The sequence below is a fragment of the Chrysemys picta genome, chromosome 7 (genome assembly GCF_011386835.1).
Source record: "Chrysemys picta bellii isolate R12L10 chromosome 7, ASM1138683v2, whole genome shotgun sequence".
Taxonomy (NCBI): Eukaryota; Metazoa; Chordata; order Testudines; family Emydidae; genus Chrysemys; species Chrysemys picta.
The window spans coordinates 109727358-109850025 of record NC_088797.1 but is presented as its reverse complement, the minus strand read 5'-3'; the positions used below and the strand labels follow the sequence as shown (position 1 = coordinate 109850025).

The following is a 122668-nucleotide window of genomic DNA, read 5'->3' as shown; positions in this document are numbered from 1 at the left end:
CACACACACACACACACACACACACACACACACACACACACACACCTCTCTCACACAGGGAGGGTGACTGACTGACCCAACCCTCCCTGCCTGGCACTCTCTCATGCCTGTCTGGGTGCCCGGGATGGACCCACCTCTCCGGGTACCCAGTGCCATGTCTTTCCAAGGCAACACGTGCAGAGGCACGCAGGGTCACATGCCCATCTCCCCAGATTTCTGCCAGGGTTCACACCAGAATGTGGCCAGCAGCAGCCTTTCGGCACTGTCAAGGAGAGGGGGGAGCGATGACCTGGCCCGTGTCTTTGCGGAGCTCATCATTCCCCCCTCCCCCACTCCCGCTCCATGGCTGGAAGAAGCTTGTCCCTTCCTGCTCGCACAATGTTGAAAGTCAGTTAACACCTCCAGGCTGCTGCTGACCACCAACATAACCCAGCTGCCTCAGCCTGGGCAGGAAGGGACTAAGCCCAAAGGATGCATTGTGCACCAGAGCCCAGGGATCCTGACTGCAGGGGCTTCAACAAACCTGGCCAGAGAGGTGGCTCAGCAGGGGAAGGTACCTAGGGGATGGAGCAGCCTCTTGCTCCCTGGTGGCAGGACCTGGGGGGGCAGGTAAAGAGGGGGCTGCTGTGGATCCTGCAGGGCCAGGGTGTGAACAGGTTGGAAATTACTTCCCCCTGCCACTCCCAGAGATTAGCTGAGGGGAGGAGAGGCTGCCCCGTGCCAGCGCTGTGTGGGCTTTTTTTTGGCAAATGCAGGGCTCGGCTCCTCCTGGCCAGCATCCCAGGCTGGAGGGTTTGGGGATTTCCCAGGGTGCCGGCCCAGCCAGAGGCAGGGGAGGAAGAAAGGAACCTGCTAGCCAGGCTGTTGGTGAGCTGAACATGCCAAGCAGGGGCTGGTTCTCTGCACAGCACTGGGAGTGGGACATGCCCCACTGGAGGGATATGGAGGAGCTGGGAGGAGTGAAGGGGCAAAGCAGGGAGAGGACAGCGAGAGGGGAGCATGTAAAGGGTGGATGGATGGGCAGCTGAGGCAACATGTAACCGGCTGCCGCCTGGCAACTACCCACACTCACCAAGCCCTGCTGGCTGAGACCTGGCATGCAGCAGGGGCTGCGCTGACAGACCAGCCGGGGAGTGGCTGGCCCTGCGCATTGCATCTTCGCCCCACCACCAGCCTTGCACACAAACTCCCATCGTCTGCCACTGGACCTTCCCACTTACCGCTGGTGTGCGGGCAGCTGGTGAGCAGGGATCCGACCAGCAGCAGGACCTGCCAGTACAGGTCTGTCGCATCTTAGGCGCATTTACAATGTGCGATTTCAGCTTTACGCGGTCGGCAAAAACACACACAAAAAAAACAAAAAAAAGAGAAAAATAACAATTTAAACTGTAATGCGGGCGATTGCGCCCGCCATTAACTCAATGTGATTTTGACTATACGCGATTTTCGCTTTAGGCGCTGACTGCGGAACATAACCCCAGCGTAAGATGAGACAGACCTGTACTGATGAGGGGAAGACAGAAAATACAGGACAATTTGCCCATTTTTAAGAAAAAGTTGGGACACCTGCAGGAGGGCTTAAATATGGGACTGTCCCTTTAAAAATGGGGCATCTGGTCACCCCATTAAGAGCTATGCTGGTGGGAGTTTTAACTCTTTATAGGGCCACCCCAACCAGACAAGTCAAAGAGTTTCAAAGACAAGGGACCAGACAAAAAGCAGTTAACTGACCCCTCCCCCGTGTTGGGGCTTGAGCAGTAGGCCAACAACCTAGCTTCATAAATAAGGTAAGTTATAGAAACACAAAACAGATATTTCTGGCAAATGGTATAATATACTGCAGTGGTCCCCAAACATTCAACTGTCTTTCTGTACCTGCTGAGCCAGTAGTTGAATCTTTCCCTGGTGCCGTAGAGCAGTGGTCTCCAAAGTGGGGGTGCGCGCACCTCAGGGGATCCTTAGGGGTGCACGGCAGGAGGAGAGCTGCCGGAGCAGCACCACTTTTTTTTTTTTCTTTCCCTCCTTCGGCAGTTCGGCCGAGAGTCCGAGTGGCTTTTTTTTTTTTTTTCCTTGCTTCGACAGTTCGGCTGGGAGCAGGGGGTGCATGCTCAAAAATTTTTTACTGCGCGATCAAGGAAGTTTGGAGACCACTGCTGTAGAGGGGGTTGATGTATAGCTTCATCAGTCCAGGGATCAAGGGATAGGCTGGGTCCCACAGGATCACTATTGGCATTTTAACATTCCCAATGGTAATCTGCCGGTCCCTGCTTGTAGCTTTCTGAACAGTCCTGTGCTCTTAAAGATGTGAGCATCACTCACCTTCCACGATCAGCCCACATTAATGTCGGTGAAGAATCCCTACTGATCCACCACCGCTTGCATAATGATAGAAAAGTAGCCCTTTCTGTTGATGTACACTGTGGAAAGGCTGTTTGGTGCCAAAATAGGGATATGCATGCCATCTATTGCTCCACCACAGTTCAGGAACCCCATTGCTGTAAATCCTTCCACTATGTCCTGCACATTGCCGAGAGTCAGTCCTACGTAGCAGGAGGCAATTAATGGCCCTGCACACTTGCATGACAATGGCCTCACAGTGTGTTTTCCAATGCCAAATTGATTTCCCACTGACCAGTAGCAATCTGACATTGCAAGTTTCTACAGTGCAATCACCACTTGCTTCTCCATTGCTAATGCAGCTTTCATTTTGGTTTCTCTGCACTGGAGGGCTGGGACAAGCTCAGCACACAGTCCAGGAATGTGGCCTTGAGCAGCTAAATGTCCTTCAGCCATGTCTTGGCATCCTAAGCCTGCATTACAATGCAATCCCACCAGTCAGTGCTCATTTCTCAGGCCCATCTGCAGCTGCTTCATGAATGCCACCAACAACCTTGAATTGGTTCTCGCTATATCCCGCAGCAATCTGTCCTCTGCGAAATCATATTCCCCACAGACTCGGTTCTTCTTATGGCTCTGCAGATACCAGAGGATCTTGAGTCCTGTGCTTGCCACACTCCTGACAATAGTGCAGAGCTGTGCAGGATCCACGCTTCTGTCAGAGTTGGTGGACAGTGAGGAGGGCTGTGCGGGTTTATTGGGATTTTGAAAAAAAAGGTGTGAAAAATTATGGGATACCGATGACATTATGGGATGGAGTTAGTTGCACACTGGAAAGTTGAGGCCTTGCTTCCTGGCGCCCCTGCGTGAATTGTTTTTAACCCACCAGGCGTAGCCAAAACTTCCCAAAAGTCAGTGTGCTGAACGGTGGCAGGAGGCAGCATGGGATACCTATCCATGGTACACTGCACTGTGCATCTGTACATACACTCCTGCTAAGTACATGCACTGCTGACCCAAGTAGCCAGTATACATGTACATAAGTGAAATACCAACTGCGGTGTCTGTACGCTGATGTAACTTGCATTGGCAAAACTTTGTAGTGTAGACATGGCCACAAACAATCCCTTTGGGGATATAAGGAACCAAAAGAGAGACTCTGTCTTTATTCTTTACCTTAGGAGACAAAGAAACCAAGTGATTTGATCGCTGTAATAGGTCCTGGTAAGGCTGGCCAGAAAAAAGCCCTGGAAAGGAGACTGTGAGTGAGAGAACCCATCTTGAATAAAGACTGTATCTTGCTAGGTTAATTTTTAATCTTTTAGAAACATATTTTCACTTTTATTTCCTTGTAACCATTTCTGATTTTATCCCTTTTACTTGGTATCACTTAATCTATGTTCATCTGTTAATAAGCTTGGTTTGTTTTGATTATAAATCGTCAGTGCTGTGTAAGAGCAATAAAGTGTATGCTTCTAGAAATGTAACAGGTTGGAGTGTTTTATTGTCCGTGTAGAGACAGTGAACTTAATACTTTCTCTGTGAGTCTTCAATGAGAGATACTGGCCCCTGCAGTAGGATGATTTTGGGGCAAATTTGGGATTAGAAGGCTACAAGGAGAAGCCTGCAAAGAGTAACCAAGTTGAGCAAAGCCAGCTTGTAGGCTGTTGGCAGGTTGTTAGGGTCAGAGCTATAAACCAAAACAGCACAGCTACAAGACACCCAACATGACAAGGTGGATGTGACTGAATCCGTTACTGGTCTGAGTGAACCCCAAAATGTCAAAAAGACATTAATAAAATATTCTACAAATACTTGGCAGTAGTTTATTTGTGATGCTGTGATTCAGTCACATTTCTTAATATGAACTGCAGACAACTGACCCTTCAAACACTATTCCTTCTTGAAGGAAGGTAAATCTGAGGGCCCTGTAGAAGCATCTCACTGCCATCTACAGCCTCAACCCTTTCATGCCATCAGCAGTAGCTAGGAAGAATAAAGCCCCTGGATCCACCCCAGAGATGTGAAAGGTAACTTTTGATTCATACGTGAGTAAAAGGAACGTGGGGTATTTTACACCAAGGATGTTCTCCAGGAAGTGAGAAGTGCAACTGTTCAAATATCTTCCTGCAGAGACCAGGAAGTTATAAAATAAAATAAAACCAGGAACACCTTCATCTGAGACTGAAATGAAATCACTTTGTATTGATTTACTGTAGACGCAGAACAGAATATTGAGCCGCGCCCCTCCATAGTCAGTGCCTATAAATTCTGATGCAGCTTTTGTCAGGCAACCTGACAAGATGGGTACCACAATGTTCTTCATTTGGATGATACTGTTAATTTCCGAAACTCTGCAGACTACCACAGGTAAAATGCCTACAATTCTTGAAAAGTCATTCTTTCAAAAATGTAAAGAGAAGTTTTGCTCATTGTCACTGGGTCCACATTTAGAATTTCCAGTCATGGCAATGGGAGTTCTGTGCAAAAATTAAAGGTAATGTAGGGCCACATTGGCTAGCACAGCTTTGTTCTGTTGAAAAATGTGAGCCAAGGAAGCTAGTTAACTATAACTATTATTTGAACCATGTAATAAACTGCTCAGTATGATTAAATTAACCTTGCTCCCACTACCTAGGGTTTTGTGTTAAGGGCTTGTATCACAATTGAAATCAAGTCAATCAATATACTGTAAGTTACTGATTTCATGTCTCCAAATCTTTGTGTTCAGGGTGGGAATTAAGGAGGGATGTGGTTTCTCTTGCTAAAAAACACATTTATTTTAAAGTGCTTCAAATGTAATATTTCCAGGTCCACAATGAATCACCCAGTTTATATTTCATTAAATATATTTTAATGACATGTAATCAGATATGCTTGTAAAATTATCATAGTGCACTTGAGGCAAATGAAATATTACATACACCCCAATATGCCGGCATCTTCCCTTTGTCAGTGATTTTCTTTCTTGCTATGTTATATGATTAGTTTGGGTAAGTGGTTCAAAATGTTAAACCAACCTATTCTAAACAATCCTGTAAAGCTCATATTATATAGCTTAGACTGTGTACTTGGAAACACGGTGGGTGATTTTCATAACTAGTATGTAAGCAGCATTATAGTTATTTTTATTCACATCAGGCCCTTGATTAAATGAAAATTTTAAAGGTCGAGTGTGCTATAGAGTGTGTCTATCTTTTCAGTGTATTGATGAATGGTTATGTTATAACAGGGGTATAAGGATATATGAGTGAACCCTAATTGTAACCTTAAAGCTGGGCAACTTCTTCAAAACAATTTAAAAATCTGGCTCCTTCCCTAATCTGAAATATCCTTCCTACCCTACCAATCATGGGATCTGAGTTACCTGTGTGCTCCCTACTGAACAGATGGCTGGCCTCCTAACTATCTGACCTAGCCACCTTTCTTCCTCTAGTCTCTCTCTGTGTGTGTTTCTTTCTCCCCATCCCCTGTTTCCTCCTCAGATGCTCCACATCTTTCCTCCCTCAGGATGCCCTGACTTCTGCTTCCTCCAACTTCTCCCACATTTTTCCTACTAACTCTCACCATTACTGCCCAGTCCCTTGAGCACTGCTTCCCAGTGGGAGAGATTATTTCCAGTGCTCTCTATGCATTATGCCATTGGTTGTTTCAGGCACCTCTGTATTTTTGGCACCTTTCACCTGTGTTGCAGTGAGCAGACCTGTAAACTTACATCCCTAATGGACAGCTTAAGCAAATAGAAAGATGAGAAAGAGGTAGACAATGGTGGCTCCCTTATAACCTTTAGCGCAGAGCCCTCAGCTGGGATATGGTTGACCCAGGTTCAATTTCTCTCTCTACCTGATGCAGAGCAGAGATTTGAATTTGGGTCTCCCATGTCACAGAAGAGAGCCCTAGCCAATGGACTATGGGATATTTGGTGTGGGGCTCTCTGAAACTTTTCTTTTGAAGGTGGTCTACTTTATATAAATAATTAAATAGTCAGTGGAGAAAGGACTCGAATTTGGGTCTCCCACATCTTAGGCGAGCGTCCCAACCATTGAGTTGAAGGGTATAAGGAAGCTTCCTCCAACTGTTTTGTGACTCTAACCCTTTATTTCCTGTGCTTCTATTTTAAAATGCTCCAAAAATCATTTCATTTGATCTAACATAATGTTTTTGTCATTTTGATGATATTTGCGGGGGGGGGGGGGGGGGGGGGGGGGGGCACTTTCAGTTTCAGATCAAACCAAATGGATTTTTTTTTTAATTTTTTGAAACTGCCAGAGAACTGAAAAATCCTTTATTCACCCAGTCCCAGTGTTCAGTCCTGCTATTGATAACAGATATAGACTGACTGCAAGAAAATATAACTTCAGGTCACCTGTAACTGACCAATAGCATCGTGCATTGCTTCCAAATTTACAGTTTCAATTCTATGCAAATTGCAAAATGTTTTGGTATTGCCGAATCTACCTTTTTTTTCTGGAAAAAGTTTTGGCCTAAAAATTTTGCCCAGTTCCAGTTATAAAACACTATTCACTGATGCTAAAATTTCTCACATTTCACCCTAACAGTTTCTGGATATACAACAGCTTCAGAAACAGGTAACTTATCACTTAAATATTATCCATCAAGAAATAAATTTTAATATGCTGACATGCACATGTACAGAATCACTACTGAAATTTATTACAGGCAGAGCTGCTAGTGCCACTTTTACTTAAGGTTGCCTAACACTGTCCATGATAAGGTCCAATTTTCAGTTGCTTATAACTTTGCCAAACTTCAACCATTTAGGCTCAAATCCATGAATGTTTGCCACACACTGATGTATTTTGGGAAGTTTCAACTACAAAATTTCTTCTGTTTTCAAAAATAAGATTAGGGAAAACATGTTGCTTTGCCCAGGTTAAAAACATTCTTTAAACTGTTTCATTAAGGAGCTCTTGAGCTTCCATGATTGGGTGTAGGGAGCTGGAATTTTGGCCACCCTGTGAAAATTCACCATAGGTCTCTAGTTTTGCCTGTTATCTTCCTGCAGAAACACCGGGATACACTCCATCATGGCCCCTGGTATACAACAACTGGTAAGTGCTAACTCATGCTGGTTTCTTTCAGAGATTTCTCTTTTATGGGATTCTGTGCTTGAAATGTTTCGCAGCTGTAACGTATGATTTCAGGGAGCTGTTGGCATGTGACTGAAATGAGAGGAAGGACAGGTTGAATAGCAATATGAAGGGCCAAAAGTCAAACCTGGTTCAGTACATTTGTTGAACTGTACAGATGCATGTCACAGCCATAGTCTAACATATTGTACCCTCAGAGAATTGAGGTGTGGAGAATAAATATAGTTCTCCTCAGTCCATTCCACACACTCTAACTTCTGTTCCCTGTCCTTCCCCAGGAGATAGTAAGGCACATTTGCAACAGTTACAATTTTTCTTTGAGGATCAGATTTTCAAAGTGCTCCTCCTCCTCCCTGCACGTATGATTTTTTTGAGCTTGTTAGCTGAAAGGCAACTTTGTGGAAGGAGGCAAATTTTCCTATATCCAAAACAAAGAAACGTTCACATGAAACTCTGAGAAGTTAACCACTGATTTCTACACAGTTTTAAAAGTGTTTGAGCTGACTTCTGTCCTTACTGACATCAGTATAACTCCATTGACTTCAGTGGAACAGGCTGGAATACAGTTCTGTGGAGATTTGTACACAAAACCTTGCTATTCTGTGCTTGAAGAATGGAATTATCCTAGTCATGTCTTTATTTCCCAATAGCTGGGGATCACACTTCCTGTGTGTAGCTTTTTTTATTCTGATTGTCACAATCCAATATGACCTCCCACACTCACAAATTAATGTTTCTGTAACTATAATTGTTCTTACAGAAATATTGGACCTTTGCTTTTATGTATGTTTTTAGCCTATTACGACTGTGGTGGCCACCTCTCAGGTTTTTTCTGGGGAATTCTCTAGTCCAAACTATCCTAGTTACTATCCAAGCAATGCACGATGCATCTGGGAAATACAAGTGGAATATAATAGTTACGTATACGTCCAGTTTGACCATATTGCGTAAGTAAAGCACTAGATATTTATAAGTAATTTAGCCTTTTTTGATCTTTAATTATTGTGCTATCCAGTTGGTCATTTATTTTCACTGATCTTTATTAGAGGGCCCTTTAACCATTTGAATGCATTATGGATGTATGAGTAGCACCATTAAGCATGTATGTTCATCCCATTTAATGAATTTTCCTGACTCACGTCTATACTAATTACATTTCTATGTGCACACCTGACTTCAAAAGCACCAGACTGGGTGCATTACATGGGTTGGTTACATTGCAAAAGCTCTGAAAGGGTGTTGCAATTAGGCTTCATTTTTACAAAAAAATATTCTGTCTTCTATGTGCAAGTGATATATATAATTGCAATTTCACGTCATCCAGCATATGTACAAAACGTTAAGTATAATAAATACAATAACTTGGGGAATTCAGGAGATTAGGCTGTGCTCTTCATCTAATGTTGATTTGTAAGTAAATTGCAGTGCACACATAACATAACATTTTGAAATTAGATCACGCATATGGTAACTTGAGGACATAAAGAAATGTTCTCAGAACATCAGTCCTATCTATACCATGATATTATATCTTCGTTTGGTTAAAAGTATGCATGAAGCATTTTTATTTTCTCATAGGTTTCTTTAAAGAGGATTAAAATTGTAATGTTAAATATTAAATTTGTTAAATCTTCACCTGGACATTTGTTGATAGAGGGTGAGCACATTGTACAGTAACATAGGGCATGTTTACACAGCAGTGAAAGCCTGGGGTTAGTGGGACTCAAGTCAGCTGACCCATGTCAGGGAACCCTGGGCTTGTGCATTTACACTGCATTTTAAACCTAGATAAAGGATTTTCTGACCGGAGCTCTAACCTAGGGCTCTGGCATCCACACTGCAGTGCGCACACCCAAGTCAAAGTAACCCTATCCCAGAATGCCTAGCTTCCCCTCCCCCACACCCTAGCATTGACACTCTAACCCGACGAATATGTTGCACAGTAGGGAAATTCTACTGCCCATTCTCTTTCCTCCTGTGACAGTGCTACTGATGGGACTCAGGTGCCCATAAGGAGCTATGAGTACATATACCACATTATTAGCTCATTTGGTAGCTGTTTCAGGAGAATGATTGCAGCTAGAAAAGGCTTTATACTGAGCTACTATCTAATCTGAGAATTGGTCTCGCCACCTCTAGGCTGAGTCACATTGGCAGGAAAATGCCCATGTGCACCTGTTCTGAGGATAATTAGGACATCAGTCTCCAGGACTGTCAAACTAGGAAACATTGCAACTCTTAAGATTCAAAATGGGATTTTCAATGAAGGTGTTTTTGTTTTGCTGGTTTTTTATTTATTTTTTGCTGTCTGTTTTGAAGTTTAATAATATGTGGGTTACAGAGGAGAAACACTCACACACCCCAGCCTGGCTTCTGCTGGCTGCAGAGCAAAATGCATCCTCAGAGCTTGGCGTGCAGTATGTTCCACCCCCCCCCAGGAATCCATTATCCCCTCTCCCGCTGCACCCTGGGAGGCAGGGATAGGGGATCCCTGGGAGGCTTTTGGGCTGGCTCCCACTCACCACCCGCAAAGTGCACACTGTCCGGATGCCCCCGCATGCACAGCCCCAGGGAGGGCAGAAGGGGTCAGAAAGCATAGCGGGGACCACGCGGCTGCCCTGCAGGGAGGGGGAACAGCCAGAGTGTTGGGGGGTCATCCCTTCCCTGGCCATGCTGAGCCAGAAGCTATGTTACTCCCCCTCCCTGTAGCCGCTTCGTTCCCACTCTGCTCTCTGCCCTCTTTGCCCCCATGGGGCTGTGTGTGCAGGGGTGCCCAGACACTGTGCACCAACATCTGGCTGTGCTCTTGTGACCAGGAAGCAGCTCTCTTTGCAAAAAGCTTCTTCTGATCAGTCTCTATTGAAAACGCTGCAGTTTTCTGATAGTTAGGGCCCTGCCAAGTTCATGGCTGTGAGAAACATGTCACGGACCATGAAATAAGCCCTTTCCCATGAAATCTGATCTCCCCCGTGCTGCTTTGAGCACCTCAGCCGGGGGGCTTTCACTGCGAGTACCAACCAGGCTGGGGAGGGACAGGACTTGTCCTTTCCCAGCACAGCCACTGGCAGGAGGTAGGAAAGATCAGACCCATCTCCGGTTACCTTTTGGGTTGGAACCCCCACAGTTACAACAACGTGAAATTTCAGATGCAAACATCTGAAAATGTGAAATTGACCAATTAAAAAACCCTCTGGTTGTGAAATTGATCAAAACAGACCTTGAATTTGGTAGGGCCCTACTAACAGTGTACTTGCAGACCGGTGTTCAGCAGGCAATGAGTTAGTGCTCATCTGAGCTGCTGCACTATGCAAAGTGAGGTGTGGCTTCCTTTTGCAATAGAGTGCAATACACTGTACCACAGATTGTTGGCATTGAGAGGACTAAGGAAGTTGCCCCAAGGAACTCTGGGATAAATCTGGAAGACTTCTGGGACCTGAGTGAAGCTACGGCTGCATGCAGACAGAAAAGTAATAGGGCCCAGGCCCGAGGTCCCAGCTTAACATTGGCTCGGACCCCCTCAGCCCTGCAGAATCCTGTCACCCTAGGTTCGAGTTCCAGGTTAACACAATTGGTGTATGGATGCAAGGGGAGTTAGGTTGAGTCTGGGCTTAAGCTCAGGCTTACATTGCTGTGTAGACATACCCATAATTTCCACTAAAGGCCACATTTTCAAAACATGGCCTCTAACTGTGTGTGTGTGTGAAACCTGCCACTTCTGCATGAACGAACAGTCCAGTGTGCCAAAAATGTAGTATCTGTGGTCGGCAAGTATTTATCTGCATGCCTGCAGAAATGCTAGCAACTGGCACATGTGTAATGAGAGGTCAGGCTACTATAGACTGCAGGCCAACAGTTCTGGGACACTTTCAACAAACTGTTTTGACTGACAGCCAAAAGGATAATTTACAAGTACAGTATAACTTTCCCTCCACAGACTGGAACCGAGTAGTAACTGCAATCACGATTTTATTGAAATCTATGAGCGACAGCCAAATGCATCTACTTTGCTGGGAAGAATATGTACTGGTAGCTATGAAATATTTACATCCAATTCAAACAGAATGACCGTTGTGTTTTCGAGCGATGGCAGTTACCAAAATACAGGATTTCATGCTTCTTATTATACTGTCTTCATAGGTAAGAATAATTACTTTGTCTCAGATATGCTGGTTAGCATGGAGCATATATTTTGTGAACCTGGCCAGATGAACTAATTATTTAGGATTCTCATTCTTTCTCTTATATTATCCATTTTTATTTCTTCTTTGACAGTAGATAGTTTTAGCAATTTCAGCGGAATGGGAGAGTTTTACAACACTTCATGTAGGTTACGAATGTAAACAGGGAAAGTTCCATATGTAAAGAGAGTATGAAGTTTTCCAGAAAAATATGCACCCTGCACAAAAATGCCCTTACTCCACAATCAAAGGGGGAGGAACATTGAGTGGTCACAGGGGAAGGATACAGTGCCCACATGGTGGGGGGGGGAGTTGGCTAATGTGAGAGAGCATGTGTGGCTGGGAAAGGGGAGGCTATCTCTTAAGGTCCACCACCTTCCCCATTGGCTGTAGGGGAGGGAATGAGCTAGCCTTTTGGCTCTTGTGCACCCCCCACCTAGCCGATTTAAGCTTATCCAGTCTTTTCAGAAAGTGTCTTGCTACAGCTAGTTACCCTGTCCTCCATCACCTTAGTTTAGCATCAGTGCTGTGGTATTTAGGATGTGTTAGTGATTTAGGGGTGCACAGAGGGTGAGGAGCTGAGGATGTTGGTGACGGAATATTTTATAGGCCTGGCAAAAATAAAGCTGAGCTCAGCCATGATCAAGTCGTGTTCAGTGGGTCGCTGAAAATGCAAATGGATTGGTTCTTCCTTTTCCATCCACCAACCCTCACTAACACGTGTCAAGAGTGCAGTGAGAGTAGGCTGTGGAGCCCCAGCAAAGCTACAGGGAAGATTCAGTTTCCCTCAGCGGAGAATTTGACGCTTACCAATTAATACAAATCTTAATCTAAATGTCAGAATATGGGTTCTGTTCAAATAACCATTCAAACTTTGGAACCAAATGGTAGTGTTCTAGTTTGCTTCTCTGGCAGACCGAGGTTCGCTTTCATAAGCCTAACTATGCAGTCTTCATTAGCTGGCAGGATGATGGAAGGTTAGAAAATCTTGGCATTTTAGGAAATTGGCAAAAATGGCAACAAGCTCTTACCCTGATACATGGGAATCCCCAGGAAAAAGCAGAAAATAAAAACCATTATTTATTATGCAGAGAATCTGCAAAATATAAAATTAACTCAGATTTATCATAATAATACTTTACATTTATATACGGGGGTTAATTTATGGATCTCAAAACAGCTTACCTGGAAGTAAAGGATATTTATCCCCATTTTTACAGATGGGGAAACAGAGACATAGAGTTTAAGTGACTTGCCAAGGGCCACACAACAAGACAGTTAAAAATGTGGGAGTAGAAACCAGATTTCTTGACTCCCAACACCATACTAGAGCCACTAGGCCACAGTTCCTTCCTTGTCATATAACATTTTGCTATATGTACATTACTTGCTCTTCTCTCAACAGGCTCTGGTGGTATAAAATAGGGATGACCGGAAAGCCAGAACATTCTGGTTTGGAGAATAATTTTGAGGTGTTAAAATTTGTTTTCATTCTGCCTCAGAACAAAAATGAGACTGTTTGGATTTTAATGAAAAAGCACAAGAGTTTTAGCGCAAGCCCTCCCCACAATAGCCAATAGCATGGTACTTAAGGCATTCACCTATTATGCAGAAAACCCAAATTCAATGCCCTGCTCTACCTATCTGGGAGCAGACACTTGAACCTGGGTCTCTTACATCAGGTGAGTGCCCTCACACACACTGTGCCAGAGAAAACCAACCTCTCTCCTGGACCTAAGACATCTCCCAGTGAAAGGTTTGTTGAAACAGATGTTTCCATGAAAAGTTTTTGTTTTGATGAATCAGCATTTTCCAACCAAAAAAAAAAATTTGTCAAAAAATTCCCAAGCAGCTAGAGTATAGCATCCAGCACTAGGGTGACCAGACAGCAAGTGTGAAAAATCGGGACGGGGGTGGGGGGTAATAGGAGCCTATATAAAAAAAAGACCCAAAAATTGGGACTGTCCCTATAAAATCGGGACATCTGGTCACCCTATCCAGCACATTAACATAAGGATAGGCTATAACCAGATGCGTGATTCAAACTCCTTAGTGTTTTTCATGATTTCGGAGGTGGGAGGTTGGGGAAGGGGATGAGGGAGGAGAGAAATTACACTAGTTGGAAAAAGACTATTGCCCATTATTTCACAAATCATTTCCCATGTCTTTCAAAGACTGGTGAATGGATGGAACAGATGTGAGGATCATGTTGAACTTTATTACAAATGAAATTGGGCAAGGGTTTGTGATGATTAATGGAACACACAAAGCAGGGGTTGTTTGAAGGCAGCCTGGATGTGGATAGGGCATTTCAGCAACAAGAATTGTATATTTTGGTCAGGACTCAAACATTTTTCTCCTTGATTATCTGCATTGTGGAGGTAATGAATCCTATCTTTAGGACTACCTTAGTCTAAGAAGGGACTCATGTAACTGTGGTCCCAGTGAAGATGTTGATTCCATCTCTACAGGCATTTTCTGATTTTTGACCAGTTCTGCTATGCTTACTCACATAGAGGAGTGCCTTACTGCCATAATCTGAAAGATCCAATGATTTTAGATGACCTTGTTATGGGGTACGTTCCTACACAACATGAGTAAGAGTTTAAGAATTGGGCCCAGAAGAAGGAAAAATAATCCTACAAATACTTCTGCACATAAATAATTTGAATCATCCAAGAAGGTCCCATTGGCTTCAATGGAACTAGTGGTGTGAATAAAGTTACTCATAAAATACAACCCCCCCCCACATTTATGTTTTTCCATGGCTCTGGCTCACTGAATAAAATCTGTCCAGAATTTTAAAAATGTATTAATAAACTTAGAGATGGAACAGAACCAAAACCATGAATCCAAATACACTTGACCTTTGGGAACATTTAGATCCATGCCTAAACTGTGGTTTGGGCCTATCTCTAATTTAAATGTTGTTGCATGCCTGTTAGATCTTTCACTATGCAACCTTTCATTGTGGGGATAAGATGAAGAAGGTCATAATACTTGGTATGTTCTGTAGGCTGCCTGAGTGAAAACCTTTTAAGTTAAGAGTGCCTCAACCGATAAACCAAAATCAAGGCTGCTTCAGTTTTGGACATTTCTGCCAAAAACACATTGCTGAAGATATTTAGCAGGGCATAGGTGCTCTTAAAGAGACTTTGTTTGCTCTCATTTTTATTCTCTAATAAATATTTATTGCATTTTAGTCCTGTGAACCCTTCATCATCAGGAGGTTTATTTACTAAATTCCTAACAGGTACATGTGTGCAAAGCCAGTGAAGCCAAAGAGGTTGCACAGCTGGTACAGAGGGCGTGATTTGCCCTGCAGAATCTTTATTACTGATGATGATAAAAAGGAAAAGAGAGAAAGAAAAGGGCTTAGAACTTAGAACCCAGGATGGACATGCATGACTGGCAAACAGGACAAAAAATAAAACCCAGCACTGGTTTATTTCTCAACTTGAGTATGTTTGATATGGAAATTGATGAGACAATAAACATGGAACAGGATGGAATCACTTTTCAGAGCAGAGCTGTACTATAAGAGAAATAAGATGGGGCCAGTGAGCTTACTAATTAAACTCCATCCAGCCTTTTCTCTTGCTCACCAAAATTTTTTAAAAAATACTACTTTCCCTCTCTGTCACTCATTTTCCCCATTCAATTGCAGTGAAATCTTTCTATGAATTACTTATTGGTAAAAATAATTGGTTAAAATTGCTACCTTATTTATGTGAATTTGATCCTGGTGTCTTGCCCTTAACTCATTAGAATATAGCATAAGTTGCAAGTCAAAATGTGCTTGGTGGTGTTTTTCTATCAATTTTCTATCACGGTACTCTTAGTTCAACAGAATTCAGGACTGGGATAGTCTCAGTGTAGGGAAATAATCACATTGTCTGCTCACACTAAACTTTGCTCAAATCCATTTTTAGGCGTCCCTTACTTCAGTGAGCATCAAATAAATAAAATGATTAGTAATCTGAAGAAATCCAAATGTATTTTTTTGGTTTGTATCTTCTATAAAAATGCTCAGTACTACTTAATATTTGGGAATAGCCTGAACATTATTTAGATTCCCAGACTTGAAATTAATGTAAGTTATGGAACTGATAGTTAATACCCTTAGGCATTTCCGAATATCAAGGATCTCTCACAAGATGAACAATTCCATAGGCACCAATCCAGTCAAGCACCTAAACACATGCTTAACTTTAATCACGTTTAATCCATTGGTTTCAAGTCAATGGAATTACTTTCTAGCTTGTGTACACATATGTGTTGATAGGATTGAGGCCTAAGATTGCATTCCTCTGAATTACCTAGTGATTTCAGAGTGCAGTGCAGCTTTGAGAGACCCCCTGTTTCTTTGGTGCCCTATTTGCTGCTCTTTGGCACTACGTTAATTACAGCGACAAGGTTTTCTATTTATTTTTGGAAAAAACATTACCATGCCAAAAAATCAAATTCACTAAGCTGTGTCTTTCTCTTTTATCTTTCAGACATGACGACACCTGGTAATTATCTCTTTTTAACATTTTTGTTTCGCTTTATTTCTCTTTCCCAATGCTTCCCAATTCAACAAACAACAGCATTACTGCTCCCAAACAGGGATACCAGATGCAGGAGTTATTGGCATATATAATCTGGTGTAATGAAAGAAGGCGGAGCCTGTTGCGCTGTGCATTCTACCCTGAGAGCCAGAGGAGAGTGGCTCTCATAGATATCAGAAAAAGGGCCAGGGACAATAGTTATGCTGAAGAGTTTGAGGGCCCTCAATGGTTAAAAATAGATGACAAGATTTTAAACTACACTGATAATTTCTGCAAACCTGCAATACTCTTCGATCAGATTTCTGAAGGCTGGCTGTTACTCTACCAAAATAAAATGGCACAGAAAGCTCCATAAGAAACATTAAATGAGACTTCACAACAGAGTAGTTCTTGCAGCTGTAAGCGTCTCTGATCCTTCAGACTGTAGGGTCAAATGACTATGATTGTTTAGTAGCTATATTACCGCAGCGCTCAAAGCCCTAGGCCTAATTGTGCTGGGTACTGTACAAACATACATAAAGAAGCATTTTACCCCCTGAAAACGTTTTCCTTGAGTTTTTGACTATTACAAATAGAGCTGGGCCCAGATTCAATTTCCCTTCTGCCTGATATGGAAAAGGGATTTGAACTTAGGTCTTCCATATTTCAGGAGTATTCCTGGGCCACTGAGCTATGGGATGTCCTGATATAGAGTTTTCTCCATCTTTCCTGTCCCATCTGTCCTACTTTGTATAAATAATGAAATTGTCATTGGAGTAGGGCCTTTGAATTTGGATCTGCCATACCTTAAGTCAGTGGTTCTAAACCAGGAGTACCCCTGGGGGTATGCAGAGGTCTTCCAGGGAGTACATCAACTCATCTAGATATTTGCCTAGCTTTACAACAGGCAACATAAAAAGCAGTAGCGAAGTCAGGACAAACTAAAATTTTATATAGACAATGACTTGTTTATGCTTCTTTATAATACTATACACTGAAATGTAAGTACAATATTTATATTCCACTTGATTTATTTTATAATTACATGGTAAAATGAGAAAGTCAGTAATTTTTCAGTGCTCGGATGCTGTGACACTTTTCTATTTTAATGTCTCATTTTCTGTAAGCAAGTAGTTTTTAAGGGAGGTGTAACTTGGCGGTACCCAAGACAAATCAGACTCCAGAAAGGGCTACAGTTGTCTGCAAAGGCTGAACGTCCTAACCACCAGCCTATACAGTCATTCTTACACTTTGCCCCTCTCCCAATTAATTAATTGTCATTCATAGTGGCAATTCAGAGAGTCATTCGTAATGCTAAAAATCTATTTGCCGAAAATCTTTTGCCCAGTTTTATTTATAAATATCCCTCTTCCTAACAAAAGAAATGCATTCCTAGGATGAATTTCTTTCAGGACCTACATGACACATGCAAGAAAATCAAACACCTTAGCAAATGTTTTCTCGTGATACTGAGAGATGTCATTGAAAATGAAAAACAGACCCTAGCACAAAGGAGTCTGGTCTATGACTGGGGCTCCTAGGAGCTACAGCAATATAAATAAAAACAATAATAATTAATCCGCATGAACATTCATTTGAATAGTCATATTGACTTATATAGGGCTAGTAAGCAGAAGAGAATTATTGTTGGAAATGTAGGGCTGAAAGGGATCTCGAGATTCCATCTATATTTTCCCTCTGTGCTAAGACCAGGATACCTAGAACATCCCTGATAGATTTTCATTTAATCCTTTCTTCAAAACCTCCAGTGGTGGGGATTCACATGCATGTTTACAGGATTGGATCCCAAAGGGTTAACATTCATATTTCTTAACTCTGTTTTCTCCTTCCTCTTCTTTTAAGTAAGTGTCTTCATTACAGTAATCAGAGGAAATGCAGACAACTAGCTTTTTATCAGCTTTGTGAATTATGCAATTGGCTAAAAATATAGTTGTGTTATTTGCAAGATGGGTCCCTGCTTTGTATTCTCTAGTGTCATGAATGTCTAGCCAGCCATCTCTCTCCATCCACCTATATACCTACCATGTTCTAATTTTCATCCTTTCTCTCTCTCTCTCCATCTATCTTCTCCCCCCATTCAGTTATGCTTTTAATTTGGTTATGATTTTATTGGTGTTATCTTGAATTTGGCACATTACTCTACAAGTCTTTCTCTCACTATTAAAGATGTTGCTGATTTATGTATTATTCTCCTTTTGTATTAATAGCTACTACTACTACTACTACTACATGGCTGCCTTCAACAGGTAATTCATAATTCTTTTACTTCTTTATTTCTATTTTGTATTCTTCTTAATTATTTCATTATAATAAATAATAATTCCCATATAAATGGCATCAGATTCCTTGGATAGGAAAATAAGTACGGCATGGTGATAAATCTCTGTATTTTTTGCAGGCTGTCTTCAGGCTGACGGCAATACATTTTTTTGAATAACAACTTTTTCTTTCTTTTGACAGCTAGCACTTCTAAGTAGGGATACGGTAGTACTGTAGTAGTTTATTTAGGTATTTATACTTTCAAGTAAGCACATAGGCCCCAATCCTGCAAACACGTATGTATGTGCTTAACTTGGCTGACGTGACTAGGCCCAGTGGCCTCAATGAAACTATTCCTGTCAGCAGAATTAAGCATGTGTGTATATGTTTTCACAAATAGGACTCTAGAGCCTAGTGATACTTGAGTACATTTGATGAGACAATAACCGTGGAACAGGTTGGAATCACTTTTCATAGAAGAGCTGTATTATAAGAGAGCTTAGTGAGCTTACTAACTGAACACCATCCAGCCTTTTCTCTTACTCACCAATTAAAAAAAAAATTACTACAGTCCCTCTCTGTCTCTCATTTTCCCCATCTATACACTGAGGATAATATACTTACCTGTTTGGTAACTTGCTTTGGGAGCTATTGATGAAAAAGGCTATAGAAGATCTTGGTGGTGTTATCATTATTATAATTTTCATGACAGAAGTAACTTGATCTGCACCTTCAAATGCTTGTGATCCATCCAAAGATGCATCAATTGCAGTGAAAGTTTTCTATGAATCTCTTATTGGTCAAAATGTTCATTGACTGAGGTCACTGGTTGCATCCGTCTCATTCACCCAGAAGTTAGTGATTTGAGGGTGCTATGCTGCTTTCAGGAACTCACTGTGTCTGTGCTACCCTACTTGTTGCTCTTTGGCTCCAGTTAATTACAATTACACTGGTTTCTATATATTTTTGGTAAAATATTACAGTGCCCAAAACAAAACAAAAAAGCACTAACCCCGTCCTTCTCTTTTATCTTTCAGACTCGACGAGACCTGGTAATTGTCTCTTTTCAGCATTTTTTGTTCAGTCCATTCCACTCTCTATCACTTCTGTTCCCTGTCCTTCTCCAGGAGATAGTAAGGCACATTTGAGACTGTTATAGTTTTCCTTTGGGGACCAGATTTTCAAAAAGTGCTCCTCCGCCCTGCATACATGATTATTTTAGGATCCTTTGAGCTTGTTAGTTGAAGAGCAACTTTGTGGACGGAGGCAAATTTTCCTATATCAAAAACAAAGAAACATTCACATGAAACTCTGAGAACACCAATTTCTACACAGTTTTAAAAGTGTTTGGGCTGAATTCTATCCTTACTGACATCAGTATAACTCCATTGACTTCAGTGGAACAGGCTGGAATAACAGTTCTGTGGAGATTTGTCCACAAAACCTTGCTATTCTGTGCTGGAAGAATGCAATTTTCTTAGTTGTGTCATTTTTTCTCAATAGCTGGGGACCACACTTCCTAAATGTAGTTTTTTTTTATACTGATTGTCACAATCCAAGATGACCTCCCAGACTCACAAATTGATGTTTTTGTAACTATAATAGTTCTTACAGAAATATAGACCTTTTCTTTTATGTTTGTTTTTAGACTATTACCACTGTGGTGGCTACCTCTCAGGTTCTTCTGGGACATTCTCTAGTCCAAACTATCCTAGTTACTATCCAAGCAATGCACGATGCATCTGGGAAATACAAGTGCAATACAATGGTTATGTACATGTCCAGTTTGACCATGTTGCGTAAGTAAAGTACTCGATATTTATAAGTAATTTAGTCTTTTTTGATCTTTAATTATTGTGCTATCCAGTTGGTCATTTATTTTCACGGATCTTTATTAGAAGGCCCTTTAACCATTCAAATGCATTATGGATGTATGAGTAACACCATGGGGTGTACATTCATCCCATTTAATGAATTTTCCTGACTCACGTGTGCACTAATTACATTTCGTATGTGCACACCAGACTTCCAAAGTCACCAGACTGGGTGCATTACATGGGTTGGTTACATTGCAAAAACTCTGAAAGGTTGTTGCAATTAGGCTTTGTTTTTACAAAAAAAAAATCTGTCTCCTGTGTGCATATGATATATATATAATTGCAATTTCACGTCATCCGTGCATGAGTACAAAACGTTAAGTATAACGAATACAATAACTTGGGGGAATTCACGAGATTAGGTTGTGCTCTTCATCTAATGTTGATTTGTAAGTAAATTACAGTGCACAAATAACATAACGTTGAAATTAGATCACGCACATGATGACTTGAGGACATAAAGAAATGTTCTCAGAACATCAGTCCTATCTATACCATGATATTATATCTTCGTTTGGTTAAAAGTATGCATGAAGCATTTTTATTTTCTCATAGGTTTCTTTAAAGAGGATTACAATGTTAATGTTAAATATTAAAAATATTAAATCTTCACCTGGACATTTGTTGATAGAGGGTGAGCACATTGTACAGTAACATAGGGAATGTTTACACAGCAGTGAAAGCCTGGGGTTAGTGGGACTCAAGTCAGCTGATCCATGTCAGAGAACCCTGGGCTTGTGCATTTACACTGCATTTTAAACCTAGATAAAGGATTTTCTGACCGGGGCTCTAACCTAGGGCTCTGGCATCCACACTGCAGTGCGCACACCCAAGTCAAAGTAACCCTATCCCAGAATGCCTAGCTTCCCCTCCCCCCCACCCTAGCATTGACACTCTAACCCGACGAATATGTTGCACAGTAGGGAAATTCTACTGCCCATTCTCTTTCCTCCTGTGACAGTGCTACTGATGGGACTCAGGTGCCCATAAGGAGCTATGAGTACATATACCACATTATTAGCTCATTTGGTAGCTGTCTCAGGAGAATGATTGCAGTTTGTGAAGGCTTTATACTGAACTACCATCTAATCTGAGAATTGGTCTCGCCACCTCTAGGCTGAGTCACATTGTCAGGAAAATGCCCATGTGCACCTGTTCTGAGGATAATTAGGACATCAGTCTCCAGGACTGTCAAACTAGGAAACGTTGCAACTCTTAAGATTCAAATTGGGATTTTCAATAAAGGTGTTTTTCTTTGGCTGTCTGTTTTGAAGTTTAATAATATGTTGGTTTCAGAGGAAAAACAGACACACACCCCAGACTTCTGCCGGCTGCAGAGTGAAGTGCATCCCCAGATCTGGGGGTTCAGAGTGTTCCAGCACCCCCTAGGAATCCAGTATCCCTTCCCCTGCCGCACCCCGGGAGGCAGGGGCAACGGATCCCTGGGAGGCTGTGAGGAAGTTTTGGGACTGGCTCCAACTCGCCACCCGCACAGTGCACGTTGTCCGGGTGCCCCAGCATACACTGCCCCAGGGAGGGCAGAAGGGGTCAGAAAGCATAGTGGGGACCAAGCGACTGCCATGCCGGGAGGGAGAACAGCCAGAGTGTTGGGGGGTCATCCGTTCCCTGGCCATGCTGAGCCAGGAGCTATGCTACTCCCCCTCCCTGTAGCCTCTTGGTCCCCACTCTGCTCTCTGCCCTCTTTGCCCCCATGGGGCTGTGTGTGCAGGGGCGCTCAGACACCGTGCACCAACATCTGGCTGTGCTCTTGTGACCAGGAAGCAGCTCTCTTTGCAAAAGGCTTCTTCTGATCGGTCTCCACTGATAGTTAGGGCCCTACCAATTTCACGGCTGTGAAAAGCATGTCACGGATGGTGAAATAAGCCCTTTCCCATGATATCTGGGGGTAGTGAGGGAGCTCAGACCCACTTCCAGATACTTTTGGGTTGGGACCCCCATGGGTACAACACCATGAAATTTCAGATGTAAACATCTGAAAACGTCAAATTGACCAATTAAAAAACCCTCTGGCTGTGAAATTGATCAAAATGGACCATGAATTTGGTAGGGCCCTACTGATAGTGTACTTGCAGAACCATGTTCAGCAGACAATGGGTTCATGCTGATCTGAGCTGCTACAGTATGCAAAGGGAGGTGTGGCTTCGTTTTGCAACAGCATGCAATAGACTGCACCACAGATTGTCAGCATCGAAGGACTAAGGAAGTTGCCCCCAGGAACTCTGGGATACATCTGGAAGACTTCTGGGACCTGAGTCAAGCAAGGGCTGCATGCAGACAGAAAAGTAATAGAGCCCAGCTTAACATGGGCTCGGACCCTAGCTTAACATGGGCTCGAACCCTCCAGCCCTGCGGGATTATGGGTCCCTATGTTTGAACCCTAGGTTAACAAAGAGAGTCTGGGCTTATATTGCTGTGTAGATGTAACAGTGACAGACCCTGGTTGTCGGCGGGCAGGATTTAACCTGGGGCCTCTGGAGCTTAGTGGATGAGCCTCTACTTCATGAGCTAAAAGCCAATTGGCTGTTAGCTAAGGCTGTAGAGCAGACTCATTAATCTCTCTTTCTAAATGGTCTCGGTGCCACTAGGTGGGACAGAACACCGCACCCAGGAGGTGTGTGAGTTACAAAGATATACCCGTAATTTCCACTAAAGGCCACATTTTCAAAACATGGGCTCTAATTGTGTTTGTGTAACCTGTCACTTCTGCATGAATGAACATTCCAGGGTACCAGAAATGTAGTATTAGTGGTAGGCAAGCAAAAATGCTAGCAATTGGCACATGTGTAACGAGAGATCAGGCTACTATAGACTGCAGGCCACAATGTCTGAGGCACTTTCAACACTTTCAAAAAGTGTTTTGACTGACAGCCAAAAGGATAATTTACAAGTACAGTCTAACTTTCCCTCCGCAGACTGGAGCCGGACACTAACTGCACTCACGATTTTATTGAAATCTATGCGCAAGAGTCATACACATCTACTTTGCTGGGAAGAATATGTACTGGTGGCTATCAAGCATTTACATCCTATTCAAACAGAATGATGGTTGTGTTTTTGAGCGATGGCAGTTACCAAAATACAGGATTTCATGCTTCTTATTATACTTTCTTCCGAGGTAAGAACAATTACTTTGTCTCAGATATGCTGGTTAGCATGGAGCATATATTTTGTGAACCTGGCCGAATGCACTAATTATTTCGGATTCTCATTCTCTCTTATATTATCCATTTTTTATTTCTTCTTTGATAGTAGATAGTTTTAGCAATTTCATCGGAATGGGAGAGTTTTACAACAATGCATGTAGGTTAAGAATGTAAACAGAGAAAGTTCCAAATGTAAAGAGAGTATGAAGTTTACCAGAAAACTATGCACCCTGCACAAAAATGCCCCTCCTCCACAATAGCATGTGTGGCTGGGAAAGGGGGGGCTATCACTTAGGGTCCACCACCTTCCCCATTGGTTGTAGGGGAGGGAATGTGCTAGCCAGTTGGCTCTTGTGCTCCCTCCACCTAGTCTATTTAAGCTTATCCAGTCTTTTCAAAAAGTGTTCTACAGCCAGCTACCCTGCCTTCCATCCCCTTAGTATAGCATCAGTGCTGTGTTGCTTATGATGCTGAGTTCTGACTGATCACATGGTATGGGATCAGGAAAGACTGTTTCTTGTTGGACCAAATTGGCAAGAATTCTGGGGGGAAGAGAGGGTCGGCTTCTTCTCAGGATCATGGAGGCACCGTTAGCTTATAGCATTACCACATGCAAAGGTTTAACATTAGGAAAAGTTGTACTATTTTAGCACTGCAAAAGGAGCTATGCTGATTTACAGTTGAGCATCTGGCCCGAGATGTATTAAGCAATACTTATCTGACAGGTCGGTCTTTATTAATCATGTATAATATTGTGGGTCTAAAAAGGACTAGACTGCCTTGTAAATGTTGTTTTTGTTAATTAGTTGTTACCTTTTCTAGGTTAGTGAACTCACTTAGAGCCACATACAAGTCAACTCAATTTAGAGATGAGGAAACTCCAGGTGTCTAATATTGTCTTATAGCCAAATCCATGTCCCATGGGTGCAAAAAAAAAGCCCGAATTGCATTGGAACCACAGCACAGCACAGCACAAGTGAACGGCCACAGAAAGGTCATGCAGGGAAACTCTAAGACCTCTAATTTCTGCACATCAGCGCTGTGACAGTTTGGAGAGGCCTGGGGTTTGCTCACAACTAGCTAACCTGATGTTCAATATGACCCATTCCTGTCTACACTGACTGCAGAGCTATGGTCAACATCATATTAGTTCACATAACTGAAGGTTATTTCTAACTTGATGTAATGGTCTAATGAACACACGTCCCCCTCTCCTCCGACTTAGCAAAGACATCAGTAGAACCTGACTTGCTGAAAGCTTTCAGTGCCACAATTCGCTAGATGAATTGCGATACAACGTCAAGAAGATTACTCTGATCCTTGGAGCTGCCTGAGTTTGAGTTGCGGAAAATGTTTACAATAGGTCAATAGTTTCAGACACTATTTGTGTTTTAAGATGAAAATAGTTTGTATATTTTCAAGTTGAAAATCCAAGACATTTGTTTCAGGGGAGGGATGGTGCTAATGGATGTCACGGGTGCACAGGAGGGTTTGGTAGCTGGGAAGCTGCCAAATAGGAAAGGACTTGCCCATGCCACCCTGATATATTTTCTATGATATTTGTCTTCCTTTTTTCCTTATCCTCATGTTTACTTTCTCCTTTTTCTTTCCAATCCCTTCTCCTCCCTGGTTCTCATATTTGTCTCCCGCACTTATTCATTCCCTCTCTCACATCTCCTCTGTCTGTCCTTGCTCCCTTTTATTCTGCCATCCTCTTACCCAATACCCTGCCACAATCCAGTGCTCACCCTATGGTTCAGGGGAGGAGAGGAAGAGTGACAATGTCAGCCAAGTGTCGGCATGTGCTGGGATTACATTGCTGATTTATACTAATGCAGAGAGGGATGTGAGCAGAGTGGACAAGGGGCTTTTTTTTTTTTTTTGAGGGATGGAAAAACAGTTAGTGATTTAGGGGTACCCAGAGGGTGAGGCGCTGAGGATGTTGGTGACAGAACATTTTATAGGCCTGGCAAAAAGAAAAGCTGGGCTCAGCCATGGCCAAGTCCTGTTCAGTGCGTACTGAAAATACAGATTTACTGGCTGTTCCTTTTCCATCCACCAACCCTCACTGACACATGTCAAGAGTGCAGCAGGAGTAGCTTTTCTGGGGCCCAACAGCCTACAGGGAAGATTCAGTTTCCCTCAGCAGAGAATTTGACGCTTAACAACAAATACATATCTTAATTAATAATAAACCTCAAAACGTCAGAATATGGAGTCTGTTCAAAGAACCTAATGCTATTGTTCTATTTTGCTTCTCTGGCAGACTGAGGTTTGCTTTCATAAGCCTAACTATGCAGTCTTCATTAGCTGGCAGGATGACAGAAGATTAAAAAATCTTGGCATTTTAGGAAATTGGCCAAAATGGGAAGAAGCTCTTACCCTGATGTGTAGGAATTCCCAGGAAAAGTGGAAAAGAAAAAACATTATTTATTATGCAGAAAATCTGCAAAATATAAAATTAACTCAGATTTATCATAATAATACTTTACATTTATATACAGGGGTTAATTTATGGACCTCAAAACAGCTTACCTAGAAGTAAAGGATCTTTATCCCCATTTTTACAGATGGGGAAACTGAGACATAGAGTTTAAGAGATTGCCAAGGGCCACACAACAAGACAGTTAAAAATGTGGGAGTAGAAACCAGATTTCTTGCCTCCCAACACCATGCTAGAGCCACTAGACCACAGTTCCTTCCTTGTGATATAACATTTTGCTATCTGTACATTATTTGCTCTTCTCGCAACAGGCTCTGGTGGGATAGCTTAGGGATGGCTGGAAAACAAGAAAATTCTGGTTTGGAGAATAATTTTGAGGGTTTCAAATTTGTTTTCATTCTGCATCAGAACAAAAATGAGACTGTTTGGGTTTTTGCTCTTAATGAAAAAGCACAAGAGTTTTAGCACAAGCGCTCCCCACACTAGCCAATAGCATGGTAGTTAAGGCATTCACTTTGATGCAGAAAACCCAAATTCAATAATTGAATTTTTTTCCCACATGTTGAGTTCTCCTCACACCTTCTATGGGTCATCTCGATTATCACTTCAAAGTTTTTTCTTCTGCTGCTACTGATAGCTCATCTCAATTGATTGGCCTCTTACAATTGGTATGCGTACTTCCACCGTTTCATGTTCTCTGTCTGTATAAATATCTTCTGTCTGTGTGTTCCACTCTATGCATCTGAAGAAGTGGGCTGTAGCCCACGAAAGCTTATGGTGAAATAAATTTGTTAGTCTCTAAGGTGCCACAAGTACTCCTGTTCTTTATTTGGAAGCAGATACTTGAACCTGGGTCTCTCACATCAGGTGAGTGCCAATCAAAAAATCAATTTCCCTCCTGGACCTGAGACAACTTCCCAGTGAAAGGCTTGTTGAAACAGATATGTTTCCATGAAAAGTTTTGGTTTTGATGAATCAGATTATTCCAATGAAAAAACGTTTGTCAAAAAATTCCCAATCAGCTCTACTATAGCATCCAGCGCATTCACATAAGCATAGGCTATAACCAGATGCGTGAGTCACAACTCCTCAGTGTTTTTTACAATTTCTAAGGGGTGGAAATTACACTAGATGGAAAAAAGATTACTGCCCATTATTCCACAGATCGTTTCCCGTGTCTTTTAAAGACCGGTGAATGGATGGAACAGACGTGAGGGTCATTTGAACTTTATTACAAAGGAAATTGGGCAAGGGTTTGTGATGATTACTGGAACACACAAAGCGGAGGTTGTTTGCAGGCAGGTTGGATGTGGATGAGCCATTTCAGCAACAAGAAATGCCTGTTTGGGTCAAGGGTCAAAAAATGTTCTCCTTGATTGTCTGCATTGTGGAGGTAATGAATCCTATCTTTGGGACTGCCTCAGTCTAAGATGGGACTCATGTAACTGTGGTCCCAGTGAAGATGCTGGAGTCATCTCTATAGGCATTTTCTGATTTTCTTTTTGAAATACTTAAGCCAGATACCACACCAGAGTGTTTAAGGTATGTACATGCTTCATCTGATATGGCATGGGACTAGGAGTCGGGAAACCTGTCTTCTGTTCACTTATACACTATTGTGGACTCGATTGAGTTGCTAGACCTCTTTGTACCTCAACATGAAACACTTGGATATTTAAAAAATGAAAAGCACTATAAAAAGTATAGTTACTAAAACGTATTTCATTTGCTTCCTGTTTACAAAGTAAAACATTCTTCAGACATATTTGTTTAGTAAGGTTTTAATTAGACCTAATGCAAATAGTGAAGGTGAAAATGGATTTTTCTCTCTCATTCCTCTCCCCCGTTTTCCAATTGCTCATAATTTCCTCAAAGAAATTCCTTTTTCAGCTGAAATAACCCATACTTGGTCTGAAGCCTTAAGGTGATCGTGTTATGTGGAAAGCTTTGAGTAAAATATGTGCAGCCATTTTTGAGTTATATAAGAAACGGGGATTAAAAATTCTCTGTGTTCCTATGAACATCTTGCTGGGGGTAGAAATTTCAGTCATGGTTTGGTTTGCAGGTCTTATTGCCTGTGTCTTCACACTTTTTTTTCTCATGTTCTTAACTTGTGTTAGCTAACCCAAGGTAAAATCGTGCTTTGATGTTTTCACAGGAGTTAGCAGGTTGAGATAAGTCCTAGGCTGTCCCCTGGTCTATAACTCAACCTGCTAACTCATGTGAAAACTACCAACTGCCTTGTCTTCATTTGGATTTTATCTCAAATTAATTAATGTGAGTTAAGAACACACTTACCTTTTTTTTTAAATGTGCTTCGAGATCTATTCTTTAAAAATGTTATATAAGACCTAGGTACAATTCATGGAAGTTACGGAACGTATCCTTAGGCATTTCTGATTATTAGGTTCCTCTCACAAGACTAACAATTCCATAGGCAATAATCCAGTCAAGCACCTAAGCACGTGCTTAACTTTAATCACATTTGATCCATTGGTTTCGAATCAATGGAATCACTTCCTAGCTTGTGTATGCATATGTGTTGATAGGATTGAGGCCTAAGATTGCATTCCTCTGAATTACCCAGATGTTAGTGATTTCAGGGTTCTGTGCAGTTTTGAGAGATCCCCTGTGTCTTTGTTGCTCTATTTGTTGCTCTTTGGCACTAAGTTAATTACAGCTACAACATTTTCTATTTATTTTGGGAAAAAACATTGTAATGCCCCCTCCCCTCCCAAAATAATCAAAATCACTAACCTCTGTCCTTCTCTTTTATCTTTCAGACTCGACGACACCTGGTAATTATCTCTTTTTAACATTTTTGTTTAGCTTTATTTCTCTTTCCCAATGCTTCCCAATCCAATAAACAACAGCATTACTGCTCCCAAACAGTGATACCAGATGCAGGAGTTATTGGCCATATAAGCTGGTGTAAAGAGAGAAGACGGAGCCTGTTGCACTATGCATTCTATCCTGAGGGCCAGAAGAGAGTGGCTCTCATAGATATTAGCAAAAGAACCAGGGACAATAGTTAGAAATAAATGACTGACTCAATGGACATTATCTATGCTGAAGAGTTTGAGGGCCCCCTACTGATTAAAAATAGATGACAAGATTCTTAAAATACACTGATAATTTCTGCAAAGTTGTAGATCAGATTTCCGAAGACTGACTGTTACTCTAGCAAAATAAAATGGCACAGCAAGCTCCATAAGAAACATTACATGAGACTCCACAACAGAGTAGTTCTTGCAGCTGTAAGCGTCTCTCATCCTTCAGACTATAGGGTCAAATGACTATGATTGTTTAGTAGCTATATTACCACAGCGCTCATAGCCCTGGGCCTCATTGTGCTGGGTACTGTACAAACACACACAAAGAAACATTTTACCCCCTGAAAACGTTTTCCTTGGTGTAGGTATTTGACTATTACAAATAGACATGAGCCCAGATTCAATTTCCCTTCTGCCTGATATGGAAAAGGGATTTGAACTTGGGTCTCCCATATTTTAGAGTATTCCCGGGCCACTGAGCTATGAGATGTCCGGATACAGAGTTTTCTCAGTCTCTCCTGTCCCATCTGTTCTACTTTGTATAAATAATGAAATTGTCATTGGAATTGGGACTTTGAATTTGGGTCTCCCATACCCTAAGTCAGTGGTTCTAAAAGAGGAGTAAAAGTACCTTTGGGGGTATGCAGAGGTCTTCCAGGGGGTACATCAGCTCATCTAGATATTTGCCTAGTTTTACAACAGGCAACATAAAAAACACTAGCAAAGTTAATGCAAACTAAAATTTTATATAGACAATGACTTGTTTATACTACTTTATAATACTATACACTGAAATGTAAGTACAATATTTATATTCCAATTGATTTATTATATAATGACATGAGAAAGTAAGCAATTTTTCAGTACTAGCGTGCTGTGACACTTTTCTATTTTAATGTCTCATTTTTTGTAAGCAAGTAGTTTTTAAGGGAGGTGTAATTTGGCGGTAAACAAGACAAATCAGACTCCAGAAAGGGCTACAGTCATCTGGAAAGGTTGAGAGCCATTGTCCTAAGTGAACATCCTAACCACCAGCCTATAGAGTCATTCTTAAACTTTGCCCCTCTCCCAATGAATTAATTGTCATTCATAGTGGCAATTCAGAGAGTCATTCGTAATGCTAAAAATCTATTTGCCAAAAATCTTTTGCCCAACTCTAATTATAAATATCCCTTTTCCTAACACAAGAAATACAATCCAATACATATTTATTTCAGGAGCCACATGGCACATGCAAGAAAATCAAACATTTTAGCAAATGTCTTCTCGTGATACTGAGAGATGTCATTGAAAATGAAAAACAGACCCTAGCACAAAGGAGTCTGGTCTCTGACTGGGGCTTCTAGGTGCTGCTGCAATACAAATAAAAACAATAATAATTAATCCACATGAATATTCATTAGAATAGTCATATTGACTTATATAGGACTAGTTAGCAAAGGAGAATTATTCTTAGTAATGTAAGGCTGGAAGGAACTTTGAGAAGCCATCTAGTTTTTTTTCCTTCTGTGCTTAGACCAGGATTAAGTATACTAAGAACATCCGCTCTTAAAAACCTCCAATGGTGGGGATTCACATGCATGTATGTTTACAGGATTGGATTCCAAAGGGTTAACATTTATATTTCTTGGTGTTATCTTGAATTTGGCACATTACTCTATAAGTCTCTCTCTCACTATTAAAAATGTCGCCAATTTATGTATTGTTCTCCTTTTGTATTAATAGCTCATACTACTACTACAACATGGTGGCCTTCAGGTAATTCATAATTATTTTACTTCTTTATTTCTATGTTGTATTCTTCTCAATTATCTCATTATAATACAAAATAATTCCCATATAAATGGCACCAGATTCCTTGGATAGGAAAATAAGTATGGCACGGTGATAAACCTTTGTATTTTTTGCAGGCTGTCTTCAGGCTGACGGCAATACATTTTTTTGAATATCAACTTTTTCTTTCATTTGGCAGCTAGCACTTCTAAATAGGGATACAGTAGTACTGTAATACTTTTTTTAGGTATTTATACATTAAAGTAAGCACTTAGGCCCCAATCCTGCAAACACATATGTATTGCTTAACTTGGCTGACATGACTGGTCCCAATGGCCTCAGTGAAACTATTCCTGTCAGCAGAATTAAGCATGTGTGCATATGTTTGCAGAAACTGGGATCTACAGCCTGCTGGTACTGGAGTACATTTGATGTGGGAATTGATGAGACAATAAACATGGAACAGGGTGGAATCACTTTTTAGAGCAAAGCTGTACTATAAGAGAAATAAACTGTGAGGCCAGTGAGCTTACTAACTGAACTCCATCCAGCTTTTTCTCTTGCTCACCAATTTTTTTTTTAAATTACTACTTTCCCTCTCTGTCTCTCATTTTCTCCATCTATACACTGAGAATAATAATACTTACCTTTTTGGTAACTTGCTTTGAGAGCTATTGATGAAAAAGGCTATTGAAGAGCTTGGTGGTGTTTTATTATAATTTTCATGACAGAAGTAACTTGATCTGCACCTTCAAATGCTTGTGATCAAAAGATGCATCAATTGCAGTGAAAACTTTCTATGAATCATATTGGTCAAAAAGTGCATGGATTGGAGTGAGGTCAAAGGTTCCACCCCTCTCCTTCACCCAGAAGTTAATGATTTAAGTGTGCTATACTGCTTTCAGGAACCCATTGTGTCTTTGCTACCCTACTCGTTGCTCTTTGGCACTAAGTTAATTACAATTACACTGTTTTCTATATATTTTTGGTAAAATATTACGATGCCAAAAACAAAAAAAATCACTAATCCTTCTCTTTTCCAATGTTTGCCAATCCAATAAGCATTACTACTCCTGGGGTACCAGGTTCAGGAGTCAGTTCACAACTAAGTTGTACCACAGAGCTGGTGTAAAGAGAGATGTTAAAGCCTTCTGCACTATGCATTCTACCCAGCTGGTCAAAGGGGAGTGGCTGTGAGAGATACCAGCAAAAGGGTCAGGGACAAGTGAAAGAAAGAAATGACTGAATTGATGGGCATTATGTACGTTGAGGATTTTGAGGGCCCCCTACTGATTAAAAATAGATTACAAAATTTTAAAGTACCCTCACAGTTTCTACAAAGATGCACGACTCTTGGATCAGATTTTTGAAGGCTGATTGTTATTCTAGCAAAATAATAAATTGACAATAAACTATTTTCCAGAAATCTTTTGCCCATCTCTAATTAGAAATAGGCCTCTTCTTAACAAAAGAAATATATTTCTAGGATGAATTTCTTGCAGCAGCCAACTGACACATGAAAGAAAATCAGACATTTTAGCCAACATCTTCTCATGGTACTGAGAGATGTCATTTAAAATATTAAACAGCCCCTAGCACAAAGGAGTCCTGGTCTAAGAATGGGGGTCCTAGGTGCTACAGCAATACAAAAAAAACCCAGTAATTATTAATCCACATGAATATTCATTTGAAATAGCCATCTTGACTTAAATGGAACTATTCAGGAGAGGAGAGTTATTCTTGGAAGTGTAGGGCTGGAGGGGACCTCGAGAGTTCCTCTAGTCTATACCCTCTGCGCTAAGGCAAGATTAAGTATACCTAGACCACCCTTGAGACATGTTCATCTAATCTGTTCTTCAAAGCCTCCAATTATGTGGATTCACATGCATGCATCTTTACAGAATTGGGTACTAAAGGAGTAACCATCATATTTCCATGTTTTCTCCTTCCTCATCTTTTAAATAAGTATATAATTCTTTGTACCTGTACATAAAAATGAAAAGCACGGTGCAAGTGTGAAGTATAGTTATTAAAACATATTAAATTTGCTTCCTGTTCACAAAATGAAAATTTCTTCAGATATATTTGTTTAGTAAGGTTTTAATTAGAACTAATGCAAATAGTGAAGGGGAAATTGATTTTTCTCTCCCATTCCTCTCCCTTGTTTTCCAATTGCTCATAATTTTCTCAGACAAATTCTTTTTGGTCTGAATCCTTAAAGCAATTGTGTTGTGTGGAAAGTTTTGGGTAAAATATGTGCAGCCATTTTTGAGTTATATGAGAAAGGGGGGTTAAAAATTCTCGGTGTTCCTATTGACATCTTGCTGGGAGTAGAAATTTCAGTCATGGTTTGGTTTGCAGGTCTTATTGACTGGGTCTTCACACCAGTTTTCTAGTGTTCTTAACCTGTGTTAGCTAACCCAAGGTAAAATCCTAGTTTGATGTTTTGACATGAGTGAGCAGTTTGAGTTAAATCATAGGCTGCCCATGGTCTATAACTTGACCTGCTAACTCATGTGAAAACTTCCAACTGCCTTGTCTTCATTTGGATTTAATCTCAAATGAGCTCAAATTAAGAACACACCTATCTTCCTAGTAAAGACCAGTTCTGCTACCCTTACTCACATGGAGAAGTACCTTACTGCCATAGTCTGAAAAAAAGAGCCAATGATTTTAGAGGACCTTCTGAGTGGGTAACTTCCTACACAACATGAGTAAGAGTTTAAAAATTGGGCCCAGAAGAAGGAAAAATAATCCTACAAATACTTCTGCACACAAATAAATTGAATCATTCAAGTAGATACCATTGACATCAATGGAACTAGTGGTGTGAATAAAAAGTTACTCATACATGTAGGTTTTTTGTATTTTGTGTTACGCATGACTCTGGCTTTCTGAAGAAAATCTGTCCAGAATTTAAAAAATGTATTAATATTAAAATTAGAACTGGAACAGAACCAAAACCATGTATCCAAATATATTTGACCTTTGGGAACATTTGGATCTAAGTCAAAACTGTGATTTGGGTCCATCTCTAATTTAAAACTGAAACGTTCTTGCATGCATGTTAGAGCCTTTCATATGCAACCTTTCATTATGTGGATAAAATGAAGACGGTCGTAATATTTGGTATGGTCTGTTAAGGCTGCCTGAGGGAAGGCCTGCTAAATTAAGGTTGCCTCAACTGATACACCACAATCAAGGCTGTTTCAGTTTTGGACATTTCTGCCCAAAACACATTGCTAAAGATATTAAGCAGGCATAGGTGCAATTCAGGAGACTTCCTTGTTTTCTTTTTCTCTTGTTTTTATTCTTTCTTTCTCCTTTTTTGGTTTTGAGTTTACTTTTCTTCCTTTTACATTTTTAAATATTCAGGGAAATGGGTATTTTATAGATGAAAAATGGGAATTATTAATAAATGCATAAAAGATGGAGATGAAAATGGCCAATTTAAGGTAATTTATATTTATTAAAACAAATCTCAGTACCATTGGAATGTTCTTGTTGTTTGAGAGACATAGAATGGAGAGTTAATTTCTCCCAGGCATTTCTTTGTCAAGGATAAAGTTTGTGATAGAGAGATATAATCCGTCGTATTTTCTCAATTATCAAGAGAGAAGGAGCCCAGTTCTTCCTCTGCAGGACACAAGTATATTTCATTAACTGTAATGGGAATTAGGGCTATCCCCTGTGGTAGGAAAATCAGATTCCAATAACATGTATGAAAGCATGCCAACATGAAACACTTTGTGAATGCTCATCGAGATGTTTTCTGTCTTTCAAAGGTGTTTTTGATCTCAGACTGGTGAATGGCCAGAACAGATGTGAGGGCCGTGTCGAAATTTATGCCAATGGAACCTGGGGGACAGTGTGTGATGATTTGTGGGACATAAACGATGCTCAAGTTGTATGCAGGCAGCTTGGATGTGGATGGGCCATTTCTGCACCAGGAAGTGCCCGATTTGGTCAAGGCAGAGGAAATATTTTCCTGGATGATGTGCAGTGCAGAGGAAATGAACACTTTGTCTGGCAATGTCAACACAGAGGGTGGGGCATACACAACTGTGGCCACAGTGAAGATGCCGGTGTCATTTGTTCAGGTATTGTCTTTTCTCTTATAACTATTTTAGTTAAGAATCAGAGAGCAGGATCTTTTATAAATGTGGAATTCTTGCCATTGGCAATTTCTTTGTTTTTTTACTAATAGCTTATGACAAAAAATATGTTAAGATACTATCAGACTCTGAGGTGCAATCCAGACCAGGGAGGGGTTGTGTTAGCACCTGCCCTGCAACTTGGGGTGCCGCACAATGCTTTGCTGATGTAGCTCCAGCAGCTCTGACCCCAGCAGCCTGTCAGCGACACTCTAGTCACACTCTGGCTTCCAGCAGCCTTGATAACTACTTCCAGGGTGACCCCAATGCACTTCCAGTCCCAGATTTCCCCAAAAAACATGTTTTCGGCACCGCCCAGTCAGAGGTGAAAGTAAGCTGGTACAGGCCGGTACGGCTTACTGGTAAGAAAGTGGCCGAAGCATTCAATACAAATGGGTAAAATAGGCTAGGTTTATCAGTAGTAATAACAAAAAAAATCAGATTTATCACTTGAATTAAATATATTTTACATTTTCTAGAAACAAAATGCTCCCCTTCCGTTTTCAGTTGTTACTTCTTGTCAGGTGGAAGATGTTCATGTGATTCCGAATGTTAGCTTTTGAGTGCCATCAGGGTAACCGCTTGCTTCTTACTGGTCAAGTCTCTCGTGTCAGGCGTGCAATTTACAGTAGAAAGTAAGTGGGGAAAAATGCCGCCTAAGAAGATACACATTCAGCAGACCCGAAAGGATATGTTTAAACGTAAAAGTGAGGAAATGGGGGATTGTCAGTCAAAAAGAACAGCAACAAATGAAAAGCTGAAAGTCATCCACAAAAGGGTATGTCTACGCAGTCGACGTTAAAGTGTTGCCGCGGCAGCGCTTTAATGTGGCTGTGTAGTCGCAGCTCCAGCGCCAGGAGAGAGCTCTCCCAGCGCTGTAATAAAACCACCTCAGCTAGGGGAATAGCTACCAGCATTGAGAGCGTGGAACTTTACCGTACTGAAACTTGCATTGCTCGGGGGGACGGGGGGGCGGTGTTTTTTCACACCCTTATTTTAGAATAAAACTAGTATACAGCTACTGTATCTAAGTCATGCAAAGGGATCCATGAAGTTAAGTAGACAGCTCTCTAACACCACATTCTACAGGCCATTATCCTCTGATCCCACTGAGGATTACCTAAAGAAACTACACCATCTGCTAAAAAAACTCCCTGACAAAGCACAGGAACAAATCTGTACAGACACATGCCTAGAACCCCGACCAGGGGTATTCTATTTACTACCCAAGATCCATAAACCTGGATATCCTGGACGCCCCATCATCTCAGGCATTGGCACCCTAACATCAGGCTTGTCTGGTTATGTAGACTCTCTCCTCAGACCCTACGCTACCAGCACTCCCAGCTATCTTCGAGACACCACTGACTTCCTGAGGAAACTACAATCCATCGGTGATCTTCCAGAAAACACCATCCTGGCCACTATGGACGTAGAAGCCCTCTACACCAATATTCCACACAAAGATGGACTACAAGCTATCAGGAACAGTATCCCTGATAATATCACAGCTAACCTGGTGGCTGAACTTTGTGATTTTGTCCTCACCCACAACTATTTCACATTTGGGGACAATATATACCTTCAAGTCAGCGGCACTGCTATGGGTACCCGCATGGCCCCACAATATGCCAACATTTTTATGGCTGACTTAGAACAACGCTTCCTTAGCTCTCGTCCCCTAACGCCCCTACTCTACTTGCGCTACATTGATGACATCTTCATCATCTGGACCCATGGAAAAGAAGCCCTTGAGGAATTTCACCATGATTTCAATAATTTCCATCCCACCATCAACCTCAGCCTAGATCAATCCACACAAGCGGTCCATTTCCTGGACACTACTGTGCTAATAAGCGATGGTCACATAAATACCACCCTATACCGGAAACCTACTGACCGCTACACTTACCTACATGCCTCCAGCTTCCATCCAGGACACACCACACGATCCATTGTCTACAGCCAAGCTCTAAGATATAACCGCATTTGCTCCAATCCCTCGGATAGAGACAAGCACCTACAAGATCTCTATCAAGCATTCTTAAAACTACAATACCCACCTGCTGAAGTGAAAAAACAGATTGACAGAGCCAGACGAGTACCCAGAAGTCACCTCCTACAAGACAGGCCCAACAAAGAAAATAACAGAACACCACTAGCTGTCACCTTCAGCCCCCAACTAAAACCTCTCCAGCGCATCATCAGAGATCTACAACCTATCCTGAAAGATGATCCTTTACTCTCACAGATCTTGGGAGACAGACCTGTCCTCGCTTACAGACAACCCCCCAACCTAAAGCAAATACTCACCAGCAACCACACATCACTGAACAAAACCACTAACCCAGGAACCTATCCTTGTAACAAACCCCGATGTCAACTCTGTCCACATATCTATTCCAGTGACATCATCATAGGACCTAATCACATCAGCCATACCATCAGGGGCTCGTTCACCTGCACATCTACCAATGTGATATATGCCATCATGTGCCAGCAATGCCCCTCTGCCATGTACATTGGCCAAACCGGACAGTCTCTACGCAAAAGAATTAATGGACACAAATCTGACATCAGGAATCAAAATACTCAAAAACCAGTGGGAGAACACTTTAACCTGTCTGGTCATTCAGTGACAGACCTGCGGGTGGCTATATTACAACAGAAAAACTTCAAAAACAGACTCCAACGAGAAACTGCTGAGCTAGAATTGATATGCAAACTAGACACAATCAACTCCGGTTTAAATAAGGACTGGGAATGGTTGGGCCATTACAAACATTGAAATCTATCTCCCCTTGTAAGTATTCTCACACTTGTTATCTAACTGTCTGTCTGTGCTGGGCTAGCTTGATTATCACTTCAAAAGTTTTTTTCTCTTAATTAATTGGCCTCTCAGAGGTGGTAAGACAACTCCCACCTGTTTATGCTCTCTGTATGTGTGTATATATATCTCCTCAATTTTTGTTCCATTCTATATGCATCCGAAGAAGTGGGCTATAGTCCACGAAAGCTTATGCTCTAATAAATTTGTTAGTCTCTAAGGTGCCACAAGTCCTCCTGTTCTTCTTTTTGCGGATACAGACTAACACGGCTGCTACTCTGAAACCTTTCATGAAGTTAAGTGTGTAGGAGTGGAGGTGGGAAGGGGGGTTGTGGTATGACCGTACCGGTAAGAAATTTAAGTTACTTTCACCCCTGTGCCCAGTCCTCTCCTGGACAGTTCAGATATTAGAGGTCCATTACCCTGGAAAGGAGTCAATGTACAAGAGTTTGCTACCTTAATTGGAGTTGTCAAACAATTCAATTTAAACACAACACTGGATTAGTTTTGTTTAAAGAATAAAACAAGTTTATTTAACTACAAAGAGAGGCTTTAAGTGAATACCAGTATAAAGCATTAAAGACAGAAATGGCCATAAGAGAAATAAAGATAAAAGTCTTTCTTGTAACTAAAACTTAACAAACTAGATTTGGTTCAAGGTAAATGTCTTACCACATGTTCCCAGCAAAATAGCTGACCAATTTCTCAAGGCGGCGAGCTGACCTCAAAGTCCAAAGGGCTGGTTCCTTTGTCCTCTTAGGTGAAAGAGCAAGTGAGAGAGATAGAGATGGTGTTTTTGCCCCTCACTTTTCTAATCCAGTCACCCTTGGAATACATTTTCCTGAGGGTTACCCTTACATAAAGTTCCGTCCGGCTGTAAGGATGGAGGCATGGAGTCTCATGATGAAAGTGGTTCCATGTTGTTGTTTGTTAAAATCCAAATCCATCAATTCCAGCCCACCTTAGCTGCTGCAGAATGGTCACTTGACAGGTGATTTCAAGTTAACTTTGATGACACATAGCAAGAGGCATTAGCTTGGCCTTTGTCTTCAGAAAACTGGTTTACCACTTCCCCATACTTATCTGGTCAACACATTTCAGATAACTTTACATATAACGTTGCTACACAGATTTCACTATGATATTATTGACCAGGAAGTTGAGTTTTCAGATGATACCTCACAAAGTATCTATTGTACAAGGATTATTACAGTGGTGTGTAGGGTGTGACTACCGGGGTGTATTTGGTCACAAATACATTAATATAATACTGTACTCTTTGCAGTAGAGACTTCTGCTGGAGCTGATTTAAGATTTTTTTCTGCAAAGGTTAAATAGTATTAGGAAATCACCTTCATGTTTAACATGTAGTTGTGTTTTGAAAAATGACTGTGCAATGGCACTCCTAACTCAAAACATCCATTGCCTGTTTGTTCAGTCAGATGTGCTGACATTAGTGACAAAAATAAATGTTTACTGCATTTTAGTCCTGTTAACCCTTCATTATCAAGAGGTTTGTTTACTAAATTCCTTACAAGTGTATTTGTGCAACACCAGAGAAGCCAATTAGATTGCACAGCTGGTACAGAGGGTGTAATTTGCTCTGCAGCATCTTTATTACTGATGGTGATAAAACGAGGGCGAGAGAGAGAAAGAAAAGGGTTTAGAACTCAGAACCCAGAGTGGACATGCATGACTGACAATCAGGAACAAAATAAAAACCAGCACTGGTTTCCTTCTCAACTTTTCAGAGCAGAGCAGTACTCTAAGAGAAATAAGCTGGGGCCAGTGAGTTTACTAATTAAACTGCATTCAGCTTTTTCTCTTGCTCACCAAAAATTTGTAAAAATTACTATTTTCCCTCTCTGTCCCTCATTTTCCCCATCCTTACAATGGGGATAATAACACTTACTTTTGTTGTAATGTGCTTTGAGATCTATTCATTAAAAGTGCTATAGAAGAGTTAGGTGCTGTTATTATCATTATTATAATTTTCATGAAAGAAGTAACTTGACCTGTACCTTCAAATGCTTGTGATGAAAAGGTATTTTCTATTGCAGTGAAATCTTTCTATGAATCACTTATTGGTTAAAATTGCTACCTTATTTATGTGAATTTGATCTTGGTGGCTTGTTCTTAACTCATTAGAATATAGCATAAATTGCCAGTCAAAATATGCTTGGTGGTGTCAACATCATTAAAGCACCATGCAATTTTCTATCACAGGACTCTTAGTTCAGCGGAATTCAGGACTGGGATAGCCTCGGTGTAGGGAAATAATCACATTGCCTGCTCACACTAAACTTTGCTCAAATCCATTTTTAGGCATCCCTGACTTCAGTGAGCATCAAATAAATAAAATGATTAGTAATCTGAATAAATCCACGTGTATATTTTTGTTTGTATCTTCTATAAAAATGCTCAGCCCTACTTAATATTTGAGAATAACCTGAGCATTATTTAGATTCCCTAACATGGAAGTTATGGAACTAATAGTTAATATCCTTAGACATTTCTGAATATTAAGGAGCTCTCAGAAGACGAACAATTCCATAGGCACCATTCCAGTCAAGCACATGCTTAACTTTAATCACATTTAATCCATTGGTTTCAAGTCAATGGAATTACTTCCTAACTTGTGTTTACACATATGTGTTGATAGGATTGAGGCCTAAGATTGCATTCCTCCCAATACCTAGATTTTAGTGGCTTCATGGTGCTGTACAGCTTTCAGGGACCCCTGTGTCTTTGCTTCCCAATTTGTTGCTCTTTGGCACTACGTTAAGTACAGCTACAACGTTTTCTATTTATTTTGGTAAAACATTGCCATGCCAAAAAATATATATATATCAAAATCACTAACCTCTGTCTTTCTCTTTTATCTTTCAGATCCGACGACACCTGGTAATTATCTGTTTTTAACATTGTTTGTTTTGCTTTATTTTTCTTTCCCAATGCTTCCCAATCCAACAAACAACAGCATTACTGCTCCCAAACAGGGATACCAGATGCAGGAGTTATTGGCCGATATAAGTTGGTGTAAAGAGAGAAGGCAGAGCCCGTTGCACTATGCATTCTATGCTGAGGGTCAGAGGAGAGTGGCTCTCATAGATATCAGAAAAAGAGCCAGGGACAACAGTAGGAAAGAAATGAATGAATTGATGGGCGTTATCTATGCTGAAGAGTTTGAGGGCACCCAATGTTTAAAAATAGGCGACAAGATTTTAAACTACAGTACACTGATAATTTCCGCAAACCTGAGCTACTTGTGGATCAGATTTCTGAAGGCTGACTGTTATTCTAGCAAAGTAAAATGGCACAGCAAGCTCCATATGAAACATTACATGAGACTTCACAACAGAGTAGTTCTTGCAGCTGTAAGCATCTCTGATCCTTCAGAGTGTAGGGTCAAATGACTATGATTGTTGAGTAACCTCATTGTGCTGGGTACTGTACAAACACACATAAAGAAGCATTTTACCACCAGAAAACATTTTTCTTGGTGTAGGTTTTTGACTATTACAAATAGAGCTGGGCCCAGGTTCAATTTCCTTTCTGCCTTGAGTATCCCATGATTCAGAAGCATGCCTGGGCCACGGAGCTATGGGATGTCCTGATACAGAGTTTTCTCAGTCTCTCCTGTTCCAGCTGTTCTAGTTTGTATAAATAATTAAATAGTCATTGGAGCAGGGACTTTGAATTTGGGTCTCCCATGCCCTAAGTGAATGTCCGAACCTCCAGCCTATAGAGCAGTGATGGGCAACCTTTGCCACGCGGCTCGCCAGGGTAAGCATCCGCAAGTTTGGCTGATCACGGCTCCCATTGGCCGTGGTTTGCCACTCCAGGCCAATAGGGGCTGCGGGAAGCAGCGCGGGTCGAGGGATGTGCTGGCCACTGCTTCCCGCAGCCCCCATTGGCCTGGAGCGGAGAACCACGGCCAGTGGGAGCTGCGATTGGCCGAACCTGCGGTAATTGTCTCTTTTTAATATTTTTTGTTTAGATATCTTTCTGTTTCCCAGTGTTTGCCAATCCAATAAACAGCAGCATTACTGCTCCTAAACAGGGGTACCAGGGAGTGGTGCTGGAACAATGGGTATAGTGGGGGTGCTGAGAGCCACTGAACCAAACTGTAAACCCTGTATATGATGGAAACCACTTCAAGCCAGGGGCTGCGGCCGCACCCCGACACCTCTAGTTCAGCATCTATAGCTCCAGGTTCAGGAGTCACTGGCAGAACTAAGTTGTACCACACAGTTGGTGTAAACTAAAGAGAGATGATGAAGCCTCTTGCACTAGGCATTCTACCCTCCTGGCCAGAGGGGAGTGGCTGTGAGCGATAAAAGCAAAAGTGTCAGGGAAAACTGAAAGAGAGAAATGACTGAATTGATGGGCTTTAGATATGGGCTTTAGATACGTTGAGGAGTTTGAGCACCCCCTACTGATTAAAAAATAGATTACAAGATTTTAAAGTACCCTCACAGTTTCTACAAACCTGCACTACTCTTGGATCAGATTTTTGAAGGCTGATCATTATTCGAGCAAAAAAAAAAAAAATATATATATATATATATATATAAAACTATTTGCCAGAAATCTTTTGCCCAGCTCTAATTATAAATATCCCTCTTCTTAACAATAATAAAATACATTCCTAGGATGAATTTCTTTCTGGAGCCAATGGACGCACAAAAGAAAATAAAACATTTTAGCCAACATCTTCTCACGGTACTCAGAGATGTCATTTAAAATGTTAAACAGGGCCTAACAGAAAGGAGTCCTGGTCTATGACTGGGGGCAGGGCCGGCTCTAGGATTTTTGCCGCCCCAAGCAAAAACAATTTTGGCTGCCTCCCCCCCCCCGTTTTTTTCTTACCCCACCCCTGGCCCCGCCTCAACTCCGCCCCTTCCCCAAATCCCCAGCCCTGCCTCCTCCCCCTAGGCTCTCAAGCCTAGGAGGGAGGGAGGGAGGGGGAGAAGCGGTGCGCGTGCCGTGGCCACTCGGAGTCTCCCCCTCCCTCCCAGGCTCTCAAACCTGGGAGGGAGGGTGAGCAGTGGCGCTCGAATCAGCTGTTTTGCGCGCCGCGGCCGCTTGGGATCTCCCCCTCCCTCCCAGGTTTGAGAGCCTGGGAGGGAGGGCGAGCCGTGGCGCGCGAATCAGCTATTTCACATGCCGCTGCCGCTCGGGATCTCTCCCTCCCTCCCAGGTTTGAGAGCCTGGGAGGGAGGGCGAGCAGCTGCGCGCGAATCAGCTGTTTCGTGCGCTGTGGCGAGCTAGGGCGGCCAGGGCACATTTTTAGGAGCGGCATTCTGGCGCCGGGCATGCCGCCCCTAAAAATGTGCTGCCCCAAGCACCAGCTTGTTTTGCTGGTGCCTAGAGCCGGCCCTGACTGGGGGTCCTAGATGCTACAGCAGTAAAAAAAACCCAATAATAATTAATCCATATGAATATTCATTTGAATATTCATATTGCTTTAAATGGAACTATTGAGGATAGGAGAATTATTTTTAAATGTAGGGCTGGAAGGGACTTCGAGAGGCCCTCTAGTCTATACCCTCTGCACTAAGGCAAGATTAAGTATACCTAGACCATTCCTGAGAGATATCTATCTAATCCACTCCTCAAAGCCTCCAATGGTAGGGATTCACATGCATGCATGTTTACATGATTGGGTCCTAAAACATAAGCATTGTATTTCTTAACACTGTTGTTTCCTTCCCCTTCTTCATTGCAGTAATTATATGCAGACAGCTAAATTTTTATCAGCTTTGTGAATTAGACAATTGGATAGAAATATAGTTATGTGTTATTTGCACAGTGGGTGCCTGCTTTGTATTCTTTAGTATCATGATTTGCCAGCCAGCCTGCCTGCCATCTCTTTCCCCATCTCTCCATCCACTGACCTACTTATCCCTTTCTAATGTTCATCCATTCTTTCTCTCTCTTCTGTCCGCATTCAATTATGCTATCAATTTAGTTTTATGATTTTATTAGCATATTCTTGAATATGGCACATTATTCAAAAAGTATATATGTCTCTATTAAAGCTGTTGCCCATTTAAATATTGTTCTTCTTTTGTATTAATAGTTTCTACTACTACTCCAACATGGCTGTCTTCAACAGGTAATTCATAATTATTTTACTTCTTTATTTGTATGTTGTAGTCTTCTCTATTCACTTATTATAATACACAAATTATCCACATATTAATGGCACCAGATTCCTTGGACAGGAAAATAAGTACTGCATGGTGATAAATCTTAGTACTTTTTGCAAGCTGTCTTCAGGCTGAAGGTAATACATTTTTTGAATATCAACTTTTTCTTTCTTTTGGCAACTAGCATTTCTAACTAGGGATAGAGTAGTACAGTATAATACTATATTTAGGTATTTTTACTTTAAAAGAAACACTTAAGCCCCAATAATGCAAACACTTATGTATGTGCTTAACTTGGCTGATGTGTCTGGTCCCAATGGCTTCAATGAAACTGTTTATGTCAGTAGAAATAAGCACGTACATGAATGTTTGCATGATTGGGGTAATAGGTGGATCAAATAAAACAGACCTCTTAGCGGTTTCACGCCCTCTTGAACTCACTCTTCAAAGTTCTTTTCAACTTTCCCTTACGGTACTTGTTGACTATCGGTCTCGTGCCAGTATTTAACCTTAGATGGAGTTTACCACCAGCTTTGGGCTGCATTCCCAAGCAATCTGACTACAAGAAGACCTGGTCCCAGTGCACCGGGGGCCGCTACCGGCCTCACACCGTCCATGGGCTGTGCCTTGATCAGAAGGACATGGGCCCCCGAGAGCAGCACTGGGACAAATAAAACAGAGTTGCCAGTCAACAAATACATGCAATTAAACTCGGTTTCTGTGTGCTTCACAGTAGGGAAAAAAAAATAAAAAAAAATTTTCTATGTGTCGCTCAACAAGATAATGAAAGTCCTTGTCGTTTTACCCTTTTTTGTATAAGCAGAGCAGGGGGTGGTGCCCCTAGCCTCTGTTTTCCAGAAGATGGGAATGGGCGACAAGGAATGGATCACTTGATGATTACCTGTTCCGTTCATTCCCTCTGGGGCACCTGGCATTGGCCACTGTTGGAAGACAGGATACTGGGCTAGATGGACCTTTGGTCTGACCCAGTCTGGTTGTTCTTATGTTCTTAAGCCATGTGTCAATTAAAGCTCTGCATTAAGTAAAAATTGTTACATTCCAAAGTTGGCAGTAGGTGCTATTTTCATTCAGACTATAATTTTTGTTCCCAGTGCACCAGGTGCTTCTTCAAAAAGTTACTTCCAACCTGAATTAAGAACATAACATTATCAGAGGGAAAAAAGCATAATCTTTCTTCCCTGAACATTTTCTTTGGCCCATATTTTCTGTCTTCAATTATATACATTTAGGGCTTAATCATGAGAGGTTCTGAGTATTAAATGAAACTGAGTGGGCTCCACAGCTCTCAGGATTAGATTCTGATCACAGAACACCTCATTGAAGTTATAGGAGGCTTTCCTTGAACTTCAGCAGGTTTTGGCTTTGACTGATAAATCATATACAAATATATGCAAAAGTATATATAAATGACTCATACGTATTTTATTTTCTTACATTTTATTCTGCAGCAAAATATACTTGTGGTGGTGTCCTTCAGTCTTCATCGGGGACATTTCAAAGTCCGTTCTATCCTGGGAATTATCCAAACAATGCAGATTGTGTGTGGGAAATAGAAGCAGTGAGCAATTACCGTGTAACACTTTCATTTAGCGATATAGTGTAAGTAAGGCACTAATTTCCCAGGCAATTCATAGGTTCAAAATCATGGAATTTTGAAATTGGTACCCTCTCCATTTCAAGGACATTTCTCAACAGGGCTTAACACTTTTAAATGACCAGTAAACCTAAAATGAAAATTGTATGAATATAGTTTTATTTGTGGTTATTTGTTCAGTCCTGGTGGTACCACATAGGAAGCAAAATGAAGACAATCAGTCACAACCACCTTGCAGACTGAAAGGTTTAATTTGAGATTTTGTGGTGACTAGTTAAACAGGAGTTCACAAAATAGTTTACAAAATGTTTGTGTTTATTCCCCAGGACAGAAGGTGGTACATGCCAGTATGATTATATTGAGATATATGATGGGCCACTCTATACCTCTCCTTTACTGGGGAAAATTTGTTATGGTTCCTATCGCACATATACATCGTCTTCAAACTTGATGACAGTTCGATTTCACAGTGACTGGAGTATAACAAAGAGAGGGTTCCGTGCTGCCTATTACACTATTCCAGCAGATCAGAATACTAGTAAGTTCATGTTCAATACAGAACTTCGCTTTTCAGCAGACAAGCCTATTTACTGATTTTATTTGCTAAATAACTATTTATTAGTGTTGTTGAACTACTTCAGTATAGCAAGCACTCACTGTCATCTTTCAGACTGTGGGATTATTGGCCTATTACTTTCAATGTTTGTTATTATCAAAGTAATTATTTTTAGACATTTTCTCTGATATTCAGCCTTAATTTACTTTTTCTTTACATCGTCTCATTACTCTTACTTATGGCCCTTTGTACGACCTAATTGTTCATTCTCTCTGGGTTTGATCCTAGTCCTGATGCAGGCAAAACTCTCATTGCAAGCACTCCTCTTTATATAGCGTGAGTGAATTTCATGTCCTCTCCCCAACTCCTTAGTTATTATTTATTTGAGCTCAATATTTAGCACTTTGCTGGTACATGTTTAGTATTAGAATTATTTATATTTAGAATCATTCTCTCCACTTCCTTTTGCATTTGTGGTGTTCTTCCTTGAATTCCCTGCAATTTGTCCATGTCTTCAGCTACACAGGTGCCCACAAGTGAACTAGAACACCTTTCACAGCCATACAAAGCCTGATCCTTAAGCACTCATTCAGGCAAGACTCCTATTGTTTTCAATGTGCATTGTGCCCAAATAAAGACCACAGGATCCAGTCCCCAATGAGAGACTATCACTTTGATGTTATTCAGCCTCTGCATGTTTAGTTCCAAACCCCATCTGGCAGATGTAAGGCCATACATGCAAACCCTTGATTCAGCAACCCTTGATCGTATTGAATAGAACATAACTGGTTAGTTCCATTGGCTGATCAGTATAATTCAAGAAAGCAAAATCTGGTCCATAAATTGCTGTCAACAAACACACCAGTTTCTCTTTACTTTACTGTTACCTTTGTCTTCACCTCCCATTGCATTTTAGATCATTCTTTCCCAGAAGTACTGAAACGCTTCATTTTATTTGCTTAATAATGGCCCTGCTAATACTGTTCTTAATTTTACTCAAACAAAATTCCAAGCAACGTCAATAGGACTTTTACTTGACTCCCGAATTTTTTTTACTATGGTAACTGTGATTCATTGATGAGACTCTCTCTGATCACAGGAAGAGAAGTTATAATTTACAGATTTTCATAGTAATAGTAATCCACAGCCAAAACCCACAGGCCCCTGGTCCATCATTCAATATTTAAGACGTAAGATAGTAAAATCATGTGGTTTGGCTTATGTTGAACCCCTTCCCCTCTCCAAGCCTACATACAAAGTAGATAACAGCATATGTATAGGTTGCAACATTTAATTATGATTGTATGCCTGTACGCACTAATAATGTATGTTTTATCCACCCACTAGCTCTTCTGTGCTTGCCAGAATACATGCATGCAGTTGTTAACAGAGCCTATCTCCACTCACATGGCTACAATGCATGGGATGTCAGCTTGAATGACCCTTATTGTAGACCAAACATTACATCAAACTATGTTATATTCAACATCCCATACAATGGCTGTGGCACAAGACGAGAGGTATGAAGTTGAATTTTTAGCAACTTGTGTAAGTAGGTCTGTGCAAACTGCAGAATTTATTTTGAAACGGGTCATGAACAGAAACCTGCTGTGGTTCACAGGTGTTACAAGTGAACCAATGACTGGAGGTTCAGATTCACTTTACACTCCCACCTGTCCTTCCCCTGCCTGCAGGGAACACATCACTTATTGTAGATTGACTTTATGGGGAATACTGGGGGACAGGGAAGATACGTGAACAACCTCAACCTGTGTTCATAGACTTTTTTCTAGCATGAGCTGATGTTCATGAATAGTAATAATACTTGGCACTTACATAAGCCACAGGTCAGCAAGGTACCAATTTAAAGCATTCACTTCTATAGTACTTTAGATTAAACACAACTCTAAGTACCTTGCTGAATCAGGACCTTTGTGCATTATATGTTCAATGCTTTTGCATGCATGTAAACTAACTTGGCTGTGTTTGGGTTCAAAGAAAATATTTTTCACATCTCCGTGTAATCACTGTATCATACAGCCAACAAAGGTTTTTAAAATTGGTCATTTCTATTCACAACACAAGTCACACTTCTTTTCAAAATACTGAAACAACACTTTTTAAATGTGTGTTATTCTATGGGAGCATCAAAAGTTTAGTAAGTATAATGGTAATTGTGACCTCAGGCAAAAGCATGACAACATTAGATAATTGTGTATTTAATGTGTCAAACAGGGAAACAACAACACTATCATCTATTCCAACTTGATCAAAGCAATCTCTTCTGGTTACATAATCAAAAGGCAAAAAGATCTTCACTTGCATATCAATTGCAAAATGCTCCAAAATAGATGGATAGAAATAATGTATGTTGCAGAGGATGTTACTGAAGTCAATGAAACTCAGTACGGCAGATACAACGTGACCATTTCATTTTATAAAACATCATCCTTCTCATGGCCAGTGTATGACTCTCCATACTACGTTGACTTGAACCAGAATTTATTCCTTCAAGCCTCAATTCACAGCTCTGACCCAAATCTGGTCTTGTTTTTGGACACGTGTGTTGCATCACCCGATCCCAATGATTTTACAACAGTAACCTATGACATTATCAGGAGCGGGTAAGGACTTTCCCAGCGATGGTTTACAATGAAACTGTGCATGGAATACTGTATCTGTTTTGTTTATGCAATAATTTGAATGGGGCCAGTATGAAGTTTTCCTTGCCACTAAACTAATTAAAAAAAAAACTTGTTTGGCAAATCCTGGCAAAAAAATGAGAAATCAATAGAAATGACATTTAGACGATGCAATTCTGTATCAGTGATTCCATTCAAGGATGTAACATAGTAACTAAAGAGATAAATTCAGTTCTGATGTAAACAGGTGTAACCCCAACCTCCGCTGATGTCAGTGAATTTTCACCTGCCCACATCAAAATTGAGTTCAGCCCAAACAGTTTGTCTATAGAATTCAACTGTATTTTTAAAATATTCTGCTCCATTTTTAAAGGAAAAAAATCATTCTTTTGTAGTCCTATTTTTTTTTTTTCGTAGCATACTGAAAATGTTATTTCAAATTACTGTAATTCAATGTTTGGTTCAAATGACTGAAGTTTAATGTTTGATTTTTCCTGCTTTTCTGTACTTTTCCTACTTTTTAAAATCTTTTCAGTTTCCTTTCATGAGTGTTCTGTGTTTTGCAAGTGACACTTAAGAATTTTAATGTCACTCAGGTGACCCAGAATTGGTCATCTGGCCATTTCTTGTGGAAAAGTCAGATAAAAGAATTATTGAAAAATTAGATCTTAGATCTGGTAAGAAAATAAAAATCACTGATCTCATCCAGATAGCCATTCCTATGTTTCTAAGCTTTACCTGCCAGAATTTCAGTAGATTTCTCCATTGTTAGACTCTACACCTTTCAGGGTATGAAAGTTCAAGTCTTTCATGAGCAGGTCCCATTGTCAATGAATATGACTCTATTTATTGGTGCAATCCTAATTATATATAAATAATGGGGAATAAGTGAAATTTCAAAATAATTCAGCCAGGGTAGCATTAGAGCTGCTAGAAGTTAAGTTTTAAAGAAGCCATCTGCATGATAGTTTAAAACCCCCTATCTATTGCAGGAGATGAAAATTAGATATTCAAAACAGCCCTTTTAAGAAATGATCTGATACAATCATACAATGAAGAGACCGCCAAATCTTTTAAAACTCATATTTATTTAAATTAAAACCCCAAAGGAAATACATTTTCCATATCTACATTCAAACATATCTTAATCATCTATAGGTGAGAGAAATGTTGGCATGAATATAAAACATAGTAACATATGCAGTCTTAATAATCTCAGTTTATACAAGTTTAATACCTTGTGATCTTTCTTATGCTTATGAGTTTATTAAAATTTGTATAAAAGACATTGATGATATGACAACTCTGCAGCTTATTCTGAGATAATTGCTGTGTATTAACAGATAAGTTGAATTCCTTTTCATGGTGGTTAAATTGAACCAGAATGCACTGGCGTGGAATTTTGGCACTTACTAAGGTGAGTCAGTGCTGACAGGAAAGTGAAACGTACTAGAATCTTGTTCTGTAAAGCTCTTCTGCCGCTGACTTACTAGAGATTAGTCTCATTGGAAATGTTGACTTTCTTGCTTCTCGCATCCAAAGCAGAAATCAGAAGAGTGGGAGTGAGTTGGATAAGATGGCACAGAATGGAAGAAGGAATTTATTATCATTATTATTCATATCCAGTAGCACCTAGAGAACCCAATCAGACATTGGGGCCCCATTGTGCAAGGAGCTGTATAGCCATTTAGTAGAGAGACGGAGCCTGCCCTTCAGAGTAGAGCTGGTAGAAAAAATTGTTACTAAAGCTTTTCCTATCAAAAAAACGCTGTTCAAAGCTGAAGAGTTTCATGGAGATGTATCAGTTCTGACAGAACTGTCATTGGGAAGGGTTTTCTCAGGTGAGACGAAGAGAGAGACCTAGGCCAAGTGGTTAGGTTGCCTCGGCTGTGGGAAACCCAGGTCCAAATCCCTGCTCTGAATCAGGCAGAGCAGGGACTTGGCCCTGGGTCTCCCATCTTCTGGGTAACAGCCCTGGCTATTCTGTGCTGGGACTCTCTTTCATATGGTTTTTTCATGAAAAATGAGATTTCAAATTTTTTTTTATCTGCATTGGAACAACAACAAATTTCAAAATTATGTATGAAATGGAATTGTTGTTTTCTGGCCAGCCTCACTTTAAGAGCTTAAATCTTGGTTTCATTTCCCCCTTAATAATAAAAATAAACCCCCTTTGTTTCAACTGTTCTACAGGGTCATACACATTGCAGCCTGGAGATATAAGTAAGCAGCTCTGGGCTCTTTTCAATGATTAGTTGCCAGGACACCTCCAGGGGACTTCTCTGCAACTTGTCAGTTCTGGGCCCTGATGCTACAAAGACTTACGCACAAGTTTAACTTTAAACATGTGAGTTCAGTAAAATTACTCACATTCTTAGAGTTAGGCATGTATGTAAATACCTTGCTGAATCAGGAAAACATAATATTGTATATTTCGATTTCAGACAAGTCACTGCCACTATTTTAACCTCTTTCATTTTCTATTCTTACTATAATTATATATTTTTCTCCCTTTCTGTTGTCAATGCATTTTTAATTTTTATCTTTGCACATAGGGCATGCTTGATGCCAGTGATTTATTTGTGTGTATGCATGAAGACTAATTGTATTTTATTTATTTATTTTAGGTGTGTTAGAGATCCTACCTACCTTAAGTACTATTCACCCTACAGCTCCACCATACGCTTCAAATTTAATGCCTTCAAGTTTATTAACAACCATACATCAGTTTACCTGCAGTTTAAAATGGTGGTGTGCAGGGTATATGATTATTCTTCCCGATGCTACCAGGGCTGCATACCCAGGTCCAAGAGAGATACAAGCTCTTACCAAGAAGAAGTGGATGTTATTCTTGGGCCTATTGAGCTTCAGAAAGATGGCACTAAGAACAGGAATGCTGGTAAATTTAAATAACCTTCTCTTGTGTTTAGTTTAAGTGTGACTATGGTCACTGGAGAGACCACACTAAGAATGCTCAATAAGGACAAACCGCAAAGAATAGGGCAGACAGTCCCCCAAACTGGTGGTTTATTCCTATAATTAGATTCACCAAGCCAGTAACAAAACCGCTTCTGTACTACCTACCAAGAAGCTAAATTACAGTTTCTTTTAAGCAATCCAGTATTTGACTCCCACCCGGAGAGCCAAGTCTATATAGTGAGAGTTACTTTAAACCTTAGTCACTATAAAGTTTTACCAATCAAAAGAGATCGGACACCGTTACCTACCATGTCAATGAATATTTCAGATCTGACCCAAATAAATACTTACAGGCAATTCTTATTAACTAAAGTAAAATTTATTAAAGAAAATAAAGTTACTGTGGTTAAAGATCATTATACATACAGATATGAGAAGTTCTTAAGTCAATTTCATAATAGAGATGGTGAGGCCGCTGGTTTGTGAAAGTACTTCTAGAATCCGTTCAATAGGTTTTAGTCCAATAGGTAGTCTATGTGTAGAGTTTGTTCAAATTCTTCTGAGAATCTGCAGGGATAGTTCAGGGTACGCCTGGAGACCTCAGTCTGGTGACTTGAGCTTCCCCTGACAAAGTTTAAGCATATCTGAGATAAAATAAGATCAGGCCCAAAGCTTCTTTTATGTTCTCTAGCAAGTTGATAGCATCTTGATAGGAGACATCACAGCAGGGGCCTTCCCTGTTGAAGAATGGGCAGTGCATATTGTTGCTTTGAAGCTAAACTTCTATTTCTTATGCATTGATTAGCATAAAGCAATTGCCCATTCAAACGGTTCGTAGGTAGTTTACTACAAACGTCAAAGAGAAATAAAGACAATGATATTATTATACTACAAGTTTCATTTAAACATTAATATCCCCTTTTGATCTCTGAATCAATTGAATATATAATGAAACATTACAGAGAGGAACCAAAGTTTAGCATTTACAAGCTAATTAGATCACATTGTTAAACTTCTAATAAGATATAGGTAAACACAGACAAATACAATTAGTATCTGATTCTAATTCTCTAACAATACAGGTTTACATTTTAAGAAGTCTGGCCTAGTTAACAAGGCTTTGTTAACTATCTTCAAGGAATGGTCCTGTTTACCATTTCAATACTTTTCTAATATGACCTTAAAGGTGGATTTTGGGTCACTCAGCCTGCTGGTTGCTTAACCCTTGCTGGCTCATTGTCACAATAAGGTTCTGTAAATCACTTTCCATTTCATTTTACAAAATCTTACTTCTGATTTCTAGCAGCGCAGCATGCTTTTACTGGTTTAGCAACAACTCCCTTATAAACATCAGGGACTTGTTTGTTGACTAAGAGCATCTACAAATTTGTTCCTTACTTAACACATTTCAAACCCATCATTTTAATCTGCCCAGCTTGAAAATGCTAATTGAATCAATTCTTCAGGAAGAAAGATGAGATTCAGTCCATCTCCTTCTAGCCTTATTGATTTAATTATCCCCAAACTGTTCAAGCATTGTGGTTGTCATGTCTCACCTTCACTATCTCTAGTAAAGTGAAACCTCAACCTTCCTTGAAAACTGATTCCATTCCCTAGCTCTTGTGCTAGTTATGATGTTTTCTTAATATTGATCCTAAAACATCCCTGCTGGGGGTACAGTTCATGAAATAGTCTTTTTACTAATATTAAGATGGATTGATGTGTCTAGAATGTCATGTATAAAATAGAGTGAAATTGATTTATTTCTTGACCTGATCTAGAATGTAACTTTTTAATTCAAGTTCTCTTTGTCCTGGTATCTTTGGCAATAACTAGAGCAGAGAACAAAATGAAACCAAAACTCTCTCTCTTAATTTACAGAGCTGGACTATTCTGAACATCAGGAAGATGTGGATTCCCGTGGTTCACTTACCACTACTGCTGGTCATTCCCAGGCTCCATTTATTGTTACGGGTGTGGTGCTTGCAGCTGTTATTTTCACTCTTGTTGGGTTTCTTTTGAAAAATAAACTGAGGAGACCGATTCCATACGAGATAATGTGAGACACTACAGATACGAGCATCAGGGCATTTATGTAATGATTCAGTTTCTAGCATTTGCACTAAATAACTTTTATACAACAAATCATGCTTTAAAGAGAAAGCATGAAAACCTTATTGTAATGAGACTACACTCTGAGTTCAGGTAAATTCAGGCTAGAGATGGGCCTGAGGTTAAAACCCACCTCCAAAATAACAGGAGAAGGTAGGAGAAGTTTGAATCTAGATCCCAACTCTCTAACTTGCTGCCTTTTCCATGGACTTGAACACCAGCCCCATATCCGGCCCACCAGCTCCCTCCCCTCAATCTAGAACCAGACTTTGCAGCTCAGGACTATCTCTAGTCTAGATAGGCCAAAAACTGGGTTCAATTCCTGTTTCACCACAAACATCTTGTGTGATCATGGGTGAGTCACAGTCTCTCTGGGCTCAATTACCCATCTGTAAAATGGAGATAACAACATAGGGTTGTTGTAAGGAGAAATATATAAGATTGTGAGATGGACAGATATTACAGGGAATTGAGTCATACAAGTACTTAAGATAGACAGAGAGTACTTTGTTTTGACAACTTTATACATAATAAAGGGCAGTCTGACATTATTTTTATGTTTTTCTTTTGCGCCTACCTAGCACATTCCAGTCACTTCTGATCATCAAGATATTTAGATTGTAATGCATGTTTTCTTCCTCATAATCTTCCTTTCAAGACCAGTGTTTCTAACATCTCAAATAGTCTGACATGGAAATTATGGTGAGGAGTCAAATGTAATAGATCGTGCAAATTTGTAGGTTGGGATGATTTTCAGTCTAAATGAATCTCTTATGTAAACACAGCAATTTAAAATTAGAAAAGTGTTTAAAAAGCAATATTTCTATTTGTGTACTTGCAAATCTAATGTCTCTGCATCTCCAAATTACTGCTTTGCAATATGAAGAATGTGGTTTGTGATAAAGAAACTTTGGCAAAACTAATTTGTGTTGGTTTTTTTTTTTTTCTATTTCCAAAACATGGTTGGTACAATCAATAAGTGTATTTATTTATTTTTATAAGAAAATGAGATTTGTCTCAGCCTTTAAACAGTACAGATTATAGAGAAACTGGTTTTAAGAAGCCAGATATTTCAATGGGATCAGTCACTGATATTTGACTCAAATTCTCTCTTCAATTTTTCTAATATCTTAGTGTGTGTTTTTTTGAAACCTGGGAAATGTCAAGATTGCAGTGGAGAACAGAGGGGACTGCAAAGGAGCCAGTTGCTGCTCCCTGGGGCTCACCCTAAAGATGCCAGCTGATCAAAGAGCCATCCGCCAGCCAAGGATTACTGGAGCATATTGGTGCTCTGACCATGCCTACCCCATCCCCTCTATGTCACCAAATCAAGGATTGTAGGGACACTAGCCTAGGAGCTAGACCTACACCGGCAGAATCATCAGCTAGGGAGATCCAGCAGCTTTCCAGCTCCATAGTATGCCCAAAGCGGAGGAGATTTTCTGTCCCAATATTTTTTGTAAATTATTTCTGTGTGGAGTAGTTGGCCTGAGAACACACACCATGCAGATGGATTCTAGATGCACTTTAAAATGTCCCGTGCACTTGCAATCCTTTTTCCTGTAGGCCCAAGCACATGCTCTTTCCCTTACTTTCATTGACTCTAATGAGCCATATGTATATTTTATTAAAGTCCAATACATGTCAGAATGTAACCACTATGCCCTTCAGCTAGTATATTTTTCTAAGTGATTTCCTGTATACGGGCAAAGAAATTATTGTAAAAAAGACCAGAATGGAATCTGTTCCTGAATATCTGGTTAATTATTTTCAAACATTTCAGATGACTTTTTCTGTGAAACCCAAGGTTTCTGCTGATGTCCGTTTTTTCAAATTCCCTCCCCCACCCCTAAATTAACTGATTTGAACTTCCTTTATCAGGAACGGTACTTCATATTGATCGGGGGTTGCGGGGTGTTCTGAGAAAATTGTGTGTGTGAAATGGACCGTGTGTTACTGGTGGGAGAAAAGACCTCTTAATCTTTGTGGACTAGGTAAAATAAACAGGAATAGAATGGAATAAGACTGAGGAATGGTCAATGAGTCTCACACTGCTCTATATAGCTTTTGTTGGTGGTCATGTAGATCTGGCTAGTCATATGGTGCTGGCTATTTTCCTTGTTTCTAGGTACTAACCTGCATTAAAGGAAGCTGAAAATACATTACTGTCCTAATATTACTTTTTCACGTGAGCATTGCTTTAGTTGCCACAGGGAAGTTATGTATTAATAGATGGGGCAGGGATCTGGTCTGCATCATAGCAAATGGGAAAGGAAGTGGTCCTGTAGGTAGTCTTCATGATAAGGTTTGAGAACCCCAGGATTGAAGAAAGATGATAACAGTGCTTCACAGGGTTCAGTTCACATGGAAAACTGTGAGGTGCTCAGGTACTGCAGTAATGGAATTTATCTACATACCTGTAGCAGGAGAAGCTCCACTCCTGTCCTGCAATCCTTAACAAGCTAGAGGCATACAAGATTGCAAACACCTCAATGTAATTTGTAAACATTACCACCATTGTATTAATCCTGTGCAACAGCTCTGTCTACAGCATTTTTCAGATGTCAGCCATTTCTCAAGGGGGAAGACATCTCACCCTCCTGAAATCCCTTTTCCCTCAGCTCTGCTAGCCTTACTCCCTGTGCACTGCCTTCCTATACTATTTAACTGCTCCTCCCAGCTGATTGGACAATTAGCTCCTTAGCATTCCCAGTCCCATTAGGTAATTAAGTACTGTATTCCTCAATCGAGTCTTCTCTGGGGGGAACTAATCAGAGCTTAAGTGACCAGAGTGCTGGGTCAGATGTTGGCTCTCAGCACTCTGTCATTGTATCTTACACAGATACATATACTTACTAGTGGTGCTTCTCTATCTGCTGCCAATTCCCTCCCAGAGAAGATCTAAGGATGAAGCCTTATTAGTGAATTGGAACAACTGAACTCCACCAAACACCTGTGCTGGCACAATCATGCTCTTAATTTTTCTATTTCCTTTTTTAGAAAATGTTGATAATTATTTCATATTTTTTCGTTTGAGATTTGTTTCAAGTTGGGTTCACTTCTTTCTTCTGTATTTTAAATTACTCATGCCTCACAGTCTCCTTGAGAAGGACTCTCTTTATCTCAGTCTATCTTTTCTCCATTCATGCTTTGCCTCTGGCTTGTCTTTCATTTTGATAAGATTATCTGAGTTCTATAATGTTTCTAGTTCTCCTCCGTTCCTGGCCCCTGCAATGCTTGCCTCTTGCTTTCCTTTTTTTGGATTAATTATTCCACAGCATTGTTTATCCACATATGTATTCTGTTTGCATTATTGATTGAAGGGGACACATGGAAACCTTAGTTATGAACTGAGCTGATTGGAGAACATTTGTCAAATAGTTCATTGCACAAATTTCTTGTTATTTTAATAGTGAATTATTAAACATACTTTCCTCCATTATTTGTTCTGCTATAGTCATGAGTGCGTCACGGGATGTGGGGCACTCTCTGCTGGGTGTCTGCTAATATGTTTTTCTAGTGAGAGACATATACAAGTCTACATTGATGATTATAATGATTTGTACAATCAGTAGCTTCCGTGACCTAATGAACAGGAGCTGTGAACAGTTCTTACTTTACTTAGAATTATTTCACCTCGGAATAATAATTTCAAAAATGTTTAAATCCCATTTTCAAAAATAACTTAATTTCAGATTTTTTAGGTTACTGGGGACTTTCGGATGCAGATTGGTGCCTACTGGCATTTTCAAAAGCACCGTGGTGCCTAACTTCCATTGATTTCAATGCTGTTTGTAATGCTGTTGCAGCTGTATTGGTCCCAGAATATGAGAGACACCAGGTGGATGAGGTAATATCTTTTAATAGACCAACTTTCGTTGATGGAAGGAACAAACCTTCCCTTCCATCAACAGAGGATATTATTTCACCCATATTGGCTCGTTGATTTCAATGGGAATTAGGGAGTTGGTCTCAGTAGTTGCCTTGATGCATCTTTAGTTGCCTAAATATTTTTGAAAACCTGGCCTGAAAGCACTTAGGGGTCTCATTGAGAATCAATGGTCCTAGGCCCCTTAAGTAATTTAGACACTTTAAAAAAAATACCCTCGGTGCTTACAGAATAGTTAACACTGTATACATCTTCTCTGTATACACAGTTCTCTACTGGACAATACAAGCTCATATAAAGACTGTCATTTTATCAATGGAAAATGATACGCACAAGCCCTATTATTTCAAGTGGAGGTTCCCAAATACACTGGTCCAATAAAACAAGTTTATTAACTATCAAAAGAAAGATTTTAAGTGATTACAAGTAATGCATAAATGTCAGGATTGGTTACAAAGAAAATAAAAAGTAAAACACAAACTAACATCTAACTTATCAAGCTACAAGAATTCAAAGCAAAGGTCTTTCTCACCACATGCTTTTTGCAGTCTCCTGACTAGATGTCCTCTAGCCAGATCCACTCCTTCAGTTCAGTGTTCTTTCAGGTGTTTTTGTTGCCTTGAGCAGAGGGAAGAAGAGAAGAGGTATGTGTGGTAGTTGTTTTCTATTCTTATACCTTTCTCCCATCCTTGAGAATGATTTCCAGCTGGGGTTCAAGTGACAGCAAGTTTGTGGGACAGGAAACCCCCTCTGTGCCTTTGCCAATATATAAATGTGTTGCTCACACCTGCCAAAGAATGGCCACTTAACTAGGTGATAGCTCATCTGATTATGTTGTGACTAAGGCATCAATTTGCCTATTGTTTCTGGGGAACTGGTCTGTGCCTGCTTTTCTAATCTTAGTAATGCTATTCAGCAGAATCTTATAACTTTACATACAGTGTTATCACACTTATTTTGCACTAGAACCTCAGAGTTATGAACACCTCGGGAATTGAGGTTGTTCATAACTCTGAAATGTTTGTAACTCTATACAAAACCTTATTGTTGTTCTTGCAGAAGTTTACAACTGAACATTGACCTAATACAGCTTTGAAACTTTTACAGTGCAGAAGATTAAATGCTGCTTTGCCTTTTTTTTTAGTAGTTAAACATACTATTGTACTGTATTTGCTTTCTTGTGTGTGTGTGTGTCTCTGCTACTGCCTGATTGCATACTTCCGGTTCCAAATAAGGTGTGTGGTTGACTGGTCAGTTCGCAGCTCTGTGCTCATAATTCTGAGGTCCTATTGTACCAGGACAGTAATGTTCAGCAGATTGAGTTTTCAAATGATACTTCACAAGACATACTTCGTACAAAATTTATTATAGTCTTGTAAAAGGGTGAACATGAGAGTATAGACTTTCACAATGGAAAAACCCTGTTTGGGCTCCTTTCTCAGTCTCCAAGACATAATATCAGAGAGTATCGATAATTGCACCTACAGTGTTGTTAAACATTTCACAGTAATACTAATGAGAAGTGTGTTATTAGATTTCAAACATATAGTGCATGTCACCTTTTAAATAAATATCATCACACCAGTGTGTTCAGCAGAATGACTATGTCAGGCCTGACAAAAGTTGCTGACATAGTGCAGTGATCCCTTTGTAGTGTCATAGAGGACTCCTATCAAAGTGGTGCATAGGCGCCCTGAACCAGCCCAGTTGGCACATTGGCAGAGCCAGTGCTAGCCATTGGAGGCCCTAAACAGGAATATGTTTGGCCTCCCAGTACTAAAGAAGGCAAGTTCTTATAATAAAAAGCAAGTGGAGTGGGCCCCTGAGCTGCTCAGGGCCCTCCGCAATTGCTTAGTCTACTTATGCCTAGCACGAGCTCTGCACATTGGGGCCAATGAGTATTTATGAATCTGATTCGGAATGCAGTGATGGAGGAAATACAGCTGTATACTGGTATAATGGAGCAAACTATTCCTGCTGAGGACTGAGGAAGAAATGGATTGTGATAGGCAGTGCTGTAAGGGGGTCCTGTCAGAATGTTCACAGAGAGTGGGATACAAGCAATGTATGTAGATCACTTCTTCCCCCTCTTCAGATCAAATCCGGGTGCATCTTAGATCTGTGCCAGGTTCATAATGATGACTCTTCTCATTAAAACTGTTAAAATGCATGTCAAGGTGACACAGAGGGTACATCAAGAACCTAGAGGTGATCTGAATTATTTGCCATTTGAGAGCTGGAAAAGGGGGAGAAAACAAACACCTTCTTTGTTTCCTAAGCTAAACATATACTTGGCACTGTTGATAACAAATAAGCAAAATATTATGCCAGCAATTAACAGGCAGATTTTCACACCCACTGATTTCCAGTTTGTTTGATTTGTAGTTTAATATTTTGTTCAATTACTGTAAGCTCAATTTCAAAGATATCAAAAAATATAAGTTTGCAGAGCTATAGAGCACAGACATTCTCAGTGCCCAATAAACTTATGATAAGTTGGTTGGTCAAATGGATTCCATGCCACAGAGGAAAGATACTACCAGGGGAAAGTGAATGTACCCCCCTCCACTCTACCATGTGGGGCCAGATTGTGAACCTCTCAATTGCAGTGATGAGTTGTTCAGAAAACTAGGTCCCATTAAAATCATCTGTTTATTTACAAAGGCCAAAGCCTTGGCAAGATAACCACATCAGAAAAACAGCCTAGCAATGCAATCAAAACAAAGGCCAAAGCATTGTCAAGATAACCACGTCAGAAAAAACAGCCCAGCAATGCAATCAAAATTTATGAGAATGACTTAACCAAAAATTATTTGTATTCCCATAGTGCCTTGGAGCCCTAGTCCTGGGCTAGGGCCTAATTGTTCTAGATATTGTACAAACACAAAACCAAAAGACATTTCCTGTCCCAAAATGTTTACAGTCTCAGCTCTCAATCAATAATGACAGTCAAAACAATGGTCAAAGAATGGTCTGTCTCTCCTGTACAGATGTCAGTGTTTTACTCTAATCTTCCCCAAACCTAAATAATATACTAATGAGAACTATGCAACAGAAAGAAGTAAAGAATGTAGGGAAGGTCATTTTTAAAGATTGTTTGTCATGCTCTGGAGTAATTTGTTCACAGGGGACAAAAACCTATCCATCTGTCCCCAGCACCCTCTGGATAATCTAGCAAATGTCTCGGCGGGCAGTTATCCACATGTGCAACTCCCATTTAAGGCAATAGGAGTTTTGAGTGTGAAAAGCCTTTGGAAATCCAAGGCTGCTTTAGCTATAGACAAGCTAGGGAGCTGCCTTGTTGACAGCTTTCTAGGAAGCTAACTAGAGCAGCGGGTTTTAACTTGGGGAGGGGCTGGACCAAACCCAAGCAACACTGTGAGCCCACGTACCAGGTTTCAACAACACTTACTCAGATTTAGCCTGGCCACCCCTCTGTGACGATGGAAGGGCGACCAGGCTGAATTTGAGTGGGGTGGGTTGGTATCACACTGAAGTGTTGCCTAGCACAGCCAAATTTCTTGAGCAACCGTTATTGGTAATGTGAGGCACTGGAGTCCAATGAAAACAATTTTACCATGGATTTTTTCCATAAGCATTCTGTTTGTGATTTTTAGCAGTCTCTGCTGTATGTTTAAACTCTAATTTTGCAACTAAACCTACAGTACCTATGTAATTTCCCCCTCCCCACCCCCTCCCTGGGGTGTTCACTCCACACCTCACCTGAAGGGATTAAGGGAGGTAGGAAGGGGCTAGTTAATCTAGTAGGCTGCACTTGTGGGACAATTAAAATGGATAGACAAGGTCTAATGGAAGATGAAGCTCAGCTGAGCAGGTGTAGACTGGGCTGGTACAAAGCTAGTAAATTGAGATTGGAAAGTCTTGTAGTGAGGAAGCCTCTACTCATTCACTCTCTAGGTATTAGAGAAGAAAAGAAAACCTAAGGGAAGAGGCAAAGCCCTGTGATTCAGGCTCTGAAGGAAGGGTTTACCTAGAAGGGTAATGGAACAGAAATCTGAGTGATACAGAGTAGGAAGAGGCTCAGGGAAATAGCAGTAATGTTTGGAATAAAGCAGACTGTGGCTGTTGATTAGGGGGTCCCTGAATTGGACGTTGGAGTAGAGGGTGGGCCTGGGTTCCCCTATCAGTGATTGGGGGGAGTAGTATAGCTTTGACTTAGGGGACTCCTGGGAACAATATCCTGGGGGGTGGGGGTGGAGAAACATATAATGACTGTCTGGAGGACCAAACCATGAAGAGGGCTGCCAATCCTGGAGTGTGAGATGCTGCAGAGCAAGAGAGAGAACAGAAGGTGGCATCATCTGGTGGGGGGAGTTATACTTGAAAGGAACCACAAGGAGGCACCCCAGTGTGAGTAGGGAACCCTCTTATACCCCCACTTTGAGTTTCCTGCCTCCTGGACCTCTAGACTGAAATTCAGCGAGCCCTGAAAGGACTACAGCTATAATGGTCACCTAAGGGTATGTCTTCGCTACCGGCCGGATTGGCACGCAGCAATCGATCCAGCGGGGATCAATTTATCACGTCTAGTCTAGACGCGATAAATGGATCCCCAAGTGCTCTCCCGTCGACTCCTGTACTCCAGCACCGTGAGAGGCGTAGGCAGAGTCGACGGGGGAGCAGCAGCTGTTGACTCACTGTGGTGAAGACACCACGGTAAGTCGATCTAAGTACATCGACTTCAGCTACGTTATTCACGTAGCTGAAGTTGCGTAACTTAGATCGCCCTCCCCTCCCCCCCCCCCCCAGTGTAGACCAGGCCTAAGTCCTCTGACCACATCTCCCAGTGTGCTTGGAGCCAGGAGTGGGGTCAGAATGGACTAGTAATTCCTACTGAAGCCAACGGGGAGGCTTCTTCCTGGAGTGATTTGGATGAGTCATCTACTGGCTCAGTGACAAACCCAGGCCACACAACCCCCTGTGAGGGGACAGCCTGACACAGGGAGTTTGTTTGGTTTGGAATCTGGGAGGGACACAGCACAGCTCAGAGTTCCTGAGTTGCTGCAAAACTCCCACTCCTCTCACCACTGAAGGGGATTCTTGCAGAGCTCTGACCCAGTGCTGGCTCTCAAGAGCCAGCTGAGACCCCCATGGGAATATTTCAGACCCAGGAAGCAGGGAGTCAGGCAAGTAACCTTCCCCCACCCAGGGTGAAGATGGATTAAGAGAACTTTTAGTTTAAGCAGGCCAATACCACAGCACTGAAACACTATCTCTGGACACTCAACCTCAGCCTACCATCTGCCTTGGGGAGGTGCAGGGAGGGAGTGGTTTGGAGAAGTTGTTAGTGCTGGGATGTGAGGAAATGGTTTATTTATCAAGGTTAACTATTAAGACTTTTGTTCCCTAGATTTTATTTTCTTGTTCCCAATAAAGTCTTCTTTGGTTATACTGTTGGTTTTGGTGTGATGTTCCTTTGCTGGGGTTAGTTCTGTGAAGTTTATGGTACCCTATGTATTGGGCTTTACAATCCTTACCAGCTAATATTATTCACTTTCTCAAGGGACAGCACCTTTATGTATATGACACACTGGAGAATCACTTTGGGTGGAGGCTCCTGCTGCCAGATAAGAACCCAGGACCCAGCCAATGCAAGGGGATAAGAGAAGCCACTCTAAATACAAGTGATAGCAAGAATCAGTTCAGGAGAGGGGCTACACTTACATCCAGTGTGTAGTTTTCCTTGGAATTATGGATGGATTGTGTAATATTTCCTTATTAAAAATACATGGAAACAGCATAACAGGACTGTGTGTCAGATTCAGTTAAGCGAATCCACTATTAAGTTAGTTTGTATTTATCAGCAGAGTTCTGCAAATGGTAGCTACTTAAATCTTTAAGAAGTAGACTATTCAAGTGTATATCAAGGCTTGGGTTTGGTGAGCAGAAGTACTAAAATATGATCAGGACACTGGAGTGATGGATATTATAAATGTATATTTAATCAAAATAAAATTGTGGGAATAGTTTTGAGAGAAAGATAAAAGCTGATATTAAATTAAACAAGATTGCATTTAAAGAACCTTATTAAGGTTTCAGAGTGGTAGCTGTGTTAGTCTGTATCAGCAACATGGGTTTTAGCCCACAGGCATGTGCTGGGAATCATCCAACCCAGCTGAGCAGTGTCAGGTGATGGTCTGATATTACTAGCTTGGGAGATATAGATTCCAAGGCCATAAGGAACCATTGTGGTCATCTAGCCTGGACTGCAACAATACTTTCCTATAACAGCAACAGAGGACTGCAAGAGGCCCTGACCCCTGAGCTGTTAGGGTAGAGCCCCCACAATTTGTGTTGGGAATAGGACAATTACTTCGTTTCCTTTTGTGTGGGTGGGTGTTGGACAACCACCAGAGCCCTGAGGCAAAGGTTATGAACTGATCTGAGAGTAGCTGAATATTTTTCTTCAGGCTGGTGACGGAGTCCTCCAACCTACACTTCTACTCCAGAATCTACCTGCCCCTAAACATTTTTTTAAAAAAGAGAGCAGCATAAAAATGATGTGGAATTTCTTAAAGCTAGCTTTTGCTGGAGTAAATGATAAGAAATCAAAGCAGCGTTGAGGGCACCTATATTGTTATCATGGTTTACCGGAACAGCTTGGCAGCAAAAGCTTTTTTTAAAGGTGACCCATGTAACACTTTCTTTTAACTAATTTGATAGAGGAAAGATCAGATTTCAAGAGTTGCCTCTATATATTTTCAAGCAACGTGTATCTTGAAGTTCATTGCTTTTCCTGCACCTCTAAACCCAGTCAAAATGTATGACTCTGTGACCTTCATTTGGCTGTTGCTTTCATATGCAGGTATTGTGTCTAAAATGTTCTGATTTCTCCCACTTTTTTCCCCCTTACCTATAAAAGGATGAAGACAAGTTTTCAGAGAGCTATTCAGGTAGAAAAGTTGGCAGCCTATACTGCTGAGAAAAGTTGTCACCTAAATTCCTGGAACTCTTTAGTTCAGTAAAACTATGGGCCTGATTCTAACTTCACACCATTGTCACTACATTAACTTCAAAGCAATTATTTCTGATTAACATTGGTGTCCTTGTGAGGAGAATCAGACCCTGTGTTTTTGGTCTCGGCAACTAATGCCATGGTTGTTGATTAGTGCTTGTATAATGCTTTCTTTTTCAATGTGCTTTATGAACAAATGTTACATTATGTGTAGTGGTAATTGTGTCAGCTCCAGGATATTACAGAGACAAGGTGAGTGAGGTAATATCTTTTATTGGACTAATTGAAAAAGAGCCCTGGGTGGCTCAAAAACTTCTCTCTCGCCAACAGAAGTTGGTCCAATAAAAGATATTATCTCACCCACCTCGTGTCTCAGATGTTACTTAAATGTTTTGGACCCAGTTCATTTGTTGTGTAAAGGTGGTTAATGATTTCGGTGAAACGGAAGTGTAATTTGTACAATGGTGGTATTCATTGCTAGTGTAACTGTTGTGTAAATCCCCTTAGTCAAAGTTGAGGGTAGAGAAGGCAGGGAAAGGGGAGAGGTGAATGCAGAATAAAGGAGACGTTTGCACCCCTTCTGGCCATTACAGTCATGCAGTGGTAATGAAAGAGACCTTACTTTACTACTGTCTACCTTAAACTAGAACCCCTCTCTTGCCTCCAAAATATGATAGAGAATTTGACATAAATCATGCTAAAAACTAAATATGTACAACAGATGTTGCTTACTGTCCTGCATTTTATAGTCTTCTGTGTCTGATCTTTAATATCACAACTACTTGTTTTTGATACTGACTACCATACAACTTGTATCAATTTCCATTTTATACTGTATTGCTTTCCTTGGTAACAGATTGACAGTACCTAATATGCTGCATGTTGCTACATTGTTACATTACACATATACTGTAGGTGCTGTGAATTTCCCAACAAAATGATCTAACCAATTTTCTGAAGTGAACAGCTTGAGGAAGAAAGGGTGTAACCCACTTACTACACTGAGGGCTTTTACCAAATAATGGGTTGCTTAAATTTGCCCAGCTTCAGCTAAAAGTCCTAATGGCTACATTGTCCATTTGAATTGCTAAATGAAAACATGTTCCAAATCTTTGAGGTAAATGAGAGAGGTGTAACATTGATACAAGTCAAGAGGCTGATTGATTTAAGCTTTTTGCGCACATCTATTCAGAAGTGATTAGAGTTATCACGTCATGAAATTGAACTTTTACGTGCTTATCTATTTATTCTGATTAGGCCAAATCATGATGTCCTTCCTTACTCATTTATATATTCAGTGGAAGTTTTGACATCAATTCCAGAGTAAGGTCTGAGTAAAAATCAAGTAAAACATTAATAGATTCGGTTTCTTGTTTGATCTAATTTACAGCATTAAATCTATCTGAGATACCCTTCCAATCTAGTTAACATATTCATCTATCCATTATATCTATAAGGATTTACAATGTTCCATTTTGCCTCTATCTTGCATAGAAAATGGTATTCAACCTTTTAATCTAATACCTTCCAGACCGAGCTACCTCCTTCCCCATGAGAAGTTCCCATTATTTGATTTTTCTTTTACTTTTTCTTATTAGAGGATGTTAATTTTCTCTACTGACTTTACTTCTTTTTGGTTTCCTACAGAAAGATAATGTATTTATGTTGCTGTGGCACATGAACATCTGCTGTAAACTTTTAGAAAACGAGTAATGTTTTTAACACTACTTAAATTTTCATGTAAATGTACATACCTCACTAACATTTTCCTTTAACACATGTATTAATCATTTATGTCTATGTACACATAATCTCCTTAGATTTGTATATTACTGTTCTAGTACTTTCTCCCAACACTATCTATAATAAACTTGTAAGATATTATTATGGGGGGAGGGATAGCTCAGTGGTTTGAGCATTGACCTGCTAAACCCAGGGTTGTGAATTCAATCCATGAGGGGGCCACTTAGGGATCTGGGGCAAGTCTATCTGCCTGCTAGTGAAGGTAGGGGGCTGGACTCAATGACCTTTCAAAGTCCCTTCCAGTTCTAGGAGATAGGATATCTCTATTAATTTTTTATTTGGCTTCATGTTTCCATAATACTACATTATTGTAATGAATAAAGTTTAATGTTACTTTATTTAAAATACTGTGGGCCAGATTTACCAGCAAGCTTTGAATCACCAGAATGGCTTAAGGCACCTGGGACATAGCTACACTTATGGTCTTTTGTGTGTGGACTGCGTATGAACCGAAACTTAGGTTTATATGTATGTATATAACAGTTGTAATATGGCCCTCTTTATGTGCAGCATATTCTGACACACTCTTCTGTCTGTCTCTCTCTGTGTGTTTATCAAAGCAACTGGATCTATTCTATATTTTTGAGATTTTATTTGTTTAAAAATATCTTGGATAGATTTTATTTAATATAGCAATTGTCAAAAAGAGTGAGGTCCTTTCTAGTTTGGGGTCTGACAGGGAACCAAAACTGTATGGGCAGGTTCTTGCATAGGGGTATAACTCTCCGACCACAGAATACATGTAACTGCCATATGCCACTCTCCGGCATCAATGAAGGGGGGAAATTGATGGGGCTGATGGTAAAAGGGGGACAATCCTGGTAGCAAGGGAGGGAGACACTGGCCAAACAACACTAGGTAGCTCCTCCCCACTGAAAGTCTCTGGCATCCATTGACCAGCTGGGAGAGAGGTGTTCTGATTAGCCAGTATTCCCCTGCTCCCAGAATTTATCTCTGTGCAGGAGCCTTGTGGTGCTTCTTTCGGCTCTGATCCAGCAAGGAAAGGGTAATTCACCAGCACACAGAAGCAGCTGTGGTCATCATTCTCAGGATGTAAAGACAATAACAGCTTACAGGGCCTGCAGTTGAGACTGCTGTTCACATAGGGTGATGGCAGCTGCCTGACAAGGTACCAATTTGGTACAATACTGAGAAAAACCTTGTGGTGAGATTTAGTTGTACTAATGGCTAATTTCTGTGCCAGTCTGGCCCCATTGTACTGTAGGAAGCATTCGTCCTTATAGAAGGGCTGTGGATGGTACGACCATTGCTCATTGGAGGACAGCTCCAATAACTCCTCTGTTGAAGTGCCATTTGTCAAGATTGCCAAAGTGATGTGCTGAATCCAGAGCATTCTATGAGCACTTCAGTCACTCCTATGCCACATAGAGCACCACCACATGTGGTGTTAACTGCTCAGCAAGATGATCCCCAAAGGCCTGGTTGTGTATGTGTTTCCTCACAGATGGACTTGGCACAGCTGAGATCTTTGTGCTTTTGTTCCAGTGGAATTTGTGCAAATCCTGAAAAGAATCAGATCACAGATCACTGCAGATCTTAGATTGAACCACTTTATCTTGCTTCCTTTTTTTTAATAAGTGATGTAGTTTGGTGCCTGACACTCTGCAGCTGAAGCCACCATTTTGCTAAAATCAATCAGGAAATTATTATAGAAGGGAAAAATTTTACTGGACTATTAATATTAACCTTTTTACATGAACAGCTCCACCAGGAAATACAACATGGGTAGAACATACGCCATATGATAAGTCACATATCCTTGGCTTTTTAAAAGAGGGACAAATCTTGGGTGCCCTGGACAGCTACTGAGCTTCTGCAGTGCCCACCATAAACCCTGAAATGGAGCAGGGAATGCTCAGGATGTGGCCAACATTATCTTTCGTCAATACTTTGAAAAATGGGCAAGCCAGCTCAGAATAGCAGGGAACTGTCTCTCTTTTGTCTCTCAAACTGCAAATGAAACTCTGAGGTACAAAAAAAAGTTCAGTTAATGTAAGACCAGGAACACAAATGGATTATGTCTCTGTACTTTTTTGGGGTTTCGGTGAATGTCAAAGATGAAATACCGAAGTACCAAAAGAGAATCATAGAAGATTAGGGTTGGAAGAGACCTCAGAAGGTCATCTAGTCCAATCCCCTGCTCAGAGCAGGACCAACATCAACTAAATCATCCCAGCCAAGGCATTGTCAAGCCAGGCCTTAAAAACCATTAAGGATGGAGATTCCACCACCTCCCTAGGTAACCCATTCCAGTGCTTCACCACCCTCGTAGTGAAATTGTGTTTCCTAATATCAACCTAGACCTCCTCCACTGCAACTTGAGACCATTGCTTCTTGTTCTGTCATCTGCCACCACTGAGAACAGCCTTGCTCCATCTTCTTTGGAACCCCCTTCAGGTAGCTGAAGGCTGCTATCAAATCCCCCCTCACTCTTCTCTTCTGCAGACTAAATAACTCCAGTTCCCTCAGCCTCTCCTCATAAGTCATGTGCCCCAGCCCCCCAGTCATTTTCATTGCCCTCCGCTGGACTCTCTCCAATTTGTCCACATCCCTTCTGTAGTGGGGGACCAAAACTGGATGCAATATTCCAGGTGTGGCCTCACCAGTGCCGAATAGAGGGGAATAATCACTTCCCTCGATCTGCTGGCAATGCTCCTACTAATACAGCCCAATATGCCATTGGCCTTCTTGTCAACAAAGGCACACTGCTGACTCATATCCAGCTTCTCATCCACTGTAATCCCCGGGTCCTTTTCTGCAGAACTGCTGCTTAGCCAGTCGATCCCCAGCCTGTAGCGGTGCATGGGATTCTTCCTTCCTAAGTGGAGGACTCTGCAATTGTCCTCATCAGATTTCTTTTGGCCCAATCCTCCAATTTGTCTAGGTCATTCTGGACCCTATCCCTACCCTCCAGCATATCTACTTCTCCCCACAGCTTAGTGTCACTTGTGAACTTGCTGAGGGTGCAATTAATCCCATCAGACAGATGATATTTATTTGCAGTATTAGGTTCTCCAACAGGAGATCAGTATGGTGGCTTCCTCTCAAATCCATCTGGGTCACTTTCTAGCCCATATTACCCTGGAAACGGTCTCATCACACAGTGTGTCTGGGAAATACAAATAGAATATTATCGCATAGTACTATTTGGGATCACAGTCCTTGGATCTGTCTAATAAAAAGGATACATTTTTGGTAAAAATCCTTCTTAAGACAGCTGGCAATGTTCATCCCCCAACTGTGTCTCAAAATCTAGGGTCGGCAAAAGAATCCTCTCCAAATCCTGTCACTATCGCATCTGTTGGCTTTGCTATTAGACAAGTCTATTAAGATCTTGAAGATTAAGGACACTTAGGAAATCTTGTATTGAGTTAGATTGCAAGCTATGCATTTTATATTAATTGTTTGTATTTTATACACACATCCTTTTTAAAAAGGCTAAACAAATCTATCCTGGAGAATTTGATAGAAAAGTATTGAATTCAACAGCAGGAGTATAAGAGGGTGAGAAAAACCTATAGGAAGAAGTGCATTCTCTACTAAATTCTGTATGTTTTCCGAATCATTTCTGAAGACCCAGTTACATTTCTATAGAAAAATAAGGGATGTCATTCCTATCAAATTCTATGGTGACTTATATGCCGGTCCAAAGTTGGGGAGTAAATCAACTGAACGGGGACACCATTGCTTTCCTATTCAATTCTAGCTCCACTTTCTAGCTGTGTCAGAACCTATTTCCCTCCAGTGTGAACTTGTTAGTTTGATTTCCATAAAGTTAGGACTGTTGTCCATTTTTCTCAGGAAGGATTGATTTTTTTCCTCACTGGCTTGACTTCAAAGCCATACTTGTTTGTACACTATTGAAGTGCACAAATTTCTTAAAAGGTTCTTAAGGATTGTATAGATTATTGCTAATACTGAAGATTGTATCAAATTTTACTGTTTACTTTTTATATTTAAGAGCTTTCTATGACTCCTTCACTGGGGACCACAGGTAAAACATTTTTCATTTTACAAATATGTACTATTGTAACTATGCCATGCTATTGACGCTTCTGGGATTTCATGGTTATATCTCTGTTCAGACTCTTTTTCTTTCGTAAATTTAGGCATAATTTAATTTTGCCGTAGGGATTTATCTCCTCCCTATCATTATTTCCCTTTGAATTTGTGTACCAAAAAAGGAGGCTATAGCCCTTAAATCCAGACCGTATTTCTTTTTCCCTATGAGTGCAAGAGTGAATCTTAAATCAATTAATTGTTTCCAACTTCCTGTTGGATCACCGAAAACTGTCTCTATAGAAATGAATAAAATCTAATGGTATTTTTATTCAATAAAACCTGCTATATTTAACTTTTCCTACCTATTCATATAGTTTCTGCAAATATTACATCTCGGGTCAGATTTAGTTGTACTAAATGCTAATTTCTGTGCCAGTCTGGCCACTTTATCTTTATCTTGCTTCCTTTTTTAGTAAGTGATGTAATTATGTGCCTGACACACTGCAGCTAAAGCCACCATTTTGCTAAAATCAATCAGGAATTGTCATAGAAGGGAACAGTTTTACTTGACTATTAATATTAACCTTTTTACATGAACAGCTCCACCAGGAAATACATCACTGGGAGAACGTACTACATATGGTAAGTCACATATCCTTGGCTTTTAAATAGAGGGACAAATCTTGAGTGCCCCAGGCAGGCACTGAGCTTCTGCAGTGCCATTATAAACCCTCAAAAGGAGCAGGGAGTGCTCAGGATTTGGCCGATGGTATCTTTCTTCAATCCTTTGCAAAATGGGCAAAAAGGGAACTGACTCTTTTGTCTCTCAAACTGCAAATGGAACTCTGAGGTAAAAAAAAAAAGTTCAGTTAATATAAGACCAGGAATACAAATAACTTATGTCTCTGTACTTTTTTTGAGTTTCTGTGAGTGTCAAGGATGAAATACCAAAGTACCAAAAGAGAAGGCGTTTATTTATTTATTTGCAGTGTTTCCAGCCCAGAGAACCCTGGAAGAACTGGATTTTTGTCCCAATGTTCAGAAATACATAGATCCAAATTGTAATCCGGACAAATTGTTAAATGAAATTGACTGACAGAATTCAACAGATGATGGGGTGTTCGGCTCTGGGGTTTTCTTTTGGGCCCACCTGTGGAAAAGAGATTCAGAACTTTAAAACAAAATTGAAATCATCTTAGTTTTACATCTTCTCGTTTTATGTTCTCCAATAGGAGATCAGTGTGGTGGCTTCCTCTCAAATCCATCTGGGTCGCTTTCTAGCCCGTATTACCCTGGAAATGGTCTCATCACACAGTGTGTCTGGCAAATACAAATAGAATACAATCGCATAGCACTTGTCTTCTCTTATGTTAGGTAAGTATGAGGAATTACCGGCATCCTAGCCTTCCGAGAAACTTATTTTATTCATGTATCTAGTATCTTGGAATTGCTGGAAATTTCCAAGACAGCAACTGCCTTGGGTCCATCTTTGTTGCACTCAGAGGAGACGGTACGGGCTGGTAGCCTTTTTTGTTGTGGTCAAGAGAGGAATATTCTCACACTCCTAGAGGCAGAAAGATTGTTTGGGTTGGAAAAGCTTATTCCCATGCTAAAAAGTCCTTTCACAACGAGATGGGCAGTGCTAGATAGCAACATTAGAGTGCTGCCCTCTGCCCCTTCTTTGGACTTGGTCTCTTACTGTAGTCATCCTCGAGGAGCTTGGAGTCCGTTGGCAGGCTGTGTGTAGAGCTGGGTGAGCTATTTTGGAAAACTAGCTTATTGGCTGAGAAATGCAATTTAATTTATTTTTACCTGAAATTATTTGTGAATTTGACACACATTCAAGGAATATTTTTATGGGTGGGGAAACCTTTTTGGGCCTAGGTTCACAAGTGGATTTAGGTACCATTCACAAAACAGTTGGAAGTGGTGGTGGCCCTAGGTAACTTTTACCCTAGTAGTTAGGGCATTCACCTGGGATGTGGGAGACCCAGGTTTGGTTCCCTCCTCTGCCTGATGTGCCACAGGAATTTGAACTTAGGTCTTCCACCTTCAAGATGAGTTTTCTAACTATGTAGCTAACCTTTGAGTACAAAGGGGCGGGGGGCATCACCTGTTCCTCTTTTCTAAATCTATCCCTTCATTTCCTCTGCTTGTATTTTAAAAGAAAGTTTAAAATGCTCAGAAACTAAACATTTTGTTTGCCCTGAAGCAAACTTTTTGTTGACTTTTCTGATCTACTGCAATTATTCAGAATTTATGGTTTCAGTTAGCGTTGAACCAATTTTTTTCCGATATTTCTGTTTAACCAGAATTGTCAAAAACTTAAACATCAGTTATTCATCCAGCTCCAGTTCTGGGGTCAAATGTTGAGCAATGAGCGAGACTCTTCATGCATTCAGAGGCTCCAAAAGGTCCTCAGTTACTGAATATTGGATTCAGTGGAGAACAAAGTACAGTTAGAGTCTGAATGCAATGTGTAGTAGTTGGAGCAGATAGGCTGCTCCTCCTCCTCCTCCTCAAAGAGGACAGGAAGAACGGCGGATCCATTGAGGGAAGAGCGGCTCCAGTGCCTACCTTTTAGCAAATAAGTAACTTTTCATGAGGCTGCCATTTGTGGGATTGAGGTGGAAGAATTAATTTCTAGATCAAATAAATCCCTTTGTAAAGTGATATGTGGGAGATTGGGGACAAAATTCCTAGATTTTTGGAATACAAGGATCTGTGCAATCCCTCACCTGGCATCATTGACAGAACTAATGAATGACATGGAGGTATAAAATAATGTGTCTACATTTCCCGGTTTATAAAAGATATGTTGTTAACTTACTTCCACAGTTTGAACTGCTTTCAGGAGTTTATTGAAATCTATGATGGACCCCTGTATGCATCCCCCTTACTTGGGAAAATCTGTAATGGGTCAAATCTCAGCTATGTATCATCTTCAAACACACTGACAGTTCTATTACACAGAGACTCTTATAACTCAGGATATGGGTTTTCTGCTTATTATAACTCTATGTTCCCAGGTAAGACTAAGATTTACATGTTTACTATTAATCTATTAATTTGAATTGTAATATGTGTGATTAAAGCTTGATTATTTTTATTTGCGTCTGACGAAGTGGGTATTCACCCACGAAAGCTTATGCTCCAATACATCTGTTAGTCTATAAGGTGCCACAGGACTCTTTGTTGCTATCTAATTACCATTATCTTTGATCTGCATTTTATTGCTGGTTAACATTTTATGTTAATTTGGGGCCACCGTCCTTGGATTGTCTAATAAAAAGGATACATTTGGGTATAATTCCTTGTTAACACAGCTACCATTGGTCATCCCCCATGTGTGTCTCATGACCTAGGATTGGCTGGAAATAACCCATAGAAAAATGAGTCAGAGAAAGAATCCTCTCCACATCCTGTCACTATCGTATCAGTTCGCTTTGCTATTAGGCAAGTTTGTTAAGATCTTGAAGATTAAAGACAATTAGGAAATCTTGTTTTGAATTAAATTGCAATATATTCATTTTATATTAATTGATTGTATTTTATACACACATCCTTTTTAAAAGGGCTAAACAAATTTGTCCTGGAGAATTTGATAGAAAAGTATTGAATTCAACAGCAGGAATATAAGAGGGTGAGAAAAACCTATAGGAAGAATTGCATTCTCCACTAAATTCTGTATGTTTTCAGAATCATTTCTGAAGACCCAGTTACATTTCTATAGAAAAATAAGGAGTGTCATGCCTATCAAAGACTGTGGTGACTTATATGTAGGCCCAAAGTTGGGGAGTAAATCAACTGAATGGGAACACCATTGCTTTCCTATTCAATTCTAGCTCCACTTTCTAGCTGTGTCAGAACCTATTTCCCTCCAGTGTGATCTTGTTAGTTTGATTTCCATAAAATTAGGACTGTTGTCCATTTTTCTCAGGAAGGATTGATTTTTTTTCCCTCACTGGCTTGACTTCAAAGCCATACTTGTTTTACACTACTGTAGTGCAGAAATTTGCTTACAAGTTCTTAAGGATTGTATAGATTATTGCTAATACTGAAGGTTGTATCAAATTATATTATTTACTTTTTACATTTAAGAGCTTCCTACACCTACTGCACTGGGGACAACAGGTAAAACATTTTTCATTTTACAGATATAAAACTATGTACTATTGTAACTATGCCATGCTGTTGACACTTCTGGGATTTCATGGTTATATCTCTGTTCAGACTCTTTTCCTTTTGTAAATTTAAAGCATCATTTAATTTTGCCCTAGGGATTTATCTCCTCCCTATCATTATTTCCCTTTGAATTTGTCTGCCTAAAAAGAAGGCTAGAGACCTGTAAATCCAGAACATATTTCCTTTTCCCTATGAGTGCAAGAATGAATCTTAAATCAATTAATTGTTTCCAACTTCCTGCCATTTCTCTTGGATCACCGAACACTGTCTCTGTAGAAATGAATAAAATCGAATGGTATTTTTATTCAATAAAACCAGCTATATTTACCTTTTCCTACCTATTCTTATAGTTTCTCCAGGTATTATATCTTGGGTCAGATTTAGTTGTACTAAATGCTAATTTCTGTGCCGGTCTGGCCCCATTGTGCCGTAGGAAGCATTCATCCTTATAGAAGGGCCGTGGGTGGTACCACCATTGCCCATTGGAGGACAGCTCCAATAACTCCTCTGTTGAAGTGCCATTTGTCAAGATTGCCAAAGTGATGTGCTGAATCCAGAGCATTCTATGGGCACTTCAGTCACTCCTGTGCCACATAGATCACCACCACGTGTGGTGTTTACTGCTCTCCAAGATGATCCCCAAAGACCTGGTTGTGAATATGTTTCCTCACAAATGGACTTGGCACTGTTGAGATCTTTGTGCTTTTGTTCCAGTGGAATTTGTGGAAATCCTGAAAAGAATCAGATCACAGATCACTACAGTTCATAGATCGAACCACTTTATCTGGCTTCCTTTTTTAATAAGCGATGTAATTTTGTGCCTGACACACTGCAGCTGAAGCCACCATTTTGCTAAAATCAATCAGGAGTTGTCATAGAAGGGAACAGTTTTACTTGACTATTAATATTAACCTTTTTACATGAACAGCTCCACCAGGAAATACAACACAGGGAGACAGTACTACATATGGTAAGTCACATATCCTTGGCTTTTAAATAGAGGGACAAATCTTGAGTGCCCCGGGCAGGCACTGAGCATCTGCAGTGCCATTATAAACCCTCAAAAGGAGCAGGGAATGCTCAGGATTTGGCCGATGGTATCTTTCTTCAATCCTTTGAAAAATGGGCAAAAAGGGAACTGACTTTCTTTTGTCTCTCAAACTGCAAGAATACAAATAGCTTATGTCTCTGTACTTTTTTGGGTTTGTGTGAGTGTCGAAGATGAAATACCAAAGTACCAAAAGAGAAGGAGTTTATTTATTTATTTATTTATTTATTTATTTATTTGCCGTGTTTCCAGCCCAGACAAACCTGGAAGAACTGGATTTTTGTCCCAATGTTCAGAAATACATAGATCCAAATTATAATCCGGACAAATTGTTAAATGAAATTGACTGACAGATTTCAACAGATGATGGGGTGTTTGGGTCTGGGTTTTCTTTTGGGCTCACCTGTGGAAAAGAGATTCAGAACTTTAAAACAAAATTGAAATCATCTTAGTTTTACATCTTCTCGTTTTATGTTCTCCAATAGGAGATCAGTGTGGTGGCTTCCTCTCAAATCCATCTGGGTCACTTTCTAGCCCGTATTACCCTGGAAACGGTCTCATCACACAGTGTGTCTGGCAAATACAAATAGAATACAATCGCATAGCACTTGTCTTCTCTTATGTTAGGTAAGTATGAGGAATTACCAGCATCCTAGCCTTCTGACAACACTTATTTTATTCATGTATCTAGGATCTTGGAATTGCTGGAAATTTCCAAGACAGCAACTGCCTTGAGTCCATCTTTGTTGCACTCAGAGGAGATGGTACGGGCTGGTAGGCTTGTGTGGGGGTGGTCAAGAGAGGAATATTCTCACACTCTTAGAGGCAGAAAGATTGTTTGGGTTGGAAAAGCTTATTCCCATGCTAAAAAGTCCTTTCACAACGAGATGGGCAGTGACGGATAGCAACATTAGAGTGCTGCCCTCTGCCCCTTCTTTAGACTTGGTCTCTTACTGTAGGAGACCAAGGAGCTTGGAGTCCGTTGGCAGGCTGTGTGTAGACCTGGGTGAGCTATTTTGGAAAACTAGCTAATTGGCTGAGAAATGCAAAAGGTCCTCAGTTACTGAACATTGGATTCAGTGGAGAACAAAGTACAGTTAGGGTCTGAATGCAATGTGTAGTAGTTGGAGCAGATAGGCTGCTCCTCTTCCTCCTCCTCAAAGAGGACAGGAAGAGCAGTGGATCCATTGAAGGGAAGAGCGGCTCCAGTGCCTACATTTTAGCAAATAAGTAACTTTTCATGAGGCTGCCTTTTGTGGGATTGAGGTGGAAGAATTACATTTCTAGATCAAATAAATCCCTTTGTAAAGTGGTATGTGGGAGATTGGGGACAGAATTCCTAGATTTTTGGAATACAAGGATCTGTGCAATCCCTCACCTGGCATCATTGACAGGACTAATGAATGACATGGAGGTATAAATAATGTGACTATATTACCCAGTTTATAAAACATATGTTGTTAACTTACTTCCACAGTTTGAACTGCTTTCAGGAGTTTATTGAAATCTATGATGGACCCCTGTATGCATCCCCCTTACTTGGGAAAATCTGTAATGGGTCAAATCTCAGCTATGTATCATCTTCAAACACACTGACAGTTCTATTACACAGAGACTCTTATAACTCAGGATATGGGTTTTCTGCTTATTATAACTCTATGTTCCCAGGTAAGACTAAGATTTACATGTTTACTATTAATCTATTAATTTGAATTGGAATGTGTGATTAAAGCTTGATTATTTTTATTTAATAACCATTATCTTTGGTCTGCATTTTATTGGTGGTTAACATTTTATGTTAATTTGAGACCACAGTCCTTGGATTTTTCTAATAAAAAGGATACATTTGAGTAAAAATCCTTGTTAAGACAGCTGCCAATGTTCATCCCTCAACTGTCTCAAAAGCTAGGGTCAGCATAGAAAACTGAGTCAGGGAAAGAATCCTCTCCACATCCTGTCACTATCGCATCAGTTCGCTTTGCTATTAGACAAGTCTGTTAAGATCCTGAAGATTAAGGACACTTAGGAGATCTTGTATTGAATTAAAGTGCAATATATTCATTTTATATTAATTGTTTGTATTTTATACACACACCCTTTTTAAAAAGGCTAAACAAATCTATCCTGGACGATTTGAATGAAAAGTATTGAATTCAACAGCGGGAATATAAGAGGGTGAGAAAAACCTATAGGAAGAATTGCATTCTCCACTAAATTTTGTATGTTTTCCAAATCATTTCTGAAAACCAGTTACATTTCTCTAGAACCATTAGGGGTGTCATGTCTATCAAAGGCTGTGGTCACTTATATGTAGGCCCAAAGTTGAGGAGTAAATCCACTAAACAGGGACACCATTACTTTCCTATTCAATTCTAGTTCCACTTTCTAGCTGTGTCAGAACCTATTTCCCTCCAGTGTGATCTTGTTAGTTTGATTTCCATAAAGTTAGGACTGTTGTCCATTTTTCTCAGTGAGGATTGTATAGATTATTGCTAATACTGAAGTTTGTATCAAATTTTACTGTTTACTTTTTACATTTAAGCATCTTCTACAGCTGCACCGATTGAAATTTTTGGATGAGAGAGAGGTGGAGAGGAAATGCTATGTTGTTGTACTTCCATGCACCTCGCATTCTGAAAGTGAGGTTCCTTTATATCTGATAAGAATCTGGCCTGGAATCACATCTGTTTGTTTTTGTGGGATTTTATTTCATTTTTGAAATCACAAATGGAAATTCTCACATTTTCACTCATGCTCAAGGAAAGAGCCTATATTATACCAAAATATTAGTGTGTATTAACTAAAGAGAGAGGCCAAGGAAGGGGGTGGTGGTGTTTTTTTGTATCTGGATTCAAAATGGCTTTGGTTTGGAGATCATGCTCAGAAACTATGCTAAGAGAGTAGTTTACAGTTTTATTTAACAAAGATGGTTGCTAATTTTGCTTCTTTTTGTTTTGTGGATACAGCTCTTCCAAGTACTCCACCAATCACTATAAATTGTAAGTCTGGTCTTATATTGGCTTTACTGTTGTTTTTTCTGAAGTCTGTGTTAAGCATCCAAACTTTAACTGTGTCTCAGAATCTTTTGAGCAGCCACCAGTTGCATATCCCAACTCTCCAACACACTTAGCTCTGTTAGGGAGACTCCTAGATGAGAGCTTCCTTTTCTTTACATGACTACTCTACTTGCATTTTGACATCTACTGTGGCATTCCGCTCCCTCTGTATTAGGCTCCAGGTTGCCTACACTGTATAAATTATAACAAGCTCTGGAGGCTGGTGTGCTAACTAAAGAGAGGCCAAGGAATGGGGTGGTGGTGGTGTTTTGTATCTGGATTCAAATTAGCTTCGGTTTGGTGATCGTGCTCATGAACTATGCTCAGAGAGTAGTTTACAGTTTTATTTAACAAAGATGGTTGCTAATTTTGCTTCTTTTTGTTTTGTGGATACAGCTCTTCCAAGTACTCCACCAACCACTATAAATTGTAAGTCTGGTCTTATATTGGCTTTACTGTTGTTTTTTCTGAAGTCTGTGTTAAGCATCCAAACTTTAACTGTGTCTCAGAATCTTTTGAGCTGCCACCAGTTGCATATCCCAACTCTCCAACACACTTAGCTCTGTTAGGGAGACTCCTAGATGAGAGCTTCCTTTTCTTTACATGACTACTCTACTTGCATTTTGACATCTACTGTGGCATTCCGCTCCCTCTGTATTAGGCTCCAGGTTGCCTACACTGTGTTAATTATAACAAGCTCTGGAGGCTGGTGTGCCTCAAACTGAGCTGTGAGCCCAAGCCCATTAAATGCAAAATGGAATCATCTGGGGCCCAGCTGAGAGACAAAGGGACTCTATGAGAGATGTATAAAAGTGTAAGGGAAACCAGTGGAGGAAATGACAGCAGTGTAGAGTGGATTTCTGTATGTGAAGGTTTAAGGAGGGCACTAGAGGTCCACGAGGAAGGAGCCAGGAACACATTTGGTGTCAGCTTAGTAGTAAAGAGAAGCAGAGCCTGATTAGGTAGATTCTTTTAAAGCAAACTTTCCTGAACCTTCTTGTGTATGTACCTCTTATTGACCTTGTGTATATACCTTTTTGGAGTATAAGCATGCAACCCTTAGTTGAAATGTGCTCTGAGAGATTTAAACTATTGATGGGCAATCTTGCTTGTACGAAGTGCATTTTCATTTATGTGGAGGTGCTGTGCATAATCAGATTTATTTTATGTATTCCTGTGATCATGCAGAAACAGATGTTGAGGAGTGCAGAATTAATGTATGGTCCAGAACCTCACCCCTCATTTGGGGGGTGTGGTGCATCTGGCGCAGGGCCAAGCTTCAAGCAAACTGCCTGAAGGGGGCAGCTAGGGATTTCCCTGGCCCAGTAACACCTGGCTAGCACAAAACCACCATAACACTCTACTCCACTCACTCCTGGCTCTGGTGTAGAGGGTGTGATGGGAGAGGCTAGAAGAGGCAAGGCCAGAGTACACTGTGCTCTGGCGATCCTCACCCACATAATGGCTCCTAGGGGTCATTACAAGCTGGTGGAAGTTTAAGCGGTCCTTAGGCTTCTGCAACTTGTGCCAAGGCATGTATGGCCACCTCTTTCTCTTTCCCCAGCAGCTGTATTGAGGTCTCTTCTGAATAAACAGATTAAATATCTTCACTGGAAATAAAACCAAAAGGAATTCTAAAATATACTGGTTTTTGTTCCTCTTAGCAATAAATGGCTCGTGTGGTGGCTACCTTTCCACAGCTGCTGGATCATTCTCTAGTCCATTCTTTCCTGAAAACTATCCAGTGAATGTAAAATGCATCTGGAGAATAGAAGTCAAGAACAATTATTATATCAGACTCATCTTTAAGCATCTTGAGTAAGTAAAATATTAGGTATTGAACTGCAGTTTAGCCTTCAGAGAACTTGATATAAAGTGATGACTTCCACTTTCCATATTTGTTTGGCTTTTTTTTTTTTTAAGATTTTGATCTTGCATAGAAGAGCCTTATAATCTTACTGACCTCTTTAAACTATTTGATTTTGAGTTTTGAAAGGTGTTCCATTGCTTATGTTTCTTATGAATTTTATTTTATTTCATTATTAAAGTCTCCAATCAACCAAATACAGTAGAAGGTCTGATCTGGCAATCTAGTAGCTGACCAACTTACTACCATGCAAGAGTCTCGTTTGGTCCTTTTTCTCCTTCGATAGCTGGCACTGGAAATGCTGCAGAGGCAGCCTACCTCTCTCTGGATCCTATCAAGCAAAGCATTTAAGCACATAGTAGTCTATGGGACTACTCTGGTGCTTAAAATTAAACACATGTTTAAGTACCTTGACAGTTCTGGGCCTCTGTGGTCAAGCCATATGTCTCATTTGTGGAGCAGCACTGAATGGGAAATGTTAGCCAACTTTCCTGGTCTGGAAGAACCTTTTTTTTTTTGGCATGACCGCTTGATGGTGAAGGAAGTCAGGCTAAAGCAAGTGGGAAGATTTTTGGAGTCATCAAAGGGTTTGAATAGCTCACAGGGCAGTGGGAAGCATAGTTTTGTTTTTCTTTAAAAACAGAACTAGAAAAACCTTTTTTAATGTTAGCCAAGCACAGATTCAATGTTTTTACTATCTTTAACTCGGCTAATATGCTATGAGCATTGTATAGTCCTACAAGTTGTATGGGTATTTTTGGAAGAATAAATAAATGTTAGCTACTGTAGCATCGAGGTGACATGGTTTTGTGGTTGAATCCAAACTTGATCTATGTGAGATATATAACAAAGCAATAGTTTGTGAATAAGCTTGATTGTCTACTGCTTGATCTTTATAGTCCCTGTTCTGTAAGTGAGTCTTCAGACTCTGTGGCTGTCAGTCCAACACCTTCTACAAACAATGCAATCACATTTAAAAACACATTTTTAAAAGAAAAAAGAATATATACACACCCCTTTGACTTATGTCAAACGTTCCTCTCCAGATCTCACTGTTTGTCTCCATTGCATATCATTCTTTGCAGAAAATGTGCAGAATATGCAACAGAGCTCTAACTGGCAGATCTGGGAGGAGAATTTTGCCATAGCTTTTGCATTAGTTCACCAAATCATTTTCAAATATTGCTGTTAGCTTATCTTATCAACAAAGGCGTAAGTGTTCACGCTGTTATATATTCATTTAGTACTAGGTTCCTCTGAAGTCTACAGGAATCAGTTCATTCCAACCTCATTTCACTCATTTTGAAAACTATTTTCTAACTGATATTGCTTTAGAGTAACACAAAATAACTTTATCTCCACAGGCTAGAAGCTTCATATAATTGTGCTTATGACTTTGTTGAAGTCTATGATGGTCCTCTCAATACATCTCCTTTACTTGGGAGGATTTGTGATGGTTCAAATTACACATTTACATCATCTTCAAATACAATGACTGTTCTGTTTTCAAGTGACTTTAGTTATACAAGAAGTGGATTCAGTGCTTACTATGATTCGTTTCCAGAAAAGAACAATGATACAGGTAAGCTTGCCTTAAATATAGCAATGTTCCTATTGGTAAGGTAACAATAAGGACCTGATCAAGCCAGTGAAGTCAATGGAAAAACTCCCATTCATTTAGATCAGCCTGACATTGGATCAGGCTAAATTTAATATCTTGCAGTGTTCTAGCTAAGTTGGTTCCAGGATATTAGAGAGACAAGGTGGGTAAGGTAATATCTTTTATTGGATCAATTTCTGCTGGTGAAAGACAAGCTTTTGAGCTTGCCCAGAGGTTTTAAGTCAGGAACCAGTTGATTTTTAATTATAGTAATGTTTGGATACATATCTAAAATTAATATGAACCTTTCCTTTCGTCTCATCATTTAGCACTGTCATGTTCTGGACAATATATGCGTGCAGTCATTAACAGAACCTATCTGCAGTCATTGGGCTACAATGCTTGGGATGTTTATCTGAATGACTCATCCTGTGGGCCACAACAGATCACGGAAACCTATGTTATATTCAACATACCTTTTAATGGATGTGGTACAATAAGACAGGTGAGAAATGTACTTTTTATTCATATGTCACTTTTGCATGTGAACACACCTTTAGTTGAACAAAGCAATTTAAATTAGTTTTGAACAAAAATGATCAGTCAAACCATTCACTTTAAAAGGCCATAATTTAGATACAGAAACATTTATTTAAAAATGCTCATCCTATGTTCGAGGTGATTAGTATATTTGTTGTGCATGAGTTTGTCTAACCACTTTACTGACAATTAGGAGCCCTGACTTTAAAAAAAGAAGATCTTGAGGGGAAATTACAATAAACACAGAACCCGGTCACTTCATATTTGTCAGGATGACTCAAGGTGTTGGTAGCATGGATGGGTGAAGAGCCTTTGACCTCTTGGTCACATTTGTGAATGTTGCCCAGGTCAGTGGTGTCTGGAAAAACTCCATCTGGTAGTGTCAGAGGGTGTGCCCTCAGCTACCTTGCATTGCCTGGCCTGTTTGCATGGTCTCTTATTCATGCTATACATACAATGTGTATCTTTAGATTCACAGCACTGCAGAACATAGTATAAGCATGTGTCAGGAAGAGTCTTCCATCCAGCTTTCTCTACCTCATCCAGCTCACTCTCTGAGCTCCCCACTTCCTGTTCCTGCCAATTATGTATCATCCCTTACCGAGCTAATTACCCAGATAGCCCAATCATTGCCCCCAAGTGTCAATTTCCACCATAATAGGTAAATTGCCTCCAATTTAGCCCATAATCTTCTTTGTTAGGCAATTACCTACAAGACCATGGTGCTACAGCTAGGGCTATGTCTATACTACGCACCTTTTAGTGACACAGCTGTGCCACTACAGCCATGCCACTAAAAGGTGCACAGTGTAGACGCTCTTTATCGGCAGGAGAGAGCTCTCCCGCCGACAAAATAAATCCACCCCCAACAAGAGGCAGTAGCTTTGTTGGCAGGAGAGCTCTCCCACTGACAAAGCACTGTCCACTCTAGCGCTTTTTGTCAGTAAAACTTTTGTCATTTGGGGGCGGGGGATTCACATCCCTGAATGACAAAAGTTTTATCAACGAAAGTGCAGTGTAGACAAAGCCTAGCACTCTGTCACAGGTAGACAGTGGACAAAATCCCCTTGAATTTTAGGGGAGAGGGTAATATTTGAATCCCTAAACCCGAACTCTTTCTTTTACAAGTCCTGGGAAGATGTACAACCAGAAGGGACTGATTCTTTGGTTCTGTTTCAGATGTGGCCAGACTCTGTCAAGAGTAGACGAAGGGGGAGAAATCTACCTCATCCCTAAAAGTGGCCCTTCTGTGTCAGGGTTGAGACCTCACTGTAGAGGATTGGGGGAAATCAGCTATCATTCTGTGGATAAACAGAGTAGCTTAGACTCCAGGACTGTCAGTTGGCACCTTTCACGAGCAATAAATTCATTCTAAAATCAAAACATGTAAAGAACACTTTGATTAAATATGTACATCCTGGCCATGGACCACTAAGGTGTGCAAATGTAATTCATCATGTATGTAGTTTATAAACTATTGCAGAAGGGGCATTAATTGAGCAGCAGGTGCTAATACAGAAGTTGAGCAAAACTAATAGTACAATGTTTCTTTTCTTATGTCATTTTGATAAAGCACCTACATGAATTAACCATCAGAAGTGTATGCTGAGTAGCTAGAATACTACTATATAAAAACAGATAGTGGCCTGAACAAAAATCCCTGTAATTTGGGTGCTGAAGATAAATCCAAACTTTGTCAATAGGCCCTGTCTTTATAATGGACTGAACAAAACTCCTATATCTGAACTACCATAGACTTTGGGATGTCTGAAATCCAGATCCAGAACTGACTTTCATAGCATGAACATCTGATCTCTAATAAAATAAATAGAAAAACAAAGTTCAGTGAATTTATAAAAGTGCCTTCAGAGAACAGGTTTTATGTTAGCTCTGGGAGCTCTGCTACACCTTGTCTTAAAAGTGAATTTATGGCTCTTGCTCTTCAGATTAGTGACAAATTCGATGTGTTCCAGAGCACTTGTATCGCCTTGAAAGGTAGTCACTTGTTAGACCCTGCTGGTGAGGGTTAGGGTGATCACCAATAGTGTTATGCCAAACCACAAAATACATATTAACCAAAAATGTGCAAACTCCCCATTCTCCTGGAATGTAGGAGGAATTGAGCAAGAGAGAAGCAGTGGTGCTTTGACAAGAGATTCCAATCAGTGGACTAAGGTGTGCATTTTACTAATGACTAAATTTTTCAGTGGGCTGTTTATGTCAGAACCAAATTAAAGGTGCAACATCAATTTGAAAATCCTGTTGGAAAATTGTATACCTAATATGTTACAAGTAAGTGAAACCTGAGATTACGCAAATGGGGTGGGGGAGAATACATCTATTTTTTTCAACTTGTTTGCTTTCTGCATTGGGCAGAATTTGTGTATAATCAATGTTCCATGGCATAGTCGGTCCCTTTCTGAAAAGACCATAAACATCAACAAAGAAGCAGAAAAATTCTTCTAATATTTTTAAGTAATTAGAAGCAAAAATAAATAAATAAATAAAAATAAAAAAATCAGAACATACTATTTAAAGAGTGTTCTTTGGGAAACTAGATTAAAAAAAATTAGCTAGTTTTTAAAAAACTCAAGTTGACAGTGTCTTTTTATAAAATCAATTATTTCAACTGCAATATTTTGAAACATTTTATTCTCTCATATTTTCACAGGTGAAAAATAACACTATCACCTATTCCAATGTAATCAGAACATCTCCTTCTGGTTATATTATCACAAGGGAAAATGACTTTCAGTTTCACGTTACCTGCAAAATGAACCAGGACACAATGGTAGAAATAATGTACGTTGCCAAAGGTGCTATTGACATACGTGAAACCCAGCATGGCAGATATGACGTGAATATTTCATTTTATGAATCATCAAATTTCTCAAATCCAGTTTACAATTCCCCATACTATGTTGACTTAAACCAGGATTTATTCCTTCAAGCCACTCTCTACAGTTCCGATTCCAACCTGGTGCTGTTTGCAGACACATGCATGGCATCTCCATATTCTGATGACTTCACAAACCTGACTTATGGTTTAATCAGGAATGGGTAAGGACTTTTAGTTATAAAGAAGTTATACCTAAAGTTATAAGTGTATCTTTCTTTCTGCTTTTATTGCTTGCATTGCAGCAGTAAAGCAGACATATTTACTCTGATTCCTCCATGTGTGTTAGTGGAGCAATTCTGATTTATTTTGGTTTTGTTTTTTTGTTACAGATGTGTAAGAGATTCCACCTACAGCTCATACTATTCACCAATGGGATACATTGTTCGTTTCAAATTCAATGCCTTCAAGTTTCTCAACAGACATGCTGCCATTTACTTGCAGTGCAAGATAGTTGTATGCAGGGCATATGATTATTCTTCTCGATGCTATCAGGGATGTTTAGCGAGGCGCAAGAGGGATACAAGTCCTTACCAGGAAAAAATAGATGTTGTTGTGGGGCCAGTCCAGCGTAAAAAAGAAACCAATGAGGACAAAAAATCTGGTAATTTATTTTTATGGCCTTTTCTCTTGCTGTATCTGTTAAGTATTATTTTACAATATCATTGTGGGGGGAAAAGAACTAGGTGGCCTTCTTTCTGGCAGCCAAAGTAACATCGAAGGCCCAAATTCAGGCCCGCTGACAGAAGCTGACTATACAGACGGCCTTTACATAGAACAGTACAGGCCAGGGCCTGAACAAAACTAAGCTGTACAAGCCCCTGCCAAATACAGTCATGGGCTATGACCAGAGGAGGGAGGGGGAGGAAGCAATGCAATAGGCCTTAGCAACAGAATAACTGCTTGTTTATGAAATACATGATAACTGCCTGTCTGTAAGAACACAATAACCGCTTGTTTATAAAACATAATAACTGCCTATATGATGAAATTGCTTCTAGTAAAGGTCAACTTCCCCTATAATTCCAGCTATCTGCCAACCAGCTAATCATATATCATCTTTGGGCATCCCGTAATAAACCCCTATGACCCCGGAAAAAAACAATATGTACCCTGATGAGAACAACATTCCAGCTGGTGCTAAGTACCACCCATGTCGGAAACCACCAAGAAACCCCCACACACACACCCAATAAGCACCCAATTCTCGTAAATAATGAGGGAGCTACCGGGAAAAAGGGACAGACCCCTACTCTTATTTTCGCATAAATGACGTATTATTTGTACAATGCTTGCGGTTTGATGGAATAAAGGCAGCCTGCGTGCTGTGCTAGGTGTGGTAGTTTTCGGACTGCTACCTCAACGCGTTGGTACGTTTTGCAATAAACTGGCCTCAGGCTTGAGTCTGTGAACTAAAATCAATGCATGGGTGACTTTTTCCACGACACATTTAAGTATCACATTTCAGTATGTCATATTCTTTGCCTGCTTCCTTATCATGAATTCTGAACAGGAGTGTGCTAAGGGACAAGCCTTTTTCTTTGTGAACGCAATTTGATGGGAAAAAGGAGTTAATCATGAAAGTATCCAGAAATTTTTCAAGCATCCGTTATTCCCGCAAAAAAATCTCCACCCTACTGTCAGTTTATGTCATAAAATGATTACATGCTGATAATCTGCTTTTCTTTATAATGCCTTCTCTAAACAAATCTGTAATGTGTACTTTTTCCTTCTTCAAATCCCTCTTCAAGACCCACTTCTGCTTTGACAGCTAGAAAAACCCAGCGTTGGCTGTGCTATTATTTATTGATAAACTTAAATTCAGATTATTCAGAAACATCAGTTTAGCTCACCTCAGCTTAGATACACCTATTTGTTTAACTGCCGTTTGTATTGCTTTCACCCTGGTCTCTCACTCTCTCCTTTTCTTCTGTTTGTTACTCACCTGTTGCACCTTGTTTCACATTAATTAGCTTTTTGGTTCAGAGGCCTTATCTTCCGAGTGTTTGCATAGTGCATAGCATAATGAGAACCCAGTCCTAAATGGAGCTGTAGGCGTTACAGTAATGCAACTAATAATGGTGGTGATCATCATTATTATAAATGTGAATGGACTTGTTTACAGACTTATTCATGATTACAGAAAATAATGGTGTACTGGTCTTTTACTGTAGGATAAGAGCGAATGCTTGATCAAAATATTGGCTTACAGGGGAAACAAATGTCTCTCAGAATTGGTAATAGGGCATTTCATTTCACTTTCACAGATGCTAGTTCAAATTTAGTCTGAACCTCTAGTCCCTGAACGTTGTTACCATTTGATTGCTTGTCAACGGGCTGTGTAAAATAAATTGGTGGCCTTGGTCTGGGTAATTACATTACAAACACCATCAACAATTGGAACTTTTGTGATAGTCCTCAGAGACCTCATGATGCTAATGAGCACAGACTGAGCTATCGTCTTACCCCTAGAACTGGTTGATGGTCTTCCAGGTCGCGGTTGAGACACACTGACAAAGCAATGTGAGATATTGGCATTGCTGTTGTTTTGTCTTGCACCTAAGCATAAGATGTTAAACTCCAGAGTTGTCTATCGGTCATTTTTAACATATGCTGCATTTGCTTGTGCTATTTTACTTTAACAGACATTAAACAATTTGCTCTTGTTTTCAAAACTAAATTTATCAGTATGACACTTTTGGTCAGACTATTATGATTCTTAATGGCAATGAATTTTTTACCTTTAAATCTCAACGGTGTCCTTGATGCTCTATCACTCTAGCACCTCCTATGTATTTATGTACTGACAAAAACTGTAAGATTAAGTCAGATAAACTCTCCCTCTCATTTACAGATCCACACAAGAGAGAGTTTCTGGAAAAAGACGACGTACACAGCCCATTTGTTCTTGTCACTCTGCTCTTGGCAGGAGTTGTTTTGGTTCTCACTGGGGCCCTTTTGAGAAGTAAACTGAGGAGAAGCACTGAGTATCAAGTGCTATGAGAGTATCCCAAGGCATCACATGAGGTGGCTCAGCCTCATTCTTTCATGAATGTATTCAATGTCAAACATTTGCACAATGATTTAATAGATAACATAGTAAATTAAAAAGGAAAGTACTTGGCTTTCAAAGGTCAACAATAAATGTACAGAACATGCTCTAATATGCAGAGATGTGTTCCACTAAATCTGATTTGGATGCACTTTAAATGAAGAGTCTCAAATAGGGCTTGAGGAAAATAAATCTTCAGTTTTGAGTGTGCAGACAAAAGTGCACATGCACCAATTGTACCTGCAATATCTTGTCTTCGTACACACAAATGGACATGGATATGTTCAAAGTGGGTAACTGTGCAGGCAGTAGATGGGTACACAATTATTTGATTCTTGCAGCATTTGGTGATTTCCTAACATGTTTAGTGCATTTGTATTTTGGTTACAGTGATCAGTCTGAATATGTTTGGGAAGGTTTTGACTAGGTCAGTTGTAGAGAAAGGACAGCTGTGAAACTCTGATCTGGACATTGGGGGTGTTGAGTTCTGTGGATTCAGGTTGGGGCCATCTCTGCATTTAACTAGCACAAGTAAGTGTATTTCTCTGGAAGTAACATGAAAATTCCTGCCCTTGTTAATTTAGTAAACACTTGATTATTAAAGTGATACATCTTGAAATCCAACAGTTGTTTAGCATAGGGATGTATATTAAGTTTTTATTATACCTAATTAAACACATAATCAATCAGTATAAATAGTTTAAAATATAATAAATGTATTTAGGATGTAATTACAAATGAAAGTCTGTATGAGTGTATTTTGTTTCTGATTAAGATGCAAAACCGACATCAAATAAAATGCTAAAACTCTGTCAATGAACTGCGTGTTTATTTTTTACCTTAGATAGGGAAAGCATGGCATTAGATAGAATTGCATCTTATTTCTTTTTAGGCTAAATCTGCACTCCACAACTAAGCCATCCACACACAAATAAGTCTGATTCAGGTCAGCAAGCAATCAAGACTTGGGTCCTCGGACCCTGCTAGGAGGATGGGAGAAAGCCCGAGTCCCATTTTGACTCTGGTCCAAGCCCTGTCATTTTGCAGAGTGGACTCATGTCAAAAGGTCTATATAGTCCAGCATGGATGCATTGGCACTGAAACCCGAGTCCATCAATTGTGGACCTAGGTTTACAATTCAGTATGGATGCTCAAGCTCTGACTTAGTGTACAGTGTAGACATGTACATACATTTTATTAATACAGTTTTTAAAAAACTCAAGTTGACAGTGTCTTTTTATAAAATCAATTATTTCAACTGCAATATTTTGAAACATTTTATTCTCTCATATTTTCACAGGTGAAAAATAACACTATCACCTATTCCAATGTAATCAGAACATCTCCTTCTGGTTATATTATCACAAGGGAAAATGACTTTCAGTTTCACGTTACCTGCAAAATGAACCAGGACACAATGGTAGAAATAATGTACGTTGCCAAAGGTGCTATTGACATACGGGAAACCCAGCATGGCAGATATGACGTGAATATTTCATTTTATGAATCATCAAATTTCTCAAATCCAGTTTACAATTCCCCATACTATGTTGACTTAAACCAGGATTTATTCCTTCAAGCCACTCTCTACAGTTCCGATTCCAACCTGGTGCTGTTTGCAGACACATGCATGGCATCTCCATATTCTGATGACTTCACAAACCTGACTTATGGTTTAATCAGGAATGGGTAAGGACTTTTAGTTATAAAGAAGTTATACCTAAAGTTATACATGTATCTTTCTTTCTGCTTTTATTGCTTGCATTGCAGCAGTAAAGCAGACATATTTACTCTGATTCCTCCATGTGTGTTAGTGGAGCAATTCTGATTTATTTTGGTTTTGTTTTTTTGTTACAGATGTGTAAGAGATTCCACCTACAGCTCATACTATTCACCAATGGGATACATTGTTCGTTTCAAATTCAATGCCTTCAAGTTTCTCAACAGACATGCTGCCATTTACTTGCAGTGCAAGATAGTTGTATGCAGGGCATATGATTATACTTCTCGATGCTATCAGGGATGTTTAGCGAGGCGCAAGAGGGATACAAGTCCTTACCAGGAAAAAATAGATGTTGTTGTGGGGCCAGTCCAGCGTAAAAAAGAAACCAATGAGGACAAAAAATCTGGTAATTTATTTTTATGGCCTTTTCTCTTGCTGTATCTGTTAAGTATTATTTTACAATATCATTGTGGGGGGAAAAGAACTAGGTGGCCTTCTTTCTGGCAGCCAAAGTAACATCGAAGGCCCAAATTCAGGCCCGCTGACAGAAGCTGACTATACAGACGGCCTTTACATAGAACAGTACAGGCCAGGGCCTGAACAAAACTAAGCTGTACAAGCCCCTGCCAAATACAGTCATGGGCTATGACCAGAGGAGGGAGGGGGAGGAAGCAATGCAATAGGCCTTAGCAACAGAATAACTGCTTGTTTATGAAATACATGATAACTGCCTGTCTGTAAGAACACAATAACCGCTTGTTTATAAAACATAATAACTGCCTATATGATGAAATTGCTTCTAGTAAAGGTCAACTTCCCCTATAGTTCCAGCTATCTGCCAACCAGCTAATCATATATCATCTTTGGGCATCCCGTAATAAACCCCTATGACCCCGGAAAAAAACAATATGTACCCTGATGAGAACAACACTCCAGCTGGTGCTAAGTACCACCCATGTCGGAAACCACCAAGAAACCCCCCCCACACACACCCAATAAGCACCCAATTCTCGTAAATAATGAGGGAGCTACCGGGAAAAAGGGACAGACCCCTACTCTTATTTTCGCATAAATGACGTATTATTTGTACAATGCTTGCGGTTTGATGGAATAAAGGCAGCCTGCGTGCTGTGCTAGGTGTGGTAGTTTTCGGACTGCTACCCCAACGCGTTGGTACGTTTTGCAATAAACTGGCCTCAGGCTTGAGTCTGTGAACTAAAATCAATGCATGGGTGACTTTTTCCACGACACATTTAAGTATCACATTTCAGTATGTCCTATTCTTTGCCTGCTTCCTTATCATGAATTCTGAACAGGAGTGTGCTAAGGGACAAGCCTTTTTCTTTGTGAACGCAATTTGATGGGAAAAAGGAGTTAATCATGAAAGTATCCAGAAATTTTTCAAGCATCCGTTATTCCCGCAAAAAAATCTCCACCCTACTGTCAGTTTATGTCATAAAATGATTACATGCTGATAATCTGCTTTTCTTTATAATGCCTTCTCTAAACAAATCTGTAATGTGTACTTTTTCCTTCTTCAAATCCCTCTTCAAGACCCACTTCTGCTTTGACAGCTAGAAAAACCCAGCGTTGGCTGTGCTATTATTTATTGATAAACTTAAATTCAGATTATTCAGAAACATCAGTTTAGCTCACCTCAGCTTAGATACACCTATTTGTTTAACTGCCGTTTGTATTGCTTTCACCCTGGTCTCTCACTCTCTCCTTTTCTTCTGTTTGTTACTCACCTGTTGCACCTTGTTTCACATTAATTAGCTTTTTGGTTCAGAGGCCTTATCTTCCGAGTGTTTGCATAGTGCATAGCATAATGAGAACCCAGTCCTAAATGGAGCTGTAGGCGTTACAGTAATGCAACTAATAATGGTGGTGATCATCATTATTATAAATGTGAATGGACTTGTTTACAGACTTATTCATGATTACAGAAAATAATGGTGTACTGGTCTTTTACTGTAGGATAAGAGCGAATGCTTGATCAAAATATTGGCTTACAGGGGAAACAAATGTCTCTCAGAATTGGTAATAGGGCATTTCATTTCACTTTCACAGATGCTAGTTCAAATTTAGTCTGAACCTCTAGCCCCTGAAAGTTGTTACCATTTGATTGCTTGTCAACGGGCTGTGTAAAATAAATTGGTGGCCTTGGTCTGGGTAATTACATTACAAACACCATCAACAATTGGAACTTTTGTGATAGTCCTCAGAGACCTCATGATGCTAATGAGCACAGACTGAGCTATCGTCTTACCCCTAGAACTGGTTGATGGTCTTCCAGGTCGCGGTTGAGACACACTGACAAAGCAATGTGAGATATTGGCATTGCTGTTGTTTTGTCTTGCACCTAAGCATAAGATGTTAAACTCCAGAGTTGTCTATCGGTCATTTTTAACATATGCTGCATTTGCTTGTGCTATTTTACTTTAACAGACATTAAACAATTTGCTCTTGTTTTCAAAACTAAATTTATCAGTATGACACTTTTGGTCAGACTATTATGATTCTTAATGGCAATGAATTTTTTACCTTTAAATCTCAACGGTGTCCTTGATGCTCTATCACTCTAGCACCTCCTATGTATTTATGTACTGACAAAAACTGTAAGATTAAGTCAGATAAACTCTCTCTCTCATTTACAGATCCACACAAGAGAGAGTTTCTGGAAAAAGACGACGTACACAGCCCATTTGTTCTTGTCACTCTGCTCTTGGCAGGAGTTGTTTTGGTTCTCACTGGGGCCCTTTTGAGAAGTAAACTGAGGAGAAGCACTGAGTATCAAGTGCTATGAGAGTATCCCAAGGCATCACATGAGGTGGCTCAGCCTCATTCTTTCATGAATGTATTCAATGTCGAACATTTGCACAATGATTTAATAGATAACATAGTAAATTAAAAAGGAAAGTACTTGGCTTTCAAAGGTCAACAATAAATGTACAGAACATGCTCTAATATGCAGAGATGTGTTCCACTAAATCTGATTTGGATGCACTTTAAATGAAGAGTCTCAAATAGGGCTTGAGGAAAATAAATCTTCAGTTTTGTGTGTGCAGACAAAAGTGCACAGGCACCAATTGTACCTGCAATATCTTGTCTTCGTACACACAAATGGACATGGATATGTTCAAAGTGGGTAACTGTGCAGGCAGTAGATGGGTACACAATTATTTGATTCTTGCAGCATTTGGTGATTTCCTAACATGTTTAGTGCATTTGTATTTTGGTTACAGTGATCAGTCTGAATATGTTTGGGAAGGTTTTGACTAGGTCAGTTGTAGAGAAAGGACAGCTGTGAAACTCTGATCTGGACATTGGGGGTGTTGAGTTCTGTGGATTCAGGTTGGGGCCATCTCTGCATTTAACTAGCACAAGTAAGTGTATTTCTCTGGAAGTAACATGAAAATTCCTGCCCTTGTTAATTTAGTAAACACTTGATTATTAAAGTGATACATCTTGAAATCCAACAGTTGTTTAGCATAGGGATGTATATTAAGTTTTTATTATACCTAATTAAACACATAATCAATCAGTATAAATAGTTTAAAATATAATAAATGTATTTAGGATGTAATTACAAATGAAAGTCTGTATGAGTGTATTTTGTTTCTGATTAAGATGCAAAACCGACATCAAATAAAATGCTAAAACTCTGTCAATGAACTGCGTGTTTATTTTTACCTTAGATAGGGAAAGCATGGCATTAGATAGAATTGCATCTTATTTCTTTTTAGGCTAAATCTGCACTCCACAACTAAGCCATCCACACACAAATAAGTCTGATTCAGGTCAGCAAGCAATCAAGACTTGGGTCCTCGGACCCTGCTAGGAGGATGGGAGAAAGCCCGAGTCCCATTTTGACTCTGGTCCAAGCCCTGTCATTTTGCAGAGTGGACTCATGTCAAAAGGTCTATATAGTCCAGCATGGATGCATTGGCACTGAAACCCGAATCCATCAATTGTGGACCTAGGTTTACAATTCAGTATGGATGCTCAAGCTCTGACTTAGTGTACAGTGTAGACATGTACACACATTTTATTAATGTGAATTTATAGCTACTTTTCTACCACTAATCCCCATTTAGGTGCAATAATCTAGTATCTAATAAATGTAAAAAAAATAGGTAAAAACATTCACGTTATAGATCTGCTTTGAGTAGAGGAAAACCACTCCCACAAGGGTAGTATTCTCTCTTTCCCCTACATCCAGCTATGGTCTGACGTTTTTGTCGCTCATGGTCTAATTTAGGCCCTGATTTCTATAGGGCTACTCTTGTGTGTAAACATTTTCAGGAGGGGCATAAAATTATAGGCTCCTCTGATCTGGGACCTTGTCTGCTTATATGCCTGTAAAGCACAATCCACAATAACAAATGGCTAATTCCTGCAGCCTTTACTTGAAGGCTCTGAAGACAAGTTTTTCATGCAGAATATGGCCCAACATTTTAAATAAAAAGTTCATTGATGCTTATTCTGAAAAATCCTACGCTCCAACTTCCCACGCTATGCACTGTGCAGAACTTTCAGATGGACCGAATATAGTGAGTAGGTAGCATGATGGTAAATGGAATTCAGTGTTGACTAATACAAGGTAATGTATGTTGGAAGGAATCATTGGAGCTTATCATACACAGCACTGAATTTTAAGTTAACTAAGTCCCCAAAGGCATTGTTAGCAGAAAAATCTCTGATCAAGAGTGAACAGGTGCACATGTGCATATCAACATGGAGCACCCCTAGGGACAAAATATCTTGAATTCCATAAAAAGCAACAGAGGGTCCTGTGGCACCTTTAAGACTAACAGAAGTATTGGGAGCATAAGCTTTTGTGGGTAAGAACCTCACTTCTTCAGATGCAAGAGACTAACACGGCTACCCCTCTGATCTTGAATTCCAGTTACTGTATAAGGTAGGCAACCTCTCCATTTTAACAAAGAAAGAACTGTGACCTAGCAAAGAAAGCACTTCAGGATATTGGCTCATTGTGATTAAAATCCGTGTTGAAATCGACTCTAGACTTGACACAAGTGAAGCAAGTTCAGAAATCTAACTTCTGATACATGTGCCAGGCTCCTGCTGATGTTAATTTAAGCTATGTGTGCACATTGAAGAAAGAATGGCCCCCTACGTATAGGTGGATCAGGAAATTATATGGTACAATAAACATATTAAGATAACTAAAAAATGCAGTTACTGTAAAACATACCGTTTGCCAAGTAGGGATCTCACTGTAAATAATAATAGGTCTACTGAAACAGTTCCTCTGTACTGATTTCTTGCAGGCAATGAAATCTCAAATTCCATAGCATACCCCTAAGTAATTATCAACCTGTAAACTCTGCAGAACATTTAATCAGATTGACTAGACATCCAGTCAAATTGGGTACCAAGCTGACCTTGGTACTAATTTAGGATCTGCTCCTTCAGTCCTAAACATCATTGGAAGTTTTGCTGGCTAGGATAGCAAGAGCAAGCCCTTCAAGCATTAAACTCCTTCATACAATGAAACTAGTTTGTCATACTGGTGCCATGTTTACAATCCAAAGAATAGATTCTCTAAGTTTTAGATAGCTTTCCTTCTGTTTGTGTTTATTCCTATGTTGTGAACCATAGAACTATCTTGCCTATGGGTTCGAGTTTAAAAATCAACATTCACACTGACTGAATTGACGATATTTTGTCAAGTTACAGTAACTATTAATATTAAGTTTTAGATTCTGGAAATAATTGAGTTTTAGATTATTTAGGGAATAATTGAAACATCCCGGAGACATTGTTCATTTTTTAGAGTTTTTATATATATTTTTGATAGCTTAATCCCTGTCTTGTATAAGGGCTTCACTAATGTATTCTGGAGATTGACTATATATAGCAGAGGTGCAGGTAATTACATACAACCCCACTGGCTTCATTCAATGTGTGGTTATGGCCTAGTGCTTTCAGGTATGGGAGTGTTTACGCTAGGCTACTGTACTCCTTTTAAATTTATTCTTGGTTCTAAGAATTTTTGCATCAGCCAGTTATAAACTAGCTTAACATAAAAAAATTAACAAAGGTGCCAACTTGTAATATTTTTCCTTTGTTTTTTCAAAGAAATGAAACTGTCACTGATTAAAGGAATGAACAGATGCGAATGTCGTGTTAGCAGGGCTTAATTTGTGCTGGGGCTTGCCAGAGCCGAGCCCCAGCACCTCTAGCCTTAGCAGTTCATAGCCCTGGCACCTCATGGCTGGCTGGGTCAGTGATGAACGTAAAAAATTGCTTGAGCCTCGGCACCTCTTTCATTACAAATTAAGGGCTGCGTGTTAGTGTTTATTCCAAAGAAACCTGGGGATCAGTTTGTCATCATTCCTATAACATGAACGATGCTGAAGTTGTGTGCAGACAGCTAGGATGCTCACAGGCCATTTCAGTATCGGGAAATGTCTATTTTGGTCAAGACACCAGAAGTAGTCTCCTGGATAAAGTGAAGTGCAAAGGGAATGAATCCTACCGGTGGAAGTGCTCTCACAGGGGGTGGTACAAACATAACTGTGGTCACCATAAAGATGCTGGTGTCATTTCTTTTATGCATGTTAAGTATTTACTATTGTAAATCAATTACGTGTTGAGTGATACGTTAACATGTTATGGGCAAACATATTAGCTGCATGAAGCTAGTCTATGTAATCTTCTTTGAGCTCTGGAAATTGAGATGCATTTCTGAATCATCGGAATCTTTGTTAATAGCATCCTTAATCCCTGTGTTTGGACTTGTGGAGGCTACTCATGTTGGACCTCCAGTTTATCTGAGTTCCCTGATGACTCTCCTCCACACTGGACTTTTGTCCCACACTTTTACCACACTGTCCTCCCCACCAGTCCCAGGCCTGGCTCACTCCTCATTTACTGCCTCAGTTGCTGGTCCCAGGCTGCTGAATGCCTGGGAATAGGAAATCCTGGGACAGCAAGTTTCTACAGTTGCAAATTCATAGTCTTATCTTTCAATTCTGCCATATTCTTCACAAAGCACATTCTTCTCCTTCCTTCCAGAGTTCAATGCTCACAAAACCCACCACCTGTTTGCTGCCTTACTCTCCTCTCTCAAACCCTTCTTCTCCATTCCCTCTGCATAGGTGATCTCAACAAAGTGACGTGTGTCAAGCTCAGTGTGACCTTCCTGGATTCCCCTCTCCCATCACCCTCCCAACATTTTCTCTTCCCTATCTCCAGTTTACCCTCCACTTCTAGCCCCTCAGCATGTTACTTCCATCCTTTAACCTCCAGCCTACTAATTTTCCTTCCACACTACCACTTTAACTCCCTCATACCAAGCCTTTCCCACTCATCTGGCTCATTCCCCTCTCTGTACAAACCTGTCCTGGTATCGTCTATCCTTAACTGACCCTGTCTGTCTCTCTGATATTCATTCCTATCCAAGCCCTTGTTCTAGGCCTGCTCAGTCATCTGTTGTAGCCAAGAAGCGCCGGGTTCTAACTGCTCTCTCAACCGCTTGGGCTTAAGAGCTTATATCTCCTGAGTTGGCGAGCCAAGGAAACACTGAAGTCTGCATCTATATGTTAAGGGATGACCTACATGGAATCACTGTTAGTAGACCCAGCCCAGAGTACTCTAACCACAAGAGCTGTAGCATGGAGCATAATCCCCTTACCCACAATAGATGTAGAGCTATATATGAAGTGATAGTGGGCAGTGCTGTACTCATCTGATTGCAAGGGCCTGTCAGCAGTAACCAGGGAACAAGAGCAAGAGCCAGGATCAGAGCCCCTTGCCCAGTCATGGAGCAAATGGCAAGAACGTCCAGAGCTAGCCACCCAATTAGGGGCCAGCAGCTCACCCAGCTGATGGCAGGAATCAACCTGATCATCCATCCAGGCCAGGCCAAGCCAAGCAGCAGCCAGCACCAAGAGCAAACAGCCTGACCCCAGCCCTACCCCCAGTCCAGGAAAATGAGCAATTGGGGTGGATCCTCCAGGAGATATGACTGCTCCCTATAAATACATCAGAGGGATAAATACCAGGGAGGGAGGGGAGTTAAGTGCCAATGTGGATGCAAGAACAAATGGCTATAAACTGGCCATCAACAAGTTTAGGCTTGAAATTATATGAAGGTTTCTAACCATCAGAGGAGTGAAGTTCTGGAACAGCCTTCCAAGGGAGCAGTGGGAGACAAAAAACCTAATTGGCTTCAAGACTGAGATTGATAAGTGTATGGAGGGGATGGTATGATAAGACTGCCTACAATGGCATGTAACCAATCTGCGACTGCTAATAGAAAATGTAAACATGGAAAACATGTCTCTGCTTACTGGCATTCATTTTTTCCAATATGTTGAAGATACATTCCTAAGGCTGGTGAATGGGGAGAACGGGTGTGCAGACCGTGTTGAAATTTATTACAGCAGACGCTGGGGACCGGTATGTGATGATGGCTGGGACAGGAGAGAAGCACAGGAGGCGTGCAGACAGCTCAGCTGTGGAAAGGGCAAGGCCATTTTGGTCAAGGCTCAGGCTGAGTTTTCCTGGATGATTTGCAGCGTAGAAGAGAGAAGCCCCTTGTGTGGATTGTTGTCACAGAGGGTGGTTCTTGCACAACTGTGACTTATTAAATTCCAGAACAGATAACACTGGAATCCTCCTGATGGTCACAGTTTGCTTTATGGCTTGGTGCCAAAATAAGTGGCTTGACTTTCACAGGTACAGAGCATAGGGAAGCTCCCACTGATTTCCACGTAGGTGCCTAGTGCCTACTATGAATATATGTTCCTCATTGCAGGTACCTATGTTTGAAATTTTGAGGCTATACTGAGGCTCAGTGATCTGTCCTTGCAGATCCAATTGCAAGATCATAGCCAAAAACATGTTTTGTTTTCTTTTTAAATGAATGAAAAACTTGGATAGTGCAGTGGAAAGTTTTTTAGTGTGCATCATTGTATGTGTTAACCAAAGCACTCGATCAGTGCCCTCCATATGTCAAACTTCAAACAGGCTTTCTTTGTTTCATGAGTGTTTGGTATATTTCTCTAAGAGGTCTGTTGTTATAGGAGACAAGGAAGCTGTTATATGCCAATGCTGCAAAGATCAGTTGAAATGTCACACGAATGGCTTTCCTCTGTGGGAAATCAAAACTCATCTGTTAAACTGAAACTTTCAAATCTTTCAAAACTTTTAGCTTTTTATTATATTAAACTGTAGATAAAAATTTTAGTAGATTTTTGGCAATAAACTAGCTCCTTAAAATATTATCTGCCAGAAAATAAAGATTGATCAATCTTCCCCTAATCTTTTTCCTTTACAATTGATATGGGAAGTATTTGCTGTCCAAGAGCCTAATTGTGTGAAGCCCTGAGTGCCTCCTGCAAAGTGCTGATAGTCCTCAGTTTCCCCCCATTGAAATTGAAGATGCTCCAGCAGCTCATCTGGCACCACCCATTGCAGGACCCTAAATGCTACTTCCAGAAATCAGAATAAGAATAATACTGAATAAGAAATATACAAGGGTAGGTCTTTAACATCATTGTTGGAAACATCTCCTAGAAGACAACACTGGCAGGCATCATCCTATAGCAGTTCGACTCAGAGGGCTGGAGTCTTAGCCAGTGTAAACCAGTGTCACTTCATTTACGTCAGTAGAGTTACATTGACTTACATCAGCTGAGGGTCTGACCAGTGGGGTCATTTCAGAAAAAAATGGAGTCTGAGTGGAATGGGTGTTGCTTTCCTAATGACCACAATCAAAGTTGGAGGCAGGGTAGTGGAAAACATAATGGAGCTTATAGACCTATGAAAAGTCAGGGAGCGCAAACCAAAGTCAGAGTGTTTTTTGTACCTACCCACAGTGGGACTCTAGATTCTGGTCCATTTTTGCTCTGTAGGAATAGAACTATAGGAAAATGGAAAGGTGGAAAATTTCCCAGCTTTAAAATATCCCTTTTCTCCCTGAGTGCGTGTCTCAAGCTCCCATTGATGTAAGTAGCTGTTATCTGGGAACACTGAGGAGAGGATCTAACCCTGTCTGTGGAAGAAGAAATTGTTTAAAAAAAATTAAGATGAACTAAAAACAGTTATTCTAAACAAACTTTTGCAAAAAAAAGGTTTTAAATGTATCCCATAACACATTTATTTTGTAAGAATCCATTAAGTTAAAGAACAAAGATCAAATTGCACAGCACACTCCTTTAGATTGACACGTATATAAATTCTGAAACATGTTTCTTTAGATTCACAGGAAACCCAGTCACTCTTTGATGGTTTAACTCCTTCTTAATGAACTTTTCTCAGCCCACAGAAATGTTGCATTAATTTACTGAAAAACAAAGTGTCAATTACGTTCTTTTTTCTTTCCAAGAAATGTCACCGAGACTGACGAATGGAAGGAGCAAATGTGAGCGTCGTATTGAAATATCTTGTAAAGGAAACTGGGGAACAGTCTGTGATGACTCCTGGGACTTAAATGATGCACAAGAGATGAGCAGGCCATTTCAACACCAGGAAATGTTTACTTTGGTCACGGTTCAAGAAATATTCTCCTTGGTGACGTGTAGTACCAAGAGAAACAATCCTATCTTTGGCAGTGTTTGCACAAGGGCTGGCCCTCATAAAGCTATCTGCATGATGCCAACATTGTTTGTTCTGGTACAGTCTGATTTCACTTATAAGGGAAATAGTCTGGTTTTTTGCAAACTGATTTTAATCTGAATTCCATTTTTGAGTATCATTAGAGGAAGAAATGCTAAATTGCTTGTTCAATTAGTCATTTCATTGAGAATATTCAGGCTTTTAACATTTTAGACTAAATCCTGAGCTCTTTATTCAGGAAAGACTCCTATTGATTACAATGGAGACTTGCCTGGGTAAAGACTTCAGGTTTTGTCCAAAAGCATTTGTGATTTTTCCCTAAATTCCTTATTTTACTGTAGTGAAAGCAGTGTTTGTGTTTCTAGGTTGAATAATAGGCCTCATTCCCCATTCATTGATATTAGTGTATATCAGGAATATCTCCTGTGAAGTCAATGGAGAATCAGGCCCATAGAATTAATGCCTTTTTCAATGGGACTGGGACTGATGACTCTTTAATTAGTTTTTCACTCATTTATGCGCTTTCTACACTGCTAAATTGCTTCTATTTAAGGGCCTGAATTGGCCTATAATTTTTTTAAATCGGTAATATATGAATTGCTCATACTTAGAGGTGGGTCTGAACCAAAAGCCAAGGTAATAACTCCCCTCAAAATTTCAGGAAATTAAGATCTGAACCCAGATTCAGACTTCACAGCTGGCCCCATCTATATAATGAACCAAACAAAACCCCTTACCTGTTTACTCTGGTAAAGTTTAGATCAAGGTGCAAACTGCAGCTTGCGGCCATCTTTACTCATGATCATTCTACACTCATTTGTGTGCACTGATTTTACTGTTGTCAAAATCTAAATAAAGGAAACTCAAAAAGTAATATGTGTTAAAGCTCTCTCTACTACACACTCCTAATCTCCATTGGTTATGCTACATAACTAGAAAGCTATCTGTTTGGATGGTAACTCTTAAAATATGTTGAAAGCAATCAGTGGGGCTAATGAGACTTTTTGTGACCCACCTAACACTACATGCTGAGATCAAAGGCATTCACTGAAAGCAGGGTAACCCTCTTTATTAAATTGTCCAGGTAAACATGAGACCAGGAAAAGAGCCAAGAGTTTAGCGTATGCCAATATAAATGAATCACTTTGGTATAAAATCTTACTTAAATCAAGTTGGTTGAGTGAGAGGATGAAATGAATGGTAACACTGTCCACTCAGCCAAAAACATTGATGCCAATTCATATCAGCATACCAGTCATCTGCATAGCAAAAGAAAGAGTGTTATCTCTGAAGGTGTTTCCCCCTGACATGGTGGACTTCCAATGCTTGTAGGTGGTGACACACCCTGGCTATGGACACACACCTTTGGGAATGGAAAGTTGGACACAGTTCAGGCCACAATAAAGGACATAATACCTAAGGGTTTCATCTACCTTTCCTTAAATGTTTGCACCTGCTTAAGGGCATTTTCGATAGTGACCAGTTTTTTTGTTGTCAGTTTTATTTAATCAACTTTTGTTTTATCCCTTTCCCTATAGATTCTTCACTCTGCCAATATCTTTTTTTATCTGGGCTGAATGTAACAACTGTTAAATCAGGGCTAATTGCTTTTAGGCACCTAGAAGAGAAAAGAAATTGAACTCTGCCCTTCTAGGAGACTGACTAACAGGTTCGGTAATGGCTTGAGAAAGAGGGTAGGTGAATGCCACTTCAGGCATGGGGAGAACAAATAAGCTGAAAAGTGCTAGGTATTAATACTGCATTGCATCTGGAAATGCAGAAAAATACTAGCAAGCTGTCTAATGCCCAGCCTATCAAGCATTCTTAAAACTACAATACCCACCTGCTGAAGTGAAAAAACAAATGGACAGAGCCAGACGAGTACCCAGAAGTCACCTACTACAGGATAGGCCCAACAAAGAAAATAACAGAACGCCACTAGCCATCACCTTCAGCCCCCAACTAAAACCTCTCCAGCACATCATCGAAGGTCTACAACCTATCCTGAAAGATGATCCCTCACTCTCACAGATCTTGGGAGACAGACCAGTCCTTGCTTACAGACAGCACCCCAACCTGAAGCAAATACTCACCAGCAACCGCACACCATACAGCATAAACACTAACCCAGGAACCTATCCTTGTAACAAAGCCTGATGCCAACTCTGTCCACATATCAAGTCAAGTGACACCATCATAGGACCTAATCACATCAGCCACGCCATCAGGGGCTCGTTCACCTGCACATCTACCAACGTGATATATGCCATCATGTGCCAGCAGTGCCCCTCTGCCATATACATTGGCCAAACCAGACAGTCTCTACGCAAAAGAATAAATTGACACAAATCTGACATCAGGAATCATAACATTCAAAAACCAGTGGGAGAACACTTCAACCTCTCTAATGACTCAGTGACAGACTTGAAGGTGGCAATTTTGCAACAAAAAAACTTCAAAAACAGACTCCAAAGAGAGACTGCTTAACTTGAATTAATATGCAAATTAGATACAATTAACTTAGGTTTGAACAGAGTCTGGGAATGGTTGGGTCATTACACTAATTGAATCTATTTCCCCATGTTAAAATATCCTCACACCTTCTATGGATCATCTCAATTATCACTTCAAAGGTTTTTTTCTCTCTCCTGCTGATGATCGCTCATCTCAATTGATTGGCCTCTTACAGTTGGTATGGCTACTCCCACCTTTTCATGTTCTCTGTATGTATAAATATCTTCTATCTGTGTGTTCCATTCTATGCATCCGATGAAGTGGGTTTTAGCCCACGAAAGCTTATGCTCAAATAAAGTTGTTAGTCTCTAAGGTGCCACAAGTACTCCTCTTCTTTTTAGTTTCAACAGATACTCTGCTGTATGGATATCATATACAAAACAGTTGTAAAGGACAATGAAATTTCAGTAGAACTCTCTGACATAGCCTGTTGTGTGTTTATAACCCCTGATTCAGACCCACTTAGTTGTTTGCTCAGGCTTATTCTATAACATTTGGGGGGAGGGATAGCTCAGTGCTTTGAGCATTGGCCTGCTAAACCCAGGGTTGTGAGTGCAATCCTTGATGGGGCCACTTAGGTATCTGGGGCAAAAGACCAGTACTTAGTCCTGCTAGTGAAGGCAGGGGGCTGGACTCTATGACCTTTCAGGGTCCCTTCCAGTTCTATGAGATAGGTATAGGTATTATTTAGAATATTAGGGTTGGAAGAGACCTCAGGAGGTCATCTAGTCCAATCCCCTGCTCAAAACAGGACCAACACCAACTAAATCATCCCAGCCAAGGCTTTGTAAAGCAGGGCCTTAAAAACTTCTAAGGATGGAGATTCCACCACCTCCATGGTTTGGGGGGGAAATTAGGCTATCCCTAATGGTCTGGGCCTTTGCTTGCTTGGCCTGGGCCCACCTTGTGGCTGGCAGGCCCAAAGCCTGAACCAAGCTAAAAGTTGTGTTCCGTGACCGCTGTAATTGAGGGAGAAAAACTAGCCGCCAGTAATTGGGGCTAAAAGCCAGTTTAGAGGGTGTGCTGTATATTTGCAAATGTGTGAAGGTCGCAAGATCCCCTTTCCTTGCTTCCCTCTCGGAGCACTAGGCTCCCTCCCCTGCTCAGAGAGCGGGGGAGCCCTGGGAAACCGCCCACTAACTCAGAGGCAGTAGGGTGACCTACCCCATTCTCCTGAAGACAGGCCAGTGCTCTTTGCTGGAAGAGGGTGTGCGGAGACTGTGCCTTTCGTGACCCTTTTCTGGTTTCCATGCCCTGCGACCAAGTTCTTTTCCCCAATTTCCCTCTTGGAGCCTTAGGCTCCCTTCCCCGCTCGGAGGGGGGGGGGGCCTGGAAACCGCCCGCTACCCCAGAGGCGATAGGGTAGCGACACCATTCTCTTGAAGACGGGTCAGTGCTCTTTGCTGAAAGGAGGGTGTGCAGGGTCCGTGCCTTTCCCGACCCTTTCTGGTATAAATGTTTGAATGTTGGCGTATGGGTCACGCCTCGCCGGTATAACGAGGGGGCACACAGTGAATGTTGTATGTTTTGTCAACCGTGCTAGTCGGCTTGTTAAGTGTTTTGTGTTTTGCCCTTTGTGGGTGACTGTCAACCTGGTGGTGGTTGTCTACTAGGTATCCGTAATGGGGGCAGGGGAATCTAAGCAGATTCCCATGCCAGAGAAGGGCACTCCTGCCGCGTACTCAAATTATGGCCCCTCAACCTGTACATTTTTAAACAAGTGGAACTGGTACACTAGGAATAACCCTAGCCTGCAGTTCCCCCAAGCGGAACCTTCAATTTGAATAAAATTTTGCACCTCAGAGGTGCCCTGTTAACATATAAGGTCAGACAGGACCAGTGAAATGCATATTTTAATTGGTATAAAGAAACAAAAAAAAATGGTACTATACAATTAAAAGAGATAAAAAAGGGAATTGGCAAAGGATTTAATTTCAACTAAGCCGTAAAGAAATGCTATGCAACGGAAGCCCCTTACGTTCACCCCTCAGACAGAGTCTCCCCATTCTGAGGAAATATTCCCCTTGCACCATTCCCGGGCATTGGCACTTGGGGTCAGGAGACCTTGGTGTCCTTGGTGTCCGTGCATGCACCTTGGTTTCCCACGGAATTATACAATCTGCTGTACCCCAAATGGTGTGTATCTGGATGTGCCTGATCTCGCTCACAATAATGTCCTGGCAGTTTTGCAGAAGGACACTCTAAAGAAAGAAACCGACCCCAGCCCTTCCTCGTTGCAATAGGAACTGCTGGCTAAGCCCCCCCCCCCTTATTATGGGCTGATCATGCCAACCCGGTTGGGCACATTGGGTCTGCCCAACCGGCTGAAATTCGCCTAAACCCAGCAAAACCCCTTCCCAAAGTGCAGTAGAACCCTCTCTCAAACTAGACCGAGAATTTAACCTGTAATTACCTCCTTAATTCAACAAGAAGTCATTATTCTGACGGTCAGTAAGTGTGACTTCCCTGTTTTACTGTGCTGTTCATGCTGTTGTTCTTCCTACCTCCTGTTGTCCCTAGTCCTGCTACTATCCTTTCCTACAATGCACTGGTGCTGAGGGGTTGTTACCGCCTCAAGGAAAAATAGTATTAAGTCTGGACATAAAAAATGAAGGTTATTATTAAATAAAATGCATCTAAATGTAATGTATGTATGTAAATAGGTGTGTATAAATAAATAAAAGGGGATTAGCCAAAAAGCCCACCCTCCTTGCTAAATTGGTAGTAAAACAATGCCTGTGCCCATGGAAAGAAATAATGCAGCGAGGGGAAAAGGATCAGGCCCAAAACAAGCAGGTAACCACAGTTTAAGGAAGTTTAAAGAAAAAAAGTGAAAAGTTAACTCTGTAGTTACTGAAGGAAATTAAGTACTAAAACTATGTACAAATGTTAAAGGAAGGTGTTATAAAAAGGAAAATTCTTGGTTTCTTTGCAGCCATTCCTTTGGGAATGTCTGTAAATAATCCAGGCAAGAGGTTATGAAATCATTTGGTTATGAAAAAGTTAGTCAAATTTGCTAAAGAACACTCCTGGCGTGTACAATCTTTGTTTTATAAGTTTAAAATAAATTAGTGTTGTTTTAGGGTTGTAAAACCAAGAAATACTTTTGCCAAACAAAGAAAACTAGTGTTGTTTAATTTTGGTATTTAGCATTTAGTCCTTAAGGTAATTGTTTTTTTATATTCTAATGCCCTGTGACACTCCCCAGACAGCCGCTTGCTTGCGTGTCCCATAGGACGGCATGCGTGAGAAAAGGGAGGAATGATACGCCCCAAATTTTTCCATTATGGCACAGCAGTACTGCAGTTCTTGTCCTATCTGCCTAGCCCACAACAGTGGCAGACCAGTACAGACAAAATCAGCTGAGCACCCCACCCATTGGGGACCCCTTTGTAAATATTCCAATTAATTTAATTTAAATGTTTAAATGTTATAATTGTAAAATGTGTTAGTTTAATAATGTTAAAAAAAATGCCAAAACCATCATAAAACTTTTGCTTAAGAATTCTGGACCACAATTTGGCATACCTGGACCAATTATAAAAGATTTATGTGCAGCTTCACAAATCTAATATGGCCAAATGCCCTTTGAAGGCCACTCCCAATCGAAAGACTGGACTCAGCCGTCATAAAATTTCTACCAGGGCGCCCAGTGCAACTACCGGCTGTGCCCCACTGGTCCTGGCTCAGATGGACATTCATTTAATAAATATCACAATGCTTAATTATTGCCAGGCGCTAATGAAATGTGTAAGGTCTTTTTATATACAGTAGCCCTGCCACTCGCTGAAATCAGAAGACTGGGGCCTGGTCTACACTATGAGTTTAATTTGAATTTAGCAGCGTTAAATCGAATTAACCCTCCACCCGTCCACACAACGAAGTCATTTATTTTGAAATAAAGGGCTCTTAAAATCGATTTCTGTACTCCTCCCCGATGAGGGGAGTAACGCCGAAATCGATATTGCCATTTCGAATTAGGGTTAGTGTGGCCACAATTCAATGGTATTGGCCTCCGGGAGCTATCCCACAGTGCACCATTGTGACCGCTTTGGACAGCAATCTGAACTCGGATACACAGGCCAGGTAGACAGAAAAAGCCCCGCGAACTTTTGAATTGTATTTCCTGTTTGCCCAGTGTGGAGAGCACAGGTGACCACAGAGAGCTCATCAGCACAGGTAACCATGCAGGCCGATAATCAAAAAAGAGCACCAGCATGGACCGTATGGGAGGTACTGGATCTGATCGCTATATGGGGAGAGGATTCAGTGCTACCAGAACTACGTTCCAAAAGACGAAATGCCAAAACTTTTGAAAAAATCTCCAAGGGCATGATGGAGAGAGGCCACAATAGGGACTCATATCAGTGCTGCATGAAAGTTAAGGAGCTCAGACAAGCCTATCAAAAAACAAAGGAGGCAAACGATTACTCCGGGTCAGAGCCGCAGACATGCCACTTCTACGCTGAGCTGCATGCAATTCTAGGGGGGGCCGCCACCACTACCCCACCTCTGACCGTGGATTCCGAGGCGGGGGTAATCTCAGCCATGCCTGAGGATTCTGCGGATGAGGATGAGGAGGAGAAGGAGGAGGAGGAGCTTGCGGAGAGCACACAGCATTCCGTTCTCCCCAACAGCCAGGATCTTTTTCTCAGCCTGTGTGAAGTACCCTCCCAAGGCAGTATCCCAGATCATGACCCCATGGAAGGGACCTCAGGTGAGTTTACCTTTTAAAATATAAAACATGGTTTAAAAGCAAGCATTTATTAATGATTAATTTGCCCTGAGGACTTCGCGGCCAGTACAGCTACTGGAAAAGTCTGTTAACGTGTCTGGGGATGGAGAGGAAATCCTCCAAGGACATCTCCATGAAGCTCTCCTGGAGGTACTCCAAAAGCCTTTCCACAAGGTTTCTGGGCAGTGCAGCCTTATTCTGACCTCCATGGTAGGACAGTTGACCACGCCATGCTAGTAGCAAGTAATCTGGTATCATTGCATGAAAAAGCCTGGCAGCATATGGTCCCGGTGTTTGCTGGCATTCAAGCAACATCCGTTCTTTATCTCGCTGTGTTATCCTCAGGAGAGTGATATCATTAATGGTAACCTGGTTGAAATACGGGAATTTAATTAAGGGGTGGCCGTTCCTACTGGGCTGTTTGCCTGTGGCTGAAAAGAAATCTTTCCCTGCCGTTAGTCAAGGGGGGAACGGGGGGAATTGACACTGAGCTTTTCGCGTTTGGCTAGCAGGGATTTTCCCTGATCCCAGCCACGCGGTGGGGGGAGGGGTAAAGCGATCATCCCAGATAACACTGCTCTACAGCCAAAATGCTTCTGAAATAAATGTAGTCAAACTTTACTAATTCTGGGTCACTGAGAACGAAAATGATGCTTAAAATTGTTGATTGGCTCTAGTTTTCAAGATATGCTATTGGGTCAGTATATATGACCCTTGACTTGGGAATGGCGGAGGATAAGTGAGTTATAAAGGGAAGGGATCTCAATTTAAAACAGAAATGAATAAAATACATCTTTGACTGGATCTATGAATAAATCTATGACTGGGTTTGGACAGTACTTGCTTTTTAAGCAAAACAATGAATGATACAATCTGAAGCTGGTATTGCGTCATACATGATATGAATTGCATCATGTTATTCCTAGAAGTCATGGATGATGCAATCATAACGAAGCTTACATCACTCTGCTGAACAAATTGCCCTATATCAGCTCTAGAAATCATACAGTGTCGTGCTCTCTTATTTGTCAGTGTTTGATTTTGCAAAGGGACACATTTCTGTTTAGCCAAAGTGAGCAGAGATGCCTCGTACTTGTGTGAACAGTGCAGATAACTTCTGCTATGTTTGTGGTGAAGTGACTTTTGCATCACAAAAGCGCAGTATAACCACTATGGTTAAGAAAGCCTATCAGCTTTATTTTGGCTTCAAAATTGGAGATCAGGACAAGAGGTGGGCCCCACACTTATGCTGCAACACTTGTGCAACAAATTTTCGCCCGCCAGTGGTTGAACAGGAAAAGGAAATCTATGCCTTTTGCAGTGCCAATGATTTGGAGAGAGCCAACAGATCATACCAGCAATTGTTACTTCTACATGGTGCCTCCAGTTGGGAAAGGTGTGTCAAAGAAGAAAAAGTGGACTGTGCATTATCCAAACATTCCATCAGCTATACGCCCAGTACCCCACGGAGAAGGACTGCCGGTTCCTGATGCACCAGAATCATTCTCACTTGAGTCAGACGAGGAAGAGGAAGAGGATGAAACTTCTGGTCCTGAACCATCAATGTCACAGGACCCACAATTTCTCCCATCCTCCTCCTCTGAACCACACCTCATAACACAAGGTGAACTGGATGACCTTGTCAGGGATTTGGAACTACCCAAGAGTAAGGCAGAGCTGTTGGACTCCAGACTACAGCAGTGGAATCTCCTGGCAGGTGATGTTAGGGTTTCCATGTTCCGTGACCGTCAAAAGGATCTTGTCCCATTCTTCTTCATGGAAGGTGATCTTGTAGTCTGCAACAACATCGATGGCAGCCCTCAACATCGTTCACGATCTAGAGGAGTGGAGCCTGTTCATTGATTCATCGAAGACAAGTCTTAAAGCTGTTTTACTGCATAATGGCAATGTTTTGCCATCAATTCCAGTTGGTCATACAGTCCATATGAAGGAAACATGACAACATGAAACAACTTTTGAGGTGCATAAACTATGACCAACATCAGTGGCAGCTTTGTGGCAATTTGAAGGTTGTTGCTCTCTTGCTTGGTCTGCAGACTGGATACACAAAGTACTGCTGTTTTCTCTGCGAATGGGATAGTCGTGCAAGAGATTCCTACTACATCAAGAAAGATTGGCCACTCCGACAGTCATTGGAGCCTGGGAGGAAAAGTGTTCAGCATCCACCACTTGTTGAATCAAGGAAGATTTTGTTACCACCCTTACACATCAAGCTGGGTCTGATGAAGAACTTGGTCAAGGCCATTGACAAAACACAAGCAGCTTTCAAGTACCTCCGTGGAAAATTTCCAAGGTTAAGTGAAGCTAAGATAAAGGAAGGTGTCTTTGTTGGTCCTCAGATTCGTGAACTTCTTCGAGATGATGCATTTGACCATGCACTGCGTGGCAAGGAAAAGACGGCATGGAAAGCCTTCCAGTTAGTGGCAATAAATTTTCTCGGAAACAACAAGGCAGACAACTACAGGTTGTTGGTGGAAAACCTCCTCAAGGCATACAAAAGCCTTGGTTGCAACATGTCACTAAAGATACATTTTTTGCACTCTCATCTAGATTTTTTTCCACCGAACTGCGGAGCAGTGAGCGACAAGCACGGCGAGCGATTTCACCAGGACATTGCAACAATGGAGAAACGCCATCAGGGCAAATGGAGCCCATCAATACTTGCAGACTATTGCTGGACAGTGACAAGAGATGCTCCATTTAATGAATACAAGAGACAAGCCAAGAAGCGCTGAGTAGACACTGAATAGGACTAAACTATGTACATAATAGTTTTTTGCTTTTTGTTTCATAATACATTTTATTTATATAACCCTTTTGCTGATTTTTAAAGTGTTACATAAACAGGACATGTGAAATATTATTATGTAAAGCAACCATAAACACATGAAAAGACCTAGATTTACAATTTATGATTAAAACTTTACTATCTACACAATATACATAGACATAAAATGTAAAAACTTAAATATCTTAGAAACAGTAGCCAATCAGTTGTTTTAATTGTCATATTTGAATTCAGCACATCAAAATACATAATAAATAGCACATTTTATCTCTGAAGCAGACGACTTCTCAAAAATTGTAGACCAGTGTAATCTGTGTGTATGTTAATCTTGTCTGAGGCAGGGGCACCTCAGAGTTTGATCCGAATGGTAAGAAACAAGCTTCACAAACCTGTTTTGTAGGACTGTGAGGTAGACAATATGGGTGACCTTTAAGTGGTGTCTTGAGCTTGTGATACATCCACAATATGATGCTCATATTTTTGAGTGAACACCTAATGTGTTACTAATTCCTTTAATAGTGCCAGGGTTAAAAGGGAGCAGAAAGCAACAGGATTACCACTGCTGTTTTCCAGGAATAAATGATGACATATGGCCAGTTGAAGATTATGACTAATTAGCGTAGATTGGAAGAGCCCCAAGACGGCTCTGATCTACGCTGGACATGGCATAGAACAGCTCCAGTGCCCACAGGATCAGGGAACAGCCACTTCCTCCTGTGTGAGCCGCCATCATTTATGGGAAACTGTTTCATTGGTACACCAGGCCTCAGATCCAAAAGAACTAATTGAAAGGCAGGACAATGTTCATGAATAAACAGAGATATTCGCTCCAGGCTAAACAGGAGCTGAAGCCATTTGGAGAAATGTCAGGTACCACTGAGCAGTGGAGTATTTTGTTTCACTGGAGTGTTCTGAGGCAAGGTGGGAATTTGTTAATTGAGACCTTTCCACGATCTTTTGATGCAATTTCTGCAATAATAGAGTCACTTCCTCCAGTGTGACACTTTGGCACTTGGAAAGCTAATTAGTTGATGATATGCCATCCTTACTTGATGTCATTATGTCTGAAAGCCACCACTTCCTGGAACAATCATATCAGAGTATGGCATTATGCATGGCCACAAAGGTATTTGGTTGGTGGTTTGGAATCAGTCCAATGTCTACTCTGGAGCAATAACAATCTGTGGATATCTAGATCAATGGATGTACACTGTTATATTGTGAAATGAAAATATCCTCCTGGGAAAACGTCCTTGGCATTGATCTGGAAGTGCAAGAAGCAAGATCAAATTGCATGGCACGCCCCCTCCTGCATAGACTAGAATTCATATAAATTCTGAGACTACATCCGTTTAGGTAAGCAGAAAACCCTGTGAAAAATGGAACCTCAAATGATTTTCACCTGGATGCTGCTAATAGGTGCCACTATCTTGCATGACCCAGGTATTATGTCTAAAATTTATCAGATGTTTTTCTCCTTCTTGTATAAAAATATTAAAAGCTGGATTTTATTACAGGAGTAGATAGACGTGACTTGTTGGGAACTGATGGCAACTGAACCTAATATAAGTAAAAATATTACTGAAAATTGCTAAATGGCTTAGTACAATGAAACTTCTATTTCAGTTTATCTCTTGGTGCCATGATTGAGGTCAAATTCTCAGATATCATATTCTAAATTGGAAATGGAAAGCAGTAATGTTTATGATTTTTTTTTCTTCTGTATTACAAGCATTGTGGGGGAGAGCTGCATTTCAGGAACATCAGTTAGGTTGCCCAGTAGATCTGAAGTTCTAAAATGTATATAGAGATGACAAGGAGCAGAGTGTCAGAGACAAGTTGACAAAACAGCAGCATATAGGTTAAAAACAGTGAGCCTTTGTGCAGAAAACAGTGGTGTGTTTAAAGATTAGCCACAGCTCTGAGTTTCTTCAAACTTTACATCAAAAACTTCAGGTAATCTTGTATCTTGAATAAAAGATTTTGATCTCAAAGGACCAGCATGGGGATTACTAATAAGGGCTTGTCTATCAATTAGAAGAAGAAATAGATTAATGTATTTAGTTTAGGATGAAAAAGATGGTTACATTTAATTATGTCTAAAACAAGAGAGAAGCCACCCTTAGCTGTGTTCATCATCAAAGAGGATTAAAATGGACTACAAGGAGGTGGTCAAATCCCAGCACAGCAGAATTCTAATAATCTTTGTTTTCAATGGATTCCCATTGTGACTTGACCTGACTTCACTAGGATCTGATGTGATTTAATCAGATTAGATCTTTAAAGCCTCTATTTGTATTTCAATTGATCTCTGAGTGGGAAACAGCGGCGGCTCCAGGCACCAGCGCTCCAAGCGCGTGCCTGGGGTGGCAAGCCGCAGGGGGTGCCCTGCCAGTCCCTGCGAGGGCGGCAGTCACCATAAGCTGAGCCACTCTATCATTCTTTCCCAGTGAATTGTAAGAGAACTTGTCTGTCCTTCTGGGCATAGGAAAAGGCATTGGAGGATTATCAGCACTCAAATGATTTGGCCTGTGTCCTCACTGCCAAGGAAGCAGGTTACCAATCCAAGTGAAAACAGAACCCAGTCTCTAGCCCAGTGGTTCCCAAACTTTAACAACCTGGGAACCCCTTTCACTAAAATGTCAATTCTCGTGAACCCCCTCCTAAAAATGAATATTTCCAGGGATTTTCTCATTTACCTGAGTATAAATTAAATTATAAAAGCAGTGATCTTGGAAGTATAATATTTGTTTTTATGACATGCTTATTACACACTATTATTAAGTGTCCCTGGCCTCTTTTTGCCAAAAGCTGGGAATGGGCAACAGAGGATGGATCACTTGATGATTACCTGGTCTGTTCATTCCCTCTGGGGCACCTGGCATGGCCACTGTCGGAAGACAGGATACTGGGCTAGATGGACCCTTGGTCTGACCCAGTAGGGCCATTCTTATCTTCTTATTTATCATTACAGTATTTTTATTACATTATGAAAATGGCAACACTCTTCCAAGATCTCACTTTCATAGCTTGTATCACTTTGAATAAGCCTGTTATAAGACAAGGCTCCTATGTTTCATCAAGGAGCATCAGATGTGAAACAGCATGAAGGTATCTAAGAAGCCAACTCAAAGAGTTCCTCCTACACAAGCATTCAGGTCTTGAGCAGTCCAGACAAACAACACACGTTACAACAAAGCTTAAACTTGTTCGTCATAATAATTTTAAAAACAGTACTAGCTGCCTATTTAATTTTAAAAACAGCAAAAAATAGCCACCTCCCTTTCCATTTCTTATAAGGAGTCTTGGAGTTTAAATCTCCTCAGTGTGATAGATATGCTTGCTTTGATCCTCTTAGCTCTTGGAAGTCCAGGGGCTCCGGGCTGCTGACCCCGTGCTGCCTGGGGTCCCTACAGACAGCTCTGTCCGCCAGTAGGGAATTTTTTTCCAAGAACCACCTGTGACATTTAACGAACCCACAGGGGTTCTCAAACCCCATTTGGGAACCACTGTTCTAGCCCATACCTCCAGCTATGCATCCTAGCCCAAGTTGAAAGCACCACTAAACTTGGATCAGAGGGGCAACATTCAGTTAAGAGCCTGGGCGAATTCTGCAATGAAGACCTCAAGAGGTGGTAGAGCACCAGATAGTCTTCTATCTTAGTTATCAGCAGCATCCTTTCTTTCTTCATCCATTATTCTGTCTCAGAAGCTTTTACCCCATCTTTCAGCTCCTTCATCATTTATGACTTCAGAATGCCACTACCAAATAGCATTCACTGTAGCTGACATACTATCCTATGGGTGAAAAAACTATCACATTAATTATCATTATTTTATTATAATCATGTTAAAAATAAAGACGAAGATTATATATTAGAAATCAAGATCAACTTTACAGACAGTCTGTGATCACACATAAAGATATGCATATTTTAAGTTACTAGTTTTCTCCCACCAGATATTTATATCTGCACTCACTATTTCCCCCTTAAATTTCAATATGTTTCTAAAAATTGCTTAGCATTTATATAAGCAGCAGTTAAATGGCAGTTTCAATAATTTTTTTGAGTCCAGAGGAAATTCCTCAGTTGTTTTTTTTAATTTGTTTATAAAGTGCTGTGCACATCTATAGTAATATATAAATATCAAACAAAAACTAATTATTTTCAATTATGATTAATAATTCAAAGTTTTAGAGGCAATGCAGATCACCAGATATATACAGGTGGATGTATTTAATTGCTCACAAACCCTGTCTGGGTATTTTTGTGGTTTAGGAGAGGCCCCAACAGGTATCAAGTACTTGGAGAGAACTGCTATATGCCACTGTTCCCAGTGAAAACAGTGCTGATGGTGTGTCTGGAGGGAAGTTGAAGGAATGTAGCCAGAGTGCACTGCACTCCGGTAATCCCCAGCTAGTGGCAGGCCCACACCAATGTCCAAGACTGACTTACTGATGACTCTTCTCTCAACTATGCTCAGCAGAATCTGTTCGTAATACAGGTTCTAGCCATCAATGTTCTTTCAGTGATTAAAAAAAAAAAAACCTTCATCCAGCTAACAGATCCTAGTGGCTATTACAGAACTAGGACCTTATTTTCTCTTATGTCTCTTTTCAGCCTTTTCGGTTTACGCAACCTCAGCCCCAGTGAGTAGTTCCATATCACTGAGACTGGTGAACGGACAGGACGGGTGTTCTGGTCGTGTTGAAGTCCGCTACAATGGAAGCTGGGGAACAGTCTGTGATGATTTCTGGGACATAAAGGATGCAGAGGTTGTGTGCAGGCAGCTCGGGTGTGGGCAGGCCATTGAGGCCCCCGGTAATGCCCGGTTTGGTGAAGGCTCCGGAAGTATTCTCCTGGATGACGTGAAGTGCAGAGGGAATGAAGCCTCTCTGTCGCAGTGTTCGCACCGGGGGTGGGGCACACATAACTGCGCCCACCGTGAGGATGCCGGTGTCATCTGCTCAGGTACTCGATTTCTATTATTTTTACATGAATCATATTTTTCAGGAATAATATCCAAACCTCCAAGTGGGAAACTCACCATAAAAAACTGGTCCTGAGGCAGGTGTGGGCAAGAGTGTGTGTGTGTTTGTGGCTTCACTGAAGTCATGTAGTCAGATGGAGCTCAGGTGGCCCAGTGATCCAGTGCAGTTATTGAGCTCCTGTCTCCAATATACACACGCAAATGCCCATGGAATGGCAGAACCCTGCAGAGGTCAATGTAAATTGTCCTAAAGTGATTTCACTTCTTTGTCTGATTTTCCACTTAATAAAGATGGCATTTAATCATCTTTAATCATTTTTAAGACTGTCATTATCTTTTTGCATTGCCAGCTCCACCACCTACAACAAGCGAGCCCCTTACAACTGGTGAGTCTTTTCTCAGCCGTGCTTTAAATAATGTTCTTTTTTATTATGTTATGCCTGCTGAGTTAAAGAGGCGCCCATAATTTCACAGTGCAGCTACTGGGCTCCTGTCTCCAATATACACACGCAAATGCCCATGAAATGGCAGAACCCTGCAGAGGTCAATGTAAATTGTCCTAAAGTGATTTCACTTCTTTGTCTGATTTTCATAGATAATTAGCCTGCTGGGGCGGTTCCCTATCACACTTTTCTAATTCACTTTTTAGTGTCCTACTAGTGTGGGGAAACTGATCCATAACTAGAAAAGAGCCCCAGATTTCAACAGCTGGGTGAAAATTAATTCCCCTCTGTTTTTCCCAGGTCCATTAGTGAGACTCATGAATGGACAGAACGGGTGTTCCGGTCGTGTTGAAGTCCGCTACAATGGAAACTGGGGAACAGTCTGTGATGATGCCTGGGACATAAATGATGCAAAGGTTGTGTGCAGACAGCTTGGGTGTGGGCAGGCCATTGAGGCCCCCGGTAATGCCCGGTTCGGGGAAGGCTCCGGAAGTATTCTCCTGGATGACGTGGAGTGCAGAGGGAACGAATCCTCTCTGTCGCAGTGTTCGCACCGGGGGTGGGGCACACATAACTGCGCCCACCGTGAGGACGCCAGTGTCATCTGCTCAGGTACTCAGATGTTTATTATTTTTTGAGTTTTTCAGGAATAACATCCAAACCTCCAAGTGGGAAACTCACCATAAAAAACTGGTCCTGAGGCAGCTGGGGGCAAGATAGTGTGCGGGGGTGGCGGTGGAGGGTTTCACTGAAGTCAAGTTGCCATGTAGGCAGATGGAGGTCAGGTGGCCCAGTGGTCCATACAAAGACCTGTGAGGATGGTAAGTGCTTCGATAAGATCCCATGAGAACAACAGTGTTTGGGATTAAGCCCTTTGCTTTCTGTAAATGGGAGTGGGGAAATCCTACTCCCTCATCAATAACTTGAACTCTGTGATGTAAAGAAAACCATGGAAAGATTTTCTCCCACCTGGAAACTGATCCAATAGGTTTTCCCAGTACAAAGAGCAATACGACACATGGTTCAAGCTCATCTCCCATATATCCGATTTCCTTTCCCCAATTGCCTGGCTCAGACTAACCTCACTTTGGCATTAACATACCCCTTTGGTCAGTGTCGTTAAGTGTCCCCCTCTCTGCTGATCCACAGAGGATATGAGTCTGTTACAACCCCTGCTAGAGAGTCTTGAGTCTTAAAAACAAGCCGTAGCAACTCATGCTTTTAACTCTGGAGGTCGTGTTTCAATCCCTGGTGTATTGGCCAGGAAGATGCGGTCACAGAAGAGCAGTCTTGTCCTGAATTTGAGTTGCAGTGGCTTCAGATGCTTGGGATGAGCTTTCTTTGACCAGAAGAAGTATGTAACCCACTGGTGAGTGTGTGTTCCAGGTCTCCCTCTGTGCCCAATCCACAGAGGATATGAATCTATCCACTACATTAGCACTAACATGTTCTCCTTTTGGGTTTGTAGTTTTGATTATATTTTGTTCTTCATTCACTCTCCTTCAGTGATTATGTCCTAGTTTGTGAATGTCTCTTGTCTTTCATTATTTGAATTATCAGTCATAAAAAGTATTCAATTTTCTACTTAATAAAGATGGCATTTAATCATCTTTAATCATTTTTAAAACTGTCATTATCTTTTTGCATTGCCAGCTCCACCACCTACAACAAGCGAGCCCCTTACAACTGGTGAGTCTTTTCTCAGCCGTGCTTTAAATAATGTTCTTTTTTATTATGTTATGCCTGCTGAGTTAAAGAGGCGCCCATAATTTTACAGTGCAGCTACTGGACTCCTGTCTCCAATATACACACGCAAATGCCCATGAAATGGCAGAACCCTGCAGAGGTCAATGTAAATTGTCCTAAAGTGATTTCACTTCTTTGTCTGATTTTCATAGATAATTAGCCTGCTGGGGCGGTTCCCTATCACACTTTTCTAATTCACTTTTTAGTGTTCTACTAGTGTGGGGAAACTGATCCATAACTAGAAAAGAGCCCCAGATTTCAACAGCTGGGTGAAAATTAATTCCCCTCTGTTTTTCCCAGGTCCATTAGTGAGACTCATGAATGGACAGAACGGGTGTTCCGGTCGCGTTGAAGTCCGCTACAATGGAAACTGGGGAACAGTCTGTGATGATGCCTGGGACATAAATGATGCAAAGGTTGTGTGCAGACAGCTTGGGTGTGGGCAGGCCATTGAGGCCCCCGGTAATGCCCGGTTCGGGGAAGGCTCCGGAAGTATTCTCCTGGATGACGTGGAGTGCAGAGGGAACGAATCCTCTCTGTCGCAGTGTTCGCACCGGGGGTGGGGCACACATAACTGCGCCCACCGTGAGGACGCCAGTGTCATCTGCTCAGGTACTCAGATGTTTATTATTTTTTGAGATTTTCAGGAATAACATCCAAACCTCCAAATGGGAAATTCACCATAAAAAACTGGTCCTGAGGCAGCTGGGGGCAAGATAGTGTGCGGGGGTGGCGGTGGAGGGTTTCACTGAAGTCAGGTTGCCAAGTAGGCAGATGGAGGTCAGGTGGCCCAGTGGTCCATACAAAGACCTGTGAGGATGGTAAGTGCTTCGATAAGATCCCATGAGATCAACAGTGTTTGGGATTAAGCCCTTTGCTTTCTGTAAATGGGAGTGGGGAAATCCTACTCCCTCATCAATAACTTGAACTCTGTGATGTAAAGAAAACCATGGAAAGATTTTCTCCCACCAGGAAACTGATCCAGTGGGTTTTCCCAGAACAAAGAGCAATACGACACATGGTACAAGCTCATCTCACATATATCCGATTTCCTTTCCCCAATTCCTGGCCCAGACTTACCTCACTTTGGCATTAACATACCCCTTTGGTCAGTGTCTCGTTAAGTGTCCCCCTCTCTGCTGATCCACAGAGGATATAAGTCTGTTACAACCCCTGCTAGAGAGTCTTGAGTCTTAAAAACAAGCCGCAGCAACTCATGCTTTTAACTCTGGAGGTCGTGTTTCAATCCCTGGTGTTTTGGCCAGGAAGATGCGGTCACAGAAGAGCAGTCTTGTCCTGAATTTGAGTTGCAGTGGCTTCAGATGCTTGGGATGAGCTTTCTTTGACCAGAAGAAGTATGTAACCCACTGGTGAGTGTGTGTTCCAGGTCTCCCTCTGTGCCCAATCCACAGAGGATATGAATCTATCCACTACATTAGCACTAACATGTTCTCCATTTGGGTTTGTAGTTTTGAATATATTTTGTTCTTCATTCACTCTCCTTCAGTGATTATGTCCTAGTTTGTGAATGTCTCTTGTCTTTCATTATTTGAATTATCAGTCATAAAAAGTATTCAATTTTCTACTTAATAAAGATGGCATTTAATCATCTTTAATCATTTTTAAGACTGTCATTATCTTTTTGCATTGCCAGCTCCACCACCTACAACAAGCGAGCGCCTTACAACTGGTGAGTCTTTTCTCAGCCGTGCTTTAAATAATGTTCTTTTTTATTATGTTATGCCTGCTGAGTTAAAGAGGCGCCCATAATTTCACAGTGCAGCTACTGGGCTCCTGTCTCCAATATACACACGCAAATGCCCATGAAATGGCAGAACCCTGCAGAGGTCAATGTAAATTGTCCTAAAGTGATTTCACTTCTTTGTCTGATTTTCATAGATAATTAGCCTGCTGGGGCGGTTCCCTATCACACTTTTCTAATTCACTTTTTAGTGTCCTACTAGTGTGGGGAAACTGATCCATAACTAGAAAAGAGCCCCAGATTTCAACAGCTGGGTGAAAATTAATTCCCCTCTGTTTTTCCCAGGTCCATTAGTGAGACTCATGAATGGACAGAACGGGTGTTCCGGTCGCGTTGAAGTCCGCTACAATGGAAACTGGGGAACAGTCTGTGATGATGCCTGGGACATAAATGATGCAAAGGTTGTGTGCAGACAGCTTGGGTGTGGGCAGGCCATTGAGGCCCCCGGTAATGCCCGGTTCGGGGAAGGCTCCGGAAGTATTCTCCTGGATGACGTGGAGTGCAGAGGGAACGAATCCTCTCTGTCGCAGTGTTTGCACCGGGGGTGGGGCACACATAACTGCGCCCACCGTGAGGACGCCAGTGTCGTCTGCTCAGGTACTCAGATGTTTATTATTTTTTGAGTTTTTCAGGAATAACATCCAAACCTCCAAGTGGGAAACTCACCATAAAAAACTGGTCCTGAGGCAGCTGGGGGCAAGATAGTGTGCGGGGGTGGCGGTGGAGGGTTTCACTGAAGTCAAGTTGCCAAGTAGGCAGATGGAGGTCAGGTGGCCCAGTGGTCCATACAAAGTACCTGTGAGGATGGTAAGTGCTTCGATAAGATCCCCTGAGATCAACAGTGTTTGGGATTAAGCCCTTTGCTTTCTGTAAATGGGAGTGGGGAAATCTTACTCCCTCATCAATAACTTGAACTCTGTGATGTAAAGAAAACCATGGAAAGATTTTCTCCCACCAGGAAACTGATCCAATGGGTTTTCCCAGAACAAAGAGCAATACGACACATGGTACAAGCTCATCTCACATATATCCGATTTCCTTTCCCCAATTCCTGGCCCAGACTTACCTCACTTTGGCATTAACATACCCCTTTGGTCAGTGTCTCGTTAAGTGTCCCCCTCTCTGCTGATCCACAGAGGATATGAGTCTGTTACAACCCCTGCTGGAGGGTCTTGAGTCTTAAAAACAAGCCGCAGCAACTCATGCTTTTAACTCTGGAGGTCGTGTTTCAATCTCTGGTGTATTGGCCAGGAAGATGCGGTCACAGAAGAGCAGTCTTGTCCTGAATTTTGAGTTGCTGTGGCTTCAGATGCTTGGGATGAGTTTTCTTTGACCAGAAGAATATGTAACCCACTGGTGAGTGTGTGTTCCAGGTCTCCCTCTGTGCCCAATCCACAGAGGATATGAATCTATCCACTACATTAGCACTAACATGTTCTCCATTTGGGTTTGTAGTTTTGAATATATTTTGTTCTTCATTCACTCTCCTTCAGTGATTATGTCCTAGTTTGTGAATGTCTCTTGTCTTTCATTATTTGAATTGTCAGTCATAAAAAGTATTCAACCTCATGAATAAATTTGTTAGTCTCTAAGGTGCCACAAGTACTCCTGTTCTTCTTTTTAAAAAGTATTCAATTGTCTACTTAATAAAGATGGCATTTAATCATCTTTAATCATTTTTAAGACTGTCATTATCTTTTTGCATTGCCAGCTCCACCACCTACAACAAGCGAGCCCCTTACAACTGGTGAGTTTTTTCTCAGCCGTGCTTTAAATAATGTTCTTTTTTATTATGTTATGCCTGCTGAGTTAAAGAGGTGCCCATAATTTCACAGTGCAGCTACTGGGCTCCTGTCTCCAATATACACACGCAAATGCCCATGAAATGGCAGAACCCTGCAGAGGTCAATGTAAATTGTCCTAAAGTGATTTCACTTCTTTGTCTGATTTTCATAGATAATTAGCCTGCTGGGGCGGTTCCCTATCACACTTTTCTAATTCACTTTTTAGTGTTCTACTAGTGTGGGGAAACTGATCCATAACTAGAAAAGAGCCCCAGATTTCAACAGCTGGGTGAAAATTAATTCCCCTCTGAAACCTAATTCCCCTCTGTTTTTCCCAGGTCCATTAGTGAGACTCATGAATGGACAGAACGGGTGTTCCGGTCGCGTTGAAGTCCGCTACAATGGAAACTGGGGAACAGTCTGTGATGATGCCTGGGACATAAATGATGCAAAGGTTGTGTGCAGACAGCTTGGGTGTGGGCAGGCCATTGAGGCCCCCGGTAATGCCCGGTTCGGGGAAGGCTCCGGAAGTATTCTCCTGGATGACGTGGAGTGCAGAGGGAACGAATCCTCTCTGTCGCAGTGTTCACACCGGGGGTGGGGCACACATAACTGCGCCCACCGTGAGGACGCCAGTGTCGTCTGCTCAGGTACTCAGATGTTTATTATTTTTTGAGATTTTCAGGAATAACATCCAAACCTCCAAGTGGGAAACTCACCATAAAAAACTGGTCCTGAGGCAGCTGGGGGCAAGATAGTGTGCGGGGGTGGCGGTGGAGGGTTTCACTGAAGTCAAGTTGCCAAGTACCCACCCAAATGCCAATGAAATGGCAGAACCCTACATAGGTAAATGTAAATTGTCCTAAAGTGATTTGACTGCTTTGTCTGATTTTAGTAGATAATTAGCCTG

General features: G+C 40.8%; 3 protein-coding genes across 3 annotated transcripts; all 3 read left to right on the top strand.

Moving 5' to 3' along the window:
• Positions 1-4549: 4549 nt before the first annotated feature.
• Positions 4550-54648, top strand: LOC112059256 (deleted in malignant brain tumors 1 protein). The gene is made up of 21 exons (XM_065552284.1): positions 4550-4707; positions 6897-6926; positions 7364-7409; positions 8244-8395; positions 11383-11585; positions 16126-16140; positions 18384-18422; positions 19473-19487; positions 20084-20234; positions 23246-23448; positions 28703-28717; positions 30698-30730; positions 34531-34845; positions 40616-40630; positions 43812-43847; positions 45351-45501; positions 45823-46034; positions 47400-47572; positions 48288-48676; positions 51322-51593; positions 53495-54648. The coding sequence occupies exons 3-21, from the start codon at positions 7386-7388 to the stop codon at positions 53674-53676; spliced, it is 2595 nt and encodes an 864-aa protein (XP_065408356.1). The 5' UTR covers positions 4550-4707; positions 6897-6926; positions 7364-7385; the 3' UTR covers positions 53677-54648.
• A 9746-nt stretch (positions 54649-64394) lies between these two features.
• Positions 64395-93922, top strand: CUZD1 (CUB and zona pellucida like domains 1). The gene is made up of 14 exons (XM_065553628.1): positions 64395-64440; positions 71017-71058; positions 71649-71790; positions 73255-73445; positions 75530-75571; positions 76135-76276; positions 77127-77317; positions 80370-80523; positions 81937-82154; positions 82502-82677; positions 85384-85528; positions 90085-90349; positions 90518-90789; positions 93041-93922. The coding sequence occupies exons 1-14, from the start codon at positions 64395-64397 to the stop codon at positions 93187-93189; spliced, it is 2175 nt and encodes a 724-aa protein (XP_065409700.1). The 3' UTR covers positions 93190-93922.
• Positions 93923-112410: 18488 nt separating this feature from the next.
• LOC112059254 (deleted in malignant brain tumors 1 protein-like) lies at positions 112411-122434 on the top strand. Its single transcript, XM_065553627.1, has 10 exons — positions 112411-112474; positions 115654-116004; positions 116374-116409; positions 116767-117078; positions 118120-118155; positions 118513-118824; positions 119867-119902; positions 120260-120571; positions 121686-121721; positions 122097-122434. Exons 1-10 carry the CDS (start codon positions 112411-112413, stop codon positions 122432-122434), a joined length of 1833 nt encoding a protein of 610 aa, XP_065409699.1.
• Positions 122435-122668: the final 234 nt, after the last annotated feature.

Excerpts from the sequence above, each read along its gene's own strand:
- LOC112059256 (XM_065552284.1), top strand. The coding sequence starts at position 7,386 with ATGGCCCCTGGTATACAACAACTG. Across the intron at positions 20,235-23,245 it reads GTCCAGTTTGACCATGTTGC|ACTGGAGCCGGACACTAACT; the intron begins GTAAGTAAAGTA and ends TTCCCTCCGCAG. Across the intron at positions 45,502-45,822 it reads CTTTCATTTAGCGATATAGT|GACAGAAGGTGGTACATGCC; the intron begins GTAAGTAAGGCA and ends TTTATTCCCCAG.
- CUZD1 (XM_065553628.1), top strand. The coding sequence starts at position 64,395 with ATGTATGACTCTGTGACCTTCATTTGGCTGTTGCTTTCATATGCAG. Across the intron at positions 73,446-75,529 it reads TTATAACTCTATGTTCCCAG|CTCCACCAGGAAATACAACA; the intron begins GTAAGACTAAGA and ends TTACATGAACAG. Across the intron at positions 90,350-90,517 it reads TATGGTTTAATCAGGAATGG|ATGTGTAAGAGATTCCACCT; the intron begins GTAAGGACTTTT and ends TTTTTGTTACAG.
- LOC112059254 (XM_065553627.1), top strand. The coding sequence starts at position 112,411 with ATGGAACCTCAAATGATTTTCACCTGGATGCTGCTAATAGGTGCCACT. Across the intron at positions 117,079-118,119 it reads CGCCAGTGTCATCTGCTCAG|CTCCACCACCTACAACAAGC; the intron begins GTACTCAGATGT and ends TTGCATTGCCAG. Across the intron at positions 121,722-122,096 it reads AAGCGAGCCCCTTACAACTG|GTCCATTAGTGAGACTCATG; the intron begins GTGAGTTTTTTC and ends TGTTTTTCCCAG.